This window comes from Osmerus mordax, chromosome 10, assembly GCF_038355195.1.
Source record: "Osmerus mordax isolate fOsmMor3 chromosome 10, fOsmMor3.pri, whole genome shotgun sequence".
In the NCBI taxonomy this organism is placed as follows: domain Eukaryota; kingdom Metazoa; phylum Chordata; class Actinopteri; order Osmeriformes; family Osmeridae; genus Osmerus; species Osmerus mordax.
The window spans coordinates 3,267,988-3,374,409 of record NC_090059.1 but is presented as its reverse complement, the minus strand read 5'-3'; the positions used below and the strand labels follow the sequence as shown (position 1 = coordinate 3,374,409).

The window sequence follows — 106,422 nt, the reverse complement described above, 5'->3', positions numbered from 1 at the left end:
CAACTGGGTCTCTCAAAAAGGGAGCTGCCATGTTATTTTCCGGGGGTGTGGCAAGCTTATCCAGCTACACTTACGTTAGCCTGCTCTGGAGCAGGTTAGTGCTAATTGATATGTTACTATGGTGATTTATCGAAAGTTGCTTCCACGAACCAAAAAGAGGGGCGTTTTTTATCTTAGCCTGAAAATTAGCTCGCTAAACCGCTTAGCGAGCTACGACGAATACCCCCCTGAAACGGCTCAAAAGCTTGTGTATAAAATTAAGAAAATACTAAACTACTATGACGCTTGCAAGGCTGCCGCCTAGGCAGTCTCACGGGCGACGCGCACTCGCTCAAATTACAAAGACTTTCACGACCTAAATAAAAAATCAGAGATGGCAGTTCCACTCGATATTGCTTTCTCAACAAAACCCAATGGTTGGTAATTTTGGTGGTTGGCATTTTTCACTCATAATCCAAGCTCCAATTTGCGTGCTAGAACGTCTCTATCACGTTGTATCCATGCGTCGTTGCTAACGTGTGCTGACGTAGTGACGTAGGCTAGCACTGGTACCCTTCGTTGACAGAAGACACTTTTTGCCACAAAAATTTTGTAACCTCCTAAACTGTGCAACGGAGTGTAAATAAAAATACAAGCAACTCAATCGCTACCAAGACGAAACTTTTGACACCTAGGTTGTCTATGTAGTCCAAATATTGACTGAGGCTTAGGGGGGCAAAAATAAATAATAATAAATATATATGTGAGAGAACAAAGGTTGTGCTCTCGCCGAAGGCTTGAGCACACCCAATTAAAAACACAATTTAAAAATAATTAAGGTACAAAATTCAAGTTATACGTACAAGCATACATGTACTTATTACTTTGTACAGAACAATAACACTCACGAAAAATGAACTTATGGCGCACTCCTGCCCTGAGAGCAGCGCACAGTCCTGCCCTGAGAGCAGCGCACAGTCCTGCCCTGAGAGCAGCGCATAGTCCTGCCCTGAGAGCAGCGCACAGTCCTGCCCTGAGAGCAGCGCAGTTGACTAAATATAGAAGCAGGAAACGAACCTATGGCGCACTCCTGCCCTGAGAGCAGCGCATAGTCCTGCCCCGAGAGCAGCGCATAGTCCTGCCCTGAGAGCAGCGCATAGTCCTGCCCTGAGAGCAGCGCACAGTCCTGCCCTGAGAGCAGCGCACAGTTGACTAAATATAGAAGCAGGAAACGAACCTATGGGGCACTCCTGCCCTGAGAGCAGCGCAGATGACTAAATATAGAAGCAGGAAACGAACCTATGGCGCACTCCTGCCCTGAGAGCAGCGCAGTTGACTAAATATAGAAGCAGGAAACGAACCCATGGCGCACTCCTGCCCTGAGAGCAGCACACAGTTGACTAAATATAGAAACAGGAAACGAACCTATGGCGCACTCCTGCCCTGAGAGCAGCGCACAGTCCTGCCCTGAGAGCAGCGCATAGTCCTGCCCTGAGAGCAGCGCATAGTTCTGCCCTGAGAGCAGTGCATAGTCAACTATAGCACAGCGATATCTTTGCAGCGGAGATTAATACATAGTTTAAATGTCTGTAGCAATTATATCGTCGCTTAATGGCTTTATAGAAAGCGGGCTAACATTTTTTTTAAGCACGTTTTACCACATCTACAGTAACGTTGCAGCTAAGCTAAACTGCTCATGGTGTAACGTTAGCTAGCTAGAACGGGAGATTACTGTTAAGGAGTCAAATCAATTGTAATGCATACAGTAAGATGATTATTAGTTCTGTGGATCAATGTTTGCCAATTATCTTTGCAAACGTCGAAGTTTGTTGAATTTTAACTAAATATTCACTTACCTTTCACAATTCCAGAGATTTCCTCCACAACGTCCTGACAATTCCGATCCCCAACACAAACGTCTTCTGAGCCCGCTTTCACCTTCAACTTCATTGGTTGAATCTGTAAACCAATCATTTTGCTTTCTGCCCTCAGAACATGTTTGAGTTCGTATAACTCCCATCTGCGTTCTGCATCACCACCACTTGATTACATACATTAGATCCAAAATATTTTTGTGTGTGTGTGTGTTCAGGATTCTCAAATAAATTGCCCTTCATGATGGAAATAATAAAGTCTGTATCTATAGATGTCATTTAAACAGCCATAATTCAATGTAAATGAACGTATCAAACTGGATTATTTTAAATGTCTCTAACTTACATGCAGGCTTAGGTAAACTACTCACTGTTTCCAACTGTCCATCATCCAGAACAGACAGTAGTTTATTTTTTTCATATTGATCATTATGTGAGAAAATAATTAGTTTGAATTTCTGTCATTAAAAAATTCATTTTTCTTTTTTGTTATGGTAAAAAGAGCAAGAGAGACAGAGAAATCCCCACAGACTCCCTGGAATGATGCTAACTGGCATGTCGTTAACACAATGTTGCTCACCTTCTTCACTGGGACAGGGAGGTGTACAGTTATGGGGAGACGGGACAATGATTTAAGATGAATATCTTGCTAAACGTTTCCCTGTACTGATTAAATGTTGATGAAATGTAGGCTAACACTAGTCTGTAGCTAGGTATCTTATTCCACTATGGACATTAAGCCAACAGGTTAATACCACAGACAACTGCTACCCACCTTTTTGGGTGAAAAACTGGGTTATAGATTGAAAACCTCTCCTTTGTCTTTTCCTCTCAGTTTTTTCTCTGACCTTTTTTGAAAACCTGATTTATGTTTACTACAAGACATTGTAATCACTATTTCTGGCGACTAGCGCGTCTACTGACTGCAACTAAACACCGTCAGTGATAAGAAACATCAAAAACACATAGGACAGTGGGTACTGACGACCAGGGTTGAACACCCCTGGAATGAGTATTCATTATCAACCCTGGTCCTGGGGACCCTGTCACATGTTTGATAAATTTAGCTCTTCCAACCCACCTGATTCAAAATGAATGGGGTTGTTATCAGGCTTCTGATAACGGCATTCATTTGAATAAAATGTGTTGGAACAAGGAAACATCTCAAACATACAGGGCACTGGAGCTCAGGATCAGGATTGAGCGTGCCATCCTGACTACAATAATCTGAGGATTTGCAGCCTTGAAAAGAGAGTCTTACATGTAAAAATGACAGAATGTACTGTTTTTTGACCCTGATGATCAGGGTAGAGTACTTAAATATAATCTGAATGAACCCAGGGTCCACCCAATTTTCCCAAGCATTTGTCCTCATGTCAAAATCAACCAGACAATGAGGTAGCCTAATCTTAAAAACTCTTTCATGCATCGACAGCAAACTTGGCAGCTGTACTTGTAGCGCTGTTCAGACAATATCTATATTGTTTTTGGGTCACTTGATCTGCTTGGACACTTCATTGCTGCCTGCAGCTATATTGTTTTTAATATATTTATGTGTGAGTGCGTGGGGTTGCAAGCATGCTTAAATGTGCTTTAGTGTGGTTGAAGGGTGTATGTGGATGTAAGCATATTTTTATTTTATTTTTTGGTTGCACAAGCAAATTTCGTTGAGTATCTAATGCACAATGACAAATAAAGTATATTCTGTATTTTATAAAGGTAACAATCTGAGATCAGGAGCACTCCCTTTAAGAGTGTTGGTAAAATGCAAGCAATACTTAATTTGAATCCTCATATTGTTTAATTTATGAAGCATGTTGTTGTGTGAAGGACTAATATTGTAGTTATGTAAGGAATAATGTATAGAACGCCGGTCATTATCGGGAAAATAAACCCCGACAGGGCGAACTAGGGTTGCCACCCGTCCCTTAAAATACGGAATCGTCCCGTATTTGAGAATAAAATAGCGCGTCGTCCCGTTTTGAATCAATACGGGACGGGGTTTGTCCCGTATTTTCCGAGTTGTCTTCAATGCAGCAACCCATGCTAATCATCCCACCCGCTTTCTGTGAAGACTAACCTATTCTGCCCCTGATTGGGTAATACTGGCTGCCATCGTTAATTTGATCAGATTCACGGCCAATCAGAGGCAGAAGAAGGCAGGTCTCTTGGCGTAGAGTCAATTTGAAAGAATGGCGGAAGCAGGTCCAGATACCCCCCATGTAATAAGAAGTACACTTATATGCAAGTCTCCTGCACTATACTGTATCTATTTTTTCCAATATACTTTTTTGAGTAGGCCTATCAAAGCATTTGTTTAATTTAAAGTTAATAAGTTATGGATCTGTTAATTTCATAAGTTAATAAAATATGGTTCTCTCAAGTTCCTCCAAAAGCCTATTTTTGTGGTCTCAATGTCAAACTTTGTTGGCCTATGTTTATTATCGTCATAGCTGACGATATGACCACTTGAGTTGTGATAGAGAGAGACTGAGGGCATCTGTTCACATTGATTTCAATAGCAGATATCTTTTTATAATGTCCATGTATCAATCTTAATATTTCTATGAAAACATGTTTTAAGTTGTTATGTACCACCACTGGCACGTCATCGGGCCTGTGGTCATCGTGGCCCCGAGGGGTGTGGCCCCCGCTGCGGCAGGCGTCCCTTATTTTTCAGTATTGAAGGTGGCAACCGTAGTGCGAACAGCACCCAGACGCAAAGTGGAGGGGTCTTGCCAAGCCCGTTCATAGCGAACCAATTCTATACGTTCACATTATCCCGCTTATTACACGCCTACTTTCCAAAACGAAAAAATAACTTAACACTTTTTACTATTTATTTGTTACCATTCGTAGTGTTGATCAGCAGAGAAATAGTTCGCCAAAGATGTTGAACTTTCAAAGACGTTGAACTTTCAAAGACGTTGGATTCAGATCAGCTGACGCCAAAAAGCAACGCTGCTGTACTCTCTTTGTCTTTTCTTCACTGGCGATGGCCACATCACCGTATTTCCCCAAAATATTAAAGTTAATCGTAAACTCATCCATACTCACCATTACCTGGTATGTAGGCTACGTTTTTTTCCGGTAGGCTTCAGGTCAGCTGACTTCACTAAGCAACGGAATACGCTGGGGTTGATAAGTTACCGGACTACTTGTGGAGTGCTACGAAAGACTTGAATCCGAGGCAAAAAGGCACTTCCCTTGACAGCGGTCAATTATGCATAGAAACGGTCAAATATCGAAAAATAGTTGACCACAGAACGTTGGGAAGCCCCATTCAAGTGAAAGGAACATTCTACAGCATTAAGAAGAGCCGTGTAATAAGTTTGTTTAGTACCTTTTTTTGCCAACAAATTAAATCAATTATTATATGTTCCAATGTTAAACATGTCCATACTTGTTGCTGAAATGTTGGCAGACACCTGAATGGGGTGACCAAAAACTCTGATGTGACTGTCTGGTATTTGTGCTTACTTTAGAATCAACATGCTTAAGAGGCTTCAAGATGCTCACCTATAATTTGCCACCTACTGCATCGGGAAAAACTCAGGGATTAACTAAATCCAGCATGAAGTCAGCTCTGTCTTACTTCTTGGACATAAAGTCAGTAAGATACTTTTAATGTCTGAATTTCCATCTTCTGTTCCATGGGATAAGTATGCATTAGAGAATTTGTGTTTTGGATGTACTTTGTCTTTTTCAGACAGGAACCAGCATCAATAGCCTCCTGCAGAGCCCTGACACTGCAACAGGAATGAACCAACCCCACCTTGTGAGTTCAGAGTAGCTTCAGTCCTAGAAAAGCTTCAAGTCCCAAACAGTGAACTGTGGTAACGTTTCAATCTGTGGTGTTTCTGTCTTTGGTGGCGAGTTTCCATTTGCTGAAGCAGGTTGCATTTGCTATATGTTGTCATGATAACATATAGCAATGTTTATATATAATATAAAATAAGTCAATTTAAAAAATCATCATTACTACCCTTGTAATAAATGTTTAAATAAATTCTACAGAAACGTATTTCCACTTTGCTCTTTTTGCCAAGAGTAGGAAGAATCTCTCTCACTTATTCTATTTCTGTTCTGACACTAAACATTTCTGTCTTCAAATTTCTGCATACTTACCTTGTGTTCCACCAGCTGTGCAATATTTCTGCCATAAAGGTTATTTTTTACTCTGATGTGTCGGAAGTAGTGTTAAGGCACTTAGGACACATGGGAACGCCCTCCTCTACGGGGAAACGCCCTCTCCGAGCTCTCCGAGAGCCCCGGAGAGCTCGACGTGCACCTCCTGACTTTTCTAACTATCCATCATAATTTCGGATAGTTACGGATACCCCCTTGGTCAGTATTAAAAACCGCTTGCGTCAGGGGTGGGGTTGCTGTGATAAACAGGACGAACAGAATCCTTTGACCGCCATTGCTGTACGTTTTTACAATTCATATTTCAGCTAAACAGTACATGTAAAGACATTGAGAGACAACCCATTGGGTGAGTACTTTTACTTTTAATACTTAAAGTAAATTTAAAGGTAAGTACTTTTTACTTAAGTAGAATTGTTGATGTAGTACTTTTACTTAGGGTACTTGTACTTTTACTTAAGTACCAAACTTACTTCCTCCACCACTGGAGGGGGGGGGGGGGGGGAGCACTGTGGGACAGGACACATTTGTAAGCCTGACCCGTCCACCGCCGATTTATACTTCTCCGTTTTTACGGAGACGGACACAGGGAACGCCCTCTCCGACGAGGAATTCCCTCTCCGTGCCCTCTCCGAGCCCCTCGGAGAGCTCTACGTGCACCTCCTTATTTTCCTGACTATCCGTTTGTCCATCCGTCATTTTACGGATACCCCTTTGCTGTGATTGGTCCGTATTAGTTTTTACAATTCATATTTCAGCTAAACAGTACATGTAAATCAGCATCTGAATTAAAATGTGACGAGAAATGGGCAGTGTAGTTGCTGAAAATGTGCGTATTGTATTGATGAAACGGCTAATTTGTAAATTTGCTCCGACTTCTCGATAACCTAGGTAAATAAACACTCGACGACGACTTACAAAAAAACGTTGCGCCACCTACTCTTCTGGCGGTGAATTGTTTTCAGCACCCACAGCCTACGGAGAACCCTAAACGCAGTCTATCTGTCCGTATCCGTCCGTATCCGTAAGCCCGCCCATCCGTAAACGGAGTCGGAGAAGCATATTGCAGCCTTAAGGCTGGGTGTCACCCTGCCCCCACCTCTCATATGCTAAAATCTGGAGTTGCTGGATGGAGTCTCTACTTGATGGCTCTCACACCTCAGTGTGTAACTTTCTGTAGAATTGCTAGTCATATGTTGATAAGTAAGGGTCAAGATGTGGTGTGATTGGTTGTTCTTGGGTATAAAAGGAATTGTGAAGCATTGTTCTGGGGATTCTTCATCTCCTGAGGCTTTCTCCTCGGCTTTGGCTTGTCCTACTCCTTCTCCTTCCTCACCTCTTGCTTTCTCTTTGATTTACAATAATCATGGTAGAGTAGATAAGAGTTAACCTTCATTTTGTAACATGTTTGCCTTGTAATTGATTTCATTCATTTGCAATGTTATTAAATATCTATTTAATTTAACCTTACTTTTTACCATTCTTGCTCTGATTTAAACCATAAAGTCAAATAACTGTAATCCCGTTGGTATTGGCATTATTTGGTTAATGTTACACTGTTCAGTTTCCCCTCTTCCTTCAAACATAGGGGAATTCGTTTTGGTTGTTTGGCCAATATTAAACCCCCTACAGTATTAAGTAGATGATGAATTTAAAAAATCTTTGAAAATTATTTTAAAAGACATCTATGAAAAATCCTCGTTCAGTGATTTGGATAACACTGAACAGGTGGCACTTTACTTCGACAACGTTGATTCTCTTATTCTCAGTGACTTAACGAAGAAGTGACGAACAAAAAATATAAAAAACTAAAAACGTTTATGTAGTGTAGTTTGTGTAGAATTACTCGGTGCTTCCTGTAACGGAAGCTGTCAATCAAGGTACGCATTAGTTGAAAGCGACCATCATAACCAGTCAGTGCCTCCATAGGTTTCCGCCCTAAAAAGTCATGTAGACTCATAGACATATACAGTAGACACAGAAAGCCTGCTGTTTCAAGATGGCGTCCCCATTCATCTCTATGAAAAGTGCTCAGTGGCGCAGTGAGGCAAGCGACAGCGCGAAAAGGGCCGCGCCATATTTCCAGTTCCGGCTCGTCCGGTCTTGCGCAGCACAGTGGCTCGCCTTGTTCCTAGCTCCGAGACTTGTGCACGCTTGCAACTAGCTGTAGGCGTCATACTTTGCGACAACCAGTCGCGAGCATGTGAGCTCAGGCATTGCAGTCGAGTTAGAAAACTGGCAGAATGGGGTACAAGTCCGATCAAGAGAAGATACATCATGTGAACTTTACGAAAATCAATGCTATTAGTACTGTATAGTATTCCTTTCTCTTGGTTTTTAGAAATATAGGCCTATTCTAGATGGAACATACGTTCCACAAACGACTCAGACTCAACAATATACAGCAGGGACAAAACCCAGCGTCTGGTGATGTCTATGGGTTCCAGACTTCAGGCTGTCATTGACTGCAAAGGATTTGCAACCAAGTATTAAAAGTGACAATTAGATTTATGATTATGTTAGTTTGTCCAATTATTTTTGGTCCCTTAAAAAGGGGGGGCCACATATAAAATGTGTTGTAATTCCTACACCGTTCACCTGATTTGGATGTAAATACCCTGAAATTAAAGCTGAAAGTCTGCACTTAAAGCACATCTTGATTGTTTCATTTCAAATCCATTGTGGTGGTATACAGAGCCAAAATTATGAAAATGGTGTCAATGTCCAAATATTTAAGGACCTAACTGTACGTTTTTCTTTTTGCTTTGTGTTTTAGTATGACTGCTTAAGTATTGTGTCGGATTAAAGAAACTGTAAACTTGAATATCTTGCTCCGTCTTTGTTCTAGCTCGGCAAAGCAAGCTAAATTAAATAATCCTATAAATATGTTACTATTATAATGATGATGAGTGTTGCTTTACTAGCTTACAGTTATTGTTAATGTCATTATTGTGGTGTTAACTGATATAACGTTACATAAACAACAATATTGTGGTCATCAGGCATGATTTATTAATCTTCGTCTTTGCTCCAGAAGACGTCAACAATCTATAATGCCACGATTAACATGCCACGACATCACTTAATATATTAGGCTATAATTACGTTTTTCATGCCATGAACATAATAACGTTCATTACAAAATGGTTAAATCTGCTTTAAAATAACGGAAATAAACTCTACAAACAACCATCATGTATGTGTGCAACCATTTGTAAAACTGGCTACAGCAAAGGCAGGCAACTGTAGATTATGAAGAGCCCTTTCGATCTTCAAGAGATCGGCTGATGTTCCCTTTTGTGCTCGTGCCCTGTTCGTATCCACAAGCACATTACCAGGCAACTTTTCTTGACGTAGGAAAATAAACGGGGTTTACCCATTTCGGATTGGTTTCAAAATCAGCAAAAATCTGGAAAAATGATTCTATGAAAAAGCAAGTAGTATGAGCAAGGTTCGAGAATCGAACAAAAATTATTGGGGCAGATAGTTTTGTAAATGTTGACTGGAGTCAGAGAATGTCTAATATTAAACAGGCTCTGCTGGAGTTAATAGAATAAAAATGACCGGACGAGCCAGGTACCTAATCGGAAATGCAATACCACCTACATCCACCTGGGCCGTTGCCTCAAGCCGAGGGGCGCAGGGTGTGGGGTCTGTTTCGCACTAGTAGACATCATTTTGCATCCGTGGAAACAGTTTTGCATCCGTAGAGAAAGTTTTGTATTTGTAAAAAGGTTTTGCATCCGTAGAAATAGTTTAGCATCCGTAAAAAAGTGTTGTATCATGCGAAATATGGTTGACCAACACTTTTTTTACAAAAAACGATGCAAAACGATTTCTATGGATGCAAAATATTATTGACCATAATTTGACTCTGTCTAATTTGACATTTGGTCCTGCACCTCACACGCTGTCTCAACATGGGGGCTAGCAGGACCGAGTCTTTCCCTTGATTATTAGCCGTAGCATTGCAAAGTGCGTAAATAACTCCAAGAACTTCAATAAGTTCCTCTGCTTTACTTGCTACATGCTCTGGGTCAGCAGGTCCTGCTTCCACATCCTCAGGTAAGTCTAAAATGTCTCTCACCAACTCCCTAGAAAGTTCATGAAGATCCTCCATCGTCTCTATCCAGGCACTCTACTTCTGTTTGACAGATAACACAGTTAATGAAGCACTGCAACACGACACGTTGTGAAATGTAAATTCAACACGTTGTGAAATGTAAATGCAATCGACTGGGGGCGCTGTTTAGCGTTTGTAAATGGACCATGAAATACTTAAAGTGAAATAGCCTAATTATATGTATTTTACATAAAATGAAATGGTATTTTAATGAATTCATGACACTTAAGAACACATGTATGTATTTAATTCCTATTTTAATTAATTAAATATAGCTGCAAGCAGCAATGAGGTGGCCAAGCAGTCATGTGACCCAGAAAACATTTTGGACATCCTTAGAACAGGGTTCCGGGTCACTATACCAAGTTTGGTGTGAATCCATCAAAGATTTGCTGAGATACGACCCAACTTCCTGTTTGATGGCTTAACTTCACATTTTGATTGGCTGTTACAGGCAAACGGTTTCGAAAACCAAAAAAACATGTGATGTGCGTTGTGAGGCTTGGTCTGAAGATAATCTCTGCCGAATTTGGTGAAGATTGGACAACATTTGTAGGAGGAGTAAAGAAAAAAGTTTTTCAATGAATTCAAAATGGCGGCCGCATCGATTCGCATATTATCACAAGTTATCATGTGTCACACACGGGATGTCCCAAGATATCATGAGACAAAGGAATCACTTAATAAAAGCGAACAAATCAACAGTTATTGGCCAAAACACATTTTTGCTTCCTGCGGCCACACCCAGTGATCACATGACACCAAATTTATTGGACATCCTCAAAAGAAGGTTCCGAGTCGTCACACCTAGTTTGGTGTTGATTTCTCAAGAATTTGCTGAGATATGACCCAACTTCCTGTTTGGTGTCTTTGCTGACGATTTTGATTGGCTGTACCGGACAAACGGTTTTGAAAATCAAAAATCCTTTCAAATTTTTTAGTGAGGGTTGCTGTGACGATGATGTGGGCCACTTCTGGGCAAGATTTGACAAAAATTGAAGGAGGAGAAGCGAAAAAAGTTTTTCCTTAAAATTCAAAATGGCGGAAAATCTATATAACCGGAAATTGACGTCATAGGGTGTGTTGAACTCGTCTTGATCCAGGGAATCCAACGGTACCTCATTTTTGAAAATCGGTCATACGGTTCAAAAGTTACGTGTGTAAACACAAGTCCAACTTTGACCCGTTGGTGGCGCTAGAGTGCTCGAATGGGAGACATGAAACTTGGGTGAGAATAAAGAGGGGCCTGTCCTTAATGAGTGTGCCAAATTTCACAAAAAGTGACCATACGGTTCTAGGGGCTGCCATAGACTCCAATGGGAGAGGAAGATGATTAATGATAATAATAAGAAAAGGTAGAAACACTTAAGTGGCTTCGCCGCTTCGCGGCTTGGCCACTAATAAGAAAAAGTTTATTATTAAGAAAATACATTTATTTAATTCATTGTGGCACTTGACCGACGTCACGTTCTTGGTAGTAACCCGGATGCGCGGCCATTGTGGAGGCACTCAGTGTAAAAAACTGACAGAGTACAATGGAGTATTGTGCGCTTTGGATACTTTAACCCTCGTGCTGCCTTCGGGTCACATGACCCAAAGGTTCATAACGAACCATCGTTGTGCTTACCCAATTTTACCCAATACAAAAATAAATAAAAATAATTTTCTTTTAACATTCGCAATGTGGGGGGTCTGAGACAGCCCAACGGTTAAAAGAAAATGCTTAACTTTTTGTATGCGGTAAAGTTGTCGCAATACGACGGTGGGTCACAATGACTGATGGGTCAGAATGACCCGAAGATAACACAAGGGTTAAGTGAATGTAGCCATGTCTAAACTAGGGCTGCAACAACGAATCGATTAAATCGATTAAAATCGATTATTAAAAGCGTTGGCAACGAATTTCATTATCGATTCGTTGTGTCGCGCGATTATTACGCCACTCAATATGTTGCGGAGATGTTTGAGTATTAAAAAAAAAAGTTTAGTTGAGCGCGAAGCGGAGGTAGAGGAAAGGCCATCGGAGAGACGTTGTTGAGTAACGTTCTGAAACACATGGCGGAGGCAGAGAAATCAGTACGACCCAAGTCATCCAAGGTGTGGGAGCATTTCACACGAAATACATCGAAATAGTGTGTTAATTGACCGAGGTGAAGTTAGTTTCATATTCGACATCTGTCTCACATTCGGAAGACGCTACTTTGCAGCATCGCGTTAGAGACCGGGTGAAAACAACCCATACCATTTTGAAAAATGTAGACTTTTATTATATTTTTAGGAATATAAAACCTCAAACAGACAACAGAGTATCTTAACAATGTCTGGTATACTTCCACAGCCTTTACTTTTTTTCAATTAAGTTTCAAATAAAATTATAGAAAATCACTAATCTTTGAAAATAGCTTAATCCTCGCAAATCTTAACTTTTTAGAAATTGTGTCCAAAAATCTTAAATATACACCAGATTATTCTAATAAAGTTAGAATAACTTTGCGTGACACTTGAGAGCCCTCCCGCCACACATTGTATTTGTCACGCAGAAAAAAAATATTTATAATATATTTAATATGCTGCAGCACCCAAACAAAATTGCTCTGGCCGCGCCGCTCTCACTATGGAACCGGCAGGAATCAAGCGCGTCTCCCCTGGAGTTCTTAGTCGAGCCTGCCACTTATCAGCCAATCAAAAAAAGAAAGGGTCTATACAATAGCCAATCGGAAAATAGCACCATTGTATCTGGGTAAGAGTTAATGCAACAACCAATGGAAAAAAAGCATATCCTGTAATTTTTCGTGATTCTGCTACAACGTCTTCTGAAAGTTTTGTTCACCCACAAAGCAAACCACTGGAGCTCGAGCATCACTTTGATCACAGTCATGATCTCCTGTTTTACTGTTACAACATATTCACAACTTGTTTGACACAAACAATGACAACTTGACTGCTGTTAAAAATGTTTACCAGATAATTAGCATCAGTTTTTCATGAGTGTCTTAACCAACAGTTTTACAGCCTGTTCACTGACAACACCTGCTCAGAACAAGTAGTTCATAGATGTAGCCCGTGTGTATCGGTGAAACTCACTCCTCAGGTATGTAACAGGCCACCCGCATCAACAGATTGCTAGCTTTTCGTTGGCGTAGTTGGTAGTGGTGGCGCTTGGGATGTCAGAGGTCGCAGGTTCGAACCCAGTGCGGGACGAACATAGACCCGATACCTCTGACGGAGCTTGCAATGCTTCGTCTGTTATATATAAATGGCCTAGTCTTATTTTCGTTATCACACGATGACTGACATATTGTCACATTATAAACATATCTTTCCAAATAGGCATAATAATTTTACTAGCACTAAATACATTTAAGTGTTTTGCATAGTCGATGTTATAGGTCACTTTTAAAATAATGTCATATTTTATAGTTATATCCTGGCCATGGATGCATTAATCATTGCTGCCTTTCAAAGATGTCAGGTAAAAAGCAATTAATTAATTAATTAATTTTGGTGGGGGGGGGGGGGAGAATGTCACTCTTGCCTGTCTTCAAAACTTGAGAGCCCTGCATTTATATTTGAATAAATAGTCAAACTTTCATACAAACAAGACTGTTTCTTCAATTAAAACGAGAACGTTAGATTAAAACTACAAATCCCAAGAGCCCCGGCTTGTGCGCATGCTTATCGTCTTCCTAAATCTATTCGCCATGGACGAAAGCCGCAGTAAAAGTCTGAAAGGGGTTATTTTGGATATGTGTGGCGTTTTATACGACAGTGGAGAAGACGGAGGAGTGGCAATTTCAGGTTCGGTTAATGCCGTGAAAAGGTATAGTGTTGAGGTCAACGGTAAGATAACTTACATTTTAGACACAGGACGAAAGTTGCATTTTTGTCAGCGTCACACTGTATTCGACAATACTATGTTAATTAGGGTGACCAGAAGTACTCTTTTAACCGGACATGTCCTTTTATCGAGACCTAAAATATGCGTCCAGCAGGTATTCCAAAATTGTCTAGGATTTTGCCTCGTCGGATATTTGTGTTTCTCTGGGTCTTTCACAAACTAGTTATTACGCCCTTACAAGTTTTGGAAAGGGTATCTCCCTTACTTTCTACCTTCTTGCGCGAGCTCTGACTATAGAGAGAACTGTCATTGGTCGACCGCCTTCTCAGTGTTGCCAGATGCACGCTAATTATCCTCCAAATACGATCATTTTGAGCCTTTAGTAGGATACTTTCCAATTTCCAATCTGGCAACACTGAGCACCTTGCCGCCTTTTACCATTATTGCTTTAATATATGAGGAGGACTGAAAAGTGTCTTAATTTCTTATTTTAATATGTGGCCTTATAAATAATTTATTATTTAGAATGTTTTATTTGTTATAATTATTGCTTTAATATATGGACAAGACACATTAAAAACATTAACCACTGAAAGCCACAGAAGCACTGGACTAAATGCCACAAAAAAACATTTGTTTTTCATTTGCACTTTTCAATTTTGTTATGGTTCAATAAATAGATGATCATATATCCTATGTAATTTGTGTAATTTTTGTCATTCATTTGTGACATTTGTATGCATTCACATGGTCATGGTGCGGCATGCAATACACTACCAAGACTACCCCCCCTCTCTTTTTCACAAACTCAAAAATGGTCACGCTATGTTAATCATATATATTGTTGCACACTAGGCTCAAGGAATCCGACCTAATGGTTCGCTTCTGCACCAACGAGACCCAGGCCCATCGGGAGAAGTTTGTGGCAAAGCTTCAGAGGATGGGTTTTGACATTTCTGTCTCTGAAGTGTTCTCCCCAGCTCCTGCAGCTGTGGCTGTGTTGAAGGAGCAGGGATTGCGGCCCCATCTGCTGGTTCATGAAGGTACTACATAACAAACCTACCAAATTTAGCAAAGCATTATGTTTGCAACGTGATTGTGAGCACATTTTTGGTGTATTGCAGGTGTTGTCCCAGAGTTTGACAGTCTGGACAAGACCAACCCGAACTGTGTGGTTATAGGTGATGCAGCAGAAAAATTCTCCTACCAGAATTTGAATGGTGCTTTTCGGGTCCTCATAGGACTGGAGAAACCTTTGCTCTTTTCTCTGGGAAGGGGGTAAGGAATATGATGGAGCTTAGAATTAATGTTAACATCAGGAGACATTTAGCAGTATCATTGTAAAACACCCTTACTAAAACAACAACAATATGGCTGGCCTCAGCAAACACCAGACTAATATGCTAATCCTGTTTAACAGGAGGTACTACAAAGAGACAGATGGCTTGAAATTGGATGTTGGTGTTTACATGAAGGCATTGGAGGTTGGCCCTTTACTTACTGTACAGCCTAAATAGGCTACATGCACAATTCAATGCAATGTCAATGTTGGCCCTTTACATTTTTATCTCCTTTCAGTACGCATGTGATGTAGAAGCTGAGGTCATTGGAAAGCCTGCCCCCATGTTTTTCCAGAGTGTTTTGAACAACATGGGAATTCAACCACAGGAGGTGCATGAAAAAAAATATTCAGAGAATACATTTAAAATGCTTATAGCAGTATATAAGTAATCTCTCTTTTTCACTCTACCTTCCTTTCTTTCTTCACCCCTACCTCACCACTGCTCTCTTTCTCTCTACCTACTCTCTCTCACCGTCCACCTTCTCTCTGTCTACTGACTCTTCTTACCTCTCTTTCTCCACCTTTCCCTCTCTATCTGAAAGGCTTTGATGATTGGTGATGACCTGGTCAATGATGTTGGAGGAGCCCAACACTGTGGGATGAAGGGTATCCTAGTCAGGACCGGCAAATACAGGTCGGTGCATGACCTGTGCATTTACTGTACGTGCCTGCCTCATTCAAGTACCGTCATTTACTATAAGCCGCGCCTTTTTTCCAATTTTTCGACCCTGCGGCTTATATAACAGTGCGGCTAATCAATGGATTTTTACAGCTAACGGCCCCTAAGATATCAGTAAATTTTTGCTTTAAAAAAATATAAATATTCAAAGATGTGCACACTTTTTCAAGGTTTTTCAAAAATAGCCAAAGTTAAGTGGTTAAATGATTGTGACGCTATTAACTAATTTTGCTGGGGAACCCCTAGCACTCCCTCAAGGACCACTGGTTGAAAACCACTGCTGTAGATCACTGCCGGTATGTGCGCTAGGAGCGCAATGTTTAAGTTTGAAAGTTGAAAAGTTTGTGTCTGAAATGCTATGTGATACAGTACAGTTTACACAGCACAGTATATGTTCTGTAGCTACTATTGCACTAAATGGTAACAATCAGTGTGCGAAATACCCGTCAATATTTGGGGGGTCCCCATCTCTCGATTGTTGCGCAATACCGATCTAAATTTGCTCAATATGCAGTAGGCAGGGACAGACTGGGAGTAAAAATAGGCCTTGGACTTTGATCCAGACTGGCCCACCAGAACCGGCCCCGTATACGCCACCAAAGTGCCCTGCTAATGCATGCATATTCTGGGTTTGATGTGATGCTAGTAGGGAGTTCTACAGTTAATGCGAGCGCGCATGGCGCGCGAGCAACATTTTTTGGCTGATTTGAGCGAAAATTTGTTTTTGGAGCTTTATGTAAAATAAACATGGCGCTACCGATGGTCAGTCCGCTACTGGCAGTAGGTATAGCATTACAGTAACTATTTTATGGATGCAATAAGTCTATAGCCTACATGACAACACACACACACACTTAACCATTTTTGATAATCCGATATGCTATTATTCTAGTATTCTACTATTATTATATATGGTAGGCTAGTATTCGTAAAGCAACACTGACATAAGAGGTTGCATTGGCTAAAGTTGTTTGGATGCACGTTGTTTTATAACAAGTGCATTGTCATTCGGTGCCTCTTCATCTTGAGTGCCACCTTTTTGGATGTGAACCCAAAGTGTGTGAATGATACACTCTGGTTAGCTTTCGCTTGCTAGCCATTGACTTCTCAACGTTTGGCGCACAGTACTGGCTGGCTCCGCTTGGCCAAAAAAATGGTGAATAAATGTTTTGATTTCTGAATACTGAACATGGTGAGTAAAAAAAAAAAATGTGACCATTAGTGACAAGAGACCGCCTTCAAATTTAGCTTTTAAGGCTTTCAGGGGGGCTCATGGGTTAATCGGGGGGGTCGAGCCCCCCCGGCCCCCCGTTATTTCGCACACTGGTAACACTTGAATACCTTATGCAAATATGCAACTTGTTTGTTGAAATGTTAATAAATGGGAGCTTCCTCAAGCAGCCATCTCTTTCCCGACAATCCCCTCTGTGCACGAACCCTTACAGATGGTAATTAAACATTAAAACTCCTGCGGCTTATAGTCCAGTGCGGCTTATATATGTACACATCATTAAATTTAGCTGCTGCGGCTTATATTCAGGTGCGCCTTATAGTCCGAAAATTACGGTAGATAAACAAATTATACCTAGCCACTAGAGCGCACTCTCATACCAAAATACTTCATTTCCCTAGCAAACATTCATCAAATGTTCTAGTTTTGTTTATTTGACTGAAAATATGCAGAATATTGCTTTGTTTTATCCGCATGTTGAATACTTTTTACCCACTAGCCCAGGGGTGGGCAATTAATTTTCCCGAAGGGCCACATGAGAAATTGGGACCGTTGTGGTGGGCCGAACCAATAGGCTGAACTTGATTCTGCTCAATATACATTTTATTAAAAAAAATGTTAATTATATGGTTTTGAGCTGCTACTGGTAATACAATAAGGCTATGAAAATGTCATTTAATTTTTTGAACATACCTTTTAAAGGGGTGATTGACTGGGTTTTTTGGGTATTTCACACTGTTCCTTAAAGGTGACATGACATGCTGTTTTTGGATTCTTTTATATAGGCCTTAGTGGTCCCCTAATACTGTATCAGAAGTCTCTTTCCCGAAATTCAGCCTTGGTGCAGAATTACAGCCACTACTAGCAGTCCCACAAGGAGCTTTCCTCAGAACGCGCTGTTTTGGTGTCTGTAGCTTTAAATGCTAATGAGGAGCGGAGGGGCAGCACCATGCGCTAATGTTTACAATGGATGTATCGCAATGGCTGTAGCCCCGTTGCTGTAAGATGCCTCGAATTTGCCCATTCTCATCTGATAACCCTGGTTTGCAGAGGTACACACTCAGTCATTTCAATGAGGGGAAAGGCGGATATTGCGCGCGCCATAACACCAACAGCAGAACTGTTATCCAAATAACAAAGAAGTGTACAACACTCACGTTACAGCATGTGTATTCACACACATACTTAATGCTATCTACCTTTCCATTAGCGACAGTAACTCAGCTGTTAGCTTCAGAGCTAATGTTACAGCCACATTCTAAGGGTCGCAAGATAGGTAACCATGTACAGTAAAGCTACAAAATGATATAGCGTTAGTTAACTTACTTGTCCGAGGTTAGTAGCTGGACGAAAGAGAGTTAGTACTGATCCAGAATTTAATTTCAGCAAGGCCAGTTTTGTATTAGCTCAAATTGAAGAAACAGTCATGGCTGAAGTGTTTGGCGCAGACATACAAAACAAATGCGCCTACAACAGAAGTTGTGTAGGCGCATTTCCAGAGAAAATTAAATTAAGACTGGGTCTTCAGAGGCTCGGATGAAGAAACTGTAAAAATATTTTTGTTTTCCTTTGTACTTCCAAACTGAGCAAATGTAATGCTTTGTTCGTTTGCAAGCCATGATGTCTCTCGAGGATAAAAACACTTGCACGGTCATAGCTCAGTTTCTTATGGGCGGGCCAGATTCTCTGGGCGGGCAAAGCAGAGAGAGGGTAGGTAACCTTCCTCCTTGTGACGTCACAAAGAGGAGATTTTCAAACAGAGCAATTGAGCCTTCATTTTCTCAAAGGCGGAGAAGAACACCCAGGGCTTGGTTTACACCTGTTGAAAATTCTAGCCACTGGGGGACCAAAGGCAGGCTAGGGGAACTCATTAATGTTAAATAACCTCCTAAAGTGAAGTTTTCATGTCATGTCACATTTAAGGTCTCCGAATAGGGTATGTAACATTGGTTGGGTTGAAAATGGCCCGGGTGATGTTCTATGCCCCCTGATAGATCCTCAGAAATTTTCCCTGGAAAAAACACTAGCTTTTATCCTTTTATTGCTGCTCGCTGATTGGTTGGTTTTCAACGAGTGACGCTGGGGAGCAAAAACGCAACACGGTCAACAGCACTCACTGAAACACCGAAGGTGGAGACTTGAAATAAAAACGCGCAAATAAATCTATTGTGTCTACACAACACTTTTTTCAACAGATTGACTAGATATCATTTGAAATGATAACGTTAGTTGTTTCCACTTCTGTTGTCGAAGCAAACTGGATTGACTTAGGTGGGTAGAACGTTACAGCTTATAGCAACTAAACTATATCGTGATTCAACTCAGCTTCAGTTAGCTAGCTCTAGACATCTTGCTGAAAAATAACCTGACAAAGATCTGGACAAACATGCATCGTGAATTGTAGATTTACATAACAACACGGGTTATTTATTTGAAAGAAACAGTCAGGAACATGAAACAACGTTAGCCCCAATGCCAATAAACTAGGCTAAATCATCACACATTCTACCTATGCTCTTGCGTTAGCAAACTAAACTAGTTTACATGCCTACTGTAGTATATTGGGCTGTGTTGTGTTCTGACAGCCAATCACGTTGGACTAGGAAGTTCGGGTGCACTATTCTAGTTTTCATACATGTGGTATTCAGTTGCTACAGTACTCTATGAGTAAAGCTAATGATTTGCCTCTAAGCCATTGTGTGCTCATTTCATGCGGCACGGAACATGATATGGTGTCAGAAGTAGCGAACCGCTGAACGTTTTCGCCTGGTGTGAGGGTGAATTGCCTGTGGATAGCCTGCGTGGATAGCCTGCTTGGACAGCTAGTCTACAACCATTGTTGCTAGCACGCTCTAAAGGCCGAATTATACTTCTCCGACTCTGTTACGGACAGATGGAGTCGGACGGATTGATTGAATTTATAGTACTCCGAAGGCTGTGGGTGCTGTAAACAATTCACCGCCAGAAGAGTAGGTGGCGCAACGGTTTTTTGTAAGTCGTCATCGAGTGTTTATTTACCTAGGTTATCGAGAAGTCGGAGCAAATGTACAAATTAGCCGTTTCATCAATAAAATACGCACATTTTCAGCAACTACACTGCCTATTTCTCGTCACATTTTAATTCAGATGCTGATTGGGTGTGCTCAAGCCTTCGGCGAGAGCACAACCTTTGTTCTCTCACATATATATTTATTTATTTATTTTCGCCCCCCTAAGGATCAGTCAATATTTGGACTACATACACAACGGCGGTGTCAAAAGGTTCGTCTTGGTAGCGATTGCGTTGGTTGTATTTTTATTTACGTTCCGTTGCATGGTTTAAGTAGAAATTGCGTTTTTTGTGGTGAAAAGTGAAGCTAACGGTGGCTAATTTGCTAGCCACAGTCACTGACGTTACTAACGTCACTACGTCACTAAAACACGCGACTACCTGTAGCAGAACATTCGTTTCACATCTGTTAACTTGGGGGATAGCTAGGCTAACTATAGCTTTACTGCAAGGCAGCTGCAGGAACGCCACAAGCAAAGAGGCCAGGGTGATAACTATTTACTCATTTTACTTTGTGAAGTGAAACACAATTATGAAATGTAATGTACAATATTAGCTGATATTATTAAGGAAGTAGGCCCACATCTACTTTTGGAAACGGTAGTCTACTATTTCACTGAAGCATTAGCATCATGACATTAGCCTCTGTTGCCCGGGCAACACATACTACAGTGGTCTATGATGCATCTGTTTTCAATCTTTAAAGTAAACATTCCTCACAAATACATTTTCGTTGTAGGATTTATTATGACATTACAAGTAAACGATTTGTGGGTGAAATTATCATTACCTGTGGTTTCAAACCAGTGTTGCTCACTGCAATGCTGTAGCCTACGCGAGACACTACAAAAACATCTACACAGCTGTAGGAAGTCAAACGGCGACAGAACATGTTCGGCACTCCCCTTACTTAATCAAAAGTCTATCTAACTACTAACCTGAACTTCATTGCCACAGCCTAAACGTTGCCAATCTGTTCATGAAAATAATTAATTTCAGCCTAAACCGTACAACGGAACGTTAAATCCAATTCAACCAACGCAATCGCTACCAAGACAAACACAGCAGTAGTCTACTAGTACTGTACCGTAGTAGTACAATTTACCGGGGCAGCTTCTCCACACAGGGCTATATCGCATTTTGCGTTGTTACTGACAATGATCGCTACCAGTGAGCTTTTTATGAATGAGCGATTTTCCACTAAATAAATGTCAAGCTTATTTACGTTTTGGGGGGCATATTTTCAGTTAGCAGATGGGACTGTCTGAATCGCGATTCCATCTTCTACTGCCGGGTAACGTCGTAGAATAATCTTCAAAGGGGGTTCTTTATTAATGAATGAATGCAATGAGTAGGCTATATGCCTGAAAATATCACGAGAAGGGAAAAACTTAAAATGACGTTTAAGTCATAGAGATTAGGTCCATTTTTACACCGGTCTGCCAAATTTATTCGTTTTGATTCAACGATGAGGCTGCCTCTTGCAGGGGAAATGAGAAGACATCTATTTCATTCTACACTTCACTCGTATTTTCAGTTGTAAATGAGCAGCAAAAAAAATGCCTTTAATTCTATTTAATCTTTATAAATAATAAGTATGCATTTTCATATAAAATATACATAAATCAGTTGTAAAAATGTCATTCAAAAACGGACCCCTGTGCAACCGACGCAAGCAAGCACACCCTACAATTTCCCCAGAAATTGTACCCTCTCTAGTTTACATGTACTGTTTAGCTGAAATATGAATTGTAAAAACTTACAGCAATGGCGGTCAAAGGATTCTGTTCGTCCTGTTTATCACGGCCATCATGGCAACCCCGCCCCCGCCGCAAGCGGTTCTTAATATGGACCAATCACAGCCAAGGGGTATCCGTAAAATGACGGACGGACAGACGGATAGTCAGGAAAATCAGGAGGTGCACGTAGAGCTCTCCGAGGGGCTCAGAGAGGGAATTCCTCGTCGGAGAGGGCGTTCCCTGTGTCCGTCTCCGTAAAAACGAAGAAGTATAAATCGGCCTTAATGCTGCAGTGAGTACGAGGACAGAGATTGCGCCTCTATCTCTTGGCTAGTGGACTTCATGAGAAAGCAGAAGGTCGGAAAATAGCCGTGCTGCTACACTGCATTGGTGAGGATGCGTTGGAGATCTACAACACGCTGGAAATTAACTATGTAGATAACGACAACAAAACAATGGACGAGGTGATACAAGCTTTTGAAAATTACTGTGCACCACGTAGGAACACTGTTTTTGAAAGGCACCAATTCTGGGCACATCAGTTTCATGAACAAACTGGCATTGACAAGTTTGTCATGGAATTGAGACAGAGAGCACGCACTTGTGAGTTCAAAGACACTGATGATTTCATGCTCAGGGACAAAATTGTGTTCAGTGTTTCGGATGCACGTCTCAGGGAGAAACTGTTAATTGTCTCAGACTTATCTCTAACCAAAGCCATCGACATATGCCGCGCCAAGGAAGTTACACAGGCTCAGGCCAAAGTCATGGCGGCTAGTGGTAGCACAGAGCAAGAGGTGCTTGCAATAGAGAAACGTGGGTGGCAACGCCAGACATTGAGATCGCGTGCGAGCCCGACCAGTGAACAGCAGGAGAAGACGTGACAGATGTGGCAGAATGCACAAGCCCAGGAACTGTCCCGCGTTCAATGTTGAATGTAGAAAATGCGGCAAGAGAAACCATTTTGCAGCCGTGTGCCGATCAGCATCTGATGTTGCACCCATTGATACAGAAAGCATGGGTGTGGATGCACTGTTCATTGGTGCTGTCACACGAGCACAGGCTCGCTCTAAAGACATGGGGTGGCGCACAGCGCTCCGAGTGGGTGGGCAAACGGTCAACTTCAAGCTTGACACAGGGGCTGCAGCCAACGTGCTGCCACAATCAATAGCAAATACAATTCCCAAGCAACATACACTGAAGAAGACCAACACTGTACTGGTAGCCTATGGCGCATCACCCGCATCAAGCCCAAGGGTATACTCACGTTGCATGTGAACTCCCAACACAAGCAGGCCCTCCTACACTTCTATGTGACTGACACATCTGACACGCCACTGCTTGGCAGAGATGCTTGTGTGAGGCTTGATCTCGTCAGAAAAGTAGAGACATTAACATGGCAAACTCCACCCCGGACCAAAGAGGAGCTGCTCCAGCGCTATCCCGACGTGTTCCAGGGACTGGGTGAATTTCCAGGCATACACCACATCCATGTCGATACAAAGGTGCCCCCTGTTGTCCATGGATGCAGGAAGATCCCATTTGCTGTGCTGGATAGGCTAAAAGACACACTGGCCGTTCAAGAACAGAGAGGTGTGTGTCGCAAGGTAACAAAGCCAACACCAGGGTGGGTGAGCAGCCTCGTTATAACTGAAAAGAAAAATGGTACCTTACGGGTCTGTTTGGACCCGAGGGACCTCAACAAAGCAGTGCTTCGCCAACACTACTCCATACCCGAGGATGTACAATGCCAGTTAGCAGGAAAGACTGTGTTTACAATTCTTGATGAAAAGGATGGGTATTGGCAAGTAAAGCTTGATGATGAGTCAGCTGACCTGTGCACGTTCAACACCCCCTGGGGGCGCTACCAGTTTACGCGCCTGCCGTTTGGGATTAAAAGTGCAAGTGAGGTGTTTCAGCAAACGAATACTGAAAGTTTTGGTGACATTGCTGGAGTCCACATTATTGCAGATGACATGATAATTGCAGCAGACATGATAATTGCAGCAGCCACAAAGGAAGAACATGATAACATCCTACAACAGGTGATGGACAGAGCCGTCAAGCTGAATGTGAAGTTCAATGCTGACAAAATCCAGTACATGGTGAGTGAAGTGAAGTACATGGGGCACATCATCAGCGCAGAGGGAGTCAGACCAGATAACGCCAAAGTGGCAGCAATAACAGCAATGCCTCCACCTGGAGACAAAAAGGGTCTACAGAGGTTATTGGGCATGACACAATATCTTGCCCAGTATATCCCGCACGAAGCCACTCTGACTGCTCCGCTCAGAATGCTGCTCAGAAAAGATATGATGTGGCAATGGCACCCAGAGCACTTAACAGACTGAAAGCTGCCATCTCCAACACATCACTGCTAAAGTTTTTCAACCCACAAGAGGAAGTTGAAATACAAGCCGACTCCTCCAAAGATGGCCTGGGAGCAGTACTAATGCAGGGTAAGCGCCCTGTATCTTTCACATCCCTCTCTACAGCTGAGCAGAACTATGCTCAGATTGAGAAATAACTCCTGGCTATAGTGTTTTCACTGAAAAAATGTCACCAATATGTCTACGGCGTCACGGTCAAAGTCCAGTCTGATCACAAGCCCTTGGAGGCTATAGTCACCAAGCCCATCGGCAAAGCACCCGCCCGCCTCCAAAGAATGCTACTCCAGATACAGAAGTATGACATTCACATCACCTACACCCCTGGCAAGGACATGGCGGTAGCTGACACGCTCTCCAGAGCTGTCCCAAATGCCAGGCAAGAAGAATGTGAGATGGGGGACGAAAGGGTTGTGTATGACGTCAGTGCAATGACTCCTCTGGGTGGGTCTGTCATGGAGCAACTTGAGAGCAGCAACAGCGACCGACCGCGAGATGCAGACATTGGTGAGTCTTCACAAGCGAGGGTGGCCAGACAGGAAGAAGTGCCTTCCACTAGCAGCACAGCCATATTGGCATGCTAAGAATGACATCTACATTGCAGATGGCTTGCTAATGGTCAACCTTCGCATGATCATCCCCAGAAGCCTCAGGGCTGAGATGCTGAGGCGGCTGCACACTGCACACCAGGGCATCCAGCACTCCCTGGCGCACGCCAGAGCAGTGATGTATTGGCCGGGTCTCACAGAGGATGTCAGAATGATGGTTGAATCATGCCCCTCATGCCAAGAGAAGCTGCCGGACAACCAGAAGGAGCCCCTCCTTCCTCACGCAGTACCTGATACACCATGGGTGAAGGTAGCGGCTGACATTTCAAGGACGCTCCTTCTTACTAATAGTGGATTACTTTTCCAAGTATCCTGAGGTCTTGAAGTTGTCAGACAAGACGTCAGGTACTGTGATAGCCAAGTTCAAATGTGTTTTTGCTAGGCATGGTATACCCACTGAGCTGATTGCAGATCATGTACCCTTTGCCAGTGCCGAGACGGCCCAGTTTGCAAAGACATGGGGTTTCAAGATAACACATTCTAGCCCAGCCTACCCACAGTCAAATGGCTTGGCTGAAAGGAACATTCAGTCAGTGAAGAACATGTTGAAAGCCACGGCACAGACGGGTATTGACCCTCACATGGCTCTCCTGCATTTCAGAAACACGCCGATCACAGGATTGAAATACTCACCGGCTCAACTGCTGATGGGGCGTGTCCTTCGTTCCGATCTCCCTGCCAGCAAGGCAGCCCTGGCACCTGCAATACCAGAGTATGTCCAGCAAAGTCTCAGACGACAGCAGCTTCGCCAAAAGCACAGCTATGACAAGGCAGTGTCACCGCTTAGTCCCTTTAAGGAGGGTGAGAGAGTGTGCATGAAGACAACAAAAGGATGGCAGTTGCTACAGTACTCTATGAGTAAAGCTAATGATTTGCCTCTAAGCCATTGTGTGTTCATTTCATGCGGCACGGAACATGATACTACAGTCTAGGTGTTTTCGCTATCTAGCTGTTCTTGCATTCCTTGCAAATCAGTGTTAATAAAAAGCAGATGAGCTAGAGTCTAGCTAACATTGACTATACGGTCATGGCTGATGTTTGTCTATACCGTAGCGTAGAAGATCCCTGTGCAGTTCGACCCTCGACACATTTGCGCGAACCATTTCACCGAGGACGTTTTTGAAAACCTGGGACAATGTAGCTAAAGCAGGATTTGCTATGAAGCTGTTGCTGAAAAGAGGTGCGTTCCAACCTTACCTACATCACAACCGCAAGCTGTAGTATGATTTTGTTGGTAACAGTTATTAGCAATGCCAACGTATCCTGTATCTAGCACCTGCCTTTCTCCAGTTCTTTCAAATAGATAATCTAATAATCTAGACAGGCGTTAACAATAGGCCAGACTGCTATTTGTTTTCTGACTATTTTTTCGGAATCTTCCCTTCTAATGCCGACTACAGCTAGTCTAGGTAGAGTCATTTTCTAAGTAATGTATGTTGATGTGTTTTGAAACGTATTTAGCATTCTACATATGCTAGATACAGGAGACGTTTGCATTGCTAATAACTGTTACCGACAAAATCATACTGTAGCCGATACTTACAGCTTGCGGTTGCGATGAGCGTACGGTCGGAACAGCACATCTTTTCAGGTTCAGCTTCTTAGCAAATCCTGCTTGAAATTGTCCAAGGTTGTCAAAACTGTCTTGGGTGAAATGTTCACAGCAAATGAATAATTGAGTGTCGAATTTCGCCGGGATCTTCTCATAGACAAACAGCAGCCATGCCTGTCGAATGTTTGGCTCCTTAGGAAGGCTATTAGTGTTAGCCTTCCCTGTACAGCATGAAACACAGCATTTACGACCATGGTCCATTTTCAATATCCTTGTTATACTTCAAAACGTTATTATTTGTAATTGCTTAGAAGTAGCCTACACAGAGCAGCGCGCAGCTAAACTAGTATCGGAGATCTACGCTACCTCGGACTGGGCAAGAACACCAGTGAGTGGGCTGGTCTGGATGTAAATTTTGGGGCGTGACAAAGATACACAACAGAGCCAAAAAAGGCGGTCCCCGTGTTGGACCGAATTCTCACTCCCCCGCAGAATCCCACTCCCCTACGTGTGAACGCGCACTGCCTTCCTAGCGTATTCCTAGTTGTAGTTTGACGAACCGAGGCCATTTTTACAATGTTTATCCTAGGTTCCCTCGTCTTAGGCTTTGAGGAAACTGTCAGTAGGCTATTTAATTCATGTTTCATCAAAATATAAGTTATGTTGTGTTGCACTTGAGAGCCTATGCGATTTGTATGTCGTGCTACTCGTAAAATCCGAATGATTGTCTCAAGAAAATAGACGTAGGCCTACTTTGTAGTTTGACGAACCGAGGCGATTTTTACAAGCCTATAGGTTCCCTCGTCTTAGGCTTTGAGGAAACTGTCAGTAGGCTATTTAATTCATGTTTCATCAAAATATAAGTTATGTTGTGCTGCACTTGAGAGCCTATACGATTTGTAGGTCGTGCTACTCGTAAAATCTGAATGATTGTCTCAAGAAAATAGACGTACTTTGGAGCTGCACTAAATGCACTATATGCCAATTAATTGTCATATAATCGTCTGGTAAATGAGTACAGCTACATTATTTTACAAATGTAGGCTATATAAAAAGGCCCCTGCTCACAGGTCCCTCCTACCAGAATTCAACTTATATTTCCCTCTCAGTAAACTACTTGCCACACAACTGTTTTGTGTTTACAATCATATCCATTTTATAGATCCTGCTTCCCACAGCCTAGTTTGTGTCTACTAATTTGCAATGTACAGTGCTTGGTTTTAGTACCTGATAAGCCAAGCCTGGACCTTCCCTTTGTGAATGGCTAGTGAAAAACATCTAATAAATGATGACATTTTGATGTCATCATTTTGGTTCCATCACATTTATTTTAAACAAAAAACTATAATGATATATTTAACAAAAGGTAGAAAAAAAGAAAGTGATCATTTAAATAAGAGTTTTAACAAGTCTGAGGCTTGATCATGAAAACAGGTCAGGGATGTTTACGGCAGGCAGCACAGACATATTCCTCTCAGTTGGATTTTAGCACAACAGTGATGGAACCTTCTGAGGCAGCTGTCACAGCCAACCTGAGATTTTGGATAAACATTAAGATTAATTTGTGGAATGATAATGAATGATCAAACATTAGGAATGGCAACAACTGTCACCTATAATAACATTACCACTTATACAAAGAAATACCAATGCTTCATTATTAATGTATCTAGTAGTGAAAAAGGTATTGTATTCAATACCAGTTGACAAGCTATAACCCAGTTAGTGTCGCCATCCAGATTGTCCACATCCCCGCATAGTTGGGGTGTGTCAGATCTTATAGCCCCAATGTGTATGAAAAACTGTTGCCAAAATCCTAATCCCCTTCTAACTTTTACATTTATGCAACTAGTATCAAAAGCTTTTTATGGCACACTCTACAGGGCATTAGGAGCAACCAAAATAATTTGGGGGGGTGTCAGATTTTATAGTCCCAAGATATGAGGGGGGGAGGATTTCGGCAGGTATGAAAAACAGTGTTGTCAAAATCCTACTCCCCCAGTAAGCTAAAAAGAAATACTGAATTGCTGCCTCATTAAATAGTTGATTCAAGTAGCAGTTGGTTTTTAGGATTGTTAAATTGGTGAGGTAGCGTGCGAGATAAAGAGAACTCATACACATTAGCCTACTACAATGCATACAAGGTGAAAATAATGGGGCATTTAGTTGTATTAAACATAGATAAACACAGCTCTATTTGAACATTTCAGGGAATTCAGTTTTATTATACTGTTGCTAAAATGCATTGTGAAATGCATTGTAGTGCAAATGCGGCGTTTCACAACTGATTACGTAGGATAATGTCTTCGGATTGAAAAACATCTGATTGCTGTTCTGCTACAGGGCAAACTTAACTCCTTAATGGAGAAAGTGTTTGTCATTTCACTAACAGAGTTACAAAATTAAGCTGAGTTGTGGGTTTTATAAGAAGCCTATTATCAATCTGCAGATTAGAGAGAATGTTTAATAACACAACGACTTAAAATGAAGTCTCTGAGGATAGGACGGTGTTGATAGTGAATAGAGAAAACAAATATTACATGATTTACAGTCAAATAGGGTTTGTCCAGGAATCAGAGAGCAATCCTCTTTACAGAATCTCTCCAGATACGCCAGGGTCCTACTCTCTTGTGCACTCATCTTCAGCTCAGCCTACAGGTTTGCAATAGGGTTAAATAAATATTGCCTTTGTGTCACCTTATCTATATAGGCTACAATATTTTACTGCTGGTAAATTCCTAAATATTACTGTGTATATAATTTTATAATTTTTTAACACATCGTTCACTTATATTTTCCAATGTGTTGCCAGTAATTCTGGAGTTGGCTGTATGAACAGGTGATAAGGAAATGGCTATTGTACATATAGCACATAGCACATAGCAAATGTATTTTCTTCCACCCCCTATATCCCTGAAATATTCAAATAGACCTGTGTTCATGTATGTTTAATACAACTTAATGCCCCATTATTTTCACCTTGTATGCATTGCAGTAGGCTACTGTGTATGAGTTCTCTTTATCTCACACGCTACCTCACCAATTTAACAATCCTAAAAACCAACTGCTACTCTAATCAACTATTTAATGATGCAGCAAAGAAGTATTTCTTTTTAACTTACTGGGGGAGTAGGATATTGGCAACACTGTTTTTCATCAGAATCAGAAAGGGTTTTAATTGCCATGAAAGTTTGCACAGACAAGGAATTTACTTTGGCAGGAAGGTGCATACATTAAACATATAGGAACCTTAAAACTTAAATATGTGGTCTAACTATACAAAAGATACAAAGTCTAGCTAATACTAAGGGGATTTAGAATAAAATATAAAGTAGCCGTAATTTACAATATAAAAATACAAATGGTACAAAAGATACAAATAGTGTAATATAGTGCAAATTGCAATGTGGCAAAGTGTCATTGTGCAGATTGTGATTAAAGTCATTTAAGTCAGTGTGAGCCCTTAACCTTGTTGAAGAGGCCAACAGCGGATGGGAAGAAACTGTTTTTGTGGCGTGTGGTATTGGTCCTGACAGGGGCGCCGTATAGGGGGGAAAAGTTAAGACGATTCTAAGGGCCCCTGACTGACAGGGGCCCCAAAAAATAGGCAAAAAGTAATATAAAATTATATTATATAAACCATCATCGAGTATATAATACATTTAAAATATAATAATACAATGAATGATCTCTTTGTTTTTAATTGTGTTTGGCAATAAAGGTTAAATATCCCTATTGACCAAAAAGTAAACATCCATATTGACCAACCATCCCCCTGTATCTGCATGAAATGGTTTGATCCTGCCTTAGCGCACTTATCGGTGACGGTGTCTAGTTGCAGTCAGTAGATGCGCTAGTCGCTAGAATGTCGAGCCGTAAACACAAATCAGGGTTTCGGAAAAGATCAGAGAAAAAAGAGAGGATAGACAAAAGAGAGGGTTTCAATCAGTAACCCAGTTTTTTACCAAGAAAGATGGGTAGCCAATCTGTGAGTGGTATTAACCTGTTGGTTTAATGTCTATATAAGCTATCTAGCTACCCAGCTAACAAAATGACGTCCCCAGGATGTCCCTTTTTAGGAGTACAGTGTTAGCCTACATTTCATCAACATTTAATCAGTGTAGGGAAACATTTAGCAAGATATTCAGATTAAATCATTGTCCCGACTCCCTGCCCCTTTTAACAGGCTTTTAACAACAGATGAGTCAGCAGCACCCCAGTCTCCCCATTACTATCGAACTCCAAGAAGAAATCCATTAATTAACCCTCCCGCACTACCAGCAGAGGGTGCCAACCGCGACACGTCACATGTCCGATTTGCGTGTTGGGGGGGGGGGGCACTTAGAATTTTTGCCATGGGGCCCGAAATTCCTGGTGGCGCCCCTGGGTCCTGATGGACCGCAGCCTTCTGCCGGAGGGGAGTGGCTGAAACAGAGTGTGTTCACAATCTTCCTTGCTCGCCTCAGGGTCCTCTAGGTGTGCAGGTCTTTGAGGGTAGGCAGATTGCAGCCGATCACCTTCTCAGCAGTGCGGATGATACGCTGCAGTCTGCTCTTGTCCTTGGCAGCAGCGTACCAGATGGTGATGGAGGAGGTGAGGATGGACTCACTGATGGCTGTGTAGAAGTGCACCATCATTGTCTTTGGCAGGTTGAATTTCTTTCGCTGCTGTAGGAAGTACATCCTCTGTTGTGCTTTCTTGGTGAGGGAGCTGATGTTCAGTTCCCACTTGAGGTCCTGGGAGAGGATAGGGCCCAGGAAGCGGAAGGACTCCACAGTGTTGACTGGGGAGTCGCACAGGGTGATGGGGGTGAATGGGGCTGTATTCTTCCTGAAGTCCACAACCATCTCCACTGTCTTAAGAGCATTGAGCTCTAAGTTGTTCTGGCTGCACCAGGTCACCAGGTTGTCAGCTTCCCAGCTGTAATCAGAGATGAGCCCAATGAGGGTGGTGTCGTCCGCCAACTTCGAGTTTGACGGATGGATGACTGGAAGAGCAGCTGTTGGTGTACAGGGAGAAGAGCAGAGGGGAAAGGACGCAGCCCTGAGGAGATCTGGTGCTGATGGACCGGGAGTCAGAGACGTGTGTTCCCAGCTTAACACACTGCTTCCTGTCAGACAGGAAGTCTATGATCCACCTGCAGGTGGAATCAGGCACGTTCAGCTGGGAGAGCTTGTCCTGAAGCAGGGCGGGGATGATGGTGTTGAAGGCAGAGCTGAAGTCCACAAACAGGATCCTGGCGTAGGATGCTGGGGAGTCCAGGTGCTGTAGGTTGAAGAGGAGGGCCATGTTAACTGGGTCGTCCACAGACCTTTTGGCTCTGTAGGCAAACTGTAGGCAAACTGCAGGGGGTCCAGGAGGGGGTCTGTGATGTATTTGAGGTGTGCCAGCACCAGGCACTCAAAATACTTCATTACCACAGAGGTCAGGGCGACAGGTCTGTAGTCATTATGTCCTGTTGGTCTTGGCTTTTTGGGCACAGGGATGATGGTGGATAACATCCTACCTGCCGAAAGCCTCCCCCCCCCCCCCATATCTTGGGACTATAATATCTGACACCCCCCAAAATTATTTTGGTGGCTCCTCATGCCCTGTAGAGTGTGCCATAAAAAGCTTTTGATACTAGTTGCATAAATGTAAAAGTTAGAAGGGGAGTAGGATTTTGGCAACACTGTTTTTCATACCTGCCGAAATCCTCCCTCCCCCCCCCCCCATATCTTGGGGCTATAAGATCTGACACACCCCAACTATGCGGGGATGTGGACAATCTGGATGGCGACACTAACTGGGTAATAGCTTGTCAACTGGTATTGAATACAATACTTTTTTCACTACTGGACACATTTATAATGAAGCATTGGTATTTCTTTGTATAAGTAGTAATGTTATTATAGGTGACAGTGACAGTTGTTGCCATTCCTAATGTTTGATCATTCATTATCATTTCACAAATTAATCTTAATGTTTATCCAAAATCTCAGGTTGGCTGTGACAGCTGCCTCAGAAGGTTCCATCACTGTTGTGCTAAAATCCAACTGAGAGGAATATGTCTGTGCTGCCTGCCCTAAACATCCCTGACCTGTTTTCATGATCAAGCCTCAGACTTGTTAAAACTCTTAATTAAATGATCACTTTCTTTTTTTCTACCTTTTGTTAAATATATCATTATAGTTTTTTGTTTAAAATAAATGTGATGGAACCAATCAAAATGTCATCATTTATTAGATGTTTTTCACTAGCCATTCACAAAGGGAAGGTCCAGGCTTGGCTTATCAGGTATTAAAACCAAGCACTGTACATTGCAAGTTAGAAGACACAAACTAGGCTGTGGGAAGCAGGATCTATAAAATGGATATGATTGTAAACACAAAACAGTTGTGTGGCAAGTAGTTTACTGAGAGGGAAATATAAGTTGAATTCTGGTAGGAGGGACCTGTGAGCAGGGGCCTTTTTATATAGCCTACATTTGTAAAATAATGTAGCTATACTCATTTACCAGACGATTATATGACAATTAATTGGCATATAGTGCATTTAGTGCAGCTCCAAAGTACGTCTATTTTCTTGAGACAATCATTCAGATTTTACGAGTAGCACGACCTACAAATCGTATAGGCTCTCAAGTGCAGCACAACATAACTTATATTTTGATGAAACATGAATTAAATAGCCTACTGACAGTTTCCTCAAAGCCTAAGACAAGGGAACCTATAGGCTTGTAAAAATCGCCTTGGTTCGTCAAACTACAAAGTACGTCTATTTTCTTGAGACAATCATTCAGATTTTACGAGTAGCACGACATACAAATCGTATAGGCTCTCAAGTGCAGAACAACCTAACTTATATTTTGATGAAACATGAATTAAATAGCCTACTGACAGTTTCCTCAAAGCCTAAGACGAGGGAACCTAGGATAAACATTGTAAAAATCGCCTCGGTTCGTCAAACTACAACTAGGAATACGCTAGGAAGGCAGTGCGTGTTCACACGTAGGGGAGTGGGATTCTGCGGGGGAGTGAGAATTCGGTCCAACACCCGGACTGACGTCAGTCCGGTGGCTTTGTTGAAAAGCTAGCGTTTTACAGCCATATTTTTTCATTTTGAGATTTGCATAGGAAAGAGGTGTCAATGGACTTTGAGGTTCACTCTATGTTCATATTACCCACCGAACTGTCGTTATTCAACTATGACAAGGTAAAATAGGTTTTATTTACCTCACACGGGCTGTCTGAGACAGCCAAAGGGCCGGGTGTGGCCCGCGGGCCGTGAAATGCCCAGGTCTGCACTAGGCCATACCTGTTGAAGGTTTTTTTAGCCCTAACTGACTCTTCCTTCTCACTACACAGATGCCCCTCATAGGGTAATTACATAAACACATGGCTGCATAATTTAGGAAGCCATATAGTGTATTCATTGTTGTCAAAGTCAGAGCAAAGAAAGATAATTAGGACCACATAAGAAGGTTGTTGGCTATTTAAACGTGTAGGAGGAACGAGAGACGGTGTATTGTGTAGGGTGGATGTGTGCATTCATTTTGGAGAAAAACGTGACACCGAGATGCAGCACAACTGGTACCAATAATCACGTCAAGCATCCTACAGTACTATGTACTGTAGACTAGGCAGGCATGCTGACCCCATGCAGGTCATGTGACCCTGAGCATTGTTCCTGTGTTATTGTCACAGAGAATGGGTCATACTCCAAAAACTGTTTCTACCTAATGTGTATATATTGGATATGTATAGCATACTGTCCATATGTGCTCTGATGGCTGTCAAACATAGTTAGGGAATACGCATTGCTCCGTGTCTCAGTGGGCTAAGTAGCTGCCATCTGGTTTGAAGGGCATTACGTTATACTCAGTTTGAGAGGCTGAGAACACTGTGGGAACAGGGAACCTGGAATGTATCCTCCTGAAGACATGTGTTTAGCCAGTACAGTGTATCTGTCCTTGGCCGGATAGGATGTGGGGCGTGAGATTTAGCATTATTTTGCTGAGCAGGCCCTGCGGATCGCCGCTCTGTACCGAGAGGCCGTAAACCAGTCAGATCTGTGAAAACACAGCTGTCTTCAAGCGCACCAGATGCTGCTCATTTGGGAACCTGTGTTCTCACCAGGCCAAAAAGATGGCAGATTCAAACGCCCGTTTTGTTAGGTTCACATAGAAAAAGGAACACATCCCCCCCACATTCTCCAATTTTTATTGTTAACCTTTACCTAACACGGAAGCCTACTTCTACTGAGATGAGAGACTGAAAAAAACATTTGGAAAACTTTGTGGAATGTGCATATACCAGGGTATTTCCTGTATTGAAAAAGTTTAGGCGGCCCAACTAACCCCGCCCAGAGCCATAGAGAGAAAGAAGTTGCGTCACTGAGGGTTAGGAAGCTAGGTGGTCACGTGGTTCATATTTCACGAAACAGTTCCAAACAAAGCCGAGCCGGAGATTTAAATAAATTGACTCACCGAAGCAATTGCAGAGCTGAACAAAATAATATGCGTATTGGTAGCTGAAGATGTGGGACGACTTGTGGGATCTCTATACTATTCATGCGTAAAGGTAAACTAACTAAAATGTGTAAATAGTTAATCTTGCTAGCTAATGTCCTGTGCAGAGAGAAATGGTTCTGATCCTATGTATGCTACTTATCCCGGCTCCTAAAACATTTATGTAGCCTCACTTGGTAATGGTATCAAATGTATTCACATCTCCAATATGAAAGCTGTAGTGTAACTTAAACTCTTCATACCTTTTATGTCCTGTCATTGAAAGTTATTTGTTGTGCATACATCTTTATTAAATCTTGCCCTACTGTCAAGAAAGTCATAACTGACTTTGTAGTACATTGTTTAATTTAGTTTGGCTAGACTACCGTAACCTCTTAAACATTGTTTCTGGTAGCAGTACGTTTTTGCTAGCTAGCATGACATCTCTCAGTACTTGAAAATAACAACGTGAAATGTACTATATGGTAGAAAATTAGCTTAGATGCTACAACAATTTTGTTATGCCATTTGACTGTGAAAAGGCAGTCGGGTGGCTGAGCGGTGAGGGAATCGACCTAGTAATCTGAAGGTTGCCAGTTCGATTCCCGGCCGTGCCAAATGACGTTGTGTCCTTGGGCAAGGCACTTCACCCTACTTGCCTCGGGGGGAATGTCCCTGTACTTACTGTATGTCGCTCTGGATAAGAGCGTCTGCTAAATGACTAAATGTAAAAGGTTTTAAAAAGATTTAACATGGTGCAAATTTAACTTATTACCAGCTGTTTTCAGGGCTGCCAACTTTTCCAAAAACCTTGGAGTCTGATTTGGTGGGGCCAACCAAAATTTTGCTGCATAGCACCCGCCCCCCCCCCCCCCCCCCCCCCCACTCCCCCAGGTAAGTTTTCACGGGTGTTCGCGCGTCTTATGTTGCTTCACTCCGTGTACCTGCGCCTCGTCCATTAGAGTTTACAACGTTAGCAGGGCTACTTGGTTGGCTTTTCCTTTTCAGCATGAGAAATAAAAGGTGTGGCGTGAGAGAGTGTGAACTGGTTGAAATGCGTGTGTCTTTGTTTTGTTTGGAACTTTTGATCTCATTGAAGGCAAAGGAGTTGACGCAACTTTTTATCTCTATGGCTCTGACCCCGCCTAACACATACATACACATTGGCGGAATCCCAATACTCTGTTTTACCCCTACCCCTGACCCCATAGCCCTTGTCCCTCGAAACTGAGGGGTAAGGGCTAGGGGTAAAAACGTACCCCTATGAAATGAGACACCACTTGGTTACGTATATCAATGTCTACAAAGCAAGTAGTGTTATCCACCGATATCAAACGAAATTCGCTGCTAATGGAGTTTAGTTAAAACTGTAGACATGCATGGAGCCCATTCAAGGCTAGTCAGAGAAATGCGGGACTGTTGTGCAAATCAGCAATGTAACGTAAGCTTAGCAAACTAGCAATTTTTAAAAACGTTTCAATTAAGAACATGGTTGCAAATATATATGTACAGGACTGTGTAGAGCACAAAACAAGCCATTTAAGCCGAAAATATTACATTTATGGGACTCTGGATTATCTGGCCGCCATTGTTGCCGGTTGTGCAGTATTTACATATCCCTTGGTTTCAAGTAAGCTCACGAAAACACTTGGTTTTAAGGGTTGTGTACCCCTACCCTTTAGCCCTACCCCTCGATCAAAACGAGTATTGGAACAGCCCTTACTCTCACGTGTATGCGCAAAACGTAGGGGTAGGGGTAAAACAGAGAAATTGGGATTCGGCCAATTGGCTTTGAAGCGCTGTGATTAGCTGTGAAACGCCTGGAAGCGCAGCCTTTCTCCTTTCGGCGCCCATGTTATCAAATTGGACCGACCACGAAGCGCCGCGATTGGCTCGAAACATGGCATAGGCTATATTTAGACAACTTGTTATTCCAACAGCATCCCAACATAACGTGGCAGCATTTGTCCTTTTTGCCGTAGTCTTTGTGAAATACGTGCTGTGGGTCATACAACTCCATGTAGGCACGTGAGACTTTTTTGTTGCGGCCGCCATCTTGGGGACCAATTCGAAGCCTCTCCTCGGGTCTCCTCATTGAGAATGGATGATGTTGCACACGAAAATAGCACACATTACCACCACCATCACTTATTTTTATAAGATAGATACTTTAGGTTTTGATCCTTATTTACTGACAAGTGAACTGCTTACTCCACTAAAGTATAGTAAAAACCTGCCAAATTTGATGTTTGCTGACATCTATAATTACCTCGTCTACAATCCCTCTCCATACACCGGGGAAGCCCTAAAGGCATTTAAAAGCACCGAAGCCTACCGCTACTTCTCATCAGGATGGGTTCATGATCCCAAAATGTATCCTTCTGGAGATTAAGAAAATGTTCTTGATCATAGGAAGGGCACAGTGGCAGTCTGTTCATCAAGCGATATAAACGTAACACGAATAGCGTTTATATCACTGAACTGAATTGCCATCAGATGCTGTTGTAATATCAGTCACATCAGGACACCAAATGAAAAGTAGTTTACCATACTAACACCACTCCAACAAGTAGCAACATAACATAATTCAACCATATATATTATGCTAAACTTAGGTTTGGGCTTTAAAACAAGGACACAGGCTTCCAATGCCCCGGAACCAAGACGGCACTGCACGTCTCACTTTATTTAACTCACTCCGCCAGACCATCAGAACAATGACTCCCCTTGTCACAATGAAAGCTCATAATAAAATACCTTACATGACTCACATTACTAATGTAAATTGATATCCACGTTATTCTAGACAGCTAGCATTAGATATAGCTAATGCTAGCATCTAATGCTAGCTGTTCAGAATAACGCTATACATGCTCAAATTTTAAATTCTGTTCTGTAGGAGTCCAGTGATCCCTCTTGATAGCAGCAATCCATTTCTCACGACGCTCAGGGTTTTTTGGGACATTGTAAAAGGTACATTTATGTATTTGAGATTTGCTGTTATCACAGCCCACAGCACAGCAGATAGACGGCATCTTGCAATTCGGTCCCCAAGATGGAGCCGCGACCACTGTGTGACGTCACATGAAACCATGAATATTACCAGAGCCTGTTTAAGGAGAGCCTGCCCACTCCCTATTAAGCCCCATTGTACCGAATTGTGTTGTAGTTCCACCAGAGTTCCACTGGGAGTGATCGCGGTCGAGTGCAAAATGAATGGGAGTCTATGGAGCTAAATTTGTCTCTTTCACCTGATTTTCGTTGAGAAATCTCAGATTTGATTGTAGTTTTTGCATGTTCAACATGGATTATAGGTAAAAATTTGAATGAACGAGTACTTATGTCCTTTCGATTTCTTACAGGTTGAGTCGTTGTTGCCCATAACACGCTAGCATTCTGCTAATGAATGCTGATTGGTTAGTGAAGGACTGACTACGACCAGAGATCCTGCTTGATGGCATCCGAAGTGGAATCAGAATGTCAGAGCATTAGCAACATTAGCAACAACATTAGCAAGCCAAAACTCTTTCTAGCATGTGTATTGACAGAGCCTAACCTGTCAGTGTTGTCGATGCCTTGAGAGAAAAAAGGAAGTGACCAGGGCCCCGTTCGTCGTAAGGGTTGAAGCTAAGTTAATCAATTGTCCCTTTAGCCCGTTAACATTAGCGAGATGAGTGAGAATAGCAAATATCGGTTCGTCAACGGCTGATCCGCATCCAAATCATGTGGTTAATTTCAATCAGGCTAAACTTATCAGGGAAATTGCACGTGCACGTCCTACTTCAAAAGGCAGGAAAGGTCGATCACCAAAACCGTGATTTTCTAACGGTATGACGGCGGAAAATACGAAAGAGAGAGCGGTGATAGGCTATTCTCGCCATCCGAGCAAACTATTATAATGAGTCTCTATGAGACAATAAGCGTATATTATCATGACTAAGTCAAACACCGCCACCGCTGCCAGAGCAAGACAAGCAGCTTGGCAAAAAATTGCCAATAAGCTAAATGCGACAGTTTTGGGGAAATGTATAGGCTCATTTTAAGTGCCTCATTACCCCAATCAATCAGATCACATTTCTTTAAATGTGCCTGCTGGTATAGGCTTAATGGAAATTAATAATCGAATGAGATCTTGCTAGCGAAAATCATGATCTCAACTCTTCTCAGAATAAGTAGGCTAGATAAAAACAAGGCCAAAGAAATTGATACGAATTCATAGACAATTATGAGGATATACTGCGCTTATATCATGTAGGCCTACTATATATGTGCATGTAGGCCTATGTGTAAATCCCTCTTTGATTTAATTGACTGGGACATGGCCAGGGAATATGATGAATTGATTCATCAGCTGGTTAAGCGCCAAGTACACTTTTCTTACAGCAACGCATGCTGCGGTTTTGCCAATGTTTTCTGCATCGCCTATACTGTATAAAAATGTAGCCTATAGCCTACCTGACGCAAAAAAACTCAAGGCTATGCAGTCTGAAGAACAGTTAAAGTTTCAAGTAGCTTTATTGTCAATTTCTTCACATGTCAAGACATAAAAAGGAATCGATATGACGTTTCCCACTCTCCCACAGTGAAACATATAAAAAGCACAGGCACAACAGATAAGACAAGACATTTCGTAAAACATAGCGTTACATATTCACATACAGCAGCATAACCTCAAAATAAAGCATAAAGCTGAATCGATATCGCTCAAACAAGAACTCATCCGTGTGAAATAAAGGATCTTGGCAATCGCGAAGAACTCTATTGGTATGGAAAGCTAATCGAACTAAAATATAGCTCCTTGGTCAACTGGGTCTCTCAAAAAGGGAGCTGCCATGTTATTTTCCGGGGGTGTGGCAAGCTTATCCAGCTACACTTACGTTAGCCTGCTCTGGAGCAGGTTAGTGCTAATTGATATGTTACTATGGTGATTTATCGAAAGTTGCTTCCACGAACCAAAAAGAGGGGCGTTTTTTATCTTAGCCTGAAAATTAGCTCGCTAAACCGCTTAGCGAGCTACGACGAATACCCCCCAGAGCTTTCCGTAATGCGATATCTCTGGCTGTGCGTACAATATGTATGACGTCATGACATTTTAAAAGTCTTTGTAGAACAAAAGGCGACTTAAAAAAAATCTAAAACCCAGCAGTGTGTATTTTTTTGGCCTCCCCTATTGAATTCAACATTCAAATTACTAAACAAAGAATTATATCCTGAGAAAAGTGGATTTTGAGGGGTATAGCTCCATAGACCTCCATTCATTCTGCACTCGACCGTTAGCGCCCTCATATGGAACTAGAGTGGAACTGCAGAACCCGGAAGTTTCCCGAGAGTGGGAGTTCTCCCCATAGACATATAGTCTCCCCATATTATACATTCTCTGATATTACTCAACTTCGATGCGTCCATGACTTTGCGCCGTCAGTCTTCCAAAATGTTTCTGCTGGTTTGTTATGTAAGGTTTTGGTGTCTCTTCTGCTTGAGTGTATGCCAGCTCATCTATCTTGCTCTTAAACACACTGTTTAGAAATAACTGACTAATATGTTGGCTGGACCGCAAACACCATCATCAATCAGGGTTTTAAAAATGTAAATGTTAAAAAAAATTGAATTCGTTTTTATCGGTGTAAACAAATGGTTGGCCGTTTGTTACCAGCGTAGTGAAGTTAGGTCTTGAGTGATAGGCTGTAGCCTAGCTTACAACTAACATAAATTCATAATAACATGTTTTTTTTATTCAAATATACCAAAGAAAATGGTGTGTTTTAAATTGTAGTATTTGGAGCAGCCACATGATGGCGCATTGGAGTTCTGTTAGGATTTAGGATTAGTAAGGCCTAGCTATGTGATTGTGCATGCCTGTTGTTGTTTGAATTCATTGAATTGAATTGAATTCATGTCGACCGTGTTTCAAGCGTATTCTTGGTAATTATGTACATACATAACATGTTTTATCGTCCTGCAGCTGAATTTGCAAGCGGCTCGCAGAAAAATTCGACCAGCTGCCAAAACGATCGCTGCAGAGCGCTTTGCAGCCTGTATGGCCGGTCCAATTTGATAACATGGGCGGCGAAAGGAAAAAGGCTGTGCTTCGCAGCCAGTGTGTTGCAGGCTTGAGCCTACTAGGAGAAATCACGCCAAATAAAATGCCCATGCATTTATTTATGCAATTCGGTCCTTCCCCGTTAGACTATCGTATAATAGCCGTGGAAGACAAAGAAGATGCTACCCAAAGGTAACTCTACCTTTCTGAGCTGGAGACAAAGATGAGTCAATGGCCTAAGCTGCTAACCGCCACGTAACACAACAGCAATAATAACTAGAGAGGGTACAATTTCTGGGGAATGTAGGGTGTGCTTGCTTGCGTTGGTTGCAGAGGGGTCCGTTTTTTTATGACATTTTTACAACTGATATTTCTGTATATTTTATATAAAAATGCATACGTATTATTTAGAAAGATTACATAGATTTAAAAGCATACATTTGCTGCTGCTCATTTACAACTCAAAATACTAAGAGTGAAGTGTAGACTGAAATAGTTGTCTTCTCATTTCCCCTGCAAGAGGGAATGGTGATCGGCTATATAGCAGCCTCATCGTTGAATCAAAACGAATACCTACATTTGGCAAACCGGTGTAAAAATTGACCTAATCTCTATGACTTAAACGTCCTTTTAAGTTTTTCCCTTCTCGTGATATTTTCAGGCATTTAGCCTACTCATTGCATTCATTCGTTAATAAAGAACCCCCTTTGAAGATTATTCCAACAACAACGTTACCGGCAGTAGTCTAGAGCTAGAGTTAACTATCTCAGATGAAATCGCGGTTCAAACAGTAGGCCTACCGCCCGTCTGCTAACTGAAAATGTGCCCCCAAAAACGTAAATAAGCTTGACATTTATTTAGTGGAAATAAGTAGGCTACAGTAGGCTACTACTGCTGTGTTCGTCTTGGTAGCGATTGCGTTGGTAGAATTCGATTTAACGTTCCGTTGTACAGTTTATGCTGAAATTAATTATTTTCATGAACAAATTGACAAAGTTTAGGCTGTGGCAATGAAGTTCAGGTTAGTAGTCAGATAGTTTCACCTATTGAAAGACTTGATTTAAGTAAGGGGAGTGCCGAACATGTTCTGTCGCCGAGATGTTTGTTAGTACTTACTATGTCTCGCGTAGGCTACAGCGTTGCAGTGAGCTACACTGGTTTGAAACCACAGGTAATTTCACCAACAAATCGTTTACTTGTAATCTAATGTCATAATAAATCCTACAACGAAAATTAATTTGTGAGGAATGTTTATTTTAAAGATTGAAAACAGATGCATCATAGACCGCTGTAGTATGTGTTGACCGGGCAACAGAGGCTAATGTGATGCTAATGCTTTAGTGAAATAAGTAGACTCACGGTGTTCCGTACAAACTCGGACGTATAGCGACTTTAAATGAGCCTACAACGGTCAAAAACAAGGCTACAGCTAATCTGATAGCATCGTAGTTGCCGGAAAACGCTTTTGTAACTTTCTGAGCTATGATTGACATGATGTTGAACCAATAACCCAGATAGCACACATACGTCTTGCCGACGTATACAACATACATCGGGCCAACGTCGTATGGACAATGTTTGCTCATTGGCAAGATGTCGCCGAGACGTCTGCATTTGATCGAAACTGACCTCCAGACGATGTGGGCACGAGGAATCAAAACTGCACCAACCGGCCGTTCTACAGATATTTCCTCTTAACTACTACCCAGATAGCACCAGACGCTGCCTTACCTATGTTTCACCCGTTTCAATTGAAACGGGCCCCGCCCTCCAAGGGGGGCCCCAACAGACCAGCAAAAATCCCATTAATTTTCTCCGTAGGATATTGATTGCCAGCCATAATGTCTGAACCATCCAAGGTAAACTGACCTCGAGCTACGAGGTTGTGAAACGAAAGTTTCTGCTCCTATAAAAGCCACAAGTCCGTATGAAATCAACCTTGGCCAGGTTTCCCAGATTCGTTAAGAAGCTCTAAACGCTAAGAGCGTCTTAGCCTAGAGTTCACTCAAACCTAGCTCATAGGCTGCAAGCAACATACTTATCGCAAAACTTTTTGATATTTTTCTACTTCCATTTACCTAACAACGAATAATACTGCTCCTTCTATGTAAAGATAAATGACGGTTTAAAAAGTCTCTGGCTCGAGATATGCTTGCAATACAACACGGAATGAGCATAATGGAACGTTCTTCCTGAAACAGTGATGAGCCGACGATGAGCCGACGTATCTGCGACGTTTGAAATAGAGCACAGAGATGAGAAGAAATCCGATCATTTGCCGATGCTTATCCGACGTTATGAATAGAACACAACGTTTTGATCTGCCGGCGTTGTTTGGAGCATCATGACTAGCTCACGGTGTTCCGTTTTCCGATATTATTTAACTCATGGTGTAACGTTTACTTCTTTCCACCAGGGGTCCAAGAGATGGAAACATGTTTAACTGACAACCACAACGATAAAACATTAAAAAATCCTGTAAAGTCAATTCCATGATTTGCTTCACAGTACATTATATACGGGTGAAATGAGTTCCTGAAAGCATGTGCAAAGCGCTAAAACTTTGTCGCACGGAAATGTGTAGTTAGACCGTAGAACAGTTTCTCTTCCGTTTTCAGATCAGGTGGGCGGGGCCAAAAAGTTACCCGTCATTTCGACCCATCTACGTCAGATCACTGACTGCTGTACTGTTATTGTAGCCTACATCAGCTAGCTAGCTAGCTAGCTTCAGGATGTCTCCCTCCACCCGCAACTGCATCTTCCCTGGATGCAAAAACTTCAGCTGCGCTGCAACACTATTTAATTTCCCTATTGACGAGGAAAGGAAAAATAGGTGGATTGATTTTGTGAAGAGCCACGCTGATGGAAAGCTTCGGATAAACTCTAACAGCCGCCTCTGCAGTGGATAAGAGAGTCTGCTAAATGACTAAATGCAGTGACCATTTCACGGTGGATAGTTTTAACATGGACCAGAGACAGACGGGGTTCGCGGACACATGGCTTCTCTTGCAGCGCGGAGCCATACCAAGCAGAGCCATAGAAAAATATTTTTTTCTATGGCTCTGGTACCGAGCATCGCCCTCCCGGCCGTTCCTCCTCCGGTCGCACCTGGACAATCCACCGCCGCCAGCAGTTCATTACTCTGTTCTGTGTGCTTGTTATAATTATACTAGATAACTTTTTCAGAGGTATCTCTGCTATGAGTTAGTGCAAACCGCTAAATTGATATTAGGCTACTCGGTGTAGAATGATGGTATTTTGGTGAAATGGTAGCTAATGTGTTAGAAGTAGCCTAGTTGGAGAGCTCACTGTCTGCTGTCTCTGGTGTCCATTTTTACTGTTACAGCTCAGGGGAATATTTCATTTATATGCATCTGTATGTTTCACTCATTAAACAAATAAATTCTAATTCTATACGGTTTTGTTCGGCTTGACGTAGCGTCCATTATCTGGGTCGGAGGTAGCCTACTTGAAAGAGTTGGCGCCTTCCAGCAAGGGGGCCGAGCTTCAGCTCCTTCAAGCAGACACGCCCCCCCAGTGTCAAGCAGAGAAGACTGCTGATTTTTTCACGATTTCAAAGCCTAATTTCACATACTTTAACATACATCATTAGAATTTGGATGGGTAGTTAATAACACATTATTCTGTGGTGTGGCGAACTTAACTCCTGTGTTATCTTCGGGTCATTCTGACCCATCAGTCATTGTGACCCACCGTCATATTGTGACAACTTTACCGCATACAAAAATAAAGTGAAGCATTTTCTTTTAACCGCTGGGCTGTCTCAGACCCCCCACATTGCGAAGGTTAAAATATTATTTTTATTTGTTTTTGTATTGTGTAAAATTGGGTAAACACAACGATGGTTCGTTATGAACCTTTGGGTCATGTGACCCAAAGGCAGCACAAGGGTTAAAACTCGTTTTCAGGTCCACTTTACAGGATCTTTAAAGACACTTGTTAGCAGGGGCGGATCTACTGGGGTAGCATGGGGTGGCAACCGCCACCCTAAATATAGCCTTGCCACCCCAGCTGCCACCCTAGTTGGCAGCTTTGAAAACAAAGAAAAGTTGTGGCTCATCGAACATTTGCGAGAGCGAATTTCTAATATCCGACTGCAAGCGAATGCAGCACGAGACAACTCCACCCACCCTCCCCACTCAACCAAGTTGGACATTTGCGAGAGAGAATTTCTAATATCCCACTGCAAGTTAATGCAGCACTAGACGACTCCAACCCCACTTCGCAGAGTCGGACATTTGCATTTCTAATATATATACAAGCCCAAACTAAATCTGCAGATTTTTTTCACATTTTCTGCGGTTATTCAGACTGAAAATCTGCGGAATTTTGATAGCCTTCCTGTTCTTGTGTTGGAGCGACCGAAGTTGTTCCACAACAGTTTGACGCCGAATATGGTCGACTGAATGTTGACAGACTTTGCCGAAAAGTATTGTTCCATCCTCATAAAGATCGCCTGAAAACTCCCTGGCCCTGTCTATTCCTGTAATTTTGGTTGATAAATCTTTCTGTGTCAATTCTTCAGGGCTGAATCTGGGCATTTTTGACTAACGTTTTAATATTGGCTACAGTAGCTGGTCTAACGTGAACGTTACTGTATCAGTTTCAGGGTTGACAGACTTCCTTTGATTGCTACCACAGACCTACTACCTACACTTGTGGCAATGGGCTCTGTTTACAGGTTAAATATTTTGAAAGAATAGAGACGTAATATGAGTTGACAAGTTTATTTAAATTTAGCTTCAGACCAATGCATTCTATTAGAAATTCCGTGGGTTATCGTCGGAATTCTGCGCTCGCAAATTATGTTTGGGCCTGCTAATATCCCACTGCAAGTGAATGCACCACTGCGCCGAGACCGAGGTGAAATGAGTTTTATATTTGAGATTCAACAAACATTCATATTTGTACCTCCGTTCAGGCTTCGTGTCATATTTAGGGACCGGGGTAAAAGAGTAGAGAGCCCGAATGCCAAAAAACCTAGCAGACATTTGAATACACACCATTTTCAGTGTTTATTCAATATCTTTGTCAAAATCGACCATACAAACTTCAAACTTGTTGCACATTCTTCTACTACTAGCTGACCAAGTTGTCCAACCTTCGGTTTGGTGATAGGCTACAGTTTATTGTTGATTAAGCAATAGCCAATAAATCAATGAAAACACTTTTTTTTTTTTTTATCAGTGTTTCCTCAATATCTTTGATTTAAGGCTTTAATAATGTGCCATAATAATGTAGCCTAATGTTTTTGAGTTATAAAAAATGTCTTAATTTGGGGGCATTCCAAATAAACATTGATTCCAAATAAACATTGATTAATATGACTGCAATTAAATCAGCATATATACTTCTGCCACCCTCTCTGCCACCCCATGAATATTTTTCTAGATCCGCCCCTGCTTGTTAGGTTTCATGTGACGTCACACAGTGATCGCGGCGCCATCTTGAGGACCGAATTGCAAGATGCCGTCTATCTGCTGTGCTGTGATAACAGCAAATCTCAAATACATAAATGACCTTTTACAATGTCCCAAAAAAACCTGAGCGTCATGAGAAATGGATTGCTGCTATCAAGAGGGATCACTGGACTCCTACAGAACATAATTTAAAATGTGAGCATGTATAAAGTTATTCTGGACAGCTAGCTAGCACAAGATGCTATCATTAGCTATATCCAATGCTAGTTGTCCAGAACACCGTTGATAACTACATTTACATTTAGTCATTTAGCAGACGCTCTTATCCAGAGCGACTTACAGTAAGTACAGGGACATTCCCCCGAGGCAAGTAGGGTGAAGTGCCTTGCCCAAGGACACAACGTCAGTTGGCATGACCGGGAATCGAACTGGCAACCTTCGGATTACTAGTCCGACTCCCTCACCGCTCAGCCACCTGACTCCCTAACTAATGTTACTAATGTAAATTTATGTAAGGTATTTTATTATGAGCTTTCATTGTGACAAGGGGAGTCATTGTTCTGACGGTCTGGCGGAGTGAGTTAAATAAAGTGAGACGTGCAGTGCCGTCTTGGAAGCCCGTGTCCTTCTTTTAAAGCCCAAACCTAAGTTTAGCATATATAGCATATACCGTCGTATTGCGACAAATTTACCACATACAAAAACAAAGTGAACCGTTGGGCTCTCAGACCCCCCACATTGCAATGGTTAAAAGAACATTATTAAGGGCCAAGCAGCAGTGAAGCTGCTGTGGCACCTATTGTTTTTGTTAGTTTTATTAGGGGCCAAGCAGCAGCGAAGCTGTTGTGGCACCTATTGTTTTTGTTAAATTTATTATTATTATTATGCATAGCGATTGGTGAAAAGTTTTGAAATTTGGCACACTGATTTGGAACGGTCTCCTGACTATTCATCACCAAGTTTCATGTCGATCTATGAAGCACTATAGCGCCACCAAGGTGTCAAAGTTGGAGGTGCGTTTACGCCCATAACTTTTGAACCATGAGACTCTTTTTCTTAAGTGAGGTTTCATCAGATTCCTTAGACGCAGACGATTCGACTGAACCCTATGGCGTCATTGTCGTCCCGAAGGTTTTTCCGTGATTTGCATTTTAAGAAATGCCAAATATTTCAAACTCCTCCTAGGCCGTTGCTCCGATTTTCATGAAAATTGTAAGAGATCATCTTCAGACCATGCAGACAAAAAGTTATCAAAATGGCATAGATAAGTCAAACCGTTCACGAGTTACGCACAAACGATTTTGACAAAGAGCACGCCATAGCGGACGTGAGGCCTTGTCTCTGCGACGGTTTACCATATGGAGACGAAACTTTGGAAATGTCATCGCGAGCATGTCATCTAATCATCTATCTACCACAAACACCTTGATATGTCAAAATATGACTGAATTACAGCTGTTTATACTTGGGTCAAATCTGACAAAGCTCGCCACGGGAGAAACGGCTTAATGTTTTTTATAAAGTAACCGAATACAGCATTTCACAGCAGCGAGAATAGCTCACTGAGATAAGACGGGCTCCTTTGAAACGCAAGGTCACAGGATCGAATCCAGCCAGTCATCAAGCAAGTCTTGATACCGGATCATCTGTTTAGCCAGGTACACCACAGTAGCTGTCTAGCAGTATAATCACAATGGTAACGATAACGTTTCATTGTCAGGGGATTTATAGTCAAGAAGAAGCGGATTCATTGTGCTTTGTAGATATAACGCTGCTACATCTAGCCAGCGCATTTTGTCTCAAAATGACATATTTACCAAACGCTTATCGTTACAAAACTCGGTGTACGTCTTTTGCGCAACACCGTGAAGGTAATCAAAAGTTTCAGGGTAGCGCCACCGCGTTGCCAAAAAGTATAATGCGATTTAAAAAAAGCAAAAGTTTTTTATTAAAAGTTTTGCTTTGCTTCTTTAGCTACTGAATTTCCATATCGAATGCTTCTTGGCCCCTTCATTGCTGCTTGCAGCTATATTTTTTATTTGTTTTTGTATTGGGTAAAATTGGGCAAACACAAAGATGGTTCGTTATGAACCTTTGGGTCATGTGACCCGAAGGCAGCACAAGGGTTAAAGGGGTCATTGATTGCAAAACCGATATTACCTTGTCATAGTTGAATAACGACAGTTCGGTGGGTAAAATCAGAATCAGAATCAAAATGGGATTTATTCGCCATGAAAGTTTGCACAGACAAGGAATTTGCTTTGGCAGGAAGGTGCATACAATAAACATATAGGGACCTAAAATTTAAATATGTGGACTATCTATACTACATTTACATTTAGCAGAGTCCAGAGCGACTTACAGTAAGTACAGGGACATTCCCCCGAGGCAAGTAGGGTGAAGTGCCTTGCCCAAGGACACAACGTCATTTTGCATGGCCGTGGAATTGAACCGGCAACCTTCAGATTACGAGCCCGACTCCCTCACCGCTCATGGTACATAAACTAGCAGTACTAAGTGGAATTAGAATTTAATAAAATATACAATAAAATAATAACAATCACTTTCTCAGCAGTGCGGATGATACGCTGCAGCCTGCTCTTGTCCTTGGCAGTGGCAGCAGCGTACCAGACGGTGATGGAGGAGGTGAGGATGGACTCAATGATGGCTGAGTAGAAGTGCACCATCATTGTCTTTGGCAGGTTGAACTTCTTCAGCTGCCGAAGGAAGTACATCCTCTGTTGTGCTTTCTTGATGAGGGAGCTTGATGAGGGACCTGATAGATAGGTCATTTTTTGGCTCCACCCATTAAAACCTGATCTGAAAACGGAAGAGAAACTGTTCTATGGTCTAACTCCACATTTCAGTGCGACAAAGTTTTCGTGCTTTGCACATGCTTTCAGGAACTAATTTCACACGTACATAATGTACTGAGAAGCAAATCATGGAATTTGCTTTACAGGATCTTTAAGCCCCATTGTACCGAATTCGGTTGCAGTTCCACCAGAGTTCCACTGGGGGTGATCGCGAGCGAGTGCAAAATGAATGGGAGTCTATGGAGCTAAACGGCTAAATTTGTCTCTTTCGCCTGATTGTCGTTGAGAAATCTCAGATTTGATTGAAGTTTTTGCATGTTCAACATAGATTATAGGTCGAAAGTTGAATGAACGAGTACTTATGTCCTTTCGATTTCTTATAGGATGAGTCGTTGTTGCCCATAACACGCTAGCATTCTGCTAATGAATGATGATTGGTTAGTGAAGGACTGACTACGACCAGAGAACCCGCTTGATGGCATCCGAAGCAGAATCAGAATGTCAGAGCATTAGCAACATTAGCAACAACATTAGCAAGCCAAATCTCTTTGTAGCATGTGTATTGACAAGGAGAGCCTAACCTGTCAGCTGTGTTGTCGATGCCTCGAGAGAAAAAAGGAAGTGACCAGAGCTTGCCGTAAAGCAGTATCTCTGGTCGTACGATGTGTATGACGTCATTGACATTTTTAAATGCTTTTTAGAACAGAAAGGCGACTTAAAAAAAATCTAACACCCAGCAGTGTGTATTTGTTTTGCCTCCCCTTTCGAATTCAGAATTCAAATTACTAGACCAGGGCTCGACAATAACGATGGCCCGATGGCCCGGGGCCAGTAAAAAGTAACGTCGGGACAGTTAAACTAGCAACTCACTGGCCCGTTCGGGCCACTGCAAATTATTGATATATATATTAGAAATAAACACACCGATAAATGTGATTTCATTTTTGTTCTTTTTATATCCAGGATCAAATCTAATTTATTTGTATAGCCCTTTTTACACGCAAGCATGTCACAGAGGGCTTCACTTATGCCCATAGAACTGCCCCTCAACCAACCTAAACTCTCAAGGAAGACAAGGAAAAACTCCCAGAAAAACTCCCAACAGGAGAAAAAATTGAAGAAACCTTGGGAGGAGTAATTCAGAAAAAATGGAAGAAACCTTGGGAGGAGCAATTCAGAGAGGGATCCCCTCCTCCAGAGACGATTGGTGAGGGAGAGGAGCAGAACACAGGCTAAACATAGTCATACAGTGTCCCTTGTGGTGTGGGGGGTTTGAGCTGTCAGCACCCATTGTTCAACTCTGATTAGTTAGCTTGGCTGATAGAGCTGTGCTGACAGGCTTGCGTCGGTTGCATTCAAACATCGTAGTTTGACGACGACTCTTCCCCTGCGCTACATCAGTGCTTGGCCCGGCATCTTCCGCATTAGCTAAGGGATGCTTTGCGTTTAGGTGGTATTTGAGACTGGAAGAACTCCTACAGTAAACTAATTCCGCATAGCACAAGGTGCAAACAACCTTAGTCTTGTCGAGGTTTCCATTGGGAAGCTTCTTAAAAATACATTTTCCCTGAAGCAAACCAGGCGGCTTCATAGCTGCATCCATGTTAGCACGTCACGTGATAATTTCATACACAAGGCATACACACAGGTTCGAAGACTCATTCTCGCCCCCTACAGTGCAATTCGGCTAGGTATACATCCGCGCTAAAATATCAAGGTGAAAGTCATCATAGCTTGCGTAGTATAGACCCAGCTCCCAACCCAACTTTGAGAATAGATTAATGGCGATTTTTTTTTTTATCGCCGATAAGAGTCGCAGCACGTTAACGCCGATAACGGCCCACCACTAGAATAAAGGTTTCCTTAGATTGCTAACATCTGATAACAACCTTAAACTTTTATCAGAGCATTACATTGTCCGTGCTCTGCTTGCTGTTAGCTTGTACTCTCTCACTCACAAGCGTTCCAAAAGGCCTGTACTCTATTATTTGTTTGTCTATGGCTGCACTGCAGCTGCAATTCTCTAAATCTCTCTTACTAATTAAATGCTGCCATCGAATAAACGCCGCCCTCGAATAAACGCTGCACCAAAAATGATCATTGTGTAATAAAAGCCGCAGCGTTTATTCGAAGAAATACGGTATTTGTCTTGCGTGACATTTTAACATTTCAAAACCACATATCTTACTGAAGATGCTACAAAAGTTCTTAAAAAACTATTGATGAACAACAAGGCTATGTGTAGCATGAACAGTTTTGACTCCGAAGCTGCGTTAACTGAAATGACACAACATGAAACATATGTATGCAATGGCATCACCACGTACACTAAAGACTGTCAGAAACAAATTAACGGAAACTTAAAACACAAAACCCTCCCCAAACAAGTCCAATGACTTTATAACTTTTGTGTAGGCCCATACTATAGCAGTTTGCAGTCATACAAATGAGACTCACTAGGGTTAGGGAGATAATGGTAGTGGGAGGGTGTTGGACTTCTCTTTTTCGCCACTCCTATGAAACATTTGTGGGGCACAGTGCTTTTGCCTGTTAGTGCCTGCAATGCTGGGAAGAAAACGATATGACAACGATAATGTTTAATGTAACTCTCCTTTCTAACAGTATAACTGGCATAATCCTAATTGCATTCACTCTTATTTCTATAGCTATTGTGGTCTCAAACTTGCATAACTACATATGTGTCCTACACATACATATATACTTTTAAGTAAATTGGAGTCATGGTTCATAAGAGATATTTGTATGTTTTTCAAAATGTTCACCGTACATGGCAGACTCATGGGCCACCAATGGCTGTTCTGTTCTTCAGAAATAAGGCATGTATAACAAGTTTGAGACATTTTAGACTGATGGGGTGGAAATGCCATCACAAATGGACAATTGAGGCATGGCCTAGTAGTGCCACCTATGGGCAATGGTGGGCCATTTGTGGTGTGGTAGTTACTCATGGCCTATACTTTCAATGTTCCAGAACTTGGACAACTTTTTACCATTGCAAAAAAAAATTGGAAATGCAATTACACCAAGGTCAACAGATTTTTTCAGGTTTATGTACTAAACATTGTCAAGAGTCTTCATAAGAACTTGTGATTGAATCAGAGTATCACTTTTTGACCAGCGGATGGCTAAAGCATTATATTTAGCATTAGCGATAAATTAGATTTCCTTTATTTCAATCATTTTTGAAGATATTAAGTTGCCTTTGCATATTGTAATATGTCGTAGTGTTTTCCTCGTGACATACCAAGTTTGGTGTTGATATCTCAAAGATTTGCTGAGATATGACCCAACTTGCTGTTTGGTTGCTTTGCTGCCGATCTTGATTGGCTGTACTGGACAAATGGTTTTGAAAATCAAAATTCCAGTGATGATTTGAGGGTGGCTAAAAAAATTTGGAAGGAGTAGCGGAAAAACGTGTTTCCTAAATCTTTATTCATTTAAGTCACATTACGTCACTCTAGCTTTGTGACTTGACTCGTCCGGGACAAGTGGATTTTTTTGTAGGGCAAGTGGAAGAGAAATGTACTTGCCCCACTGGACAAGTTAAACCTCAAACAAAATAAAATGCCATGTTACGTTATGTGCAGTGCCACTAATTCAGTCTATTTAACCGATTTTAAAGTTGCTAGCTTTTTCCCTCTGTGTTTCGGTTAAGTTGTTCATTTCATCTTGGTGAATTATGCACCAAAAAGGTCAGAGGAGGACCGCCTTTAAGAGAGAAAGCGATTCCCCATTGATCTGTCGCATTAGAATTTTGATTTGGGTCTTGAAATTTGAGTGACAATGCGTCGCCCGCATAGTCTTAGGCGGAAGCCATGTCTTGGTCTTGACATTAACCTAAGAGTCAGACTTGGGTCACTCACTGGCAGTGTGTTCACAATGTTGTATTTCACTCCATTCTACACCAAAAACGTCAGGGAGGACTGCTTTTTGTAGATATGAGCCTGCTGAAGATAGCCAGAATCTTGTATTTCTTTCATCAATCAAGCCCCAGCATATTGATAAGCATCCGTAGTCTTGAAAGTCTTCAAGCTATCCCCACTGTATGGGGAGGGGTTATGCACAAGATAAATGTGTTTAGATCTATCATGGAACGCCAATTGGGGAAAGCCTGGGGCAAATAAGGGACCAAGGAAAATACTGGGCCGTTATAGGTTCTTGAGGCTTTTTTGTTCCTCATGAGCAGTAAGGCATATGCACAAAATGTCAGAATTTTGGGACTTATGGCCTGCAAATGGCATCACTTTGAAAATTGACATATTGGGGCGTGGCCTGTAGCGCCACCTATTGTCTCAGATGGTCCATGTTTGCTATGGTAGTTACTAATGCTCTGCAGTTTCAACATGCCAAATTTCAAAACTTTTTAGAGTACTGGTCTAGGGGCTGACATTGACTCCCAGAGGAAAAACATAATGAAAAAAGCCAACAATAGGTTTCTCCTAGCGGAGGAACCTTAATAATATATTTAAAATTATATAAAAATATAAAAATATTTTTCGGGGAAATTATGTCCTTATCTTTAACTGGCCCTTTCCTCATTAGCGAGCAGCGATCTTCATCAACAGTGGTTTTGGCCATAGTGCTGGGTCATCATCTAGTAGTATTGTAGTAGTCAAATCATGTTGACGGGAGAGATGGTCACTTACATTATGTGGGAGAAAGGCAGTTTCAACATTGCTTTCGTTATCGTTGGGTCATACAATGGCCGGGTTTCCCAGATTCGATTGTTCTTAAGGACTTAAGAAGGCTCTTAAGAAGGGTTCGGCTAAGAAGGAGCGCTAAGATAGGGGTGTTTCCCAGACGCGTTCTTAACTGCCTTCTTAAGATCCCGCCAAAGAAGCTTCTTAAGAAGCTCTTAGAGGGAGCTGCCCACCACCGTGGTGCTGAAACTAAGTCAATCGATGCCAGGCAAATCGATCACCCACCACTTTATCAACGCATAAATCACACACAACACCCTGTTTCTCTTCTTTTTTTTTAAATAAACTACTTTTCCTTTTCAACCATGTGTTCTGTGGATCATTTTGCGTCATTTCCTAGCTTTCAAGTCCTATAGCCTACATGATAGTTGGTATGGGTTGTGTGATGGTAGTTGGTTTAATGTTTGGAGTAGGGGGGTGGCACCCTATGTTGAAGCCAGCGTAATGCTTCCTCCCAATCCAGCACGGATCCACCAGGGAGGGATTGTGGATTGGGATCAGTGTGCCATCCACGACACCAATCACTCGGGGGATCCCAGCCATGGCATGAAATCCACGGTGGACCTGGCGGACCTCGTCCCGTATGGTGGGCATTCTGATGTGTGTCCGGGCATGGCGCAGGAGGATCGGTGTCACGGATGCCACACTCCGTGAAACCGATGCCTTGCTGAGGCCGGTGCCGTCCCCAACCACCTCCAGGAAGCTCCCCACTGCGTAAAAACGCAGCGCGGCCAGGAGCTGCACCTCCGGGCTGAGGGCAAAATTGCATTGGGTTGCCCTCTGACGAGGCGTTGGATCTCCACACGGGGAAGCCGGTACTTGGGCTGGACAGCCCGGTCCGACAGCACATCAAGTGGGGAGAAGTGCTGACGCACATAGGCATTTATGTAAACCATCTGTCTTCGTGCACGGCGACACTGTTGGTTAGCAGCGAGAATATGCTGTATTGCAGCCATGGTGTCTCACATGCGTGGACTTTATATAGACTAGCAGGTGGAGCCTCTCTTGATGAGGTTCCAGCCGAGTTCAATTACACCTGTCAGTTTCCCAGGTATCTGTGAAATACCACAGGGTTGTTGATGTGTTTATAGCTAATGTAAACTCATATGCAGATGCCGAATGTGTGTGAAAACGTAATGAGTGATAGTAATGATGATTCATTTTATTTATGTGCTACAGGGACACATGGGCAATTTTTTTTTTTATAACGTTATTTTTCTTCTAATGCTATTATTTTTGTTGTTCTGCAGCTGTGGGCGCACATTTATCATCCTGCATGGTTTTAGTATTTCTTTGAGTGTCAGATATCATTTTCCCTGACGCGGCTGCAGTGAGCATTTGGTCGCTAAGAAGACTGTTAAGAGTGGGTCAGGCTGATCTTGCATTTCCTTCTTAGTGAAAGATCTTCTTAAGCTAAGAACGACTCTGGGAAACACGTCCTTCTTTCACAGCGCTCTTAGAACGCTCCTAAGAAGCTCTTAGCGCTTAAGAGCTTCTTAACGAATCTGGGAAACCCGGCCAATATCGTTATGGACGTTGTCATCTGTGCCAGGGTCAGGAGATGCTATGGGAAGTGATTCGTGCTAACAGCACTTGTGCTAGCTGCCGCATCATTGGATACCAGAGAAGAGAAAAAGGACGTTTCCTTATGTAGTTTCAGTTTGGTAACTACTTGTTTACTCTAATCTTTTGTCTTTCTCTTTTGTGCTCCGCTCGGGGAGTTGCGTTTCATTTAGAAAATGTTTTTTTTGCATTCACTTCACTCTTCTACTGTCTCATATTAACCGATCTGATACGACGTGCTTTGCTGCGCAGTTGCTGCAATTGATGGAATTGTCCATAGTAGTATGGTGAAGGAGGGGAAGCCTGCTTTGAAACTAATAGAATGAACGCTTTGTTTGGTAGGAGGAAACCTATTGTTTTTGTTAGTATTCTTGATATTATTTTTCCTCTTCTCCGCTAAATGGCTCAATAGCTCAAAAAGTCCTCGACCTGATTTTTTCAAATTTGGACCAATGATACAACAGGTCACTCACTACTCCCAGACGGCTAGTGGCCCATGTACATCCATAGGTGGCGCAATAAGCCACGCCCAAAGTCTACGTGATTTCCCCAGCGCCCCATTACTTGAAAAAGACCTTAAAATTGGTATACTTACTTTATTTCTCATGGGGAACAAAAAAAGCCTCAAGGACCCATTAGGTCCGCCATGATGGATTTTCCTGTACAGCGACATTTTGCAAAAACCTTAAAAATCAATCTCCTCTTAAACAAAAGGTCAAATTGACTTGAAATGTTGTACAGATATGTTGATTGATGTATTTAAAAACGCCACATTGCCTCAATATCTTTGTGTCAATAAATCACATATAATTTGGACTGATGGTTTTTCAAACCTAATAGGGTTCAAGATGACATCACTCTGAAGTACCATAAACAATTTCACCTTGGTATGTAAAAATATGACTGAATTAGAACAGCAAAACACTGAGAATAGTTAAATGGGCTGGGACGATGATCTGCGAAGTATAAGGTTGTAGGTTCAAATCCAGCCACACTCTTTTGGCCTGTCATCATTTTGATTATCTGTTTAGTTAAACAGGATGACATCATTCTGAAGTACCACAAACAATTTCACCTTGGTATGTCAAAATATGATTGAATTGGAGTAGTTTCAACTTTGGCTGAATCTAACAACGCTTAATACAGGAGAAACAGCTTATTTTTTTATACAGTAACTGAACTTCACAATATTCAACACTGAGAATAGCTCAATGGGCTGGGATGGTGACCTGCAAAGTATAAGATTGTAGGTTTGAATCCAGCCACAATCTTTGGGCCTGTTATGATTTTGATTATCTGTTTAGTTAAACAGGATGACATCATTCTGAAATACCATGCGCAATTTGGGACAAAAAACCTTTGTCCCAAAGCTGACCAAAGCTAATACTCTACCCTTTCTATTCATACAATCTCAACAGTTGGTGTGTAGCAGAGAGGATAGAGAGACTGACTTGTAAACTTATGCTCATGAATTCAAATCCCCATTCAGCCCATTGTTGTTGCCCAAACATTAAGTAGTTTTGCTCTCTTGTTGTCCAACTCTCGATCTTCTACAGTGTAAAAGTTTATAATATTTTGCCATTTTGCGGAGGACCCCGCATCGCTGCTTGCAGCTGTATTTTTTTTTATAGTTTGGGGGGAGGTTATGACTTATAATACATTTGTATTATTATTATAGTTATTATTGAACATGTAATATTTTTATGGAGTCTTTTAAAGCCCCCTGGCAACCGTTTTGATGTGAGTGTAAATAGAGACCTCAATAAGTAATGTGATCGCACAGAGTGCACAAGTAATTTGTCTGCATTACTTTGAGCCCAAAATAGTTTTGAGCTTTATGTAATATAAACATTACGTTGGACTCATATTGTTATATTTGATGAATGTATTTAACTATGAATATTATTATATTTAACTTGAATGTTTCAGTTTTGGACACATTTGGGCAGATAATTACGACACTAAGGCCCAATCCCAATGTCCCCCCTAAACCCTGAACCCTCACAGACTTGGACCTACTTGATGTCACCTCGGAAGTTATTGAGTGCAAGAGGCTGCAAGGGCTCAAAGTGCAATAAATTGGAATGGGACAGCACTTTGCTGCATTTTCGGCAAAATAAATGTAATGTTGTTGGATCAAATCTGATGAAAGCATATTTTGAATTTATCAACACCTATACACAGTTCTGGCTATATTCACCATCAGTGAGCTTTGTGTTTAAATGTTAACTTTTCATTCTACCTATGTTTACGTCAGGGTTGGTTGCTCCTTTCACGCATGCTTGTTTATTTACTGTTATTCTTCTTTTTTGTCTTATGATGCAGGTTTGCCGGGATTCTTTTCTCGCTTCTGGGCTTCCCCTGGTAACCCTCGTGTTTCACGTCACAACGCAGTGAATAGTGGGTAATTCCCTTAGCTAAAGTCTGCAAAAATGTGGATGCCTACATGGAGTTGTATGACCCACAGCGCGTAGCCTATTTTACAAAGACTAGCCTATGGCAAAAAAGATAAATGTTGCCGCATTACGTTGGGATGCTGTTGCGATGGCTGTTGGAGCAGCAAGTTGCCTAAATGAAGTCTATGTCAGCTTTCAATGTGAAAAAGGAAAGCTCAGAGAAGGTGAAAGGCTTGGTGACCGGTGCGGAGAAATGCGTGTCTAGTGTGAACAGCCTTGCGCCATTCGTAACCGATCGTGGCGCTTCCGGGTGCTTTGCAGTCAGTGTGTCCCAGGCATGATGGGTAAGTCTGCCCCGACGCGTACAAATGAAAATGGGCGCAGAAACATGTGTATGGGTGTTTCTACCATATATTGTAAAAAGACGACGACGCGTCTCCTCTTCCTCCCACTGTAAAAAAAATGAAGCCAAAATATCCTGGATACGGGCATAGCCGCGGGAGCATATTTTATTACGGGGCTGCTGGCTGGGGGGCTTAATGTTACAGGGAGGTGCCGCGGTGGTGGATTTTCAAGTCATATTATTTTAAATTCTCGTGCGGTCAGCAGGGGTGCTGCAGCACCCTCAGCACCCCTAGTTCCCGCGGCCATGGATACGGGTGCTGCCATCTTGTGCTGGTGTTGTCATTTGGAGCCAGAGTCTGCGCAATAATGATGTGTGGTGGAGCCGCAGTATCAAGGTCCCACCCATACACTTGCCCGACCCGATAGCAAGTACACACTAACCCCTTTTTATATCGTCAAATAACAAATTAAAAACAAACTGATCTGAAAAAATGTGCACTTGAACAGACATCTGTGTGATGAGAACTACCTAAAATGACATAAACCATCTTTGGAAAAAAGATGGTTTATGGGGGCCCAACAAAAAAAATAGATGGGCCTTATCCACTAGCATGGAGTGGGCGGGACTTATGACCTATACTGCAGCCAGCCACCAGGGGGCTATGTTTTGCTTTCACTTTTCAGAGCTGTTATACCATCCATTCTTTTTACAGTATGGTTTCTACATAGAGTATCAGATTTATTAAAAAGGGATGTTTTGAGACACGCCATGTTTTGAGATTTGATACGGCAACAGAAAGTGATCAAAAGGCAGAGAGAAAGTGCACCTGAAAAACGTAAGTTGGCCTAGCCCTACTTCGGTCATGCTAACGCGCTGGGTTGAAAAATGAATATGCCTATTATAAGAATCACATCCAAATCGAATGACATTATCTTCTCTGGCCAAGACAACAAAATCTTTCTCTGTTGCACCGTTCCCTACTCAGCTTCTACGTAAGTTCGCATGCTGCAAGTTCAGGCAGTGATAAGCGCGCTCTGATGATTTGCATGTTAAACAAACAATAGTTTTTATTTGTAGTAGGCCTACATTGTAAGAGATACTAAATACCATCGGCATTCGGTTACAACAGGACTGGTGATACGAGTCTTATTATTAGTAGGCTATTAGCGGCTGAATCTGCAATGTCCAGCAGCCATTGAGTCAGATCGCGAAAATGTTTGTACGTTTTTTTTTTGTGTGAAAAAAAAAAAAAAGAGTTTCAAATTTCGATGAGTCGATTTTCAGACGTTTTAGTCAAGTCTCGGTCGACCAAAGAAAATCTTAGTCGGGGACAGCCCTATATCTCGCTTTAGTCTATTTGGCCAGAAAGAAAACGTGTGAATTGAAGACAACTTGGAAAATACGGGACAACCCCCTAGGGTTGCAACCCAATTTGACACATTAAGTGGAACCGAATCGAGGAACCAAAATTTGCGTTCTAATCCGGTCCAATTCCTACCGGTTGCGTAGGAACCGGTTCCATAGTGGAACCAGGTTTCGGTACCCAACCCTAATCCACCCTCAGTTGTGTGATGCCCGAAGTGTGGAATCTTCCTGTCCCCAATGTACATCATTCCCTTACACTGCGGTTGAACAGGCCAACATTTAAGTGCAATTTGCAGCGAAAACCTCACCCATTTTACGATAAAAGCACCCTGGGTTGATTTATATTTTTGTTGGTAAATCAAAAACATTTAACTCCCATCAACATTCAAATAACTGTTAGCCTAAGGCCACCAAACAAGATGCTCCTCCTATTTTGCTAATTAAGATCTCCATTTCACATTCAGTAAAGTTGATATTTTTCACCGTTCTTTTTGTTGCCTTATCCATTTCTCATTTAAAATAATTTGAAGAAGTTGAATGAGAAACCTGACAAAATATGGGCATTTCAACAACAATGTAAGGTCAAATATGGGAGTTGACGGGGTGTGGACAACAAGCTTGTTCACGTGCGCACAATCACAAGTTAAGTGGAATCTATGAAGACAAAAGTGTGATTTGTGTACGCAGTGTTTCTAAATCAGAGAAAAACGTTGCATACTGAGTTTTCCAGTTATTCACGTATGCATACTTTTAGAGATTAATTTACACAGAGTTTGATACATTTGGGCCCAGGTCAACACTTCATCTCCCTGGCTGAGCACACCCAGAGCCAAAGCCAAAGCCTTAAAAAAAAAAAAAGTCCTAATGACTCAGTGACCTGTCAAATCTTATCACTTTTTAGTGACTGTGTATTCTTCCTGGCTTCAGTCCTATGATATATATAGAAAGGTCTATGGAACCCATAAACTTTCTGTCAACATCTTTAAACTTTAATCTTTAATTTTCATAGTATGTATACTGTACACACTGACACGGAAACAGGTACTACATGACTAGTCAGGTGGACCGTATTTTTCGGAAAGTAAATTAAATTTCTATAAACCGCACCCCACCCGAATGGGAGCTTTGTGTTTGTAAATCTGAGTATAAACCGCACTGGAATATATGCCGCACTTGATACGGGAACAATGATACCAAGCAATGCACGAGTATAGGCGATCTTACAGCATGCCGTTGTGTAACACACTTCGAAAACTAAAGTAAGTAAGTGCGTAGGCTAATGTATGTTTTCTATTGCCCGGGAATTAAGGAATATTTACCTTTAGACGCGTGAGTTCTAAATATTTCCGACGGTCCCCAAAGCGCAAGTTATTTTTCCGCAACGGTAGCTAGCTAGCTTTAGTTAGCTTCCGGGCTAAGTTAGCTAGCATAATACTCATAGCAATGCTACTACCATGCTAGTGTTACTTGTTAGCCTTCTCATTAGTACATTTTGAAGCCATACTAAAGAGTTTGTGGCATAGTTTTTGTCCATCGGAAAAGATTCAGTTGGAATGTTCAAAATCGCATATGTGCAACGTTACGCTGTGAGACCCGCATTTGAACGATCATGTGTGACGCTACTCCTTAACGGGTTAAATAGCAGTCACAAAAAAAGTGTTTCTACTGTTGTTTTTATAAAAATAATATATTTAATTTCTGAAAAATACGATACATTGTTTTCTTGACAAACCTGTTGCTCTTGGTATAGAACAAGCTCATAACTCAATTTGACAATTTAAACAAATTCACCATATAAGGTATAATTATACATTATGTGAGATTGTCTATTTTAGTGAGTCTAATCCAATTCCATCCCAAGTCCATTTCCTTTCCTTCCTTGCCTGGCCTGATTCTCTAGCGATAACCCAAACTAATGCTTTCTGAGCCCATCATGTAAATGCACAGTTCATGCATGTGCATGTTTAAAGTTACCCAGATCCCTGAAGAATATAGCAGTTACAGAAAGGCTGTTCAGATGGCGAGACCCCCTAATTGGAGGGGTGTAGCCATGCGTGTGGGGTGTTATCCTGAGTTTGCAACCCAAAGTTATCCGTCCCACAACAAAGTTATCCTTAATGTAGAACAGGTTCGCACCGGGGCCAATTTGAATACGATATAATAAGAGATAATACTTCTATCAACTGTATGGGAACTGTCTATGCTGTCTGCAGTGCAAACCCTAGCTTCCCTGTTGAACTGTGCAGCAGTACATCGAATCATGGCTGTCTTTAGTGATGGCTAAACTGTTAGTTTAGTGATCAACACAGGACCAGATGGGAGATGGGAGGCACCATTGCCCTGACCCACACTTTCTCCCTGTTCTTCCTGGCGTGAAGCGGACATTGATTTGAACGCTGTCCTTTCCTCCTGGCATGAAAGGCGAGGTCCACAGGGGCCTGTTCTCTGTTCCTAGTTTGGCCCCCGCCCGCCCTCTCATCTTCAATGGACCAGTCCTTCACAGTGGAGTACACAGAGAGGGGCCCGCTTTTGAAGCACCATGAAAGGGCGGCCCTCTCCAGCTTCTCTGTGCAAAGTGGAATTGATGTAACACTGTGTGTGGAATAAATACAGAGCCTTGGGTACTCTGTGATTTTAACATTAGCTTTGGGCAGTCGTACTGAAGTTTGGCTACCTTTCATCCACCTTATTGGTTAACAGTCTATTGAAGGAGACCAAATTATTGACTGCCATTATGTAGTTGCATTATCATCACTTCGCCTACTTAGTATGGTAGTATGAGCTATCACATGTCAATGCAAGTCTCTCATTCCGTGTATCAGTTGAAACGTGTCCCAAGGACAGAAATCAGGGTAAACATTTCAGCAGCCATCTTTGCTGATTTGCTCTGTAAACGTCAGCCAACAGTATATATGTGTGTGTGTGTGTGTGTGGAGTGGGGGATGTAAGGGCCAGTCATGGTCTCCTTGGCAGAACAGGCCAGAGTCAGCTTCTGCAGATAAGTCTAATTTGTGTGCGTAAAGGCCGATATATGCTTCTGCGTTTTTCGAAAAACTGACACATCGGAACGCCCTCTACGAGCTCTCCGTCAGCCCTCGGAGAGCCCCGGAGAGCTCGACATGCACCTCCTGAATTTTCTAACTATCCGTCGTAATTTCGGAGAGCGACGGAGAGCTACGGAGACCCCCTTGGCTGTGATTGGTCAGTATTAAGAACCGCTAGCGTCAGGGGCGGGGGTGGGGTTGCCGTGATAAACAGGACGAACAGAATCCTTTGACCGCCATTGCTGTAAGTTTTTACAATTCATATTGTCACATTTCAGCTAAACAGTACATGTAAATCAGCATCTAAATTAAAATGTGACGAGAAATGGGCAGTGTAGTTGCTGAAAATGTGCGTATTTTATTGATGAAACGGCTAATTTGTAAATTTGCTCCGACTTCTCGATAACCTAGGTAAATAAACACTCCACGACGACTTACAAAAAAAGCCTACGGAGAACCATAAACGAAGTCAATCCGTCCGTATCCGTGCGTATCCGTGCGCCCGCCCATCCGTAAACGGAGACGCAGAAGCATATTTCGGCCTTTAGTCTAGTGTGCATCCTTAGGTTATTGTAGGCTAATCTGTGTACAAGGGTTAGAGTACAGCCCTTGGGAAAGCCACATGTACACACTGTTTCAGCCTTGCTTATCCTTCAGATTTCATATAGCCAAAAAGCTATTACAATGTATACAGTTTCAGGTGTGTCTCTGTTACAGAAAGGGGAGGGATCATCTGGGGAATGTGTGTACTCAGGCCTTTTGTTCAGGAATATTATGTGTTCACGAGATTACGGTTTTCAGTATCTCTTTGCAGACTCCTGTCAATATGGTCCTCCAGTTTACTCTTACGGTGTGTTCACACTGCAGCGTTTTTTAACGCTCTGCACCGCTTGCCTTCCCACAGTACACCACGCTCAGGGGCGTGTTAGAAAAGTTAATACAGAGTTGTAGTTCTCTAAGGTCACTGTTGTAGTCATGACCAAGCGTGCTGACTTAGGTTCATGTACTCACAATATCGATCAAAATACCACTTTTACACAACATTTGTGTAAAAATACAGAATTTTTACCAGTGCAAGATTACAGTAGAATACACGTTACGCCACCGGTCACTCAACCAGTCGTTTGCAGGCTGGGCTAGCAAGCTAGCAGTGGCACAGAACAGTCACGTAATGTGACCAGACTGAATTTAAAAGTATAAAAACACACTAGGGACACTGACAACGTTGGCAACCCTGCACCATGCATTATTAGTTTAATGTAATCTTTAAATTCAGGCTCGTCACATTACGTAACTTTGTTCTGAACAGAACTAGGTGTGCAGACACATACGATAAGTTTCTCCTCCATCTTGAAATTGTAAAACCTAAAAATGTTTACCATGACCAACAGTTGCTACGTTACAAGAAACAAGAAACCAATCCGATTGGCCAACGCTAGCGTTTTCACGCTCCTCATTTACATAAAGTTTGCAACGCTCTGCTCCAATCGCCTTCCCACAATGCCCTACGCGAGCATCAACGCCTGGTTTCATTGAAAATGAATTGGAAGCCGACGCCCCGTGCTGCCCGCTCCGCTGCAGTGTGAACGCACCCTTATTGTTCAACAAGCCAAAATATACTTTTTATATTCGCTGGTAGTTTAACTGTGAGCTTTCCTTTCCAGTGACCTTGTAAAAGGCCTCTCTCGAAATCAGGATCAAGGCATTTTATGGTTCTTACTCTGCGAGCATCCATACTGCACCCTGTCCTGTTTACCTTGGCTGAAACCAAGTCTAAGAGCAGAAACTCCTATCTCACTCTAGCTTGTTTTCTTCCTTTGTAGTCACAAGTCACTGTGGGCTGTTGTCAGCATGCAACCACTCCCAGCTGTTTAGAACTGTCAGAGAAGGTTCTGTCTCCATCCCGAGAGGGAGACCTCCAGTACCTTTTCACAGAACCGTTCTGGGTCTCTAAACACAGAGGTGTTTTTCAACTGTTATAGTAACCACAATAAAACCCAGAATAACAGTATTGTGTGACAGAGTTGGTTCTGATTCGGACAGGGAGAAAAGGGTAGATGTACATTTAGCAGACGCTCTTATCCAGAGCGACTTACAGTAAGTACAGGGACATTCCCCCGAGGCAAGTAGGGTGAAGTGCCTTGCCCAAGGACACAACGTCATTTTTCACGGCCAGAATCGAACCGGCAACCTTCTGATTACTAGCCCGATTCCCTAACCGCTCAGCCACCTGACTCCGTTGATGTATAAAACGATGCTCAGACATGCACAGTAACAGACAGCTAGATAGGCTGGCAGCAAATGGACAGGTGGACAGACATGTAGAGACAGACAAAGTCTAAATCCCCCCCCCCCGCCCCAAAAGGAACTTCTGGCCATCCACACACCCATTCTTAGGGTTGCAAAATTCCGGGAATATTCAAAGTTGGAAACTTTGCACGGGAATTAACGGGAATATACGGGAATTAACGAGAATACAAATTTTGGGGTAATTTAACTGTATTTACCTTGTCATAAACAGACATGCATGCAAACATTTATAATACAACTTTTGTGTGGACATACATACATCCTACTCTCACTGCTGTAAAAAGTTAGTCTACTGTATACAAATAAACTTGGTATTAAAATGAACATGGCTTCAGTTTACCAAGTAATCAATATGCTAGGTAAATACAAACAGTGTTGGGAAGGTTCACTTTCTACATGAACTAGTTCAGTTCATAGTTAATTTTTTAAAATTAATTTCACAGCTCCAAAAATGTCTTTCAATATGTTGCGAGCTATAATTGAAATCTCTGTCTGCAATACCGCTCTTGGCCTCTACGCAATTCGGCGCTCTCACACTTGCCAGGCATAGGGCTGAAATGTTCAGACGCAACACCCACAACATGAGAAAGACGTTCAAAAACAACAGAACGTTTTAAGTTTATGTTTCTGGCAGACAATGTTCCCAACCAGCTGCATTCAGGCTCCAGTTGAGCTAGGCGTGCATAGTCTTGTTCTCAACTACATTGAAGTTCCCTGTTATATGCTTTTGCAAAAAACTTTGGCACGTTTTTTTTTCTTCAAAATTCCCGAGCCAAAATTCCCGTGCAAACTTTCCGGAAACTTTCCGGAAATTTACCGGAAACTTTCCGCTCCTTTGCAACCCTACCCATTCTCATTTTTGCCCATCCCCTCTATACCTCCACCTTCCCATCCTGGACATCTTCAATCCCCCCCCTGGCTATGCACCAGGAAATTGTTGAAGATGGGAGGGGGGACACACACAGTCAGCCATGACCATAGTTTGAGTCAGTGGATCTCATCCTACCTGTCGGGAAGATCCTACCAGGTCTCCTGGGGAGGCAAAGTGTCAGGCCCTCGCCAGCTCTCCACTGGTGTCCCACAGGGCTCTGTCCTTGGACCCCTCCTCTTCTCCCTGTACACCACCTCACTTGGACCAATCATCACTTCCCATGGCTTCTCCTACCACTGCTACGCTGACGACACGCAGCTGTACCTGTTGTTCCCCCCGACTGATACGGGGATCTCAGCTAGGATCGAGGCCTGCCTCACAGACATCTCCGCCTGGATGACCAAGCACCACCTCCAGCTGAACCTCGCCAAAACAGAACTTCTCATCATCCCGGTCAAACCCTCCATCTCCCACGACCTCTCAATCACCCTGGGATCTGCGACGGTGACCCCTTCATCCTCTGCCAGGAACCTCGGGGTTACCATGGATGACAAGCTCTCCCTCACTGCCCACATTGCTGCAGTCTCCCGGTCGTGTAGATTCACCCTCTACAACATCCGGAAGATCAGGAGATACCTCCTCTGAGCATTCTACCCAGCTGCTAGTCCAAGCACTTGTCCTCTGCAAGTTGGACTACTGCAACTCGGTGCTCGCCGGTCTCCCAGCATGCACAACCCGCCGTCTCCAGAGGTTTCAGAAAGCAGCATCATGCCTGGTCTTCAATCTACCCAGACGCTCCCATGTTACTCCACTCCTCATCTCCCTCTACTGGCTTCCCATCATGGCCCATACAAGATTCAAGACTCTGGTACTGACCTTCCGAGGGGTGAATGGGACTGCACCCGACTACATCAAGTCTCTCCACCTGACTCCCTTGTTCCGGGAGTACAACGGTACTTAGGAATGATTTGCTGGACCTGATGTTAGTTTCCTCCAGGAACACAATGACTCTTATTGAGGGACTTGTTGCTCTTGTTGGTTAGTTGTAACTGATTTAACTTCTTGTACTCGCTGTGAATTATATTATTGTTGCTTGCTTTTTCTACAGGTACACTCAAAAACTTAATTGTAACTTGTTTAACTACATGTTCTTATGGTTCTTCCCATTGGCACCTATTTGCTTTTCATAATGTATGCTTCATGTTTTGGCTACTCGCAATGTTTTGGGGCTATCTCGTTATTATGATCAGTGACCTATGCACTTTTGTAAAGCTCTCTCTTGGAAGTCGCTTTGGATAAAAGCGTCTGCTAAATGAAGTTGTAAATGTAGTTTGGGGACACCGACATCTTTCCCCATCCTCACCATTGTTAGAGATGGCAGGTTAGACAGCCAGATTCAAAGTTCTGGGTGAGTAAGATCATTGGATGGAAAGACAGTGAACGCTGATGTGTTTCATTATTGATTTGATGCTTGATTCAAAGGATTCAGGCTTCCTTACTGAAAAATACAATACATCCAAACCTCTCTTTTTTGTCATCATGCATTGGGATTGGCAGAGACACCCTGAATCTACACATAATCGATTCTGAGAATGTCTCTCATCCGGACAGCAGTCTGTTATCAGCAGCCAATCGGGGTACCCCTCCCAGGACCCACATGCACATACTCCCATGTCATTCTATCTTTCCCTGTCTCTCCCCCTTATTATCCTTATCCCTATCTTTCTAGCCTTGTATGCAGTTATTCACTAAATGCCTTACCAGAGATGTGACCAACACTGTTACCGAGATGTTCATTAAACATGAGCAAGAGAGAGGGAGTTAGCGAGGGGCGAGAGAGGAATGAGGGAGGGAGAGAAAAGAGAGTAGTAATAGACTTATGGAGCTTCTGTCTGCCCCGAGTCTGACATCGTCTCTCCACGTCCCGGGGTATCATGCTCCCCAGTCTCGGACGCTTCTCTAAAGACCGCCTCACATTATAAGTCAATGACGTATCAATAATTTACCACAGCCTTTTCACAGGGAGATGAGACTCCCACGCTGAGACAATAAACCAGCCCAGCCAACCCCAGCTTCCCCAGATGGTCATTTTACACTCCTACCATAAAGAAACACGAGAAAGAGAGGAAGAGAGAGAGCGCTAAAGCCCACAGATGGCAGGATGAAAGGTATCACTGTCCACCCCCCCAACACTACCCCACCCCTCCTTAAATACATGGCCATGGGCTATTAGCCTTTTCAATGGGGATCCCAGTCCCTCCCCCAATTAACCATAGGCAGGCTGTTTGGCTTGAGCTGCTGAGGACTGGGCCCTGCTTGGTCTCTGCCGGGGCCCTTTTTTCTCTCTCATCCCTCTGCTGTGTGTTCAGGCTGCACAGGAGGTGTGCTCAGTGACTCAATCAACACTGCCTGCACCCTCACCAAATTGCAAGCACACACATACACAAACACACTCATGCACACCCATTCATACTCACAGTAGGTAGTTAACTATATTCTACCATTCTGGTAAATGTAAGAAAAATATGATGTTACAATGGACCAACTGGCTACTGGTTGGTGGACCCAAATGCACAACTCCGCTGAAGGTATGGTTGACTGGTTTATTTGAAATAAGGTTTAAGGAGAACAAAGGAGATCCTGTGGGGCAGGCAGGTGTGGCAGGCAGGCAGGTGTGGCAGGCAGGCTGATGAACCGGAGGATGTGGCACGGTCTGTAGCAGGCAGAGAGAAAGCAGGATATTTAGGAGTGTACTAGTTATTTTCCTTAGCATAAGAGCCAATACTAACACGTCTGGATGAAGCGTTGAACTGGCAATGAGTGACTGGAAAACCGGGGTTGAAATACTGTGGTGCTGATGAGGGGATGAGGTGCAGGTGTGTCAAATTCACAGGAGGGAAGGAGAATGTGGCATGAAGCCTGGAGCCAACACCTGTGCCCGGATCAGGCCGGGGACATAACATGAATATTCATTACACAGACTTGTCCATCAAATTCACTTATGCCTGAATTAGATTAAGTAGCATTGAAAAAAAGGTTGTCAACAAATTCTACTTTTTGATTGAGGATTTGTCTTGGTATGTGGTAACATAGGCCTACCTCTGAAGAACACTGTGGAGAAAGATGGAGATGATTGCCCTCTCCCTCTCTTGTTTGGAGGACATGACTCCAGGTTATCATCGGAAGGCAGTGGTTACTGTATATGTGTGGCTGTTGTATAATATGGATGTTTTATAATTGTGTTCCTGATTCTATTATTATCAGGTCTAGTGAATGAAAGGGGAGAGAAAGACAAAGAGGGAGAGCGAGAATAAGAGGGAGGATAATGCTAAAAACAGCTTGAGGCAATTTAACTGTCCACGGTCTGGTCACTCTCTCTCTCTGGACCCCTGTACATCATAAATCACTACTCTGCTCCTTTATTTATTTCACACAAGTTAAACTGATCATATTTTCGCCCTGAAGGCCAAGACACTCAGACACTCAGTTTCTTCTACATGCACACTCTTCCACCCACCCACACACACACAATACACACCCATACAAACACGCACACACTTACAGAATCAATCCCACTTCACGTTTCCTTTACCCTATTCCAAATCTTCAATTCTCATGTTTTAAGTTCTCATTACTCCCATGCATTGGCTTGTTTCCCCTTGTTTAGTCTTAAGGACTCGAGCAACTCTGTAAATTGTTGTTTTCACCTCAGCCCCGTGGAGGAGTGGCCCTGGGTCTCACGCTCCCTGCCAGAGCTCAGCCATGCAATCAAGTGGAGGATGTGTTTTGGCTTCACGTTCCCTAACCAGTCTGGTATGAAAAACATACTTCGGAAACAGACTCGCTTGAATGTTTTCCCCTATTTTTCGCTGGCAGTCACTCTTAAGTTCTCCATATCATACTCCCAACACAAGAGTCAGGTCACTATGAAAGGATAGGGGCTGCTTTTAGGAAATACACAGTATGTCCTTAAAAATATAATCAACGTAGAACAAAAAATTCAGACCTAAATTGAGTTTCCTGGGATGGAGGACCCAAATCCCACAATTGACTGGACGGCCTTCGTATCCTTCCACCCACTCTCAACTCCCTTTATCTGCTGTAACATCGCTGGTGTGTGAGGTCAGCTGTGTGCTCGGTGGAGCCCTTTGCCCCCAAGGTGAAAAGGCTGAAAATGGGGAAGACATATGGAGAGTGTGTGACAACTCTGCTTTCACATACGTGTGAGATGTTAATCCCCAGTAGTTGGGAACGGTGTGTGCGTTTATTCCACTACATACACAGCACACAGCCTTGCCAATGGTGTGGGTACAGTTGGCCCCGGCCTTGGCTGTCCATATATTAGCTGCATGTCATGTAGGCCAGTTGACATAGCCAGTCGATACATTATAATATTATAGCCATCAGAGTGGATTAGCAGGCGTAGGTGAGAAGCATTCATGAGGACATACATAATGTCATACATACATAATGACGTGTGGTGATAAAGCATTATCTGTGTGGGTGTTCATACAGGGTGGGGCTAAAGGGTGGAGGGTGGCGAGGTGACTCTGCCATTTTAGGATGAGAGGCTACATACAGTAACTTTCGTGTCTCTGTGTAACCGTGGGTCTTAGCTGCTCCATACCGGACGTCACACTTCGGCTCATCTATGCATTCATAGTACGTCTGTGATGGGATATGGACCATGCACCTGTAGAGATATTACTCTCTGACCTGGGAGACCTGGAGCCGCCTCAGAACATTACCTCAGCGGTAACACTATCTGCATCGTGCTGAATTTTGCATGGTCACATTGACCTGCTTACTCTTTCATTATTCATGGAAAGAGGAGAAAAGCTTCAAAATGAATACACACACAAACACACTCACGAGCAGACATGCATAACTAGAATAGAGAAAGAGAGAAGGCGGTCACTGCAGGTTTTGGATAAACATTGTGAGCATTGGGGGCCAGAGAGGGATGGTGTGATTGTCTTTCGGCATCATTGGCAGTAATGCAGTCGGCCCTCTGTTCATCTGGTGCTGCTGGGCAAGTGTGTGTGCATGTTCGGTCAATCAGTCCCCGGGTGGAGGGTGTGGGACCAGTCCCCCAGGAGACACAATACCCGGTCCATTAGCTGACTGCCTCATATAACCCGAGCGCTGGTGGCTGACAGACGTGTGTAAACATAGCGCCCAGCATCTTAATATTCAGCATTCTCCCAGCGTTCAGCATCCCCCCCCTCCTTGCCTTTTCTCTCCTCAGTTATGTCCAGGCTTCTTGTGGGGCAGGACTGATGGAGCTTTGAGCGGCATGCCCCGACCCTGACAAAGCCTAAACCCCCATCTGGAGCAGACCCATGACTGACTGGCGGCCCGTGACCGGGGGTGAGGGGCTCCCAGAACTCTGAAGGGGGCGTGGCCCTGCTTCACACAAGTGAGCAGTAGACCCTGGTCTAACGATGAATTGGGTAGGCATAGACATCTTTTGATTTGATAGAGAGAGGGGGAGACCATGGCATTCTGCCAAACCCCCCAGGTGATTGAACAACCATATTTGCATCCATCACTGAGGGACAGAACCAAACAATGGCATCATACAACAAGACTGGAGGCTCCCCCACACTAAAATAGGCAGGCCACTAGATACCTGCTAGATACCATTTCGCAAGTACTTGGAATTGAAGCAGTCAAGAAAAGCTATTTTCTTTCCAACTTATCCAGAGAAGTACTCTTGTTTGTGCTTTTCTTGTTTTCAGTGTTTTTGTATGTAGTCTGTTGCCTGCGGATTGCTGAAAAAACTAGAACACAGTGTGGAGTGGGTAAGCATGTACTATGACAGAAAACAGACACACAGGATGTTATTTGGCAGATGGGACCACAGACACCTGGGGCCAAATGTATCAAACTCAAACTGTAATTAATCCATAAAAGTATGCATACAGAGAACTGGAAAACTGTACGCAACGTTTTTCTCAGATTCTCACGTTTGTCTCCATAGATTCCTTTTAACTTGTGATTGTGCGCACCTGAATGAGCTTGTTGTCCACACCCCGTTAACTCCGATATTTTACCTTACATGATTGTTGAAATGCCAATACTTTGTCAGGTTTCTCAATAAACTGTGAAAAAGATCAACTTTACTGACTGTGAAATGGCGATCTTAATTTTCGAAATAGGAGGAGCTTGTTTGGTGGCCTTAGGCTAGCAATTATTAGAAAATTGTTTCAATTTACAAAACAAATCTAAATCAACCCATTGTGGCCTTATCGTAACATGTTTGCAGTCGATAACACATTTGGGAAAACGGTTTTCGCTGCATACTACGCTTTAATGTTGGCCTGGTCAACCGCAGTGTAAGGGTGTCTAATGTACCTTGGGGACAGGTGGATTATGTAATCCCACACTTTGGGCATCACACGAGGGTAGATTGGTTCATCCCCGACCAGTCTGCCAGCTCCCGCTGAAAAGTCCCAGTTGAAGAGAACTTTTACAGTCCATTTTCTTGACTTTTGTTGGCCATTCCAACACAGGGCCAAGCTCACTCAGTACAGAGATCCAAAAGAATGGCTCTCAGATATCTATAACGATTTATCAACCAGTCATCATTGTGGGCCAAGAAATCTGCACGATCAGTGAACTCCTGCTCGCCTTAATCTCCCATTGAGGGTGTCCTCCAAAAGCGCTCCAAAATCACATTTGGCATAACTTATTTGTGGCCCAAATGCACACGTTTTCTTTCTGTCTAAATAGGCTAAAGCAAGAAAATTAGCATAATTTGTAGATAGCCTATACAATTGACTCTCATTGTAGATCAAGTAAAACTGTCATTTGTAATGCATGCACTTTCTCTCCGCCTTTCAGTCACTCTGTGTTGCCGTATGACATACCAAACATATCGTACGCATGGTTTCTAAAGTGCACAGAGGTACACAGATTCTTACACCAAGTGTTTTTTTTCTCATAAATCTTAAACCCGTAGGCTACATGTTGCTGCACCCATTTTTATGCGTACGATCCTTTGTACATTCGGCCCCTGGAAAGAAATAGTGATGTGAACCAAGAAACCAGCGTTGGGAACAGGTTCACAGGTTTCTTAACTTTGCTGTTCACCCAGATTATGGGCCCTATTTTAACAATCTGAAACGCAAGTATCAAAACGCAAAGCGCAACTAACTTTGTGGTCGGACTCAGGCGCTGTTGCTATTATACCGGCGGGATAAATGACTTTGCACCTGGCGCTAATCTAAAATGGGTTGGTCTGAAGTAGCTACAGTACTATTGGGCGTAACGTGCAATAAACCAATCATAGCGTCATCTCACATTACCTTTAAGAGCAGGCACGCTTGTTCCACTGCGGATTGCTATTATATGGCGGATTTGCCAGGAGCGGTTCACAGCCGAGGAGACCGACGTTCTCGTCAGGGCTGTAAAAGATAGAGAAGTGACATTGTAGGGGAAAGGCAGAGCAGTTTTCTCATTGCACTAAGTTGCCCACTCATGCTGCTCTTTCAAATTCTTAGTCTTATTTTTATATACATTTTATTTTAAAAATTGTTAGATTTCTAAATTGTTTAGTTCTTAGAATTAGTTAAACCATTGTACTTTTTTACTTAATTTAAGACCTGTATATGTTTATTGTTTGCACCTTCCTGCCACAGTAAATTCTGTGTTTGTGTAACATACATGGCGAATAAACCGAATTCTGATTCTGATTGGGATGGGAGAAGAAACCCACCCAAATTAGCTTCGGTTAAACAGGCGTGGGAGGAAATTGCCACAATTGTTACAAATCAAGTTCACATACATAGAGATTTCTCATGAAAATCTTTTTAATCATTGACATGAAAGAAATGTAACACAGCCATACAATAAATCAAAACAATGTAACGTAGCTTCGCAGGAAGAAGACCCTGGCCTCGCTAGCAGTGCGTACGGGCCAAGCGTGCGCCCTTAAAATAGCATCTGAATAACGTGCCATTGACTTTAGACTACATTTTTTCTGGTCTGTGGCGGAATTGTTTTTCTGAAACTGCAAAATAGCACCAGGGAACGTTTGCGCCGAAACATGCCTCCTTTTTTCGCTGAACCGCCCCTGGGAGCGCAAGGTCATTCCCTAATTTACCGACTTGCATCTGTGGAGGGAAAATTGTGCTTTGCGTCGAGTGCAAACTAGGAATGATACTTGCGTCATTGACAAAGTCAATTGCGCTGGGTGCAAGATAGGGCCCTATGTGTTAATGCTTGATGTTACCACGTTGGTTTAATGTGTGAAGGAAAAGGCTTTCATTAATTTGGCCAGGACAGGCATCCATGCCAAGCTGTACTCTTCCTCCATTCTGTCGTTACAGTGTTTAATGTGTCTGATACCATCGGCGTGCTCAGCCCACTTGTTTACTAATTACTATTTAATGATGCTGTTTTTCCTGTCCGCCTGAGGGACTGAGCTCATGTCTGTGTGTGATTTGATGCAGGCCCATTGACGAGAGGCACCCTACGGTGATGGCTGACGGCTACGCCGACAACCTGGCGGCTGTTGTGGACATGATCCTGACACAGCGGGGACACTAAGATCCAGGAAGTAGAAGCACTGTGATCACTTGTTGAGAAGGCTCAATTAACAATGACAGGGATGTATAGTGGGTTCATTAATGTAATGTAGACTTAAGTTGCTTTGAATTAAATTTGCCTTCAAAATGACTCAAATGTAACACACCCGGTCATCGTGTCATGTCAACTACTTCTATTACTGTTTACAAATGACTGTTGTGTATTTACATAGACAATAACTACAGTGCAGCTCATATGTATTTGGGACAGTATGGAATACTTAATTAATTAAATGAAAGTTGAGTGACTGAGGTAGTTAAAGCCTCACAAACCCTTACACTATTGATACTGAGCTTTGTGGTAGGTATGGACCAGTGTATAATCAGGGTTTTTCCTGCATAGAGAAAATTGTGGCGCGCGCCAAAGCCGTTTTCCCGAGCGCCAATGACAAATCCAGAGCGCCAAAGGCAAAAAAAAGTCTGCGATAAAAATAAAATTAAAAAAGCTGTGTTCATCACGCGTGCAATGCATGTCAGCGAATATGTTCTCAATAGTATGTTTCAAGTAGGCTACAGTCGAACCCTCGTTCTGTTTTGATCAATAGTAATCGAGTTGATAAGCGTGTCTTCTTGTCTGATCAATACGCAACTTTGAGGTGCGCGAATGGACAGAGCGGCCAGTAAACTGTTGTTCCGCTGCGAGGGCCAGCCCGACGTGCACGAATACACCTGTACAAATGCAAATGAAATTTCCACTCAAAATGCTGACAAAAGTTTGATTTACGATTTCCAACGCAGCCTCCATTGGTATTCTTAATCTGGAATGATAATATATAGTGCAGTGTTTCCTCTATGGCTACATTTCTGCCGCCACGGTATCAGAAATCAGGCTTGAGAACTGTAAGTCGTATAATTTATGTTGTCAGTTCATTTAAGCCTGTTATTGTATAAGTCTATAGTTCTTGCTAATTTAAATCACGTTAACTGGTGATTTTCGTTGTTTGTATTCTTCCCCTGCTAGCTAAATTGTCTGTTGATTCGATAGCGATTGCTGCCCTTGCTCAGGTTTGTATTTTAGGTGCATTATTATGCTGAAGTAGTTTTAATTAATAAAAAGTGGGTTTATTGTTATTATTTTCTACAGAATGCTTAGCCTATCAAGATCAAATGAAGCAGGCAGTGTACATGATTCAGAGTGGCTTACCTTAATCGATAGGCTCGGCGACTGACCATTTACAATAAGTTGTTACGTCAATTATTAATTGGCAGCATTTATGCCATTTAGAACATACTTTATGAGTGTAAGGTGTCTTTTAGTAGCCTAACTTTATTGCTTTAAGGGAAATAAGACGAAAATATGTGCAATATTACCAGGGGCGGTTTTAGGCACGGGCGGACCGGGCAGCCGCCCGGGCGGCATTTTTTCATGTCACGTGGGGGGCGCACAAGCATAAAATAAATAAATAAAAATCTGCGCCGCGAAGCGGTTTTCTCTTTTCTATCATTTCACTGTGTGGGGAATTGGCAAATTGGCGCCCCCTTCAGGCAGCTGCAGGCACCCCTGCTTGCTGAGAAGGTGCCGTGCACAGAAGCTGTGCGAAAAAAGGGGAGGGGGACAGACAGCTCACCTGACTGGGTCTCCAAAATGGAACGGACAAGGAGGGGGGGGGGGGTCCACTGTATAGTGCAATACTCTAAATTAGTGGGCTAAAGTCAGTTGCACCTCGACTTTCTTCCAAATAACGCACATTTCATTCTTAATATTATAAATATAGGCCTAAAGTTCCTGCACATTTTTTTTTTTTTTAATTGTGTGAAATGGCTAATAAAAATATGTAACACACGATTGTGGTCACCAAGGTGAATTGGTTTAGTCTTGACTTCTGGTCGTGAGTGACAGTGTTGGGGGGATGGGAAATCTGTTGACTGTTGAGTGCCAAAGAAGATGGACAGGAAAAGGTCAAGTAAGCCATCAGGTGCCCAATTTTGAAAAAAAAGAAAAGGAGGAGAAACGAGAAAAAGATAAAGGTATGCAAATATGTCTCTGTATGATTATTACGGTATCCATTTCATGAATGAAGGACTAATGTTAATGGTGAGTATAGGCTAACTCTTACGTTTGTTAGCCTTTTTGCTATGATGCTTGCTATGCAACAACAATATTTTGGTTTTAACTCAACAAACACGAGATAACATTTCACCATAATAGTGTGCTTTGCAACCAAATTGTTACAAGTTCAGTTATTATTTATTTTCATTATTTAGGTTAGGCCCTGTAATTAGCCAACGGAATTTTCAAATCTGTAGGTAGTTTCAAAGACGAACATTTGCTATTTGCTACAACTATATTTATTATATATATTATATTTTTTCTATATTTATTATATATATATTTATATTACAAGCATAGTTTAACGTCATAACTAAAAGTGTTCCTCCCTAAAAGTTATATTAATATAGCATGTAATAACAGACATTTAGCGTGTAAGGGCATGTTTATGTAACCCTCCTATTATGTTTGGTGTCAATTTGACCCCAGGCTGTTTTAGCTGTATAGAACATAATCGGTCTTACCATAACAGCCTTTTGATTTCCATGGGAGGGAAATTGATTTCCATGGGGGGGATTTTTTTTTTTTTTTTGGAGCACGAAGACCCATTTTGACCCAGGAAAAACCCTGATAATGAATCCTGGACTTAATATTGATAAATAGTGTGAGCTATGTCAACATTTTAATTATTAAATAATTTACATTAATTTCACATTTATTTCCTGCATGGTTTATGGATACAAATTAAATTAAAGCTGTGTCGGCACTTAAAAATCTTTGATTACAAGGCCAATAAAAACTACAAATCCAAAACAACAAAACCAGTGTAACTGTCCAAATACAAATACTGTCCAAATACAAGTGCACTGTATGCTACTGAATAACAGCATTATTATATTGATGTGTAAAGGGACAAATGTGCATTATTTAATATCTGGCTTGTCCTTGTCAAATTGACATAACTAATTCAAGAGATGTTTGTAGAACAGAAAAATCTTGGTGTACTGTAGGCACCCTACTGTAATAGAAACCTTAATGAATGTGTCAACGGACTTTTGCAATGCATTAGTGAACGAGCCTTGATAGGTTGAAAACATTTGTGTACTTCTCAATCATAAAGTTCTTCTAAATATGTGTGATAGTCATAGTCACACTTTTTTGTGCCTTTTCCGTCTTGACTCCTATATTGATAGAGACATTCAAAGAGAGAGAGTAGGGAATGCAGGAAATGGCCCGGCCTGGAATCGAACCCGGGCCCCTGTGGTCAGGCCTTGACCCATGTGGAATGCAATCTACCCAGTGAGCCACACTTGTCACACTTTTGAAGAGCTCAAGACTTTTTACCAACATGCAGAATATATAGCTATGAGTCAGTCATATTAATGAGAAGCTTTGGATTTACAGTAGGAAATGTTTGGGGTGAGAAATGAGTTTAGACTCATCATTTAGACTGGACCAGTTCATGCACCCTGCTCTGAAAACAAAGTAATTTGTACTCGACCAGCTGCCGAAATGATCGCTGCAGATCGCAGGCAATCGCGGTCTGCCAGTGTGAAGCGCTGCGCTGCGATTGCGATTGCCTGCGATGTTTCGCGAGACGCTTGCGAAATCGGCTGCAGGATGATAAAAGACACCATATTAGTTGATATATTTGAATAAAAAACATGTTATTAAGATTTTACTACATTAATTGTAGACTACGGTGAACATTTGTAAAGTTTTAGACTTTATAATAAAAAAAATTATATTACTTTGGAGGCCTACGTACCAATATTCATCCTATATTAAACCTAACTACACAATGTTGGTAACAAACGGCCTTTACATGTGGTTACCCTGATGAAAACGAATGAAAACTAGAGAGGGTACAATTTCTGGGGAAATAGATTTAAAAGCATCTTTTTTTTGCTGCTCATTTACAACTGAAAATACAAGTGAAGTGTAGAATGAAATAGATGTATTCTCATTTCCCCTGCAAGAGGCAGCCTTTTGATCGTTGAATCAAAACGAATAAATTTGGCAGACCGGTGTAAAAATTGACCTAATCTCTATGACTTAAACGTCCTTTTAAGCTTTTCCCTTCTTGTGATATTTTCATGCATTTAGCCTACTCATATTGCATTCATTCATTAATAAAGAACCTCCTTGGAAGATTATTCTACGACGTTACCGGCAGTAGAACATGGAGTGGTACCATCTGCTAACTGAAAATATGCCCCCAAAAACGTAAATAAGCTTTACATTTATTTAGTGGAAAATCGCTCATTCATAAAAAGCTCACTGGTAGCCAGGGGCTGCGCCAGATAATTTTTTATGCAGGTGCTGAGGGGGTGCTAGATCATTGACAGGGGGAGCTGCGGAATTATATATATATATATAGGCTATATATGAAATACTATCAGGGCCGGAGTGGGACCCTTTTTCATCCAGGGAATGTAATGGTCAAAACCAGCCCATCCCCACTAGGGGCCGAGCCATAGTTGAACATTCGGTTTTAACCTGAACCTAGGACCTACAGCAGGGGCGGAGCAAAGGGTGTGTCTCAGGGGGGGCGGAAACTGATTCAGGGGCCCCCTGTTATTAATATTTTGCAGTGCAATAAAATATAACCATAAAAAGTAACCAATGGCAACCTCTATTGTGAACAGCACATATTAGCCAATAATAAATATGTTCAGTCATCATAACACGCGTGACGCGCACTGCAGTAGGCCACCTACAGCCGGCATGCTACAATTGAACTATAATTCCATTAGACTATAATCATTTTCTTTTCCGAACTGACATGTGTTGGGATATTCAAAACCAGCAAAGTCATAGCGTACACACAGGTCAAAACACATTATTTAACTTTAGTTTTAGAATATATAGGCTATGCAGACATGAAATATAGGCCACAACAAATGTCCTTGCCTATTTAAATCATCATGTCTGTTCACCACATTATCGTCCTTAGACAGATCCTCCGAATAGAACTCCGCAAGCGCTCTAACTTTCCGAGCAGCATCGGGGTGACGAACATATAGGCCTATATATATTTAGTAAAATTGTCTACCATGGATACAATCAACGTTTTGTTGCCAAAGAGAAATTATGGACAAAAAAAAACATAGATCGGGGGCCCCCTCGTGTGCAGGGCCCGGGGTTTTCGGCGCCCCCACCCCCACCCCCTCAGCTACTGACCTACAGGTTTTGAAATTGTTTGCATTAATTTCAGTGCAAAATGGTTTCTTGAGATTTATGTAATATAAACATTACGTTGGACTCATATTGTCAGAGCTATATTTTCCGGAAATTACAAATTTTTACCTGAAAGATTCTGTGCTTTAGAGAAAACATATTTTTCCCACCCTTGCAGGAACATAGTTTTATGAAGTGACAGATCTTTAATTTTTTACCTGGCTTTTTCAGTTCCTCCTGGCATCTTTTCCCCATCCATTTTATTCTTTTCGCATCAGCTTAATCTTGCTAATTCCCTCCACAACAATAAGAAAGGCAGCATGCGCGACAACTGAAAATGGCACTTTTTAATGCACGGTCTGATCATGCGCTTATTTAGATTAAAACCTAGTGTAGCCTATTAGCTTATCAGTCACACAGTAATTTAACAAACTCGTTTAATTCGGTGTGTGAAAAAAACAAAGAGAAAGCAGGCAATCTGCTGGCCCAATTTATGAGCGGGCAGAGCGGACCACCGGGAATTCCCCCCTTTTCTCCCGATGGCCACTCCGGGCCTGAATACTATTAATAAACTAGAGAGGGTACAATTTCTGGGGAAATTGTAGGGTGTGCTTGCTTGCGTCGGTTGCACAGGGGTCTGTATATTTTATATAAAAATGCATCGGGCCTACTTATTATTTATAAAGATTACATAGATTTAAAAGCATCTTTTTTTTGCTGCTCATTTACAACTCAAAATACGAGTGAAGTGTAGAATGAAATATGATGTCTTCTCATTTCCCCTGCAAGAGGCAGCTGACAGGCTGAATCAAAACGAATACATTTGGCAGACCGGTGTACAAATGGACCTAATCTCTATGACTTAAACGTCCTTTTAAGTTGTCCCTTCTCGTGATATTTTCAGGCATTTAGCCTACTCATATTGCATTCATTCATTAACAAAGAACCCCCTTTGAAGATTATTCTACGACTTTACCGGCAGAAGATAGAATCGCGATTCAAACAGTACCATCTGCTAACTGAAAATATGCCCCCAAAAACGTAAATAAGCTTGACATTTATTTAGTGGAAAATAGCTCATTCATAAAAAGCTCACTGGTAGCGATCATTGTCAGTAACAACTCAAAATGCGATATAGCCCTGTGTGGAGAAGCTGCCCCGGTAAATTCTACTACTACAGTACAGTACTAGACTACTGCTGTGTTCGTCTTGATAGCGATTGCGTTGGTTGAATTGGATTTAACGTTCCGTTGTACGGTTTAGGCTGAAATTAATTATTTTCATGAACAGATTGACAACGTTTAGGCTGTGGCAATGAAGTTCAGGTTAGTAGTTAGATAGACTTTTGATTTAAGTAAGGGGAGTGCCGAACATTTTCTGTCGCCGTTTGACTTCCTAAACAGCTGTGTACTGTAGCTAGATGTTTTTCAAAAACATCTAGCTACAGTACACAGACTGTTGAGCGGGCTTTAAAAGCCAACAGTATAGAGTAGGGCATTGGCTATAATTTGTAGTTATTGTGTATCTTCTAATATTAATCTTTTCTTTTAGGTTGAAGTTAGCTGTATAATTATTTGTAACTATTGTGTATCTAATATAATCTTTTTCTTTCATGTAAGATTTCTGATGTAAATAGTTCCCTCTGCATATATTCTTATCTCTTATAGGATGTTTATATAGCTAAATATTGGCAGTTTTACTCTAGTAAGGCTGTTGATCAGGTTTGATATTGATATTTAATAATTTATGTATTTCTAATTTCAGGTATGAAGAGAAAATGAAACAGTAGCAGCACATTCCGTTTGCAGTGAGGTTGTATAGTAAAATGAAGTTTTCATAAATATGTTTATAAGTAACTTATTGTCAATAAGTATGTTACAAATGTGCACTTTTTTCTCTCTCTTTTTCAGATGAACGTGCCTTCAATTAGCTACACATTTTCCAGGAGCTTGCTCGATCGCCTTTTTGCTAGGGGTCGGGGAATAATTTTCCAGTATCCCATATTGGCTAAAATGGGTTAACTGTTTTTTTGATTCCCTCTGGAAAATGAGTTAGGTTTCCTATTAAATATGCATATTAAACATTGTTGTTCTTGAACAAATTTAAGTCGTGTCATTATTATATTACATGTATTATGTTTCAATGGAATAACTTAATTAAAATTACATTCATTTGAATAAAGACAACAAAAAGTAATTTAGAGGTCCACTTTTGATAACATGTTATTATAAATCGACTGGACAATACAAGAGTACAGATAAGAGAAGAAACGCTTCTCCGCCCCATTCACTGCAATGAAAAGCTTCATGGAACTCTGACTCGGAATTTGAGCTTCAGGGACGCTTGTCAAAAAATGACAACATTTGGCGTGTCGGACGTTTTAGAGTTGTTTATGTGATGTGTTCCCATCGTATTTAAGACTACATATTTTACAAACAAGATGTTTGTTAACGTAGCTGTTTACATATCTCACTCGTACTGGCTAATCAGCTAGCATGTTAAAGTAGGCTACATCCAAAGTCACTGTCGTAAAACTAGCCTCTTTTTCACAAACAGCTGATTAACGGAAGTAGCTTCGAGGTAAAATTAAAAACCTTTAAAAACGTCTAAATTGAGCAAATATTGTTGATATTATTGTGCACACGTATTTCAGTATAGTTAATATGTAATTTAATTCCATAATTACCCCAGGAATAACTATTAAAACGTATTTCAGGAAAAACGCTCAAACGGGTTTGTCCTCCCTAGTTTTTGTAGTGTGTCTCGCGTAAGCTACAGCGTTGCAGTGAGCTACACTGGTTTGAAACCACAGGTAATGGTAATTTCACCAACAAATCGTTTTCTAATGTCAGAATAAATCCTACAACGAAAATGTATATGTGAGGAATGTTTATTTTAACGATTGAAAACAGATAACGCTACATCATAGACCACTGTAGTATGTGTTGCCCGGGAAACACAGGCTAATGTCATGATGCTAATACTTCAGTGAAATAGTAGACTACTGTTTCCGAAAGTAGATGTACTTCCTTAATAATATCAGCTTATATTGTACATTACACATCACAATTGTGTGTCATATCACAAAGTAAAATTAGTAAATAGTTATCACCCTGGCCTCTTTTCTTGTGGCGTTTCTGCAGCTGCCTTGCAGTAAAGCTATAGTTAGCCTAGCTATCCCCCAAGTTAACAGATGCTAAACGAATGTTCTGGCAAAGGTAGTCACGCGTGTTTTCGTGACGTTAGTGACGCAGTGACGTTAGTAACGTCAGTGACTGTGGCTAGCAAATTAGCCACCGTTAGCTTCACTTTTCGCCACAAAAACTTAATTTAAGCTTAAACCATGCAACGGAACGTAAATTCCAATAGAAGCAACTCAATCGCTACCAAGACGAAACTTTTGACACCTACGTTGTCTATGTAGGCCAAGTATTTACTGAGTTTTAGGGGGGCAAAAAGAAATTAAAAAAATAAAATAATAATAATATATATGTGAGAGAACAAAGGTTGTGCTCTCACCGAAGGCTTGAGCACACCCAATGAGCAATATTTTGGGGGGTGCTATCGGGGTGCTTTGGTCTTTCTTGCAGGTGCTGAAGCACCTGCTAGCCCCTCCCTAGCGCCGCTCATGTTTACTTGGCTGGTAACAACCTCCGCGGGAAGAGTTTTCCTCTACTATCATGGTAAATCTTCTTCGATACTGGGTAAGTTCTTGCACGTTTGGACTATTTACTCAGTAAGTAAGCTGTAAACTTTACTGTAAAAGGAAGCTGTGTTTGTTTCCATAGTGTTACCAGGCTCTTACCATATCCTTTGTAACTGAAAATTACTTTGTCAACGTTACCCTTATTATGAACTTGTAATATACGTTCCACAGTGATACCAGGTAAAACATGGTTATTTACTCAGTAAGTAAGCTGAAACTGTACTGTAAAGGAAACTGTGTTTGTTTCCATGGTGTTACCAGGCTCTTACCATATCCTTTTCAACTGTTCATTCCCTTTTCCATGCAATAAACACAAACTACTATTATGTTACTAAGAAAAACATGACACTTCACTCTGTAAATTGTATTATTTTAAATTAAAGCACTGTTTCCATGGCATGACATGAACAAATACAAATGTTAAATCACAATTTTCCCAATGATGGCAGTCAAAGCTATTGTGTTCTTGTCGACATTTAGTTTTCGGCAGCTGAGGGTCATGCTCCTGGTGCGCCGAACACGATAGCGGTGGACAACATCCTCTGGACTCTGAACTACAAGACATTGTACAAGACTACAAGATCATAAGATCATAAAATGAAAATATACTGTACATTACATCATAATCACACAATTATATAAATATAATAAAGTTAAAAGAATTATCTAGCTAACTACTGTACATTTTGCACTAAAGAAAATGTGGTCCATCCATCATCTTCCGCTTATCCGGGGTTCGGGTCGCGGGGGCAGCAACCTAAGCAGGGAGGCCCAGACTTCCCTCTCCTCGGCCACTTCCACCAGCTCTTCCTGGGGGACCCCGAGGCGTTCCCAGGCCAGCCGAGAGACATAGTCCCTCCAGCGTGTTCTGGGTCTTCCCCGGGGCCTCTTCCCAGTGGGACGTGCCCAGAACACCTCACCAGGGAGGCGTCCATGAGGCATCCTTATCAGATGCCCGAGCCACCTCAACTGGCCCCTCTCGACGCGGAGGAGCAGTGGTTCTACTCTGAGCCCCTCCCGGATGACCGAGCTTCTCACCCTATCTCTAAGGGAGAGCCCGGACACCCTGCGGAGAAAACTAATTTCGGCCGCTTGTATTCGCGATCTCGTTCTTTCGGTCACTACCCACAGTTCGTGACCATAGGTGAGGGTAGGAACGTAGATCGACTGGTAAATAGAGAGCTTCGCCTTTCAACTCAGCCCCTTCTTCACCACGACGGACCGATGCAGAGCCCGCATCACTGCAGACGCCGCACCAATCCGCCTGTCGATCTCACGCTCCATCCTTCACTAACTCGTGAACAAGAACCCGAGATACTTGAACTCCTCCGCTTGGGACAAGATCTCCTCCCCGACCCGGAGATTGCACTCCACCCTTTTCCGGTCGATAACCATGGCCTCAGATTTGGAGGTGCTGATTCCCATCCCAGCCGCTTCGCATTCGGTTGCGAACCGCTCCAGTGAGAGCTGAAGGTCACGGCCCGATGAAGCCAACAGGACCACATCATCTGCAAAAAGCAGCGACCCGATCCTGAGGTCACCAAACCGGACCCCCTCAACGCCCTGGCTGCGCCTAGAAATTCTGTCCATATAAGTTATGAACAGAATCGGTGACAAAGGGCAGCCCTGGCGGAGTCCAACCCTCACCGGGAAAAAGTTTGACATACTACCGGCAATGCGGACCAAACTCTGGCACCGGTCGTACAGGGACCGAACAGCCCCGATCAGGGAGTCCAGTACCCCGTACTCCCGGAGCACCCCCCACATGAGCCCCCGAGGGACACGGTCGAACGCCTTTTCCAAATCCACAAAACATGTAGACTGGTTCGGCGAACTCCCATGCACCCTCCAGAACCCTGCCGAGGGTATAGAGCTGGTCCACAGTTCCACGGCCAGGACGAAAACCACATTGCTCCTCCTGAATCCGAGGTTCGACAATCCGACGGAACCCCTGAATAGACTTTCCCAGGGAGGCTGAGGAGTGTGATCCCCCTAAAGATGGAGCACACCCTCCGGTCCCCCTTTTTAAAGAGGGGAACCACCACCCTGGTCTGCCAGTCCAGAGGCACTGTCCCCGATGTCCACGCGATGTTGCAGAGTTGTGTCAACCAAGACAGCCCTACAACATCCAGAGCCTTAAGGAACTCCGGGCGGACCTCATCCACCCCAGGGGCCCCGCCACCGCGGAGCTTTTCAACCACCTCGGCGACCTCAGCCCCAGAGATAGAAGGGCCCCCCCCAATGTCCCCAGACTCTGCCTCCACGTCGGAACGCGTGTTGGTGGGATTAAGGAGGTCTTCAAAGTATTCCTTCCACCGATCCAGGACGTCCCCCATCAAGGTCAGCAGCGCACCAGAAAATGTGGTTTACCCTTGTGTTATCTTCGGGTCATTCTGACCCATCAGTCATTGTGACCCACCGTCGTATTGCAACAACTTTACCGCATACAAAAACAAAGTGAAGCATTTTCTTTTAACCGCTGGGCTGTCTCAGACCCCCCACATTGCAAAGGTTAAAAGAAAATTATTTTTATTTGTTTTTGTATTGGGTAAAATTGGGTTAACACAACGATGGTTCGTTATGAACCTTTGGGTCATGTGACCCGAAGGCAGCACAAGGGTTAATGTTATTTCACGTTAGCAACGTGGACGAGCAACCAGGCAATGGCGACTGCTAACATAATACATTACTAGACAGCTAGCACTAGAGCTAGCTGTCTAGCAATGTGCTAACATTAGCTATAGCCTAACTTTATTATCAAAATACATTTGATTAGCACAAGATCAAAATACAATCATTTAATATGCATTGCTATAATTTTTCTTGACAAACAAATTATGTAATTAGGCTACATTATTATTTTGTGACTTACCTAGTAATGCAAGACTGCTGCTGGAGTTAGCTCATGCACAGATAAACGGAACCAACAAACTGTCGAAACTAATAAAACACTCACTGGTGACAGAAACTTTTCAGAATAAAAGCCGGAACTTCCATATATTAGTTGGCAGGTGATTGGATGAACCATCGGTCTATTACCATCCATTAGCTGCCAGTAGAACGATGATTGGTCCAGAACATAGTTTGAGGCCAAAGGGATGCTAGCCATTTTAATCTCACGATGCGCGATATCTGCGTCCAAAGTTTTGCTCGCGAAGAACACAAAGTTCCTGAGTGCTAATACAACTTAATCTAATCTAACATCTGTTATAGTAGATTTGAAATTTAAACAAATATTACTTCAGAGGACGGCTCAAGGTGGTAAAAGCTTAATAAGAAGGCTCCAGAGGGAGAGGCTGCTGGCAAGGAAAAACGATGCCCAGTGTGCAACCACTTCTAAAGAACCAACAAGACCACAGCATCCTTGGTTACCACACAGGATACACTCAGATCAATGTGCCAATCGATTATTCTGTATTCTAACATTACTTCAAATAGGTAGAATCTTTGTAAAAGAATATTTGTAGACTATGTTTTATGTTACAGGAGCTTTAGAAAGACAAACCACAGGGGCCAAACTCTACTATACTGACATGTGTTCTATGGTACGAAGTTATTCGAGTTTTGAGATTTTATATGGAGGTTTGTATAGATTTAACCTTTGTATTTGTTCATGTAATGCCATGGAAACAGTGCTTTAATTTAAAATAATGTTACAATTTACAGAGTGAAGTGTCATGTTTTTCTTAGTAACATAATCCAAGTTTGGAAAAGGGAATGAACGGTTGAAAAGGATATGGTAAGAGCCTGGTAACACCACGAAACAAACACAGCTTCCTTTTACAGTACAGTTTCAGCTTGAGTAAATAGCCATGTTTTACCTGGTATCACTGGAACGTATATTACAAGTTCATAATAAGGGTATAACGTTGACAAAGTAATATTAGGTTACAAAGTATATGGTAAGAGCCTGGTAACACCATGGAAACAAACACAGTTTCCTTTTACAATACAGTTTCAGCACTTACTGAGTAAATAGTCCAAATATGCGCAAGAGCTTACCCAGTATCCAAGAAGATTTACCATGATGGTAGAGGAAAACTCCCGCGGAGGTTGTTACCAGCCAAGTGAGTATGGCTATCATCGATAAATGTATCTGAAAACGTATTTTATTGGAGAGTACTATCTTATATTCTAATTAGATGTAGACTGTTACCGACATAAACCTTGCAGGGTAATAGTAGAGTTTTTTCTTAGTAATTACCCAGACGCTCCCATGTTACCCCGCTCCTCATCTCCCTCCACTGGCTTCCCATCACGGCCCGTATCAGATTCAAGACTCTGGTACTGACCTTCCGAGCGGTGAACGGGACTGCACCCGACTACATCAAGTCTCTCCTCCAGCCTTTCACCCCCACCCGCCACCTATGGTCTTCTTCTGACAACCGTCTGGTGGTCCCACCGCTCAAGAGCGCCCGGTCCCAACACAAGCTCTTCTCCTGTCTGGCCCCCCAATGGTGGAATCAACTCCCCACCTCCATCAGGGACACTGACTGTCTCCCCACCTTCAAGAAAAGGTTCAAGACGCACTTGTTCCGGGAGTACAACGGCACTTAGGAATGCTTGGCTGGACCTGATGTTAGTTTCCTCCAGGATCACAATTACGTATTGAGAGACTTGTTGCTCTTGTTGGTTAGTTGTAACGGTTTCAAATTCTTATACTCGCTGTGAAATATTTTACTGTTTTACTGTTGATTGTTTTTTCTACAGGTACACTCTTGCGGGGACTTTCATGTTGTTCAATTGTAACTTGTTTAAAGGGGTGATTGATATTGTAGCAGGTTGAATATTTAGTGTTTAATAAATGAAATCTTGGCACCCCTTTATTTTTTTTAAACATACGTTTACAAATTGTCAACTGCAATTGTCAGCCTCAACCAGTGCATTAGATGGCGCTAGAGTGTAGAGTGAAGTGTGAAGCTAGAAGCTTTGGTGACCAGCAAATATGCGCCAGAATAAAATGGAAACCAAAGTATGCACAGTTTGCTAACTGTCTTCACACGACTTCTATCTTTTCTATTCTCTTTTCTTCTACCACAGGTTTGTCAACCAGCTAAATACTCATTGAATGTTTTGGTGAAATGATAGTGTGGGGTGTTAGCAATGTGTGTATAGTGAATAGATTTAACGGAGGAGTATTTTGTTGTTTAGTTAAGATCGGTGATTTACTGCAAACTTCGAAGCAGTGCGCCGGCTGTTTCAACGCAAGTGTTCAGAAATTCACAAATGTTAGTTAATTAATAGTAGGATTCACAGTACATATAGAGGAAGTATGATCAATGTAAAAATGTGATGATTGTAAAAGTTATAAAATTTAGTAATCTGTATATGGAAGTTGAAAGGAAAGTGCGGGTGGTAGTTTTGGCGGGTTAGCCTAGCAGTGGGCGTCCTTGCTAGATTTCGACTTCACGAGAGTCAACGGCTACTTGCTACTTGTGTCTTTTGTGTGTTTGATGGCTTTTCCAATAGCTTATTAAGTTATAAAAAGAGTATTTCTGAATAATAATAATTGTAATTTGAAATATGTGTGTATATGCATAAGTGTGCCTAGTTGCTATATTGTTGTACAATTGAATAATAGGACTATGCATAAAGAATCATTTAAATGTATGTAATGGCATTTGTGACCAGCAAATATGCGCCAGAATAAAATGGAAACCAAAGTATGCACAGTTTGCTATGGAAGCAAATCGTTACCAAAATTCAAATGCATTTCCAGAAAAGCATTTGCATTTTAAGAATGTGGCTGCATTATTTGACTCATAAATGAAATTAGTAATCAATCATCCTATTTGCATTTTAATTTTCTTCTTCAAGAGTGCTCAATCTTTCACTTAATTAAAATGAAAAAGAAATAGACATTTGAGATTTGATTTTCAAAACATTCCCCAGCAAATAGATACCAAAATTCAATTTGAAATGTAAAATTTCAAAATTAATTTCCAGAAATGCATTTTCATTTTAGGGCTGCAAAATCGTGACCACAATTCAAATTCAAATGCATTTCCAGAAATGCATTTTCATTTTAAGAACGTGGCTGCAAAATCGTGACCACAATTCAAATTCAAATGCATTTGCAGAAATGCAAAATGAATGAAAAAGCATTCTGAGCGGCGCAGCAGAGTGACGTCAGTAGCCGCTCTTCTTCAGCTCCCTGCTGACCGAGCTACCCATCTTGTTTGGTAGGGGGCGGTGTGCACATCTGCATTGCATTACATTGCAAATGTGCCGGGAAATTGATTGAATTGCCGGGTCTTTAGAGGACGCATCACAGACTGAACAACTTGATGTCAAACAATGACTAAAACAGTGGCAGAGCTACTATTAATGTGTAAATGTGTTTGCTGGGGAATGTTTTGAAAATCAAATGTCTATTTCTTTTTCATTTTAATTAACCTGTGTGTTATCTTCGGGTCATTCTGACCCACCGTCGTATTGCGACAAATTTACCTCATACAAAAATTTCATACCTCATACATTTTCTTTTAACTGTCGGGCTGTCTCAGACCCCCCACATTGGAATGGTTAAAAGAAAATTATTTTTATTTGTTTTTGTATTGGGTAAAATTGGGTAAACACAACGATGGTTCGTTATGAACCTTTGGGTCATGTGACCCGAAGGCAGCACGAGGGTTAAGTGAAAGATTGAGAACTCTTGAAGAAGAAAATTAAAATGCAAATAGGATGATTGATTACTAATTTCATTTATGAGTCAAATAATGCAGCCACATTCTTAAAATGCAAATGCATTTCTGGAAATGCATTTGCATTTGAATTTTGGTAACGATTTGCTTCCATAGTTTGCTAACTGTCTTCACACGACTTCTATCTTTTCTATTCTCTTTTCTTCTACCACAGATCTATGTATCGGCTCAGGCACCCCTAGACCTGAGGCCGGTAACAATAGCAAAACCGATTTTACCTTGTCATAGTTGAATAACGACAGTTTGGTGGGTAAAATGAACATACAGTGAACCTCAAAGTCCATTGACACCTCTTTCCTATGCAAATCTCAAAATGAAATTAGAAAGGTACATTTCCTGAAGAAAATGTGTGTGTTTGCTGAAAGCAGTTGAAACGATTGTTTTGATGGCTTGAATAGTGAAGAAGGTTTTACAAACATCTTTAAGGAGGTATGTGCTTTAAATACAAAATGGTGAGAAAAAGTGTAAAAAGTTTATCTGTCATTGTTATGCATTGCGATATTTTCTTACTGTTGAAAATGGAGAAAAAACAGTGATGAAAAGAGTATCTTATTGACTGTCATAAATTTTTAAGCTTAAAAGTATTAAAGAATGAAAGATTGAGAAACAGAAAAAAGTTTGAAGTTAGAAAAATGAGCAAATATAGTGATGAAGAGTATATTGCATAACAGTTATCAATATCATAGCAGACAAAAGTGTGTCAGCGGAGTGAGCGGATGTCGTGGGAGAATTCCTACTGTGTTAGATTTACTGCTTCAAATTGAAAACGGAGAATATATTTAGAGTAAAGACAAGTTTCTTAACGTCTGTGTTCAATATCGTCAACTAAAAGTAAAAACTTTTCAGTTACGAAGCTTTTGTTCGTAGCAACGCCAGCTCCAGTAAACCTTTCGTGACCCCGGTTTGGCTGTTCGTGACAGTCGGATATGACTGAGCCTCGATTTTTGCAGATTTCTGTGAAACTTTCTTAAAGAAAAATAATCTAGCTAGATTATCTACACTAAATTCAATGTACATACCTTGTTTGGCAAATTTGGTCGATTGTGGAAAAAAGTAGAACCGTTTTTAGTTATGGAGAGCCATCACGCGTCGAGCTTGGAATTGCGTTATCCCACTCATCACTTTAGTGGTCATAACTTTTAAACAAAACAGTCTATCTTAAATCTGTCTGCTGTTCAAAGGTTATGCAGACGGAGAAGATTTTTGTCAGAATGGCTCCATGAAATCGTCTTGATAAAGGATAATTTGCCTAACATGATCATATAAATATTTACATAATTAGAAAGCCCTAAATCTTGTCTTCAAAATGGTATAAACAGTTCAGGTATATTATTTGAAAAAGTCTGCATATTCAGGCAGGAAAGTGTTAAACAGTGTCAAAAATTGACGCGGTGAGAAACAGTTCTGTCAGTGCATGACGTCACAATTGAATTTGACTTGAACATTCTGAACCATTGAAACCCATTCATTTTTTTAGCACTTTAAACTTTAATATCTTAAAAAGTTTAAAAGGTATCAATGAGAAAAGTAATAGCACACTACAGCAGTTCAGACTTTATCAAATGAAGTTTGAACAGTGTTTCTAGCTTAAAGGGTGTGAAAGGAGTAGGCGAGCAAAAAAAGTGGGAGGAAAAAAAATACAAAAAATTTGTATGCACAACTAGAGAGGGTACAATTTCTGGGGAAATTGTAGGGTGTGCTTGCTTGCGTCGGTTGCAGGTGGATCCGTCCTCTAAGTTTTTCCCTTCTAGTGATATTTTCAAGCATTTAGCCTACTCATATTGCATATTTCATTAAGAACACCCTTTGAAACAGCTGCGAACCCCCTTTGAAACAAGCTACTGTAACAACATTCTCTAATCCCTGCTCTCCTCTCTCTGTCCCCCCCCCCCCCACACACATCCCTTGTGGTGTGGGGGGTTTGAGTTGTCAGCACCTGCCTGGTCGTCGGTCAGCCAACGCTGGACCTGGTCGCGAGTCTCCCGGTCCTGTCCTACATCTATAAAGTTGAACAATGGATTTTGGTGTTTACATTTACATTTTACATTTAGTCATTTAGCAGACGCTCTTATCCAGAGCGACTTACAGGAAGTACAGGGACATTCCCCCGAGGCAAGTAGGGTGAAGTGCCTTACCCAAGGACACAACGTCATTTTGCACAGCCAGGAATCGAACCAGCGACCTTCGGATTACTAGCCCGATTCCCTAACTGCTCAGCCACCTGACTCCCGGTGTTTCAAAACCCATCGACACTGTATGACTATGTTTAGCCTGTGTTCTGCTCCTCTCTCTCACCAACCGTCTCTGGAGGAGGGGATCCCTCTCTGAATTGCTCCTCCCAAGGTTTCTTCAATTTTTTTCAGAGTTTTTCCTTGTCTTCCTTGAGGGTTTAGGTTGGTTGAGGGGCAGTTCTATGGGCGTATGTGAAGCCCTCTGTGACATGCTTGCGTGTAAAAAGGGCTATACAAATAAATTTGATTTGAACAACGTTGTCACTGGCAGTGTGGAATCGCGATTCAAACAGTACCGTCTGCTAACTGAAAATATGCCCCCCAAAACGTAAATAAGTTTGACATTAATGTAGGGGGAAATGGCTAATTCAAAATAAGTTTGCTAGAGGCAAGCTTGCTGCTGTTGCTCCACATTTCACTGATTGTTTGAAAGCACCGGAAATGAGAACGTTTCTTTTGACATAAAGTTTAGTTTAATATTATAGTCATTATAGTTTTCATGGCTTTGAAGACAGTACGACACACTGCCAGTGGGCGAGCCGAGTCTGACTGAGGCTAATGTCAAAACAAGCTGCGGTGTCACTCAAATTCCAAGTTTTACACAAATCACAAAAATATGCTGCCCCGCTGGCTATCTTCGCAATCGCCATATCTTTAACCCTTGTGTTATCTTCGGGTCATTCTGACCCATCAGTCATTGTGACCCACCTTCGTATTGCGACAAATTTACCTCATACAAAAACAAAGTGAAGCATTTTCTTTTAACTGTCGGGCTGTCTCAGACCCCCCACATTGGAATGGTTAAAAGAAAATTATTTTTATTTGTTTTTGTATTGGGTAAAATTGGGTAAACACAACGATGGTTCGTTATGAACCTTTGGGTCATGTGACCCGAAGGCAGCACGAGGGTTAAAACACTGCCCTCCTGATTTTTGATGTAGAATTGACCCTGGTACGAATTAAGAAAATACTCATCAGAGATCGACAACAGCTGACGCAATCGTCAACGGAGGCTGACGGGGCTCTCACGTAGCAAACCAAAGTTTTTACAGCAACCTACATTATAATCTCACCACTTGGCTGTCTTCACAATAGTCATATCGTCATAACATTGCCCTCCTTCTGTTTTTTGGTGTGGAATTGACCGAACTATACACAAGTTTACGCGCCAAATCCCAGGGGGCCGCCATAACTCTACACAAATGCACTTAATTTCCGCCGGAAGTGGTTTGCACAGCGTCTGCCGGTGTAAACACAGTGATGTCGATGATAGCTTGGGATCACGGTTCTACTACATTGACTGGAGATGGCGTTACTGTTATTCAGTGCAGAACTGGGAGGATAACATGACGATGAGAAGAACCTGCCAAAGCAAATTCCTTGTCTGTGCAAACTTTAAGGGCGAATAAATCCCATTCTGATGATGTAACGTTAGCTATCATGGGCATTGTTTGTCCCATCTCCAAAACAATCAACTGCCTTAGCAAAATACCGGTAGCAATGTTAGTGTATGACAACTACTTCATAATTAACACTAACAGTGTTGTCAGCTTCATAGCTAAAGTTGCTGAATTTACCCTCAGATTCAAGTCTGCGTTTCTTTATCTGGGTAGGGAGGACAAACGTTCTGCTCTCAATGTAATCAAAACGGAGAGTTCCAAGCGTCAACAAATGCTAAACTTAATTTATTGCTCATTTAACATTGTGATATAAAACACAATTGTGAGATTTAATGTACAATACGATGTACGCTGATATTATTAGTACGTTTACTTTCGAAAACAGTAGTCAATTTTACCTTGTTGACTGAGGCGTTAGCATAATTAGCCTCTGTTGGACGACATATACGATATAGCGGTCGTCTGTGATACATCCGTTTTCAATCGTTAAAATAATAAGCATGGCTCACAAATCAATGAACGTTTTATGATTTATTATGACATTATATTAGTAGTAAACCATTCATCAGATTCTGGGTGGAGGCAGTGGTCCTCTGGGTGAATTGACGCCTTTGGCTGGGGAGGGCGATTGTATCCCAACCACAACTCTGGGAAATGATTATCCTTGGTTGGTTTTTGGTCAACAAAGTGATAGGAACAAACAAAAAACGTTACGGGGTGGTTTCTTTAGATTCAATGCCTTCAGCCACGTCCTTGATTCCGAGTCGGTATCTGGCTTGCGAAATAATGTAAACAATGGAGCGCATGGACTCTTCGTAGCTGGTTTGTGGTCGTAGCACTCTCTATCTAACCACTCGTTCAGGTGCTTTCTCGAGTGTTTGCAACCAACTACCACACACGTCGTTCCCGAACCACTTTTCTTCATGTTGTACATTTTATATCCTCTTTGTCACTGCGATATCAGTGCTTTATCGGCACAACGGAGCTAGCTAGCAAAACAAACCCAGCCCGCCAGAACGGAAGTGTATTGCATCGAGGGGAGGAATTTAGGATGTAGAGCGGAAACGGCTCAAAAACTTGTGTATAAAATTACGAAAATACTAAACTACTATGACGCTTGCAAGGCTGCCGCCTAGGCAGTCTCACGGGCGACGCGCACTAGCTCAAATTACAAAGACTTTCACGACTTAAATAAAAAATCAGAGATTGCAGTTCCACTCGAAATTGCTTTCTCAACAAAACCCAATGGTTGGTAATTTTGGTAGTTGGCATTTTTCACTCATAATCCAAGCTCCAATTTGCCTGCTAGAACGTCTCTATCACGTTGTATCCATGCGTCGTTGCTAACGTGTGCTGACGTAGTGACGTAGGCTAGCACTGGTACCCTTCGTTGACAGAAGACACTTTTTGCCACAAAAACGTTGTAACCTCCTAAACTGTGCAACGGAGTGTAAATAAAAATACAAGCAACTCAATCGCTAACAAGACGAAACTTTTGACACCTAGGTTGTCTATGTAGTCCAAATATTGACTGAGGCTTAGGGGGGAAAAATAAATAATAATAAATATATATGTGAGAGAACAAAGGTTGTGCTCTCGCCGAAGGCTTGAGCACACCCAATAACTAGAGAGGGTACAATTTCTGGGGAAATTGTAGGGTGTGCTTGCTTGCGTCGGTTCCGTTTTTTAATGACATTTTTACAACTGATATTTCTGTATTTTATATATAAATGCATACTTATTATTTATAAAGATTACATAGATTTAAAAGCAATTTTTTTTGCTGCTCATTTACAACTGAAAATACGAGTGAAGTGTAGAATTAAATAGATGTCTTCTCATTTCCCCTGCAAGAGGCAGCCTCATCGTTGAATCAAAACGAATAAATTTGGCAGACCGGTGTAAAAATTGACCTAATCTCTATGACTTAAACGTCCTTTTAAGTTTTTCCCTTCTCGTGATATTTTCATGCATTTAGCCTACTCATTGCATTCATTCATAAATAAAGAACCCCCTTTGAAGATTATTCTACAACGTTACCGGCAGTAGAAGATGGAATCGCGATTCAAACAGTACCATCTGCTAACTGAAAATATGCCCCCCAAAACGTAAATAAGCTTGACATTTATTTAGTGGAAAATCGCTCATTCATAAAAAGCTCGCTGGTAGCGATCATTGTCAGTAACAACGCAAAATGCGATATAGCCCTGTGTGGAGAAGCTGCCACGGTAAATTGTACTACTACGGTACAGTACTAGACTAGTGCTGTGTTCGTCTTGGTAGCGATTGCGTTGGTTGAATTTGATTTAACGTTCCGTTGTACGGTTTAGGCTGAAATTAATTATTTTCATGAACAGATTGACAAAGTTTAGGCTGTGGCAATGAAGTTAAGGTTAGCAGTTTGATAGACTTTTGATTTAAGTAAGGGGAGTGCCGAACATGTTCTGTCGCCGTTTGACTTCCTACAGCTGTGTAGATGTTTTTGTAGTGTCTCGCGTAGGCTACAGCGTTGCAGTGAGCAACACTGGTTTGAAACCACAGGTAATGATAATTTCACCCACAAATCGTTTACTTGTAATGTAATGTCATAATAAATCCTACAACGAAAATGTATTTGTGAGGAATGTTTATTTTAAAGATTGAAAACAGATGCATCATAGACCACTGTAGTATGTGTTGCCCGGGCAACAGAGGCTAATGTCATGCTAATGCTTTAGTGAAATAGTAGACTACCGTTTCCGAAAGTAGATGTGGGCCTACTTCCTTAATAATATCAGCTAATATTGTACATTTCACAATTGTGTTTCACATCACAAAGTAAAATGAGTAAATAGTTATCACCCTGGCCTCTTTGCTTGTGGCGTTTCTGCAGCTGCCTTGCTGTAAAGCTAAAGTTAGCCTAGCTATCCCCCAAGTTAACAGATGCGAAACGAATGTTCTGCTACAGGTAGTCACGCGTGTTTTCGTGACGTTAGTGACGTAGTGACGTTAGTAACGTCAGTGACTCTGGCTAGCAAATTAGCCACCGTTAGCTTCACTTTTTGCCACAAAAACTTAACTTGAGCCTAAACCTTGCAACGGAACGTAAATCCCAATAGAAGCAACTCAATCGCTACCAAGACGAAACTTTTGACACCTAGGTTGTCTATGTAGGCCAAATATTGACTGAGTGTTAGGGGGGCAAAAATAAATAAAAATTAAAAAAATAATAATAATAATATATATGTGAGAGAACAAAGGTTGTGCCCTTGCCGAAGGCAAAGCACACCCAATAATATATCTGTGAGAGAACAAAGGTTGTGCCCTTGCCGAAGGCAAAGCACACCCAACTAGAAAAGGCTGTTCCTGCGAAACAGCAGTGAGAATGCTGAAAACCTGAATGGGGATAGCTGACCATGCTAAAAAAGCTGAAAAGTGAAAATTTAGTAGAAAGTTATAAGCTGAAGCTTCAAAGCAACCGAAAGGTATTTTTGAAAGGGGCTGGAGCAGCATTCCAACAATGATTTGAAAGGATTTACCATTACTTTTAAAGGGAGAATAATTTGCACAAAAACTGTAATAATTCCAAAGAACACTTGTGAGATGCAATAATTATCAGGGAAGGTCTAGAACACGGGTAATTTATTGACTGCTCATTCCAGTTTCCATGTGTCGTTTTCTATCCCAAAAACCACCTGCCAAAGCAAGCTCGATAACCTAACATCATTCCTATTAGCGCCACCTAGTGGCTCCTGTAGATAATAATTTGTCTAAGCCACATTATCACATTCCTCCCCCCTTAAGACATCACTATGGACTTCCCATTTGAACATGTGGTAAAACCATAACCAATAGGACAATATAAAACTCTAAACTAATATAACACATGTCTACGTAATATGGTAGTACCATTGTATCCTGAGTTAACACTAGTAACAACCTCCTAAGGATTTCCTGTCTCAGGGTCTACAATTCAAAGTCTCTTAACCGGCTAGGAAGGTTGCTCTTTCTCTGTGACCGGCGAACCTCAGCCGTGTGCATTTCCAAAGGCGTAGCCAGCCCTTGCTGTTCACGAGCTTGGCTAAAGGTGTCTGACTGTGCTCCTTCCTGCAAAAGAGTTTCTGCTGGAACAGTCTCTGTTTCTGGGCGTTGAACCCCAGACACCGTTGGCTCACTGGAGCTTAGTCTGTCCTCCTCAGCCTCCATTTGCCTCTCCTCTGTACCTTCCTGACTCCGGGTAAGTATTTGATCCACATGTCTCCTGACCACTGCACCATTGCCTACCCTGACCTTAAAGGAGACAGGACCAGTCACTGAGTCTATAAATCCTGGGATCCACTTAGGTCCCTGACTAAAGTTTCGGGTAAGGACCAGGTCCCCCTCTGCAAAGCCTCTGTCCTTGGCATGTTTGTCATGGTCCTCTTTTTGCTTGTTTTGTTTACCTTCCACCTTCCTTTTTAGATCTGGATGAACCAAGTCCAGAGTGGAGCGTAGCCTACAACCTACTAACATTTCAGCTGGTGAAAGTCCTGTTGTCGATTGAGGAGTTATTCTGTAGGCAAACAATGCCCTGGACACCCTTGCTGATATACTCCCCCCTGCACTTTTTTTTATCATCTCCTTGAAGGTCTGTACGGCTCGTTCCGCCAATCCATTTGATGAAGGATGATATGGGGCTGAGGTAACTTGCACTATCCAGTTATTTCTAAAGAAGTCTTGTGTTTCAGCGCTTACAAAACAAGTTCCATTGTCGCTCAACACCATCTCTGGTATCCCTTGGTTACTAAAACTCTGTCTTAGGCAATCCATAGTAGTGATAGACGAAGCAGAATTCACTGGGTACACATCCATCCATTTTGAATGTGCATCGATGATGATCAAGAACATCTTCCCAAGAAATGGGCCTGCATAATCCATGTGCAATCTCCTCCAGGGCTTCTCGGGAAACTCCCATGGGTGCAGTGGAGCCGCTGCTGGAGCTTTCCTGTGTTCCTGACAGACGGTACAGGTCCTAACCAGACTCTCAATCTCTTCATCCATTTTTGGCCACCACACATAACTCCTTGCCAATGCTTTCATTCTTGAGACCCCCGGGTGACTCTGATGTAGGTGCTGTAATGTAACTTTACGTGCTGGCTGTGGCAAAACCACTCGTGCTCCCCAGAACACACAACCATCTTGCGTGCTCAACTCTGTTTTCCTGACTGCGTATGGTGCAAATTCAGCTCCCTCTGTCTGTGCTGGCCAACCTCTGACCACATGTTCTCTGACCCTAGACAGTACTGGATCTTTACCTGTCCAAGTGCTTACTTGTTCTGATGTCACTAATCCCAGGTCTGTGTCATCAAACATCAGAACTCGGTCCTCTTGAGCTTTGATGCTGGGTGTAAACGGCAACGGAAGATGGCTCAAAGCATCCGCGTTCCCATGGTACTTTCCTGCCTTGTATATTATTTCGTACTCATAACCCCTCAGAGTCACGGCCCATCTCTGGATTCTTGGAGAACCCATCTGTGGCACTGCCTTCATTTCATTAAAAAGAGCCAGTAACGGTTTGTGATCTGTGCATATGGTAAACTTCCTGCCATATATGTATTTGTGGAACCTTTGTACTCCAAACATTACAGCTAACCCCTCTTTGTCCAGCTGAGAGTAGTTCTTTTCTGCTGCATTCAGTGTCCTGGACATAAACCCTATTGGTCTTTCTGTCCCGTCCAACATACGGTCTGACAGCACTGCCCCCACACCGTAGGGCGATGCATCACAAGAGAGAATGAGGTCTTTCCCTGCATCATAGTGAACCAACACCTCTGATGACTGCATTAGTTCCTTTGAGTGGGTAAATGATGCCTGCTGCTTCTCCCCCCACTGCCATTTTGTCTCCTTTCTCAGTAGTGTGTGAAGAGGAGCTAACACTGTAGACAGGTTTGGCAAAAACCTGTTATAATAGTTGAGTAGTCCCAAATAAGCCTTTAGCTCAGTCACATTAGTAGGAGCTGGTGCATCTTGAATTGCTTGTACCTTGTCGTTCAGGGGATGGATGCCTGTTGCATCCACTCTATGTCCTAAGAACACAGCCTCGTTCCCCATGAAGGTACACTTACTCCGCTTCAGACGCAAGCCTGCAGTCTCCAACTTCTGCAGCACCTCAGTTAGTGCTCTCAGGTGCTCTTGATCAGTCCTCCCTGTCACCAGGATGTCATCCAGGTAAATGGCCACATGCGGAATTCCTTGGAGAACCCCCTCAATTGTTCTCTGAAAAATAGCAGGGCTGCTAGAGACACCAAAAGGTAAACGTTTATACATAAACAAACCCTTGTGTGTGTTTACTGTACAGTATGTCTTTGAGTCCTCGTCCAATGTGATCTGTTGATATGCATGGCTCATATCTAACTTTGTGAACTTCTGTCCTCCTGCAAGAGTTGCAAAAAGGTCTTCTGTTTTGAGGATTGGATACTGCTCTAACTTGGATGCCCTATTAACTGTTAATTTGTAATCCCCGCAGATTCGTACAGTATTGTCCGGCTTCAACACAGGCACTATGGGTGCGGCCCATTCAGAAAATTTAACTGGTTCTATTATGTCTTCTTTCAAAAGTCTGTCAATCTCTGTCTCCACCTTTGGCTTCATAGCATAAGGCACAGGTCTTGGTTTGTAGAATCTTGGTGGTTCCTCCTTGTCTACATATATTTTTGCCGGGGGGCCTTTCAGTGTTCCAAGTTCCTCCTTGAACACATTCTCATGTTTCATTAACGTTTCGTCCAATGTCAACTGCTGTCCCTCTTGTACTTTATTTATTGTTCCCCAGCCCAACTATAGTTCTTTTATCCATGCCCGACCCAACAGATTTGGTCCAGTGCCTGACACAACTACTACAGGCAGCTGTGTCAATGTCTCTTTGTGCTTAACTGTCACCTTAACTGCACCCAATGTGTCTACTCTCTCACCTGTATATGTTTTCAAATGTAAAGAGCAAGGCTTTAAGCTAGGAACTCCGACCTTGCCCCCCAACTTTGAGTACTCTGATCTGTTCATAATAGTAACACTGCATCCCGTATCTACCTCAAACTTCACATCCGACCCATTTACCTTCAAGGTTATTTTGATAGGTGATACTTTCGGGATGTCCTCTGACATGCTATACATTGTAAACATTTCTACTTCTTCCACATTGCTCTGTTCAGCTTCCCTGCTGATGTGATGTGCCCCATACTTGGTTTTCACCTTTCCTTGGTTTTGCCTTCCTTCCTCTCTTGGTTTAGACACTCCGGTAGATGATCTTGCCCTACACGCCCTTTTTATGTGACCTTGTTTACCACATTGATGGCACCTTTCCTCCCGAAAACGGCACTCATTTGCCATGTGATTTCCTGCACATCTGTAACACCGCCTTATGGACCCCTCTTGTGCTGGTGTATCACTCTGACGCGTGCCAAACTGGAAAACACTTCCTTGACCCGTCTCTGTCTTCCCCGTCATATTAGCACTGTCTTCGCTTTTACCTTGTATTTCTCTCACATCCTTGGTAGCAGTCTCCATCGCAGGAGCAAGGACCAATGCCCTTTCAAAAGTAAGTCCAGTCTCGGATAACAACTTCAGTTGCATACGGTCATTATTTATACCGCAGACCAACCTATCTCTCAGCATCTCCTTTAAGTTGTCCCCATAATTGCAATCCTGTGCCAATCTACGCAGCGCTGCTACATAGTCACTCACACTTTCATCCCCGCTTCTGTTCCTTGAATTGAACTTAAACCGTTGCACGATTTCGCTCGGCTTCGGGTTGAAATGCGCCTTTAGCAAGTCCACTAGCTCAGCGAATTGCTTCACTCCCGGCCTCACAGGACTAAGCAGATTCCTCATCAGACTGTAGGTTTGACTTCCAACTGAACTCAACAAAATTGCTCTTTTCTTGCCCTCATCATCAATGCCGTTCGCCTCGAAAAAATGGCCCAGCACTTCGCAGTATTCTTCCCAAGACTGTGTCTGATGATCAAAGGTCGATAGTGATCCTACCGTGGCAGCCATGACTCCGCTAACAGCTAGCCAGCGTTAGCCTTCCAGAAACGAGCTCCTTCGACGTCTGCACGCACAAACGCAAAAACGTTGACGTCTCCCGTCAGCTGTTCACCTCGTCGCCAATGTAATAATTCCAAAGAACACTTGTGAGATGCAATAATTATCAGGGAAGGTCTAGAACACGGGTGATTTATTGACTGCTCATTCCAGTTTCCATGTGTCGTTTTCTATCCCAAAAACCACCTGCCAAAGCAAGCTCGATAACCTAACATCATTCCTATTAGCGCCACCTAGTGGCTCCTGTAGATAATAATTTGTCTAAGCCACATTATCACAAAAACCTTAATATTTTAAAAAGTATAAAAGTGAGAAATGATAAAATACCCGCAAGCTGAAATGAATTTCAAAAATGTGTGAGTGACACAAAAGAGGCAGTGTGGAAGCTGAACTGCATCATCTTAATTTACGCTCCTGTTTCGCCCGCGTTACAAAAATGCTGCCCCCCCCCTTCCTCAGTTACGACGCACTAAATTCTAACAAATGTATTTTTTAGACGCTACACATGTTATACATCATTGGAAAGCTACGATTCTTGTGCTTCCATTGAAATAAACCAATTCAAGATCAAGTCGCAATAGCAAGCAAAGTCAACGTCTTTTTCCGGTAGACATTCCTTCAACAATGCCAAAGAAAAAAGTTTTACTCACCCTAAGTGGTTCAAATAGGTCCAGGTGTGCAAATCATGCCATCAAAACTTGATCTGCTTACAGTCCCAAGGGTTCAAAGTATCTAACCATGTAAAGTAATTCGTCCAAATACAATGTTTTACGTTCATGAATAGCCATTATCCTTTGTTTCATTATGCAAGTTAGCCGACAGAAGAAACAACTTGTTCACATAAAAGTGTTCTTTTCTCCGGTTAGCAACGGAGTATTTACAAAATGAAGGCATCAAAATGTCCGTTGAACCCTCCCCTTTTGATTGACACCTTGTTTGACCCAATAGGAGCTTCCATGCCCCGTTGACAGCCCTCTAAAGCCAACTAGGTCTGTGCGTCCTGCCCCCCCCCACACACACACACTCGTTCTAAACAAATTTCTCGAACTGGCTTCGACTGGCTCTGAAATTAGCTCTTTAGCCTTGTAGCTGACAGCTAGCTGAAAATGCCAATACCTCATTTGTATGTGTCTGTGGAGCCTTCAAAATAACAGTCGATTGCGCAATATCGTTGACAGAATCAGTGTTCTTTGTGCGCCAATCCTTGGAATCAGATAAAGCACTCCAATGTGTTCATGCTTCAGTTTTTGTGTTTCAGTAATAATAATTAGGGATTTAGCTATTATATATGATAGTTCTAAGTACCACCTTTCATTAGAGTTAACAATTATGAAAAATAATACCTTTTTATCATGAGTATTTGACCTTGGTTACAAAGGGTCATTTTGGAGTCTCCAAAAGGCCCTTTTAGAAAATGCCTGGATGTACTCTTATAAAAACATGTGTCAAATATGAATATATTGTGGAATTATGTTTGACTTTTGATTTGAATTGGGTAAGGCTTCAACCTGTGGTCCAATTTAGTCTTCCAGCTAATACCTACCACCTCTAGGCCTCTTCAGGCCTCTGTTTTCAAAACAAAATCTAGGCGGAAATAGAAATGTTCACTTTCCTTGTGTTCAAGCTTCTATTACTCAACACTAGTAGGACTGACAGGGGTCCTGACAACAGGGGACATAACTTCAGAGTGTCAGCTTTCAAAAGAGATCATTTACATGCATGTACTCCAAATGGTTCAAGAACAGCTTCCAATTTACTTTGGGTATGCTTTTTAGGCGTTTTTAGGCACATTTAACAGGAATCTTAACAAAGCTAAGAGCTTAAATAGCCTACAATGCGGGAGAAGCTGAAAGCTGAACTGTTAAACAGAAGAAGTAGGCTAGCTAGTCGTAACAAGAATATTATCGTTTTAACAGCTGAAATTATAGTTGGGATAGTAATAGCAGTAGCTGATGTAGCCTACCATTGAGTGCGTTTACTCGGCTTTCTTAGTAGGATTCAATGTGTTGATGGAATGAAACATACAGCAGTAGGGCCGATACAGGAAGACACGGCGACACTTTGTTGCAGAAGGATGATGGTGCAAGTTTTGTCCGTGGAGCATACAACGATTAATAAACATAATCATGTAGAAGCGTTTATTGAGTAATCGCATAACTAATTGCACATGTAAACGGAGTAATCGTATTATTGGCATAAACCGACAATTGCTAGTAATCGTGTTTCTCATGGTCAAGTAAACGCACCAATCACCTGTGTGAGAGACTGGGTGGTGCGTGTCTGTCGTTGCCACGGTGATGGTGCAGCTATGAGGGCAGAGAATAACAGAAATGTAGCTAGAATCCACACCTCAAACAAGTTAACCTAGGCGCCAAACTGTACGTCCAATCCAAAAAATAAGGATATTTTCCGAGACCCAAGACTGCCGAATCCAGAGATATTCTTTATATGTCTGTGCAGTCAGAAATAAGACTCTACCTGCAGCTTCAAAAACGTGTTCCTTCTGCTTTCCTGGTGCGTGTTTGTTTGGTTGCCACGGCGATGGAGCAGCTGTGATCGCTAAAGGTCTGGGCAGAGAGAATAACTAATGTAGCTAGAATCCACACCTCAAACAAGTTAACCTAGACGCAAAACTATACGTCCAATCCAAAAAATAAGGATATTTTCCGAGACCCAAGACTCTGCCGAAACCAGAGATGTCCTTTATATTTCTGTGCGGTCAGAAATACGACTCTACCGGCAGTTTCAAAATCTTGTTCTTTTTGCTTTCTCTGACGATTTTGTCACCAGATTTGCATTGGTCTCTATGGGGCGAGAGTTGGACTTTGTCTCGCTTTCGTGGGGCTCTGAACAAATGTGTACGTCTGTTGGATTCAACAGACAACTGTCTACGACCAACACAAACTTAGCTATCTATTGATCCAAAAATGAAGCATGAAGAGCGAAAATTGTGGCAATGCTGCCAAACTAGAAATATTTTTTCAACGACATCCGAAGCTCAGGCCTCCACTCTAAGCGTTTCAGTCTGCACTCTAGGCTTTCACGTACACACCCATGTAAATCTCAGAAACGGCTTGAAAAAGTCATGAAACATAATCAGTAATATTGAAAAAAGTTGAATAGATATCAAAAAGGTGAATTATTTAAAAATAGTTTAGGGTTTTGTCAACATTTTAAAGTTTAAATGGTGGCTCTACCTGAAAGATTGAGGAAGAAGAAGGATTTGGAAGTTGAATAAGTTTTAAGAAGTTTGAGAGGATTTGAAAAAAAACTCAATTGGAAAACCATGTTAACAATATTATGAATATTGATTTATATTAATTCAAGCATAAGAGGTACAAAGCTGAAAAGTCATAGCACCCATGGCCTGAAACTGCTGATTTCTTTGATAGCTGAACGGTTTTAATAGCTGAAGATTTGAAGGCGCTGAAAGGTGTCTTGGAAGAAATAGAAGAAGTTGAATAAAGATTCAAAGAACAATACTTGGAATGCTGAAGCAACATTCCAACAATAACTAGAGAGGGTACAATGTCTGGGGAAATTGTAGGTCAGTAACGTCAGTGACTGTGGCTAGCAAATTAGTCACCGTTAGCTTCACTTTTCGCCACAAAAACTTAACTTGAGCCTAAACCATGCAACGGAACGTAAATCCCAATAGAAGCAACTCAATCGCTACCAAAACGAAACTTTTGACACCTAGGTTGTCTATGTAGGCCAAATATTGACTGAGTTTTAGGGGGGCAAAAATAAATAAAAAATAAAATAATAATAACTAGAGAGGGTACAATTTCTGGGGAAATTGTAGGGTGTGCTTGCTTGCGTCGGTTGCACAGGGGTCCGTTTTTGAATGAAATTTTTACAACTGATTTCTGTATATTTTATATGAAAATGCATACTTATTATTTATAAAGATTAAATAGATTTAAAGGCATTTTTTTTTGCTGCTCATTTACAACTGAAAATACGAGTGAAGTGTAGAATGAAATAGATGTCTTCTCATTTCCCCTGCAAGAGGCAGCCTCATCGTTGAATCAAAACGAATAAATTTGGCAGACCGGTGTAAAAATTGACCTAATCTCTATGACTTAAACGTCATTTTAAGTTTTTCCCATCTCGTGATATTTTCAGGCATGTAGCCTACTCATTGCATTCATTCATTAATAAAGAACCCCCTTTGAAGATTATTCTACGACGTTACCCGGCAGTAGAAGATGGAATCGCGATTCAGACAGTCCCATCTGCTAACTGAAAATATGCCCCCCAAAACGTAAATAAGCTTGACATTTATTTAGTGGAAAATCGCTCATTCATAAAAAGCTCACTGGTAGCGATCATTGTCAGTAACAACGCAAAATGCGATATAGCCCTGTGTGGAGAAGCTGCCCCGGTAAATTGTACTACTACGGTACAGTACTAGTAGACTACTGCTGTGTTCGTCTTGGTAGCGATTGCGTTGGTTGAATTGGATTTAACGTTCCGTTGTACGGTTTAGGCTGAAATTAATTATTTTCATGAACAGATTGGCAACGTTTAGGCTGTGGCAATGAAGTTCAGGTTAGTAGTTAGATAGACTTTTGATTAAGTAAGGGGAGTGCCGAACATGTTCTGTCACCGTTT

The 106,422-nt window shown here is 42.0% G+C and overlaps 1 protein-coding gene across 3 annotated transcripts; it reads left to right on the top strand.

Annotated features, from left to right (window-relative positions):
* Window positions 1–13,793: 13,793 nt before the first annotated feature.
* On the top strand, window positions 13,794–74,630 carry lhpp (phospholysine phosphohistidine inorganic pyrophosphate phosphatase). 3 transcript variants are annotated; one of them, XM_067244779.1, is made up of 8 exons: window positions 13,823–13,942; window positions 14,816–15,003; window positions 15,085–15,238; window positions 15,381–15,444; window positions 15,539–15,631; window positions 15,845–15,936; window positions 57,942–58,016; window positions 74,405–74,471. In XM_067244779.1, the coding sequence occupies exons 1-7, from the start codon at window positions 13,824–13,826 to the stop codon at window positions 57,982–57,984; spliced, it is 753 nt and encodes a 250-aa protein (XP_067100880.1). In that variant the 5' UTR covers window position 13,823; the 3' UTR covers window positions 57,985–58,016; window positions 74,405–74,471. The 3 variants fall into 3 exon arrangements, with proteins under 3 accessions (XP_067100878.1, XP_067100880.1, XP_067100879.1); XM_067244777.1 differs by lacking the exon at window positions 57,942–58,016 and having other exon boundaries at window positions 13,794–13,942; window positions 74,405–74,630; XM_067244778.1 differs by lacking the exon at window positions 57,942–58,016 and having other exon boundaries at window positions 15,845–15,962; window positions 74,405–74,630.
* The last annotated feature ends 31,792 nt before the right edge of the window (window positions 74,631–106,422 follow it).

Bases quoted from the DNA above. Each gene is read 5' to 3' on its own strand.
- lhpp (XM_067244777.1), top strand. From the start codon at position 13,794: ATGCTTATCGTCTTCCTAAATCTATTCGCCATGGACGAAAGCCGCAGT. The intron at 13,943-14,815 runs GTATAGTGTTGA...GTTGCACACTAG, and splicing joins TCGGTTAATGCCGTGAAAAG to GCTCAAGGAATCCGACCTAA. The intron at 15,445-15,538 runs GTTGGCCCTTTA...ATCTCCTTTCAG, and splicing joins TTTACATGAAGGCATTGGAG to TACGCATGTGATGTAGAAGC.